This window comes from Delphinus delphis, chromosome 11 (genome assembly GCF_949987515.2).
Source record: "Delphinus delphis chromosome 11, mDelDel1.2, whole genome shotgun sequence".
NCBI classification, from domain to species: Eukaryota; Metazoa; Chordata; class Mammalia; order Artiodactyla; family Delphinidae; genus Delphinus; species Delphinus delphis.
This window is the reverse complement of record NC_082693.1, coordinates 50,904,793-51,012,262: the sequence shown is the minus strand read 5'-3', so window position 1 is coordinate 51,012,262 and position 107,470 is coordinate 50,904,793. Positions and strand designations below refer to the sequence as shown.

Here is a 107,470-nt window from a genome sequence, read left to right as displayed (position 1 = left end):
AATTTCTTTCACGTCTGGTTATTAAGATAGCTGGTTTCCCACATCTGCTTCTGCATTCAATCTGTTCTAATATCACACATCATGTAGCCTCTGAAAAACTCCTTGTACACCCATGAGAAAATGAGAGTGAAACAAACAAATAACATCTCAGTGTTGTTATAAACATAGTTTTGACCTCAGGGACCCCATGAAAGGACCTCAGGGACCCACAGGGTCCCCAGACCACCCTTTGAGGTTTGCAGTTGTAGCCCATAGCACCAGTCCAGATTTTCTGCTGTCAAGATCAGTACGGCAGGGGCTTCCCTGGTGGCACAGTGGTTAAGAATCCACCTGCCAATGCAGGGGACACGGGTCCGAGCCCTGGTCCGGGAAGATCCCACATGCCATGGAGCTACTAAGCCCATGTGCCACAACTACTGAGCCTGCACTCTAGAGCCCACGAGCCACAACTACTGAGCCTGCGGGCCACAACTACTGAAGCCCGTGCGCCTAGAGTCTGTGTTCCACAACAGGAGAAGCCACCACAATGAGAAGCCCACATACCACACCAAAGAGTAGCCCCCGCTCGCCACAACTAGAGAAAGCCTGCGCACAGCAATGAAGGCCCAATGCAGCCAAAAATAAATTAATTAATTAAATTCATTTAAAAAAAAAAGATCAGTATGGCAGAATCACTGGTCACAAGTCAGAATCTGGGAGGATTTTTGTAGACTACAAGGCCAATGGACCTGGACATGAAAACACAATTGCTGGTGCAGACATGACCTTGCCCTGCTGAAAGGAGGCAGGAAGGCCTTTCATCCCAAGCCTAACTCATACCATCTGGTTCAGAAGCTCAGACCCAGGCCATGCAGAAGGCCAGATCCCCACTTCTCTACTGCACAGATGAAGCTGGGCTCTGACTAATAATATTATTACAGGAATCCATCCATTTCTCTGGGTCAAGGTATGCAGTTGTTTTTTGTTATTTGTTTCTTGTTTGTGTTAGTTTTTTTTTTTTTTTTTTTTTTGGAAAAGAGTGATTTCAAGGAAAGTAAGATATTCACTTGGTATAATTCCTTTCTAGAAAATATCTCTTTTAAAATCTGGAAATCCAGTGGTTGGGTGTGACCTAATCATTAATTTGTTATTTTTACATCATTACAGGTCGAATTGTTGTTTGTGGCAAGCCTTTACACAAATTTTGATGCTGAGTGAGACCTTTTCAAAGTGTTTTATTTATTCTTTCCTTTCTTGACCTTTCAAGTTACTTCAGTGTAACTACGAGGTGACATCATAGTTACTATGTCCCTCTGTGATACCCAAAATCCCATATGAGGCAAACTCAAGCAATGGTTTATTCTCTGCACCCAGTGGGGATGGTTCCTCTCTGAGAGGCTTCCTTCCAGAGATAATCTCAAAGAGAGTTTTCAAAAGGAGGGCAGAACCAGGCTGGGACTGACTCTGGGGGCAGAGCTTACATTTCACCCTCTTCAAGGCTCTAAAACACAGGTTATCTTTCCCCACCCCAGCCCCACTAGTTGAAGAAACTTGAAAAGTTACCTTATCTGTCAACACCTTGAGCTGCTGGCAGCAAAACCCAAAGCAAAGCAGCTCAAGTGGAGAGGGATTTCTGAAGGAGATGCTCATTTATTGAAAACACTTGCAGTGTTTCCACTCAGTTCAGGAGTGCTATGAAAATAAAAACAATATGATGTTTCAATTGTCGGCTGTGAGATTTTTAACATAGGAACACATTTGTATTAATATAAATAGGACACTAAGTGAAAATTTTCCTACTCTTAGGTGAAGCATATTCTAATCTCTAGATCTATCACCATCTCTGTCTCCTATATTATCTATCTTGTGCCTATTCCTATTTTTATACCTATAGCTATGTCTCTATCTACACACATGTATCCCAGTAACTTTGCCTTTGCTGTTCCTTCTACCTGGGACATTTCTCCCCCAAACACCGACGTGATCACCTGTGACAATGGAGTGGTCCACAACATGAGCTCTCTGACCAGCTTCCTGTGACTCCCTCCAGCTCCTCTGCCAATGGTACACTCCATGCACATGGGGAGGGAAGGGACATACAACGGTGTTCTGGTAATGGTACAATGGTACCGTTGTCGTCCATGAAAAAGACTAGGCCAGATCAGTGGTTTTCAAACTCTGCTCTCCAGAACCCCAAAGCCTCCACAGAGCAGCTTGGGGGTGACCTCAGGCAAGAAGAGGGGAAGCGAGTCAGGAAGGCTTTGGCCTCTCCACCCCTCAACCCCCAACCAGAGCAGCTCTGTTATTGCTCAGGAGATTTGCTTTGAATACAAGGTTCTGTTGTGGATCTGAAAGTCCAGAAATATACCGTAAAACATACAGGAACTTAGTATGGGATAAAAATGGCATTTCAAATCAGTAAAGGGAAGATGAATTATTTAATAAATGGTTTTCGGACCACTGGGTAACCATTTAGAAAAAAATGTGAAAAATCAGTTCACCAATATCAAAAACGAAGTGAAAATAAAGGCAAACAAAACTGGTCTTCTAGCACAGATGGATTAAGAAGCACTGATGCATTTATATTTGTGACCTCAACATGACAGCCTTCTACACTTCGTATACCCCTGTGCCTGATGGTTAAGGTGATTATTTCTGGAGATCTGATTGTGACAATGTCCGAGATTTGCCCATATAGTGTAGGATCATGAAGGCTTTTCTTCCTCCTCAATGAGTCCATTGTCCAGCAATGGTTATGTGACTTCAAGAAGAAAGCACCTGGTTGAATTCATTAAAACACGAATTTAACGTCAAACAACTGAAGAATCTTACAGCTGGTTCACTGGGAAGAAGTTTGTACACAGCTACCTGGTGCTAATCCTTTCTCACCTCTAGGGCGAGTGCCTCAGAAAGAACCAAACCAGTCCACACTCTGATCTTGGACTCCCAGCCTGCAGAACTGGGAGAAAATTAAGTTCTAGTAGATAAGCCACCCAGTCTGTGATACTTTGTTAAGGTGGCCTCATACGGTAATACACTCAACATGCACTAGATGTAGCCACACAGGAAGACTTTTATAATAAACTTGAATTTTGTCATCAAAAAAAATATGTTAAGAGGGAAAATAATGCATACCTTACACAAAAGAAAATACCAGTTGGATCAAAGATTTAAGCATGCATGGAGAGGGTGTGGAGAAAAGGGAACCCTCCTACCCTGTCTGTGGGAATATAAATTAGTGCAGCCACTGTGGAGAACAGTATGGAGGTCCCTTAAAAAACTGAAAATACAACTACCATATGACCCAGGAAACCTACTCCTGGGCATATATCCAGACAAAACTCTAACTGGAAAAGATACATGCACCCCAATGTTCACTGCACCACTAATTACAATAGCCAAGCAACCTAAATGGAAGCAACCAAAATGTCCATCAGGAGATGAATGGATAAAGGAGATGTGGTACATATATACAATGGAATATTACTCAGCCATAAAAAAGGAATGAAATAATGCCATTTGCAGCAACATGGATGGACCTAGAGATTATCATACTAAGTGAAGTAAGCCAGACAAAGACAAATATTACATGCTATCACTTACATGTGGAATCTAAAAAGTGATACAAATGAACTTATATACAAAACAGAAATAGACTCACAGACACAGAAAACAAACTTACAGTTACCAAAGGGGAAAGAGGTTGGGGAGGGATAAATTAGGAGTCTGGGATTAGCAGATACAAACTATTATATATAAAACAAACAACAAGGTCCTGTATAGCCTTGTACTATATAGCACAGGGAACTATATTTAATATCCTGTAATATAACATAATGGAAAAGAATATGAAAAAGATATGTATATTATATATACATACATACATATGTATAACTGAATCACTTTGCTGTATACCCGAAACTAACACAACGTTGTAAATAAACTACATTTCAATTTTTCAAAAGATATTTAAGCATGAAAATGGAACCTATAAAAGTAGAAGAAAAACATTAGAGAATTTTCAAATAATTACAAAGATGTGAGGAAGCACTTTCTAAATATCACACAAAACCCAGACACTATAAAATAAAAGGCTGATGAATTTGAAAAGATAAAAAATGTTTTAAAATATATATAGGTGTCAACAAATTAGCATAATCATTAGAATTAGAAACAAAAAAGAAGAAGTAGCAACTGACACTGCAGAAATACAAAGGATCATGAGAGATTACCAGAAGCAACTATATGCCAAGAAAATGGAAAATCTGGAAGAAATGGACAAATTCTTAGAAAAGCACAACCTTCTGAGACTGAACCAGGAAGAAATAGAAAATATAAACAGAACAATCACAAGCACTGAAATTGAAACTGTGATTAAAAATCTTCCAACAAACAAAAATCCAAGACCACATGGCTTCACAGACTCATTCTATCAAACATTTAGAGAAGAGCTAAAACCTATCCTTCACAAACTCTTCCAAAATGTAGCAGGGGGAGAAACACTCCCAAACTCATTCTACAAGGCCACCATCACCCTGATACCAAAACCAAAGATGTCACAAAAAAAGAAAACTACAGACCAATATCACTGATGAACATAGATGCAAAAATCCTCCACAAAATACTAGCAAACAGAATCCAAGAGCACATTACAAGGATCATAAACCATGATCAAGTGGGGTTTATCCCAGGATTGCAAGGATTCTTCAATAACACAAATCAATCAGTGTGATAAACCATATTAACAAATTGAAGGAGAAAAACCGTATGATCATCACAATACATGCAGAAAAAACTTTTGACAAAATTCAGCACCAATTTATGATAAAAACCCTCCAGAAAGTAGGCATGGGGGAACTTACCTCAACATAATAAAGGCCATATATGACAAACCCACAGCCAAAATGGTTCTCAAGGGTGAAAAACTGCAACCATTTCTTCTAGGATCAGGAATAAGACAAGCTTGTCCACTCTCACCACTATTATTCAACATCACTTTGGAAGTTTTAGCCACAGCAATCAGAGAAGAAAAAGAAATAAAAGGAATCAAATCAGAAAAGAAGTAAAGCTGTCGCTGTTTGCAGATGACATGATACTATACATAGAGAATCCTAAAGACGCTACCAGAAAACTACTAGAGCTAATCAAAGAATTTGGTAAAGTAGCAGGATACTAAATTAATGCACAGAAATCTCTTGCATTCCTATACACTAATGATGAAAAATCTGAAAGTGAAATTAAGGAAACACTCCCATTTACCATTGCAACAAAAAGAATAAAATACCAGGAATAAACCCACCTAAGGACACAAAAGACCTGTATGCAGAAAACTATAAGACACTGATGAAAGAAATTAAAGATGATACAAACAGATGGAGAGATATACCATGTTCTTGGATTGGAAGAATCAACATTGTGAAAATGACTCTACTACCCAAAGCAATCTACAGATTCAATGCAATCCCTATCAAACTACCACTGGCATTTTTCACAGAACTAGAACAAAAAATTTCACAATTTGTATGGAGACAAAAAAGACCCTTAATAGCCACAGCAATCTTGAGAAAGAAAAATGGAGCTGGAGGAATCAGGCTCCTGGACTTCAGACTACACTACAAAGCTACAGTAATCAAGACAGTATGGTACTGGCACAGAAACAGAAATATAGATCAATGGAACAGGATAGAAAGCCCAGAGATAAACCCATGCACATATGGTCACCTTATCTTTGATAAAGGAGACAAGAATATACAGTGGAGAAAAGACAGCCTTTTCAATAAGTGGTGCTGGGAAAACTGGACAGCTACATGTAAAAGAATGAAATTAGAACACTCCCTAACACCATACACAAAAATAAACTCAAAATGGATTAAAGACCTAAATGTAAGGCCAGACACTATCAAACTCTCAGAGGAAAACATAGGCAGAACACTCTATGACATAAATCACAGCAAGATCCTTTCTGACCCACCTCCTAGAGTAATGGAAATAAAAACAAAAATAAACAAATGGGACCTAATGAAACTTAAAAGCTTTTGCACAGCAAACGAAACCATAAACAAGATCAAAAGACAACCCTCAGAATGGGAGAATACATTTGCAAATGAAGCAACTGACAAAGGATTAATCTCCAAAATTTACAAGCAGCTCATGCAGCTCAATGTCAAAAAAACAAACAACCCAATCCAAAAAAGGGCAGAAGACCTAAATAGACATTTCTTCAAAGAAGATATACAGGTTGCCAACAAACACATGAAATGATGCTCAACATCACTAATCATTAGAGAAATGCAAATCAAAACTACAATGAGGTATCACTGCACACGAGCCAGAATGGCCATCAACAAAAAATCTACAAACAATAAATGCTGGAGAGGGTGTGGAGAGAAGGGGACCCGCTGGCACTGTTGGTGGGAATGTAAATTGACACAGCCACTATGGAGAACAGAATGGAGGTTCCTTAAAAAACTAAAAATGGAGCTACCATACGACCCAGCAATCCCACTACTGGGCATATACCCTGAGAAAACCATAATTCAAAAAGAGTCATGTACCACAATGTTCACTGCAGCTCTATTTAAAACAGCCAGGACATAGAAGCAACCTATGTGTCCATCGACAGATGAATGGATAAAGAAGATGTGGCACATATATACAATGGAATATTACTCAGCCATAAAAAGAAACGGAGTTATTTGTAGTGAGGTGGATGGACCTAGACTCTGACATATAGAGTGAAGTAAGCCAGAAAGAGAAAAACAAACACCATATGCTAACATATACATATGGAATCCAAAAAAATATGGTTCTGAAGAACCTAGGGGCAGGACAGAAATAAAGATGTAGACGTAGAGAATGGACTTGAGGACGCGGGGAGGGAGAAGGGTAAGCTGGAACAAAGTGAGAGAGTGGCTTGGACATACATACACTACCAAACGTAAAATAAATAGCTAGTGGGAAGCAGCCGCATAGCACTGGGAGATCAGCTCAGTGCTTTGTGACCACCTAGAGGGGTGGGATAGGGAGGGTGGGAGGGAGACGCAAGAGGGAGGAGATATGGGGATATATGTATATGTATAGCTGATTCACTTTGTTATACAGCAGAAACTAACACACGATTGTAAAGCAATTACACTCCAATAAAGTTGTTAAAAAATATAAAACAAAGTAGCATAAACAAATTTAAAGATAATCAGCAATGAGAAAAATAACACAACTCATATTATAGACAAGGACATTTTTCTTAGTGTATAAAGAACTGGTATCAATAAGGACCAAAAAAAAAGAAAGAAAGAAAGAAAGAATAGGGCTTCCCTGGTGGCGCTGTGTTTGAGAGTCCGCCTGCCGATGCAGGAGACACGGGTTCGTGCCCCGGTCCGGGAAGATCCCACATGCTGTGGAGCAGCTGGGCCCGTGAGCCATGGCCGCTGAGCCTGCGCGTCCGGAGCCTGTGCTCCACAAGGGGAGAGACCGCAATAGTGAGAGGCCCGCATACCGCAAAAAACAAAAAAAAGAAAGGTTCAAGACTTCCCTGGTGGTACAGTGGTTAAGAACCCACCTGCCAATGCAGGGGACATGGGTTCGATCCCTGGTCCAGGAAGATCCCACATGCCATGGAGCAACTAAGCCCATGCACCAAGACTACTAAGCCTGCGCTCTAGAGCCCATGAGCCACAAATACTGAGCCTCCACGCCACAACTACTGAAGCCCGCGCACCTAGTGCTGGTGCTCCGCAACAAGAGAAGCCACCACAATGAGAAGCACGTGCACCACAAGGAAGAGCAGCCCCTACTCACTGCAACTAGAGAAAGCCTGCACACAGCAAGGAAGACCCAATGCAGCCATAAATAAATAAATTTATTTTTTAAAAAAAGGTTCAGAAGGTTATTATGCTGCTACTTATAAATATGTGCGTGTGACAGTGCTTGAACATGCATAAAATCTTCCTGGAAGGGTATGCAAGAAAATAGTAGCGGTGGTTTCCAGTGGGTAGAGAAATTGGTTGGCTAAGAGACAAGGCATGGAGGGAGACCTAGTTTTTACCATGTGCTTTTTTGTACATTTTGAATTTTCACCATGTGCAAATATGTGCAAAGTAAAAGTTTAAATAATTTTGTAAATGTCCTGTTGCTTAAAGATATTGAAAACCACTGAGCTCCATGATCTCTAGATCTGACATTTAGTAATTCCATTATTCCAATACAAACACTTTTGTCAAATAATCCTATGATTCTGTGATTTGTTTCCCACATAAAAAATGCACTAGACACTCTGGTCCATAGTTCCACGTGCAAAAAAAAAAAAAACTTTAAGCTTTTCACCATCTGCTAGTTTGGTTGCATATACATATGTGGAGTTTATCAGGTGACAGTTATATGTAACCTGACTTTTCACAGACCTCAGCAAATTTTTCATCCAGGTAGGGTCCCTGTAACAGCAACAACTCAAACCACTGTTCTCACATACATCTTTTGAGGTAGGGCCTATAAAGTCTTCCTATCCTCTTAACACAGGGCAAGGTTTTCTTGAAATCCTCAAGAGGTGCTTCTCTTGTTTCCCCAAACAGGTGTGCTCCCCAGCAGGTGCTCCTACAACTCTGCTGGACGCCTCAGCTCCCCAAGAGGCCCACTCCCCAACCCAGCCCTGCTGCTTCCCATCAGATGCCACCCGAGCTGCTCCAGAGCCTTCTCTGTCAGAGAGCTGCATGAGCACCTGAGGGAGGGAAGGGAAATGCCCTCAGTTTCCATTATAGCCGGTGAGAGCAATTCCACAAATATGCTGTTGGACCCCCAAATTTTATGGAATTCGGTTAAAACAACCCTTCCATGTTTTGCATCTAGTTTCTCTGCTCTTCACAGAACTCAGCTGTGAATGCAGATGGGGCTGGAACAATAGGTAAGATTGGTGGAAAATCGTTTCATACTCAGAATCACTTGTCCTTCTGCCACAAGGAGATACAAGGCCAAAGAAGATCCAAAGGCTGGAGGAAAGAACCCTCTTCGTGAAACAAGAACCACTCTCCCTGACTCTATCACCAGCTTACACTATCTATTGTTATGATGGGGAGGACAGAGCCCCCCAAAAATAACAGAGCTCAAGAGAGGTTTGACTCACTAAACTAAAAATATTAGCTAATTTTTACTGACTATACCACTATTTTGCCCTTTTAACCCGTAATATTCATAAAATGCCTGTTCCAATTGACAGGTTTTTAATATGAATGATAGAAAACCCAACCAAACAGGGTAAAACCCAAAACTGGAATGTTGGCTGATGTAATAAATGGTGTAGAGAGATTAATTTAACTTCAGGTATGGCCTGATCCAGGGGTCATCTGATATGAAAAGGGCCTGGTTTCTGTTTCTGAGCTCTGCTTGTTCAGTGTTGACTCACTTCTCCAAGAAACTCTCCTCTCATGGGGAGATGTTACAAGATGGCTGCCAGCAGCAACTCCTGGGCTTTTTCCTTTAGGTTCAAATCCACTAAAAAACGAGAAAATCAGCTTCCCCAAGAGTTCAAAACAAGAGCCCAGGAATTGAGTTTCTTTGCCCATGTGCTTGACCATGAGTCAGACACCACAGCAGGGAAGAGGGAGAGTGCTGAATGGCTTGGTCCCTGTGCTCCTGGGGCAGCAACTTCACCAGACTACATGGAGAGAGTTAGAGAACAAAGCTCTCCAGGGCACTGTTGCCCAAGGAAGGTAGTTAATTCTAGGCAGCAAAAATAGCAGAAGCCCACAACAAACCTTATGAGATTGAAATTATTATCCTCCTTGTACAGATGCGGAGATAGAAGGTCCCAGATGTTAAGAAACTTACACAACATCATACTATTGGAAAGTGGCAGGGATTGGATCTGACCCCATTGATGTGTGTGATATGACTAAAAGGATGGGTGGGTGTTTCCCAGGCAGACTGGAGCAAGGAGGGTGTTCTAGGCAGAGGTTAATGAATACACAGTTACGAGGGTGTTGGGAGAGCAAGGAGCTTTCAGGGAATTTCAGGTTGCTGTATGCAAAGTTCTCAGACAGTGCAGACAGTGCAGGGCAAAGAGCTTAAGCTCTCGTGTCAGAGGGATAAGGACCCTGCTATTTGCCATGAGGTAAACGTGGTCAAGGACATAACAAGTCACCCCACTTTTATCATCTCTAATACAGGAATAATATGCTTTGTGGGGTTCTTGGGAGGAATATGCCAGCTAGATAACATATATAAAGGAGCTAGCATAGTGCCTAGCAGATAGGATCTCAACAAATGGTTGATGTTATTCTGCTGATGATGATAGATCAAACTACGGGCCAGATCAAACTAAGACAAGAGTTTTAGCCTTTATACTTCAGAAGATGGGAACCGATTGAAGGATTTTGTCCAGAGGAATGGTCTGATCAGTTTTTCATTTTAGAAGAATCACTCTGGCAGCAATGTGTAGCCACGGCAACAGAGAGAGGTGGGGTAGGATGGGAGAGACTAGTTGAAGGACATTTAAAATAGGTTGACCAGTGGGTGTCAAATCTAGTTCAGTATCAAAATTTCTAGGGGAGGTTTTTTTGTTTTGTTGTTGCTTTATTTTGTTTTAATACAGATTTCTAAACTCTCCAGGGGTTGGGAGACACCTGGGTTGAAATATCAGCTAAGTCCCACCCAGAAAGCTGTTGGCCCCTTAGGGAAATTGATCCACCTCCTCCCCAAGGATCAACATCACCTAAAGAAAAACTAGAAGTGCTACAGGAATATATAGAAGGAATGCAAATATTAAGAAACAGTCAACTTTCTGGTTTTTTAACCTTAAACAGAAGACTCTCGAGGCCCCTGGGATGCAGGGTATAGCAGTCAGATAAGGCTTGCCTGTGCTGGAAGGAATGAAGAGAATGGGATAGAGAGTGACTTTGAAAAAGGTCAGTGGGTTTGATCAGAGCTGAGCACCAGGAAAGAAGTAGACTCAGATTCAGGACACAGGCAGCAAGGAAATTCATGGGAGCTGATCCAACCCCCAGAGTCTGTGGGTCCCCATTTGGTCCCTATTTAATTGAGCCCAGGCTGCCTTTGTGGAAGAGCTACACTGCACAGTTCTGCTTTAGCCATCATCCAGTAAGGGCTTCCCATCCGTAGCTGTATCCTAGTGATTCTATGACTCCAGACTTCACTGAAACTTTCATCTGAACTGCCTCATGTGGATAAGAGATAACTGCCATTTCAATGGCCCCAACACTCATGGGCCATTGCACTTCCATAATTAATGTAACCATTACCCCTATTCTCAGATGTTTACATTGTTTCTACTGTTTCCAAATTTCCTCTAGTAAATTTAACAGTGCAATGAAAATTTGCACATAAAACTTTCACTGCTATCACTTGCAACTCTAAAATATCTTAATATGCTTCGATGAAACCCGGTAATGGCTATTTTCTCAAGTTCAAAGATACCAAATCTCAAGCACCACTTCCCTCTCAAAGGATGCAATTAGGGATCATTTGATAAAGTTAAATATTTGTTGATTTTTAAAAAATCTCTTAGTGAGCAAAGAATAAAAGGTACTTTCCTTAACCTGATAAAAGATACCTACCAGGAATCTCAGGAAACATCTGACTTAATTGTTTTCTTAAAAGTCAGGAATGAGATATGAATGCCCATTATCACTGCTTCTATCAATGATGGAGGTCCTAGGGAAAAAAAAGAAAGAAACTACTGCCTCATCCGGAGGTGTAGAGAAACAGGCATTCTGCTTGTATATATAGTAAGTTCAGTCTTCAAGGATGGCAACTTGGCAATACATATATATAAGTTTTAAAAATGCACATACTTTCTGACCCTGCAACTCCACCTGGATGAACATACCTTAAGAAAATTCTTAGGGTTGTGTACAAACTTATAAGTATTAGGATGTTCTCTCCAGTACTATCTACAATGAAAAAATACCTGTTTGAGATACACACTACAATATATAAAACAAAATAAACAACAAGGATTTACTGTACAGCACAGGGAACTATATTCAATATCTCTTAATAATCTATAATGGAAAAGAAGCCAAAAAATTATACATACATATATGTATAACCAAATTACTTTACTATATACCTGAAACTAACACAATATTGAAAATCAACTACACTTCAATTTAAAAAAAAACAAACACCTCGTGGACGAGACACTGGTTATGTGAATTCTGGCAAAAACACATGATGAAATAACAGTTACTGAAAATGATACTGTAAAAGAGCATTTAATGGAAAGAAAGCTTAGTTTTCTCAATATACCTTTTTGTAGATAGTGGTGTGTATATACACGAACACACATAAAAAAACATAGTAGAGAGACCCATACCAGAATACCAATGATTCCTCATGCTCTTTCTGTTTTCCAGATTTTCTTAACACATGTCATTTTTCTAATTAGGAAACTAATATATTTAAAATGCTGCCTCAAATGACAGCTGTAGGTAGCAAAAAGAAGTGGCTCAGCAGCTCTATTTACAATAGGCAGGACATGGAAGCAACCTAAGTATCCATCGACAGATGAATGGATAAAGAAGATGTGGCACATAGATACAATGGAATATTACTCGGCCATAAAAAGAAACGAAATTCAGCTATTTGTAATGCGGTGGATGGACGTAGAGACTGTCATACAGAGAGAAGCAAGTCAGAAAGAGAAAAACAAATACCGTATGCTGACGCATATATATGGAATCTAAAAAAAAAAAAAATGGTCTGAAGAACCTAGGGGCAGGACAGGAATAAAGACGCAGATGTAGAGAATGGACCTGAGGACACGGGGAGAGGGAAGGGTATGCTGGGACGAAGTGAGAGAGTGGCATGGACATATATACACTACCAAACGTAAAACAGATAGCTAGTGGGAAGCAGCCGCATAGCACAGGGAGATCAGCTCGGTGCTCTGTGACCACCTAGAGGGGTGGGATAGGGAGGGTGGGAGGCAGGGAGACGCAAGAGGGAAGAGAGATGGGGATATATGTATATGTATAGCTGATTCACTTTGTTATACGGCAGAAACTAACACACCATTGTAAAGCAATTATACTCCAATAAAGATGTGAAAAAAAAAAAAAAGTGGCTCAGAAAGAGTAAAGGGAGATTTTATGAGGGGAGATGGCAGGCTGTACACTTGACCACGGCTCTCCGTTATCTAGAATCCATAAGACCAGGAAGCTAAATGGCATTCTTATTGTTCTATTTTATTAAAACAAAGAAAAATGACAGATCCACAGGTTATTTTTATACACACACATACTTCCACACACACATACACACACACGCATTCCTGAATAAACTCTTTTACTCATATTCGGGAACTCGCCATTTTGCCAAGTTCTTGGCAGGTCATAGGCCACCCAGCAACCCAGTGATTAGACTGGCGGAGATGGAGTTTATTGGGCTGTTCTCTTGGTTCACGTGACCAAGGTGGGGTAAAGTTGACAGGGTAAGAGAAGGGGGTGGGGAAAGTCACAACAGCGTTCTATGCAGGCGCTCAGATAAACAACGTCACAATAGCTACAATAATGAGAATCTTTATGCATATATCTTTGTAATCAGTACAGTTCTTCAGAACAAGAGAGACTGAAAAAGGGAATACAATATTCCAAACAGTTACAGCCCCATAGGTTGACATTACAAACTAGGTTTAAAGTATCTGGAGGCTTTTGTAAGAGAACCGAGGTGCAGAGACATGAGGAGTCGGCTCCGGCCTAAGTGCTGACGGGGTACAGACATATCTAAAAATGAAGAAACCGCTACTTGGTAAGTACTGGTGCTGGCATACAGTGTCCAATACAAAGAAGATAAAAGTCCATACTGGTCTCTTCGTACATGCTGTGTGCTACAGGCTACTGCAGATCCTTTATTTTCTAAAGTAGGCAAAGCTCACAAGTTGACCGATACACATGGTGATTACATGGTACAACGCATGCACTTTAACAGGACAGAGTGCTTTCACAGGAATCTGTCAGGTTTGGAAATCCTGATGAGGTCATTTTGACCTCAAAGGACTATTTTCCTTTCAGTAGTTTATTCATTCATTCAACAGATACTTATCCCAAGCCGTGTGCCGTCACATCCATTCTTTTCTCAGGAAGACCAACCCCAGGAAACAGATACAGCATGTGCTGCTAACCCTAAGACAGGTGGCAGACAGCGATGGTACACGCCTAAGAACTGCAGTAAGTGCCCTCCACCGCCTCACCCACCTCCCCAGACCCAGACCCTCCGGGAGCTGGGAGCTGACTCAAGAGAGAAAAGAAAAATTCTCTATTCAAGTCAGACATCCCTCAAGGGGAAATGACTGTTCTGACTCACTTGGGAAGGGGGAGGAGGAAAGAATACAAGGTGGAATGTAAAGTTCAGCAGATGGAAGAAAATCGTTTCACTGCCCTAACTTTGGAAAATGCAGTGGGTCTCGTCCTGGGGGTGGTATGCGAAGTAATCCCGACTCTCCACCTACACCCTTCCCAAGACACAGGCTGTGGGAGCGGCTGCTTTTTAAGAAGCTGCATGCTAACTTCAGATGGCACAGAATTCTCCTGCAAGACCAAAACTGCAATAACTTATTAGTCATATTTTCCACCTTCAGTTCTTTGGAGGGTAAAAATACCACAAAAGGGATAACTTTTCTCATTGTATATATCATTCTTGTGTTTTCTGTGCAAAAAAGCCCACACAACCACATTCTCTGTTTTATTATAAAAATTAGTGCCTCTCATAGTAAAAACTCTTTCTAAAACTATAGCTTTGGTTTCAGAATTAACAATCCAATTAGCTCCAATGAATACTGACTGCCTCATCAAAATGCCGGCAAGCCTAGCCGAGGTCTTCCAGGGAACGAGGATAAAAATGCCAAGTCTATCTTCTAACGTTGGTGGGAGAAGGGGATTGAGGAGTGAGCCTTTTGTCCAGCCAAAATGACAGCTGCATGAAGCATTTTTTAAATGAACTACGTTTTCGGATAAGAAGGTCAAAGCTGGTTTTATGAAATGCCATCTCAGGACTCTGTACCATCTGGAGAAAGGTCCTTTGAGTCAGGAGGGAGTGCAGTGAATAGCTTCCCAGTCTTGGTTTCTAGAACCTATGTAGCCAATGCACCTGGGTACACGGAGCATAAAACCCACCTACTGCACTGGAGGCAATGTGGCTGAGTCACACTGAGTATTGGGAGTATTTACCTTGCGTATCTGAAGTACTACTTCACCTCTGTGTGGCTCAGAGTTCCCATCTGCATGGTGGAGATAACAGGTGCTGTCTCTGGGGAGGAATGGGCGAGACAGAGCTAGAAAGCACTGGGGCCTTCTCCGGGGAAAGGCAGTGTTCAAGTAAGAAAGTACTCAACAAAGTACTCCCATCCATTAAAAAAAGCACAAAATTCAAGTAACAGAGTTGCAGGTGCCATGTTCCGGCTTTTGAGCAGAGGCTCCTCGCATCTGCAGTGGAGAACTGATAGGTAAATGAGCTGCATGGTGGAGGCCAGACAAGCTCTGTATAGAGCCCATGGATCATCCCACCAACGAGGACCAAAACTCTGCTTAAGAAGCGAACACGAAGCTCGAGGAAAGCTCAGTGGAGTCAGCAAGCTGTTGAGAGCAATTGCTTAAGGCATAACCCATTTGTGTCCTCTTCATAAGATCTTCCAGCTGATGATCAAGCTACATTTCAACAGATAAAGGTTTTCTTCCTTTTGCGGGTAGAAATAGAAAGTGAAAGAAAGGCTATCTAGATTTTTCTCCTGCATTTTAGCACAAGAATAAAACCCAGTTTTGAGACTGGCTGAAAGAAACTACTGAAGGAAAACTCACACGTACAAACATTCTCCCCAGGGGGGCACGAAGAGGGAAATTGGGAAGTTCTTTGCAACTAAGGAACTTACTTTCTTTTTACAGTTTCTGTTCTAGCAAGCTAGTGTGTGCATGCTTGAGTATTAATAACACCCAGAGAACTGGAAGGTTGGGTGGGGGGGTTGTCAAAGGCACCCTGAAGGCCCTCAGAACAGGAGGAAGGAAGAGGGGTTAACAGCCTAGATACAAAGTCTTTTCGAAACAGCTCACAATGAAAAGTTAGGAAAACTTCACACTTTAAAACCACAATATTTATTTTGCCACAAGAACCCACTGTATCGATGATCGGAAGACATCCCTATTCTAGCACCCATTATAAAATTTCCAGTTCCCATTTTTATGAACCGTTGCTCATCTCTGAACCTATCTCTTCGTTTTCAATGGACAACTGAAGCTCTCTTGGAGCCATCCAGCTGGAACCCTTCTGCCACCGTGAAGAGGTGAATGTGGATACACAGTTGCTGAAAGATGTCACCGTTTCTTAGTACTACTGTTTCCACCGCTGGACTTGCTGAAGCTCCTGCTCATGTAAGGAAAGTGCACGGTTGGGGTTCTTTCTGTAGGACCATATAATCCCAAATTCCTGGCAGTGGCTGACTTCCGCAGTGGCTTGACGCTGGGAAAGGGGCTAAAGATGGGAGTTTTCGGGTGGCTGCCTTGGGGAGACTTGCCAGGGGCCTTGTTTCCTCCAGGTGTGTCTGGCGGCTCCGGGAGGTGCTGCTGGCAGGGCAGGTGCACCTTGGGATCAGTTTCAGCAGCAGCATCCCTTGCGTTCAGTTCCAAGGCTTCTAACTTCACCTGGACCACAGACACGTCGGCATCAGCATCCCCAAACAGTGGCTCTGGAGACTGCCCTTCGATGGTCCTCCCAGTGCCGCCATCAGAGCTGCCACCTTCCCTTTGAGCTGCCCCCGCACAATCGGAGGAAAATGCCTGCACTGCCCCCAGACTGTGAGTCTTGCAGCCCTCGTTCTGCTCGTCTATCAGCCCGACGGTGTCCCCACAGCCCAGCTGACTCTTGGTCCTCGCCGTGTTCTTTTTGTGGACCCGGATGTGAGTTCGCCATGGAGAATTGAGCTTGGTCCTGAGGTCTTCATAGGGGATGGGAGATACTTTGCCTCCTGTGTGACCAGGGATGTGGATGACGGCATTCTTGGCAGCTCTGTTTGACATTTTCATCTTCTTTCCTAAAAGAAGGTGGTTTATAACTGGAGAGTTGTTTACCTGAGATGGGAGAATGCTGGTCACTGGCCCTTTGTCTGAAAGAAATGTTGAAAGGTCGTGTGAAAGGTACCACAGAGAAAGACATCCAGCACAGAACAGGAGTCACACACAGGTTGTGCCCGGACCCTGCCCACATATTTCCCAGGTCTTGGCAGAGTCATGTAACTGAAGGCAGCAGAAACTGAATTCGATCCTAGAGCCTGGGGTACGGATCCCCTCCTCTTCAAAGAGGAGGAGACAAGCGGCTGAGGATACAAAAAGGAACAGACTCTGACCCGTTGTTACTAATTAGAGCCCAGCCTCCCTAATGTTTTTTACAGAGAGCCTTGTGTCTGAGAAGCAACCTCGGAGGTCTTGTATCTAGGAAATCTTTGAGGATTTTTTTTTTAAATAATAGGTCAAACACTATGACCATATAGATTACCAGCTGTCAGCTTCTGAGAGGTAGAAAAACAACACACTGCATATTATTGAGAGACAGCAGAATGAGAGAAGTGATAAGAAGGTGGTAAAAATGCAGTGACATCACAGCTATCCAGTGCCTGGCTCTAGTTCCACTCCTGTGTCCTCAATTGACTTTGAAAGCAAATTGAAAACAGGAAAGCACCAAAAGCTGTGTTCTCCTGCAAGGCACTGTTAACAGTATTACCGTCCTCATCCTGCGGCTGACCGAGCCCCTATTTCCAATGAAGCTTCAACATTCATGGCCCCAGGGACGACAGCTGCAGGCAGAAGTATCAAGAGCAGACCTCGCCGCCTTTGGCCTTTGTGTGAACAGCCTTCCTCCTGATATCCAGGTCACGTGGCTGAACTCCCGTCTGTGCTTCTCGACTGCTCCTATCTACCTACCTCTGGTCACAGTCCAATCTTCACTGAAATTTTGACACCTGTTTCCTCTTCGCTCTATGTCCTCTTACCTACCTCGGTTACTTTACTGCCTCGGTGACTGACCCATCCTCCACCTGCCCAGTTCCATCCTAAACCTCATCACTCGGCTCTGCCTCATGTGAAAAATATTTAACTCTCATATTCCTCTCTTTGACTCTTCCAGCTCTCAGACTCTCGACGTAACTATACTTGGTACTAAACCATAAAGATTTCCGTTCCTTGATCCCTCAATCTTCTCATAACCTCTCACCGTCTCCTCGGCTCAATTACACCCCTACCCTGCTAGATGCACGGTGGATCCCTTGGACCACACCTCACCAATAACCACACATCCAGGCATCCCTATGGCTTCATCACACAGGCCTGGCAAAACTCCACTCTAGATCCACAATTCACATTCTCCTTTCCAAAACAGGAGCTGCTAATAGCTGCTGGGGGTGGGGATGCGGGTGGGGGGAAATCACACAGCCATGTGGATTGATTTCCCTTAAATTCATAACTTCCTATTTTTGTTAGGTCCGCAATGCCGCTGAACAAACTTTCTTTCCCTCTCCCATTGCTTCCGATGGCCGATCCAAATCTTCATTACTTTCTTTAAGCTCCCACCCAACCTTCAACTTACTCCCAAGCAAACAACTTTTCCTCCAATTTCTTCATACAAACAGAAGCTATCAGGACTGAAAAGCCTTAACTTCCTGTCCTCCCTAACCTAGGAAGCTGGTACCTCAACCACCATCCTTACCACCTTCCTTTAAATCTCAGAAGCTGAGGACTTTTGCCTCTAGCACAAGTTCAATCTCTCCGCCTGTGCTGCTGATCCTATCCTACACCATCTCCTCTAAAACCCCCGCTACTCAAAGTGCAATCCCCACCCAGCAGCAGTGGCATCGCCTGGAGGCTTATTGGAAATGCATCATCTCAGTCCCACCCACAGCTACTGAAGCAGATTCCTCATCTTGACACATCCCCAAGTGATGCGTATTCACACTAAAGTTTGAGAAACAATGCTCTCAAACTTTGCCCTTGAGCAGCAATCTCTCCCTAAAAATAACCACATAAACCCTGATCTAGAGTAGGGGTCAGCGAACTTTTCCTGTAAAGGACCAGACTATAAATATTTTAACCACTGTAGTGCAAAAGCAGCCAATAGACAATATGTAGACAAATGGGCATGCCTGTGTTTCAACAAAACTTTATTTATAAAAACAGGCAGTGCGCAGAATTTGACCTACAGACCATAGTTTGCTGACCCCTGACTAGAGTACAGACACTGGGCAGATTTAGTACCCAATGGCAATTGTTCACCATTCCACCTAAAGCTTCTGAAAGTGGTTGGAAAATAACTACATAAAGAATCAGAACATGGGGGTTCTAGCCCTAGCCTGACCACTCACTATAGTTATATAATCCTAGACAGTTGCTCAGCCTTCCTGAATTACCATTTCCTCATTTTTTAAAAGGATAGAAGAATATCTGTCCTTGCCTTTCTCATAGATTTAAGGACAAATGAGGATATGTATGTGCCAATGTTTTGAAAATTAAAGTGTTAGAGTTGTTAGTTCCTTTTGTGATTGCTTTTTTAATGATTCAGGATAAAGTAAGAATCTTTAAGAAGTTGCCTACTCCTCCCCAACAAGTGAAAGGTAAATTCAGTTTTTTTGCAAGATCAGTCACATGCTCACAAGCCTCTTAAAAACACGTCAAATTTGTATCTTGGTTAATCCTGGATCGGCATCATTTTCATTAGGATTTCGCTTAAAAGAAGACAAACCAATTCCCAAATCAGCATATATTAAACAATAAATCAGACTGTTCATTGGGATTTGGGGAATTTAAAGGAAAAAAGAAGCTTGACAATCCTTGGAAAAGAGCATTTCCAACTGCAGTACAATTGTGTTCTTCTCAGCAGACTCCCAAGACACTGCTAACCCACAGTCAGCAGGCACAGTAATGGCTTTTTCCGTTTCCTCTGATCACAACATCTGTTGTATTACTACCTAAATGACTGGTAGCAATATTATTTACCAGTATACAGATGATTAAATTCTACTTCCAAATGTCTGAAATTTAAGAGGCAATAGCTCCCAAATGTCTCAAATCCAAGGACTGCATGGCTTTGCAACATTCTAATCATTTGTAAAGCCTTCTCCACAAGCATACAGAGTAAAGAAGTATTGAATACCATCAATTGCCTGGTCCTTGGGACCTTTCTCTTATTTAGAGCCTGATAAGATAAAATAAAAAGTGAGAAGATAAAGATGTTATTGTCTCCTGCCAGCTGTGTTGGTGGATGCCGAGCCAGAGTGAGCAGTAATTCCCAGGACATCCTGGGAATACTTGGTCTTCCTTTCACAAGTTGACATGGAGCTGAAATTGACTCAAACAAAGAAGTACATTACCTGCCCTGATATACACCTGATGAACCTGCTGCTGCTGCTTCTTTTTAATCCGAGAATATTGCTGCTTCAGCGCGTTGATATCTGTGGTCATGCGTTCCATCATCATACTGTTAAAAGCTGCATGGTATTCACTTCGGCAGGAGTTGATCGCTCCTGGACTCAGCTCCGCAATGTTATTGGATCTCAGATTCTGGTCCCCATTTGGCTCTATATTCCAAGGAATAGAGACAAGGAGACACTATCACAGGAGGAGAACGGGACTAACTGGGAATTGCTTACACTATATAACCTGGGGTAGTATCTTAACCTCCAGGAAATTCTGAACCATAAAAAACATGTACACTAGAATTTGTCTAGTACTTGTTTTTATTTGGTCCTGAAAACATTTCTGCATTTTCTTATTAGGCTAACTGTGAGTCTGAAACGAGCTGTGTGGGTTCATTGTTTGATTTTATGACCCCTTTGTTCATTATATGGACATAAGATCCGCTGTTTCCAGATAAAAAATCACTGTCATTTTCTAAAATTCCCTTAGAAAAATATCACTCTAGTTTTCTAAAGTCAGGGTACAGATTTCCATATAACCACATGAGGATTTACAAGGTTCCACATAACTAACTGCACGAGGACTCACAACTATAAATTTGTAAATTTTACACTGTAGGGTTTAGTCAGTCATTAAAAGTGAGTTTTTCTTAAGTTAAAAACAGCAAGACATTCTATAAGATTATCAAGAATTTAGATCATGGTATCACTAGAAACGAAATGTTTTTATTCATTTAACAAGCACTTCCTGACTGTCTACTATGTGTGTTATGTCTGACGTGGTTTCTGCTCCTGTTAACACCAACAACTCGTAGATTTATCCCTCAAATAAATTTGAGATTACCTCCAAGAAACAGAAATAAGTACTGTGTGAAAATACACTCACATGCCACACAGGTAAACAGGGGATAAAATTAGGCTTTTCTAACACGATATGTAAAACTTGCCTGGGGACAAGCTTAAGAAAAAAGATTAGTAGGGGATTTCAAGTATCCTAACATCTGCTGAAAGTGTTATTCAGATAAAGACCGAACATCTGGTAAACTTTCTTTTTTATTGAAAATACTTCTCTAAGGAGAAGAAAATTAAAAGAGGACCTCTAATCTAACTAAAGTAAAACCAACAAGAAAGACTAAGGATGAAATTTAGGAGAAAATAACCATGTCATCCCAGAGCCTATAATTGCACAGAAAGAATAACAGGGGGGAAAAAAATGGAACGTAGACCCAGATGACAGAAAGCAGATTCAAAAACATTAGAGTTAAAATACTAATTGATCCCGTAGCTAGAAACCAAAAGCTAAAATTCGGGCAACTAAAGAGGAGATAGAAACCATTACAAAACCAACAGAACTCTTGTTGAGTTCAGATTTTTTTAAGTCATTTAAAAAGATGACAGGGGAGTGCATACCAAGAACACACACACAAAATGACATGAACCGAACATTAAGCAGGTTAAAACTCAAAACAAGCTGAGGCTTGCAGAACATACTCAAAACTACCACGACCAAAACAACAACAAAACAAACAGACAAACAAAAAGGAAGCCTTCTAAGCAAGAGGAACAAAAACAAGAAGATAGCCCCATGACTTTGAGAAGGCAGTATAAAGCTAGCAGATGGCAAAGAGAATGCAGAGGTGCCTGACATCTTTTGTTTCTGTCCTCTTTCAGCACGGAGAATGGTCTTCAAACTAGAATAAATGTCATAAAGGAAGAGCTGCCACCAAAGATAGGAAAGATCACAGTGGGGGAACCGCGAACTGCTTCAAAAGAGTTCATTACACGAATAATGTCCAATCTATTTTCTGCAAGAAAAAAACAAACATAGCATGACATTCAATTCAGAGCACCACTTTTTAAGGGGGATACTATCAAACTGCAGGACATTTAGAGGTGAATTTATAGAACTTTAAAAGTTCTGGAAGACATATCTTTGAGAAATTCTGAATTTGGACCATGAAGAAACTTTTGGGGGACGTGATGACTGTCCTCAAGATTCAAAGGAGACATCCAGCAGAAGAGGGAGCAGACTTGTTCTATTTTGTTCTGAAGAGAAGAACTATTAATAGAACTAGTAAGTGGAGTTTCTCTCTTCAAAACTAGAAACGCTGGGCTAAGCAGAGGAATTAGCAGAATGTCTTATGAGATAATGAGTTTCTGGTCACTGAAATTCAAGTAGAGGTACCATAATATTTTGGCTTTAGGGAGTACTTCTATAGTGGAAAAGAAGCCAGTCTATAATGGATTCAATTTAACTCAAACAGAATGTAGTAAGCATCTATTATATGCCAGGCTCGGTGCTAAGGAACTGAGCACACAAACTTAAATCAGACGAGTGGGAGGCAAAACGAATCATAAAGAAAAAGAAATATGTATTATGCATGAAACACATAACAGAGAGATCCTCCTAAATGATAAAGTAACAGAGAAGTTACTTTTAATAAAGACCTTTAATAGTGGTAATCAGTTCGGGAAACAACAGGCATTTATAGGACACAATAATACTACCCTTGCTATAGTGAACCAACACATTGTGAGTATCTAATAGATGCCACCTCTTTACCTTTAACTTGCTTTTGGTACTTCTGCAGTTCAGGTGCCAGGAGCCCACTAAAAGGTCCGAGACACCCCACTGCATTAGCAATAGCATCTTCATCATCTGGGTCATTCTCTTCATCGCTGTCTCTGACCTTACCACGTCGTCTTGGAAAACATAAAAGAAAAAGGAATATTTTTCCAAAAAGTGGTATTATTTTTAAATAAGTAATATAGCCACATGACTTAAATGACATATATATAAGGTATATACATGATTATAATTTCTATAACATATTTATATATTTATATATTTATATAATTATATATTATATTTTTATAATTTATACATATATATATAAAGTCCATCTCCCATCCCTGTCCAACTTCTACCCTGTTCTTGCCCCACTTAATCCCCACAGGTGACCACTGTTACTAGTTTCTGATGTGCTCTTCAGCTTCCTTATCAGTTAAATAAGCAAATATGACTATACAGTCTCATTTTTCACCTCTTTTTCATAAGTATTAGCATGCTATATATAAGTACACTCTTCTGCACCTTGCTTTTATTCACCTAAAAAAAAAATCTCTCCATATTCACAGAGAGCTTCCTCCTCATCCTTTTCTTAATGTCTGCACTGTACCGTATGTATACATTATTGTTCGTATGTGTGCACTGTATTGTATGTATGTAGCCCATGTTATGGAACCAGGCTGCTAAATGATGCACACTCAAGTGGTTTCCAATATTAAACTATTATAAACAACACTGCAATAAATAACCTTATACCTACTGTGTTTTGCATGTGTACAAATATATTTGTTGGATAATTCAGAAAGGTAGAATTGCTGGGTCAAAGGATATATGCAATAGTAATGTGGGAAAATACGGTCAAATTGCCTGCCCCAAATCCCATGGTAATTAACCTCTCGTGAGCAAAGTGTAAGAGTGCCCGTTTCCCTATAGCCTTATCAACAGAGAGCACATCAACCTTTTGAATTTTTGTCAACCTGATAGGTGAAAAAAACAGAATCTCAATCTTGCTTTAAGCTGCATTTCTCTTAGTCCAAGTGAAGCTGCCTTTTATGTAAACTGCCTATTCCCATACTTTCATCATTTTTCAGATGGTGGTCATTTTCTTATTGACTTCTAAGAACTTTATATATGAGAGGAATCAGTTACAAATATTTTTTCACAAATATTTTTGTGTCTGCTTACGGAGGTTTTCTTTTGCTCTGTTTTGGTTTTAGTCATGCAGAAAATTATTTTTAAAGTACTTAATTTTTTATCCCTTATTGGTTTTTTTGAGTCAGTTATTAAGGCCTTCCCAATTCCAAAGAACTAAAGACATCCTTCCACATTTTCTTCTGCTTATTATTTCAGTTTTTTCTATTTAACTGTCTCATCTCTATGGAGTTTATCCTGATGTATGGTGTAAAGTATGACTCTAACTTTATTCCTTTCCAGACTGAGTCTCATTGGCCCAGCACCATTTACTAAATAGTATATCTTTTCAGTGTTGATTTACATTTTCATATATTAAATTCCTGTGTGTGTGTGTGTGTGTGTGTGTGTGTGTGTGTGTGTGTATACATATTTGTTAATTTCTGGTCTCCACAGTATTTTAAACTAGCTCATCTGTCTACACTTCTTTGATTCTACCCTTTTTTAATTACTGAGATTTTTAATATTTGATATTTTTAAATAAGTTGTGGGGTTGCTAAATATCCCTTCAGTTTATGTTCCAACCTTCTTTGGAAAGTACACTTTCAAAAATCTCCCTCTGGAATTTAAATCAAAACCTTTGGGAAAGAGGTATTCAGATTTTAAGCACCAAACTACTTCAAATGTATTTCTGGGGTTTAACAAATATTAATAACAAATTAAGGTATTAAGTCTTCCATCATGAAAACAAGAAGAAAAAAAAAAAAGGACCTTACCCAGAAACTGAGGTGGGCTTAATTGTGGCTGGGAATGGTGTAATGTTGTAGGTGTATTTTTCCCTCAGCTCTGCCAACTGTGGAAAAGGGAATGGAGCCATAGAATATACAGTCTGGAAAACAAGAACAAAAATGCCAAGTCTGAAATGGTGGCCTTAAACAGCTCTTATCAATCCTGCAAAGACATTAAAGTTCTATGATTTGGGTGTGAAGAGGTAGATACTGCTCCTTACACAGCAGGTGGAGAGAATATACTTCAGTATCGTTTTAGAGAAAGACAAAAGAATACTGATAAAACAACAGTTAGTCCCCAGATCAACCCAGCTGGGACTGGGCATGCCAACTGGTGAACATGGGTGGGCAAATGGGGACAGTCTGACGTTCTCTTGCTCATTTGATAGATGGGCTAATTCAGAAATTCCCAGCTCCCTATTACTTCTTTCGCCGTGAACCCATCAATCTTCTTCATAGGTACCACTCGTTTCTCAAAGCTTTGCTTGATGATTGTTATAAGCATCAAATGTCAGCCTTCCAGATACAATTATGTCCGGGGGACAATCTTGCGATCACCTGCAAGCTTTCTCCAAAGATACCACCTTTTCAAATGTCTGTGAATCAGTTCTAGGTGAAAATTGTTAACTGTTTTTTTTTTTTTTTTTTTTTTTTCAGTACGCGGGCCTCTCACTGTTGTGGCCTCTCCCGTTGCGGAGCACAGGCTCCGGCTGCGCAGGCTCCGCGGCCATGGCTCACGGGCCCAGCCGCTCCGCAGCATGTGGGATCTTCCCGGACTGGGGCACGAACGCATGTCCCCTGCATCGGCAGGCGGACTCTTAACCACTGCGCCACCAGGGAAGCCCCTTAACTGTTATTTTTAAAGAAAGAAAAAAAAGTGACAGGGTGTAAAGCACAGGCTGTTAAAAATCTATAAATAAAATTGGGAAAAGCACCTGTGCTTCCTCCAGGATTTTAAGATTATGTATCATTCTACCAGCAGGAGGAAAATCATCTTGTTTGTTCTCTTAATTTTATGAAAATTTAACTGCTCCAAACATATTTCTTCAATCTTTCGGGTTCTTATTCACCAGAAAATGTATATTAATCACATTAACTTTCATTTCTTCCAGGAAGCCATTCAAATGTCCTGATAACACTTTTCTAGGACAATATTTTGAAGTGGTATTTTTCATTTCAACAGTACTGTTTTCCTGAAGGCTTAGGAGATGTCTAATATCTGCACAGGTAGGAAAAGGAGGGCTCTGAAAGGGGCTTCCTAGCACTGCAGCCTCACCCCACAGCTCAGAGCCACCACCGGGACAGTCCACCACAATTTCGATTCTAAACAGTCTGCACATCTGACTGTCCCCAAACTTCTGTGGTATCCGCTTATACCTTAGTGTAACATCCCAAGATTCCAAACAAGGAAGTGTTGACTAAAATTCCTTCCCTTTGATTCTCCATTGCTTATTAGGCAAAGTTACACAGTTTATTGGGACCACAAAAGTCATCTCCAAGTCGTATTATCTCACACATACTTGATTACAGACAGTCCCTGACTTACAATGGTTCAACTTAAATGATTTTTCCAGTTTACGAAGGTGCAAAAGTGATACACATTCAGTAGAAACCCTTCTTTGAATTTAGAATTTGGAACTTTTCCTGGGTTTACGATATGCCATAGGTCCTCTCCCGTGATGCTGGGCAAGGCAGCTCCCCATCAGCCACGGGATCACGAGGGGAAACAACCAATACATTTACAACCATTCTGGACCCAGACAACCGTTCTGTTTTTCACTTGCAGTTCAGTATGCAATAAATTACGTGAGTTATTCAACTCTTCATCATAAAACAGGCTTCGTGTCAGATGATTCTGCCCAACTCTAGGCTAATGTAAGTGTTCTGGGCATGTTTAAGGCAGGCCAGGCTGAGCTGTGATGTTTGGTAGGTTAGGTGTATTAAATGCATTTTCAACGTATGAAGGGCTTATCTGGATGTAACCCCATCGGAAGTCCAGGAAGATCTGTGTACCCAAAAGGCTGAGAAGCAGTACAAATTTACTAACAGTCAACTGTTCCCCACTGGGAAGAAGCAGAAGGCGCCCTGTGGTTCCCACTAGGCTGGAGTGTGAGACTAAGCTGGTTCCCAACCTCTCTAGGCCTCCTTTCTCTCATCTGAAAAAATGAAGGCATGAAACTCAGGACGCTGGTTACCTCTGAGAGGAGAGGGGGTGGCGGGATCAGAGAGAAGGGTATGAGGGTGTTCACCTGTGCTGTTAATGTTTTATTTAAGTTGGGTCATAGGTGTCTAAGTTTTATTATTTTAATGCATTCTGTATGCCTGAAATACTTCATATAATTTCATTAATAACATGGTCAGAGTACACGCTCACATTTTTTGATCCCACAAAGTGTACCAGCAGCCCATCGCCCGAGAACCTGCTTTACTGCCAGTATGGAATTCTTCCCTCCTTGCTCCTGTGACCTGTCTTAACTCCACATACCCTTTTGAGGGAGATGGAAAGATGTGAAAACCTCAGCACCCCAACTTTAAGTGCAGAGCACGGCACCTCTGCTTGGGCCTCAGTACAGCAGCATCACTCTCTGACACATCAAATGTTGGTCCCGCTGCTGGGCCAAGAGTCAGCCTGTCCCTCACTCATGAGACTTTTCTTCCTTAACAATTTAGAAACCTGGTTCAGATTTCAAGAAACGCATACCATGCAATGAATAGCACGGTGACTATAGTTAATGATACTATATTGCGTATTTGAAAGTTGCTAAGAGAGTAGATCTTAAAAGTTCTCATCACAAGAAAAAAAATTTGTAACTGTGTGTGGTAATCGGTGTTGACGGGACTTACTGTGATCATTTCACAATATATACAAATATCGAATCATTATGTTGTATATCTGAAACTAGTGTAATGTTATATGCCAATCATATCTCAATAAAAGAGAAACCCACACCATCTGGATTCAAGTTTAAAAGATGAAATTATTAATGCTAGGAATTTCAAAATTCTCTACAAAGTAAGATGCCTCATTGGAGACAATTAGTGGGATGTCTAGCTGAAGATTCACTTGTTTTATTTTTGCCAGTTTTATTAAAAGTTATCAGAAAACTCCTTTGTCCAGCCTCATGAAGGAAGTGTGTAAGAAAAGAAAGTGCTAATAAGGACCTACTGTATAGCATGGGAAACTCTACTCAATACTCTGTAATGGCCTATATGGGAAAAGAATCTAAAAAAGAGTGGATATATATATATGTATAACAGATTCACTTTGCTGTACACCTGAAACTAACACAACATTGTAAATAAACTATACTCCAATAAATATTAAAAGAAAAAAAAGAAAGAAAGGGAAGTACATCTTGCCCCTACTCTGTCCCATCCTGCTCCAGGGTAAACAGTCTGGGGTCTTACCAAGCTTCCTTCAAGGGCGACTCAGCTAAAGACACTGGACCAAAAGGAACACTGGCTCCATTGAGCTGCATTCTCTATTCCTGGTCTTCCTTTCTCTATAATTTACTTTTAGTTAGCCCTTCAAAGCATACATCGGTGTTCCTGAAACAAATGTGCTAAGAGTACTTTGCATATACTCATTCACTTAAAGGTCTCACATGTCGGCAGGCATGTTTATCCCATGAAGGTACACCACACACACCACCACAGTCCTCAGGATACCTGAGAAACTGTAGACTTCCAACTGTGTAAATCAGAGATTTGTAACAGATTTCAAGAAAGGAATTTTACTAATCATCTTAGAGCCAAAGTATAGTACATGAATAGGGTCTTAGGGTTAGAAAGAAATTTAAACATAATTTAGTTCAACCTCCGTCCCAAGCAGGAGTTCCCTCTAATGCATCTCCAACAGATGATCATAAAGGCACTGCTGAAACACCTGCAGTTACGGGCACACACAATTCTGCAAGGCAGACCGTTTCATTTTGACAGCACTAATTAATCAAACAGTAACCTTCTACTGGACAAGCGTTCACATCCACGTAATTTCTACTTCATCACTGATACCAAAAAGGGAACAGTCCAAGGGCAGGTCCTGCCTCACGGCACGTGAAAGCTCCCCGCAGCTAACAGTAAATTATTGACAACCACTTCGGGCTAGGTTTTCCTAAGCACCTAAAACCCATCTAGTAAACAGCATCTAACTAACTTTTCTCTATATTACTCTTAAAGAATTCATGAGAGACTTTGTCAAAAGTCTTACTGAAATCCATATACACTATTTCATCAGCATTCTCCCAATATCTTTTTCTAACATTGTTTTTTTTTTGAAAATGGCCATTACTAGTAAAATAAAGGAGTAATGCAATTTGCAGGGGGAAAAAACCCAGTAGATTATTTTGCGTATGGCCCCTAGAACTGAAAAAAATACAGAAGACCAAACAGGGAGAACGTTTTCATCTCTTCAGCTCGAAAATAAAGATCTGTATGCAGTCCAAATTTTTCATCTGGAGTCATTTCAGGTTTTCTGACAGACTTAAAAGTCTACCATAATTGGATCACAGCCATTGAATTAATTTTTTTTAAGAGTACAGAAAAGAGAGTGCTTGAAATGACATTCAGCGTTTCTCTCCTTAATACTCTACGATGTCAAGGAAAACCAAGCCTATTTACTGCCCAAACTACCAACACACATTTAAATAGACATTTATATTTAGGCACTGCTGAAAAGGAGCTGTATTTCTCTTTTTCATTATTGACATGCTTTAAAAGAAACATGAAAACATAAATTGTACAAAATTTGGCTCAATTCATCTTCACCAGATGTTTCCCTCGGCAGGAGAAATGCTGCTAAAATGGAATTCTAATCAATCAAGCCACAGCCTACATTTTTCCTTCCAGGATTCTCTTAAAGCAGAGTAAAGAAGAGGTGCTCTTTTCTATTTTTTTTTTTTTTTTTTTTTTTTGCGGTACGTGGGTCTCTCACTATTGTGGCCTCTCCCGTTGCGGAGCACAGGCTCTGGACGCGCAGGCTCAGCGGCTCCGCAGCATGTGGGATCCTCCCGTACCGGGACACGAACCCGTGTCTCCTGCAATGGCAGGCGGACTCTCAACCACTGCGCCACCAGGGAAGCCCATCTCTTAATACTTAAGACTGGAAATTCCTGAAGGACAAAGATGGAGTACCTCAACATATCTATCATTCCTTCTGGCAATGTTTAAACTTTAGGTGAGATAAAACGTTCCTCATTCTTCTAAAAGGGATTTCAGCTTTTAGAAAGTCATGTTTTCAATAAGGTGGAAGCCCTGTGTTGGGTGGTGAGGAGAAGCACTTGGCCAGGTGTCGAGCTTGGGCCCCAGTTCTGGGTCTGCCACTAGACAACCTAAGAATATGGCAAGAGGCTCACTCTCCACGTCTTAGTTTCTTCTCTGTAAAATGACAGAATTAGGTTAGTGGACTGTTAAGCTTCTTTCAAACCAGTGTTTGTCTAAGTGTTAGCTCAAAGCCACTTGCATCAGAACCACCCACGGGCCAAATATCTGCCTTTTAATACACTCCTGACGTGCTGCTTACACACAGTCACGTTTGAAAACCACTGCCTCGAGTTCTAATGGTCTATAATTCTGTGTATGCACTGAGCAACCAGGTGGGTTCTTAGCGCTACATTAGATGTTATGGGAATACAGGGTAATACAAGGCCCTTATCATTAAGGAAGTTGCTAGATAAGATTAACATATTTGAAAAAATACCAAACAATATAAAATAATTTGTAATGAAAATTAAGTCAATTGCTGACAATCTTAAGTACTGAAGGAGTAGGGAAGAGGTATCATCAACGAGGGCTGAGATGACAGAGCCTGAGGGGAGGGGAGAACAGACTGAGTAGGATCCGGTAGGCAGAAAGGATCTGCCCAGATAGGGTGTCAGAGGGAACCACAAGCCCTGTCATGGGGATGAGCAAGGCCCACAGGGGACTGGGTGGGGACAGAGCTATGGCCAGTGCAATAGGTCCTGGCTGTGAAGTAGTGGGGAGCGCCTCTGGATAGGTAAGAAATGGGGCCACCACAGAATACCTCCAATGCAACCAGTGTGAAGACAAATCCACCTTCCTCCCCTGTGAACTTTTCCTCTTCTTCCTAAGCCAGAAACCTGGGGGCTGTCCTTGGTTCTCCCTGTCTTTCTCCCTCACCCCATGTCCACTTCCCATGGCCAAGTCCTGTCAACTTCACCTTCTAAGTACTGCCTCTGTTCCATTCTTGCTTCGACCCTTCACTGCCTCCCCATGGTGACCCCTTCAAGTCCACCCTTCACAGAGTTGCCCCTGTAATCAACATCAGACACAACTGAGACCATTTCCCTCTTCTCCCTAAAACCTCTCAGGCCCACAGCTCTTCTTCTCTTTCCAAAGGTTCCACAGAGGCCCAAGAACTCCAGCAAGCACAACCTCACAACCACTGACCTCCAGGATCAAGTCCACACTCCTAACCATGGGTTGTGGTCTCCCACGAGCCATCCCTGTATACCAAACTCCTGTAGCTTCCTTCCCACACCATAAAGGTTTTCATTGCCAATGCCTTGTCTCATGCTGTTCCCTCAGCCATGAACTGCCTGTCTGCTCTGCACCACTGCCTCAAACACACACACACACACACACACACACAGCCCGACCTACTCCGATCCATCTTTAAAGGTAAAACCAGGGCTTCCCTGGTGGCGCAGTGGTTGAGTCCGCCTGCTGATGCAGGGGACGCAGGTTCGTGCCCCAGTCCGCGAAGATCCCACATGGCCACTGAGGCTGCGCGTCCGGAGCCTGTGCTCCGCAACGGGAGAGGCCACAACAGTGAGAGGCCCGCGTACCATACCACAAAAAAAAAAAAAAAAAGGTAAAACCAGATATTAATTCCCTCAAGAAAGGCTTCTGACAGAGAGAGATGTTCTTTTAATATTTGGAGAAGTTAATACAGGGCCTGGAAAACTAGGCTGCAACATTTTATTTACTGCAGTTGATAACAAGGAAGCACAGGTTTTATGAAGAACCATAAAATGACCAAAGCAGTAAGTGTGGACAAATACTCTGGCAGCAAAGTGAGGATTGTATTAGAGCAGGCGGACCCCAGAAGGAGGGCCATCATCTCTGAGTGTGGTTTAATTCAGCAAACATTCACTGAGAAAGAGAAGGCAGAAAACTAGTTGCAGACTCTCCATAGATATTTGCTTAATGAATTAATACATTTATTGTGCAGCACCAGTAAAAGGCAAAGTGCTATGTGTTATGAGCAAAGCACAGTCCCTGTCCTTAAGGAACTTACAGTATCACAGCCTCAACTCAAGGTAGAATGTAATGAAGGCTCACAGAAGAGGTACAAGGAAAATGTGGTGAGGCAAAGAAGGAGACGCTTTTAGCCGAGACTATCAGAATGTTTCACAAAGAAGATGGCATCTGAACTGGACATTTCACAAGGAAGCAGGCCTGAAACACGTGAAGGGAGAAGAGAAAGACGGAACAGAGAGAGCAAAGGCGTAGAGGAGGCATGTTCCCAGGCCTTTCTGGGAACATGGAAGACAGTGTGACTTGACTAGACGAGGTCAAGCGTACAAAAGGGAGGAATAGGAACTATGGCTGAAAAGATGGGTTAATGCCGGACAGTCGAGAGCACTGGAGGATAAGCTGAGAAAGCCACGCTTTGTGTTGTAGGCAGTGAGTAGTCACTGTAGTCTCATGAGTGAGGGAGAAGGGATGAGATCTCACAGTCCCGCCTGGGGCATGTGAACCAGGCAATTCTGTAGGATGTAAAGGATCTCACACGTGGAAAATGCCAAGCTTGGACCTCACATCCACAACAATGTTCAATAAAAGGCCCTTCCCTCTAAGAGAGAGAATGAGCAATGAAGCAGCAGCCCAGGACGTGTGAGAGGAGTTGAAATCAGAACACAGAGGTCAGGGGCAGATGGAGCGTTCCACCTCTGAGACAGACAGGAAGGAAGAAAGACCAGATGACAATGCAAAGAAAACATGAAATACAAAATATGAATGTTCAGGGAAGTTATACCAGGTGGTCAGTATTCTCAGTGAATCGGGCAGCTGTCTGCTAAAAGTGAGGGATTCTGAGAAAGAGCTGGAGGTACCAGGATACAAGCAAAGGAACTGGAACCTCTTCACTTGACAAGTCCTAAATCAGGGCCTGAGTCTCTGTTTTCTAACCTGTTGACTGGGCTCCACCACCCAGAAATGACCTCAGGCATGGAACCCAACATGAAAATTGACACCAAAAAAAAAAAAAAGGGAGAGAGAAACCACAGAGAAAGAAGGAACTAAGGCCCAAGGACAACCTTGGACAAGACCAACTGTTGGTCAGTGGGCAGGATGAAGGAAGAACTAGCAAGAGAAGCAGTGGTCAAAAGCGGGAGGAGGGCTTCCCTGGTGGCGCAGTAGTTGAGAGTCCGCCTGCCGATGCAGGGGACACGGGTTTGTGCCCCGGTCCAGGAAGATCCCACATGCCGCGGAGCGGCTGGGCCCGTGAGCCATGTTTGCTGAGCCTGCGCGTCTGGAGCCTGTGCTCCGCCAAGGGGAGAGGCCACGTCAGTGAGAGGCCCGCGTACCGCAAAAAAAAAAAAAAAAAAAGCGGGAGTAGACTGCAGAAAACTCATGTTATAGAGCCGAATGGAAGAGAGCGTGTTAACAAATCCGCTATCTCTTCTATACTCACTGCCAATTTTAATGATTTGGAGAATGTAATCTTGAGATACAGCAACATGCCTGAAAAATGACCAAACCCTTCAAGTCTTCCATTTTGAAATTTATGATGCATATGTAATAACATGAGTTGCAAATGTGGGCAAAACAAATAAACCAAAATGCTGATTAGAATAATCTCCTTTTTATCCTCAATAATCCCTTCTCAGAAATAATGATTTCTCCCCACATGTCTCCCTTTACAGCTAAGAATCAGATTCAGAACAAATACCTGGTGATTTGGGGGGTGAGGGAGGAGGTATTCTGGTGGTTTTTTGGTTTTTATATTGCACGTTATGATTTTTAAGCAACACAGTTGGAACGAAAGCCGTAACGAATATCCATTTCTTCCTTCCTCTTGTGACACAGTTAGATGCTTAACAAATTATATATAGACTCTTGGTCATTTGAAAAGCTACATCTGAGGACTGGGAAAATACATTTCCCAGGATCGCTGCTCTCGCACTGCTTGCTCCCACGGTACCAGGGTCCCCCGAGCCAAGGGGGGTGGCACTGCCCACTCACCTGCATGAGTTCATGGCTTTCCAGGAGATCATTCTCCAGCATCTCCTGGGTAAGGCGCCCCATGGTGCTATAGAATTCATCTGCTGTTTCACAACATTCTATCTGCCTAGATAAAGGACAGAAAAAGGAACTGTTTAGGATACCCACGCTATCAGGTACATGCTGCAGGCACAACAAGACATGTGTTCTCTTGCCATCAAATTGACCAAGTTAGCAACCAACAAAAGTCAAAATCCTATGATACACTCACAGGACAGCCTGTTTTAGGCAGAGAAAAGATTTTAAAAATTCGAAGGACAATGTAAAGGTACTTATTCTAGGATGAGTTCCCACCTTTGCTATGCTGCTCCGCTGACTCACAGCCCCGTCTGTGGCATCTTTATTGTTTCCATGTGACACATTCTACACATCAGAATACCCATCACGGATCAGCAATTATAACCAGGAAATTGGGTGCCCAAGTACAATTATTCCCTAGAGGGGATCTGTTTCTCTGGATCTGCAAACTGCAGTGGCATTGACAGACTGAAATCAAACCACAGTAGAAGTGAAAGATGAAATATACAAAAACTTTATCTGCATATTTCATCAGTCCACAGGATATTTTCACAGGTAGTCTTTTCAGCCCTTCTCAGGACACTGCTGCTAGTTGGAAATTACACCCTGTTTCTTGTGTTTGGTTCGACATGTAAATAAAGAATATGTCACCTCCCATCCTGTGAGACAGGTGAGACTTTAATCCTTCTTCTAGAGGGGGAAGGAATAACCCAAAGCAAAGAGACCTGTGTATTTGTTTTATCTATTATGACATTCTTTGTATAGCAGGATAACTCTATTTGCCCACCAATCATAAGACATGCTCTTTGGCATACACTAAGGTTAGGGGATTTCTATAGAGCCATCCAAAACCAATATGATGATGGGAAAATTCCATGCTCTGGAGTGCTGTTCAAATCCCACTGCCACAACATGTAAATAAATAAATGAAATAAACGGCTGACGTGTTAATGAAAAATACCGAGTACCATGTGGGCATAAATAAAGTGGTTAAGTTTATCCTGTGAGTGGCAGGAAGAGCGAGGAAGAGAAGTAATGCCTAAGATGAGTTTGAAAAATATTCTGCAGGTTGACAAGGTAGAAAAAGCATCCCAAAGATGTGGATACAGGAGACAGAAGGCACTACCGGGGGAAATGCATGTAGGTCCCCACCACCAGCATGGGAGCGGCTGCACAGCTGGGGGCGACAGGGAGAGCTGAGGGCAGAGAGGTGCAGAGAGCAGATCGCAATGGCCTCCCTTGCCTGCTGAGCCCCCTCGGGACAAGAGTCACTGAAAGGCCTTTAATATGGAGTGTGGGAACAGACATGCCCTTGGCAAGGTTGCCCGGGAGGTGGCATGGCGATTTCGGGGTACGACGGGGAGGCCAGGGAGGACAGTGCCAGGCATGAGGCAACGAGGGAGGGAATCAAGGCAGTCAGATCAGAAAAGAAGGGACATGTGAAAGAGATGCCAGTGGGGCTAAGTAGATGGTCTACAGCTTACACGTTCCAAAAGTACCGCTGGTATGAGCAAAGGAGGAAATTTCACGTTGCAGAGGCAGGGTGATGGGAAGGGTCCCATGGATAACCACACACAAGGCACATATGTTACTCAGGAACACATAAGCTGGAGATCACCTGCATACTGTTTACGATTTTTCCAATGGAAAGTTTGTGGACAAGATTATAGGCCCTGGAGTCTGACTGATTACAGTCAGAAAGATCCAGGATTAAGTCCCAGCTCCGCTACTCATTAGCTGTGGGACAATGAGCTAGTTAATTAGCCTTCCTGGGGTAGTTTTCTCACTTGAAAAGACAGGGAGAATAATCCTACCTACTTCACAGGGTTGTGGGGAGAATCGAATGAGATGATGTGTGTAAACTTCCTAACACAATGACGGCACGGCAGGTACTTGATGTTGTATACATGTTGGTTGCCTTGCCTTTCGTTTAACAAGCTGCACGCTCAAAACATGTATAATTATAATAAGCAAAGACTATGAAACATTTAAAATTCTATGAGTCTGATTCATAGATCCCTGAACTTCATAAACAGGAGCTATTTATAAGCAATAGATTCACATTATTAAAAGCACAGATTACAGAGCCAAGATACCTAGGTTCAAAATCAGGCCTTTCTACTTACTAACTCGGTGATTTGGGGCAATTTACTTAACTTCTCTGTGCCTCAGTGCCCACATCTATAAAATGGGGATGATAACAGTACCTACCTCATAGGATGATGGTGAGGACTAAATGAGTTAATTTTACATCTAGAGTGCTTAGAACCATGCCTGTCCTTCGCAAGCACTCCATGAATATTGGATTTTAAGTGTAGCTATTATTATTTCAACAGTGTGCCATCCCTGGGATGACCACATGAATAAATTCTGATCCTACAAATAATGGATAGATGGGAATAAAATGAGAACCACCTCTTTTCCTCCTGCCCCATAATTAAGAACTAACAAAAAGGGGACCGTAACTGCATACAGTAAAGTGCTTTAGCATTTTAACCCCATAAGCTAATTACTCAGTAACTATCACACCAGTTAGAGTGTGATAGTGTTTGATAGAGAAATTATCAAAGCTCAAAGAGTTTACGAGGTGTAGAGTGGGTTGGAAATATGTGACTGCAGAAAGAGGTAGACATCAGAAGAAAGTAATCAGGTAAATAAATAGCACAACAAACCCCGCACAGATGAATTTATTTGCCTAGCTGAAAAGCTATGTACAATAAAACAAAGGCAAAGGAGATAGCTATATGATATTTAAAAATACTTCCACACACAATGACTTTTTTTTAATCCCTGAATTGAGAGTCAGTGGATCTTTCTTACAAAAAGTAAAAAATACTGCAAGTCTCCAAGGAAACAACTGGTCATAGATAAAAAGGCTACTGAAAAAGGTTTTGATCCGTGTCGCCTATGGGTACCCACTCAAGTCATTTACAGCTCTAGGAAAGAAACATTAACAACTTCTCTGCATCTCCAAGTGGCACATATACACAATGGAATATTACTCAGCCATAAAAAGAAATGAAATTGAGTTATTTGTAGTGAGGTAGATGGACCTAGAGTCTGTCATACAGAGTGAAGTCAGAAAGAGAAAAACAAATACCGTATGCTAACGCATATATATGGAAACTTAAAAAAAAATGGTACTGATGAACCTAGGGGCAGGGCAGGAATGAAGACGTAGACATAGAGAATGGACTTGAGGACATGGTGGGGGCAGGGGGAAGCTGGGGCAAAGTGAGAGTAGCATTGACATATATACACTACCAAATGTAAAACAGACAGCTAGTGGGAAGCAGCAGCATAGCACAGGGAGATCAGCTTGGTGCTTTATGACCACAAAAAGGGGTGGGATAGGGAGGGTGGGAGGGAGGTTCAAGAGGGAGGGGATATGGGGATATATGTATGCATATGGTTGATTCACTTTGTTGCACAACAGAAACTAACACAGCATTGTGAAGCAACTATACTCCAATATAATTTTTTTTTAAATCCTCTGCATCTTCAGTTAACTGCAACAACTTCATCCTGACGTCTCTTCCAGTACCCCAAAGGCAGAATTTTAATGTAATAGTCATAATACATTAGAGGTAGGTGAAAATACCCTAGTTTTTTCAGCTCTGCTACTAGACAAGAATGTAAGTAAAATCTGTTTAGTAGTAATAGATTGCAACATAGAATTAACTCTTTTTTTTTTTTTTTTTAATGGTACGCGGGCCTCCCACTGCCATGGCCTCTCCCGCCACGGAGCACAGGCTCCGGACACGCAGGTCCAGCGGCCATGGCTCACGGGCCCAGCCACTCTGCGGCACGTGGGATCCTCCCAGACCGGGGCACGAACCCGTGTCCCCTGCATCGGCAGGCGGACTCTCAACTACTGCGCCACCAGGGAAGCCCCTAGAATTAACTCTTGATGAAATGAAGTAAGTTCTACTGTTGACTAGGTACCAAGCACCATGCTAGATACCCTTACACATATTATCTCATTTAATTTTATCACAGCTCACAAAATAAATTATAAAGATTCAAACATAAGCCAAATTGCAGTCTTAAGCAACAAACCCACCCAGTCCTCTCCAGATCTGCCTGTTCCTCTTCCATCTACATCCCTTTCCCTCTCCCCAACCAGTGTCAGGAAAGATGCCGACAGTTCGGACCAGGCAGGACACCAGCACTGAGGAGGAGGAGACCTACAGGCCTGAAACAGCTTGCCTCCTTCAGTAAAATGGATTCTCTCTGCCCCCAACATTCACAGAAGAGCCAGCTGAGAGTTCAGAAGGCAGAAGCAATTGCACCGAGTTCACAACTTTCTCTCCTCCTCAAACCTAAATAGCAATCCTTTACTTGTTAGAGCACAAAAATGGTGTAAAGCCCTCAACACCACAGAAAAGAACAGCAGTGGGAAATCACTTACTCTCCTAGTTTTGCCCAGATAGCCAGCGACACCCTTAGGATGATTTCCGAACCTTCAAAGAAGACTGAATCCCAAATCTTTAAAACCGTATGGTTAGGGAGGCACGTAGCGAAGAGAGTCAGAAACCACTGCATCGTGAAGACATTCGTAAGTGGGGGCTCATATCCACCTGAAATGAAACAAACACTCTACATCTCTCCAGAATCGACAACTTGTAAGATATAAAAATACCCTCTTTCAGTCTCCCATGTCCACCCAAATATGTTATTTCCTGACTGATTTCTTTATATCTCTAAATTCTGGTTCCTTCCTCCTTTTGTCCTTCCTTGTTTCTTTTATTTTTTTATTTTTTTTTACGCGGGCCTCTCACTGTTGTGGCCTCTCTCGTTACGGAGCACAGGCTCCAGACGCGCAGGCTCAGCAGCCATGGCTCACGGGCCCAGCAGCTCCGCGGCATGTGGGATCTTCCCAGACCAGGGCACGAACCCATGTCCCCTGCATTGGCAGGCGGACTCTCAACCACTGCGCCACCAGGGAAGCCCTGTTTTGTTTTTTTTTTTTTGGAAGAACACTGGTGTGTTTAATAAAAATCTCAATAATTTGAACTTCACAGATTCTTTGTGATATTTCAGAAATCTTAACCTAAAATTTAATTTGGCTTTACCTATTGTGGGGTGCTGAAAATTAAGGAGGATGTTTTCCTTACCGAAAACAGGATAAAAAGGATTTTAACCTCTCAAAGGTAAAAGTTGATTTTCAAAACCTCCTAAAGCCTACCTTTATTCAAATGCTGCCGATAAAAATAAAATTGCTCATTAGCAGTTACCTGTCTACTTCTTAATTTATACATAGTTCTCAGACCACAATGGAATTAAACCAGAAATCAATAACAGAAATAAAGCTGGAAAATCCCAAAATACCCGGAGATCAAGCAAAGTGAAATTTTACAATATTTTTAACTAAACTATACCCAGTTTTAAAGACCTGGGATCCAGCTCACTTTGAAGTTTCTGGATTCACTAAAAAAAAGAGTCCCCTCCCATTTCCTGTGATCACATAAGCGTGTATTTTAATGAAATACAAAAATTTAGATATTTGGACTAATCCTCCCTCCAAATTACAGTCAGAAGGTGCAGTTACCCAAGTACAAGCAAAACAAGATCTGTTCTCCTGCACTCATTTTCTTGCTTCTTACCTATGAACAAAGGAATATCTTTGTTCAGAGACTAGAATCTGAGGTCACCACTTAAGCAAGTACAGGGCATTTAGGGGAAACATGGAGCCCAGTAAAAGTGTGTCTGACTCCAGGACAGAAAAGTTTGGTCTCGCTGGAAGCTTTATGAAATCCCCATCGGTTCACAAGTATACTGCACAGCCAAATTAAGTAAGATTGCTCAAATGAGTTAGAAGAAAATGCTTAGAGACGCTCAGGTGTCACTAAAATTTCCAGTGTATCTTAATCATAGATAGGGTCCTCAAAATCCTTTCGTATTTTCCCAGATTTAGATGCATGGATCAGGAACTGGCAACCATTTAAAGGAAACATAGCAAACTTCTGACTATTCTATTTCTGGTATCCTGAGCACAGCCGGGGAAGTGCAAGCAGTGGGTATAATGACAGCTACGAGCTCAGGTACTTGGGAAGCTGGACGAAGCCGGCTAGATGGAGGAGACGCAGAGCTGCTTGCAGAGCTGTCTCCATCACCGCCCCACTCAGCCCAGTCCATTCCTGCAGGGCTCAGGTTCTAAACAGAGGTCCAGAAGAGCCCTTCTCCAGCAAGAACAGGCCCATTCATCTCAAGTAAATCTAAATACCCTTCGCATGAATGAATCAAAGGAACTCAGTCCAAAGGACTGCTTTTATCTCCTACAACTCTATGAAAATACATATTCCACTCTCCGTAACATCAATGGTTGAGGCAAAACCACAGTCTGTGCTAAGTTGTACCTGTAGCTCAGTTTTAAAGAACTCCTGTAGTTTTGGTGCCAACTTAAAGCAGTTTAACTAGATGGCAAGACACGGATACCCTTCTTTACCTAGAGTACAATATATACTTGGTGATCTGGCACTGGTGAAGTATTAGGTTCTTGTCTGAGTTCCTAACCATAACCAGTTAGAGGTTCAACATTTGGCCCTCTGTTTTTTGTTCTTGGTTTTGTTTTTAGTTTTGTTTTTGTTCTCTAGAAATCTATTTCATTGCACTAAACTCTCACCAATAGAAATATCTGAAAACACATATTTCCATTCAAGGTTTAGGCTCTTATGTACAGTGGAACCAGAGAAGTAAACTATTTTCAAAGGTAAAATAGCATTGAATCATCACTACCTCCACTTTCCTTGTTTGCAGTTTTCTGAAGAGTATCCAGGTGCTGAGATAATTCAGGGAGCTTCAGTCTCAAGAGGTCTCGGAAGACGGCCATATCCACAGACAGTGCCCGGAGATTGTTGACAAAATAGCTTTCAGGAAGTACCTTGTCAATAAGGTAAATCATAATCTGAAGAAAAAGATAAAGAATAAGATCACTTCATATAGGCCATGGGGCAACAAAGCCCGCGCACCACAAAAACTGAGCCTGCGCTCTAGAGCCTGTGAGCCACAACTACTGAAGCCCACGTGCCACAACTACTGAAGCCTGTGCGCCTAGAGCCTATGCTCCGCAACAAGAGAAGCCATTGCAATGAGAAGCCCGTGCACCACAACGAAGAGTAGCCCCTGCTAGCTGCAACTAGAGAAAGCCTGCATGCAGCAATGAAGACCCAATGCAGCCCGAAAAAAAAAACAAATAAACAAAATAAATCTATTAAAAAAAGAAGATTGCTTCATAAAAACCAGTATATTCACATATCTTAAATAGAACATATTCAAATAGATAAAATGCAGTTAGCCAAAGCACACTATCCTTTACATATGTCAGAACTAAATGTTCTGGATTTTCAAGGCTCCTCTCCCCCTGGGTAAGGAGCGGGCGGCATAACTGTCTAAGTACCTCAGACCCCACATCTGCCAATGTCTAAAACTTCTAGCTGGGCCACTAGACCTGAGTTCATCCTATAAGTAGCTGTGATGATAAATACACCCCTCAGCCTCCTTCTTAGAAGCCATGGAGCACATGCTTTCTCAGCAGCCGGCAGGAATCTCAATGTCGGCTCCCTGATACCAGCACAGTTTTACAACCTTAACCTGAAAACCAAGAGCTGGCCTGTCATGGAACATCCCAACTGCAGCCGGTCTCAAGATTCACTGACCATCAACCTGGGTTATTTGGACAACTGATGTCGGCTTTTTGTCCACTTCCTCTCCTGGGAGAGTGCAACAAGGTTTTGTTTGCGCAAATGGTACTTTTAAATTGGGATTTCTTTCATGAGATTGGCTCATGCTCTTCAAATTACTATTTTCATTCTGACTTTTCTATCTGATTTTTCTATCTTTTCTAAGATGTCAAGGACCACCAGAATGACCCAGCAAAACACACGTGAGTTCTATATGTCAGCTTGCATGCTCTGTTTATGCCCTCCTCCTTAGAACTGCTCTTTCCCTAGAGCACAGAAAAAGCAAAATTAAGAGCAAAATCATAGGACTTCCGTGGTGGTGCAGTGGTTAAGAATCCACCTGCCAATGCAGGGGACACGGGTTCAAGCCCTGGTCTGGGAAGATCCCATGTGACGTGGAGCAACTAAGCCCATGTGCCACAACTACTGAGCCTGTGCTCTAGAGCTCTTGAGCCACAACTACTGAGCCCGCATGCCACAACTGCTGAAGCCAGCCACCTAGAGCCCGTGCTCCGCCACAAGAGAAGCCACCGCAACGAGAAGCCTGCACACCGCAACAAGGAGTAGCTCCCGCTCACCGCAACTAGAGAAAGCCCACGCGCAGCAATGAAGACCCAATGCAGCCAAAAATAAATAAATTAATTTAAAAAATAAAAGAACAAAATCATAGTGGGTCCTATACGTTGGTAAAGAGGTAGCTGTCTCATATTTTGATTTTCAGCATATCACAAGACACTATTTTCCAAAAAAAAAAATTATCTCCCAGACCTGCCAAGGGCCCGTTTCCCCCTCATCCTTGGCTTATAACTTCTACTTTTACGGTCACAGTTGTTTTGTTTTGTTTTTTATAAATTTATTTATTTATTTTTGGCTGTGTTGGGTCTTCGTTGCTGCACACGGGCTTTCTCTAGTTGCAGCGAGCAAGGGCTACTGTTCATTGCGATTCGCAGGCTTCTCATTGCAGTGGCTTCTCTTGTTGAGGAACACGGGCTCTAGGTGCACGGGCTTCAGTAGTTGTGGTACACGGGCTCAGTAGTTGTGGCGCACGGGCTTAGTTGCTCTGTGGCATGTGGGATCCTCCCAGACCAGGGCTCAAACCCGTGTCCCCTGCATTGGCAGGCGGATTCTTAACCACTGTGCCACCAGGGAAGCCCTAGGGTCATAGTTTTGACTAAGTCAGTAAGACTGGGGACATACTCTCAGGAAGGCCCCCCACGGCCTTTACTATAGGAGTGAACAGGCCCAGGGAACCGCCTTAGCCTTCTGACACAGGGTCAGAATTTACCAGGTAAATGCAGCATCACCCTGAAAACAGGAGCTTAGCAGTAAAAGCAGTACGTTCAGCCTTTGTGGAGGGAAGAAGCCCTCACACAGGCCAGCAGAGGGGAGAGCAAATTGTCAGCAGAGCAGAGAGCACTGTCAGGGACCTCGCGCTCTACAGGTAAGGAGAAGATTTATGGGATCTGAAGGCAAAATTTAAAGGTAACAGTCTATTACTGCACTTTTCATCTAGAATAAGCTATATAATACCAAGAAAGATTTTTAAATGAATTTATAAGTTTTTATGAGGCATCACAATCCCTCAAAATTACATGAAAACAAGAAAAAGAATTCCGATTATCACAGTAATTCTTGTGACACAATGAAATTCTCTGTCCAAACGCATCTCAAAATCTGACATAAGGGCTTCCCTGGTGGCGCAGTCGTTGAGAGTCCGCCTGCCAATGCAGGGGACACGGGTTCGTGACCCGGTCTGGGAAGATGCCACATGCCGCGGAGCGGCTGGGCCCATGAGCCATGGCCGCTGAGCCTGTGTCTGGAGCCTGTGCTCCGCAACGGGAGAGGCCACAACAGTGAGAGGCCCACGTACAGAAAAAAAAAAAAAAAAAAAAAAATCTGACAGAAGACAGAAGAGCCAGCTATGTACTATGTCAGCTATGTTACTTCACGTACTACTGTATTCCAAAGACCAAACATTAGATCTTTAAAAAAAATAGGATACATAATGGCAATAGAACTGACAGTCTCCTCAACAAATGGTGCTGGTACAACCCTACACTCTCCACAAAAAGTAACTCAAAAGGGATCATAGACCTATGATCTAAAACACAATACCATAATACTCCTAGGAGATAACAGAGCCTAGATGACCTTGAGTATGACTTTTAAATGACTTTTTAGATACAATACCAAAGGCACAATCCATGAGAGAAATACTTGGTAGGCTAGACTTCATTAAAATTTAAACCTTCTGCTCTGTGAAAGACACTGCCAAGAGGATTAGAAGAAAAGCCACAAACTGGGAGAAAATATTTGAAAAGACAGATCTGAAAAAAGGACTGTCACCCAAAATGTACAACAATTCTTAAAACTCAACAATAAGAAAACAAACAACCTGATTAAAAAATGGACCAAAGACCTTAACAGACACCCAAAGAAGATATACAGGTGGTAAATAAGCTATGAAAAGATGTTCCACATCACAGTCATCAGAGAAATTCAAATTAAAACAACAGTGAGGTACCACTACACACTTATTACAATGGCCAAAATCTGGAATGCTGACAACAACAAATGTTGACAAGGATGTGGAGCAACAAGAACTCTCAGACTTTGCTAGTAGGAATGCAAACTGGTATAGTCACTTTGGAAGACAGTTTGATGAGTTTTTTTTTTTTTTTTATAAAACTAAACATACTCCTACCATACAATCCAGCAACTGCACTCCTTGGTATTTATCCAAAGGAGTTGAAAATTTATGTCCACACAAAAACTTACATGTGGATTTTTATAGCAGCTTTATTCATAATTGCCAAAACTTGGAAGCAACCAAGATGTCCTCCAGTAGGTCCAGACAATGGAATATTATTCATTACTAAAAAGAATCCAGCTATCAAGCCATGAAGAGACATGGAGAGACCATAAATGTATATTGCTAAACGAAAGAAGCCAATTTGAAGAGGCAACATACTGTATGATTCCAACGATATGATATTCTGGAAAAGGCAAAACTATGGAAGTAGTAAAAAGATTAGTGGAAGGGGGGCAGGGAGTGAAGAAAACAGAGCATTTTTATGGCAGTGAAAATACCCTTATGACATTCTAATGATGACTACGTGTCATTATACATTTGTCCAAACCCATAGAATGTACAACACAAAGGGTGAACCCTAATGTAAGCTGTGGACTTCAGGTGATTATTGAAGTGTCAATGTAGGTTCATCGATTTTAACAAATGTACCCCTCTAGTGAGTGATACTGATAATGGAGGAGGCTGCCATGGTGGGGGGGCGCCAAGGGGTATATGGAAAATCTCTGTACTTTCCTCTCAATTTTGCTATGACTCTAAACTGCTCTTAAAAATGAAGTATTCAAAACATAATGGGGAAGCTTCAAATTTTTAACAAATAGTTAAAAACAAAACAGTTACTAAGAAAAAACAGTAAACACAAAAAAAGCAGGGAAAATGGTTTATCTACTCTGATAAACTATTCATTTCCCTAATAACTACAACTTGCAGAGGCGAAAAGAGCTGCTGGAAAAACAATGATACCCAATATTTTCCTTAGCATCGGAAGTGTCTTCATAAACCCAACCTTCCTCTGCATATTAAATGTCTAACCACAAGATTCCAAAATGATGATGATGTCATTTCATTCCACAGAGTTCATTTTCTTAGAGGCAGAAATATAAATATTCAGTTTCTCAGCTTTGAATAATCCATCTTTTTATGTGAATTTTTAGTTTCTCAAATATCACTGAGATTTTGTGATTTGATTGGCATTTATATCCCCTTTCCCAAACCTGTTTATTTCAACATTTCAACTGGACAGCTCTCATTTCATAGTCATGCAAATTACACCAGAAAAAAAAAAATGACTAAAGCTGATAGACTGAATAAACAAAATTGCTTCTTAATAAAAAATGTTTTAAACTCACGTATTTGATTTGTCACTGCCTCCTCCCCTTCTCCCCTGCCTATTTGATGAACGAGTACCTTCAAAGCTGTTTCCTTAAATACATGAATGGAAAAATCGAGAGGGTGAATACAGATTTAGATCATGTCATGCTGGATTTATAGTTAATTACACCACGATGTGTATAAAACCAGGAGGAAAATGTGTTTATTTTTCCATATGACATTAAGTGAGTGATTAAGAATATCACTAAGTTATTTGCTGAAATCAAACACAGAATTGGGAGGAGGTGGGGGATCTTGAATACAAAGACTAAGTATTCGTCCCATCCACCACACAACATTGCAATCAAAAACAGCTTCAGGATTCAAACATGAATAAGCAACCCCATACTACACCAAGCAAATAAGGCAGTGGCCATCCTCTACATCTGAAACACTTCATTTCTCATAAAGACCATCTGTGGTGACTCACTGAGTCATATTCAGACCTATATGTTTAACTTGCTAGCGACCCATCTCAAAGTGTTTCCAGAATTTTTTTACTAAAAAAGGCCCGAGGGCTTCCCTGGTGGCACAGTGGTTGAGAGTCCGCCTGCCGATGCAGGGGACACAGGTTCGTGCCCCATTCCGGAAAGATCCCACATGCCGCGGAGAGGCTAGGCCCGTGAGACGTGGCCGCTGAGCCTGCGCGTCCAGAGCCTGTGCTCCGCAAGGGGAGAGGCCAAAGCAGTGAGAGGCCCGCAAACCACAAGAAAAAAAAAGGCCCTAGACATCCAAGATTAAAAGATAAGAAACATAATTCACTTCCATAACCTTTCTCCACACAAACACCTTCCATAACAGACATTCACTCTCAGCCTACTTCATTCATACCTTGCCCCAGATGTGAAAGCAACCTATTAACAAGATCCAACCAGAATTAAGCATAACAAATAAGGCAGTTTACAGCGTGACCCCTCAGGGTCTACACCTCCTGGCAGTCACACCCTTGTATATGCCCTTCGCCTTGAATACAAGCTGGACTAGTGACGGGCTTCTAATAAATAAAACATACACTAACAGCCATAAAAGGGGAAATCGACAGTAACACAATCATAGTAGGGAACTTTAACACCCTACTTTCACCAATGGACAGATCATCCAAAATGAAAATAAATAAGGAAACACAAGCTTTAAATGATACATTAAACAAGATGGAGTTAATTGATATTTAGACGACATTCCATCCAAACACAACAGAATACACTTTCTTCTCAAGTGCTCAAGGAACATTCTCCAGGATAGATCATATCTTGGGTCACAAATCAAGCCTTGGTAAATTTAAGAAAATCGAAATCGTATCAGGCATCTTTTCTGACCACAACGCTATGAGACTAGATATCAATTACAGGAAAAGATCTGTAAAAACTACAAACACATGGAGCTAAACAATACACTACTTAATAACCAAGAGATCAATGAAGAAATCAAAGAGGAAATCAAAAAACACCTAGAAACAAATGACAATGACAACACGACGACCCAAAACCTATGGGATGCAGCAAAAGCAGTTCTAAGAGGGAAGTTTATAGCAAAACAATCCTACCTTAAGAAACAAGAAACATCTCAAATAAACAACCTAACCTCACACCTAAAGCAATTAGAGAAAGAAGAAAAAAAAAAACCCAAAGTTAGCAGAAGGAAAGAAATCATAAAGATCAGATGAGAAATAAATGAAAAAGAAATAAAGGAAATGATAGCAAAGATCAATAAAACTAAAGGCTGGTTCTTTGAGAAGATAAACAAAATTGATAAACCATTAGTCAGATTCATCAAGAAAAAAAGGGAGGGCTTCCCTGGTGGCGCAGTGGTTGAGAGTCCGCCTGCCGATGCAGGGGAAGTGGGTTCATGCCCCGGTCCGGGAGGATCCCACATGCTGCAGAGCAGCTGGGCCGGTGAGCCATGGCCGCTGAGCCTGTGCATCCGGGGCCTGTGCTCCACGACGGGAGAGGCCACAGCAGTGAGAGGGCCGCGTAGGGCAAAAAAAAAAGAAAAAAAAGAAAAAGAGGGAGAAGACTCAAATCAATAGAATTAGAAATGAAAAAGGGGAGGTAACAAATGACACTGCAGAAATACAAAGGATCATGAGAGATTACTACAAGCAACTATATGCCAATAAAATGGACAACCTGGAAGAAATGGACAAATTCTTAGAAAAGCACAACCTTCCAAGACTGAATCAGGAAGAAACAGAAAATATAAACAGACCAATCACAAGCACTGAAATTGAAACTGTGATTAAAAATCTTCCAACAAACAAAAGCCCAGGACCAGATGGCTTCACAGGCGAATTCTATCCAACATTTAGAGAAGAGCTAACATCTATCCTTCTCAAGCTCTTCCAAAACATAGAAGAAGGAGGAACACTCCCAAACTCATTCTACGAGGCCACCTTCAACCTGATACCAAAACCAGACAAAGATGTCACAAAAAAAGAAAACTACAGACCAATATCACTGATGAACACAGATGCAAAAATCCTCAACAAAATACTAGCAAACAGAATCCAACGGCACATTAAAAGGATCATACACCATGATCAAGTGGGGTTTATCCCAGGAATGCAAGAATTCTTCAATATATGCAAATCAATCAATGTGATATACCATATTAACAAACTGAAGGAGAAAAACCATATGATCATCTCAATAGATGCAGAGAAAGCTTTTGACAAAATTGAACACCCATTTATGATAAAAGTTCTCCAGAAAGTAGGCATAGGGAGAACTTACCTCAACATAATAAAGGCCATATATGACAAACCCACAGCCAACATGTCCTCAATGGTGAAAAACCGAAACCATTTCCACTAAGTTCAGGAACAAGGCAAGGTTGCCCACTCTCACCACTATTATTCAACATAGTTTTGGAAGTTTTACCACAGCAATCAGAGAAGAAAAAGAAATAAAAGGAATCCAAATCGGAAAAGAAGAAGTAAAGCTGTCACTGTTTGCAGATGACATGATACTATACATAGAGAATCCTAAAGATGCTACCAGAAAACTACTAGAGCTAATCAATGAATTTGGTAAAGTAGCAGGATACAAAATTAATACACAGAAATCTCTTGCATTCCTATACACTTATGATGAAAATGCTGAAAGTGAAATTAAGAAAACACTCCCATTTACCATTGCAACAAAAAGAATAAAATACCTAGGAATAAACCTACCTAAGAAGACAAAAGACCTGTATGCAGAAAATTATAAGACACTGATGAAAGAATTAAAGATGAAACAAATAGATGGAGAGATATACCGTGTTCCTGGATTGGAAGAATCAACATTGTGAAAATGACTATACTACCCAAAGCAATCTACAGATTCAATGCAATCCCTATCAAACTACCAATGGCATTTTTCACAGAACTAGAACAAAAAATTGCACAATTTGTATGCAAACACAGAAGACCCTGAATAGCCAAAGCAAACTTGAGAAAGAAAAACGGAGCTGGAGGAATCAGGCTACCGGACTTCAGACTATACTACAAAGCTACAGTAATCAAGACAGTATGGTACTGGCACAAAAACAGAATTACAGATCAATGGAACAGGACAGAAAGCCCAGAGATAAACCCATGCACATATGGTCACCTTATCTTTGATAAAGGAGGAAAGAACATACAATGGAGAAAAGATAGTCTCTTCAATAAGTGGTGCTGGGAAAACTGGACAAGCTACATGTAAAAGAATGAAATTAGAACACTCCCTAACACCATACACAAAAATAAACTCAAAATGGATTAAAATCCTATATGTAAGGCCAGACACTATCAAACTCTCAGAGGAAAACATAGGCAGAACACTCTATGACATAAATTGCAGCAAGATCCTTTTTGACCCACCTCCTAGAGAAATGGAAATAAAAACAAAAATAAACAAATGGGACCTAATGAGACTTAAAAGCTTTTGCACAAGAAATGAAACTATAAACAAGACAAAAAGACAACCCTCAGAATGGGAGAAAATATTTGCAACTGAAGCAACTGACAGAGGATTAATCTCCAAAATTTGCAAGCAGCTCATGCAGCTCAATATCAAAAAAACAAACAACCCAATCCAAAAAAGGGCAGAAGATCTAAATAGACATTTCTCCAAAGAAGATATACAACTGCCAACAAACACATGAAAGAATGCTCAACATCATTAATCATTAAAGAAATGCACATCAAAACTACAATGCGATATCATCTCACACCGGTCAGAATGGCCATCCTCAAAAAATCTACAAACAATAAATGCTGGAGAGGGTGTGGAGAAAAGGAACCCTCTTGCACTGTTGGTGGGAATGTAAATTGATACAGCCACTATGGAGAACAGTATGAAGGTTCCTTAAAAAACTAAAAATAGAACTACCATATGACCCAGCAATCCCGTTACTGGGCATATACCCTGAGAAAACCATAATTCAGAAAGAGTCATGTACCACAATGTTCATTGCAGCTCTATTTACAATAGCCAGGACTTGGAAGCAACCTAAGTGTCCATCGACAGATGAATGGATAAAGAAGTTGTGGCACATATATACAATGGAATATTACTCAGCCACAAAAAGAAATGAAATAGAGTTATTTGTAGTGAGGTGGATGGACCTAGAGTCTGTCATACAGAGTGAAGTAAGTCAGAAAGAGAAAAACAAATACCGTATGCTAACACATATACATGGAATTAAAATAAAATGGTTCTGAAGAACCTAGGGGCAGGAAAGGAATAAAAACGCAGACGTAGAGAATGGACTTGAGGACACGGGGAGGGGAAAGGGTGAGCTGGGACAAAGTGAGAGAGTGGCATGGACATATATACACTACCAAATGGAAAACAGACAGCTAGTGGGAAGCAGCCACATAGCACAGGGAGATCAGCTCGGTGCTTTGTGACAACCTAGAGGGGTGGGACCTAGGGAGGGTGGGAAGGAGACGCAAGAGGGAGGAGATATGGGGATATATGTATATGTATAGCTGATTCACTTTGTTATACAGCAGAAACTAACACACCATTGTAAAGCAATTATACTCCAATAAAGATGTTAAAAGAATAAAATTAAATTTAAAAAAATGTGATGTCTCATAAGTGAGACTAAAAACATAATCATTCTCCTCAAATTTGGCAGCTACATAAGTCTGTCATGTGACTAGGCTTTAACCTGGGAGAAATGGTGTCATGGATAATAAGAAAGGTGTAGTCAATACCCTGGAAGGAGGTGGAGCACCAGGGAAGAGAAGTTATAGCTGCAGTATTTCACTCTCTGAAGAATTTTAGTTGCCTTCTTCAGAGCCTGATACTCACTTTCAGAGCATCGCCTTCATTGCCTTCCACCACTTCCAGAATTAGTGCAGCCAGGATGTTAAAGCCTTGGCAATACCCGACATTCTTGTTCCATCGGGCGTAGGCCAGCAGAACCCGCTTCAACACAACCCTGTCCTGCTCAGCCTCCTGGCCACAGTAAGAACTGCAGCCTGTGCGGTGAAGATCCTAAAATGACAGGGAAACAACTTTTTTTTAAATACCTCCTTAAGCTCTCTAAAAACTTTAGTTTTTTCTCTGCCTCAGCATTCAGTAGAGTCAGAGTATCAACATGGATTTTAGTTTTCAAAAATGTATATGCAACTTAAACACATGGACCAAAACTTTTTTTTTTTTTTTTTTTTTAGTTTTCTAATATGCTGAGGCATTTTCAAGAGGAATTTCAGTCAGGCAAACTTGCTACCAAAAGTATTTCCAGAGTTAACACAAAAAGGGACTCAGAATTAATATTGCATTATAATTCCAAATAAATTGACAGTTTATTTTAATCATACATCTCAAATAAAACAAGTCATTTTAACACATTATGATAGATGCTAACATTATTTCTTTCTATAAAAAATGATATAATATTTAGCTATCAGAACTCCAAATAGTATTAAGGAGCCAAATGAAAAGAATAAAAAAATGTAACCGGTACTGTAAAGAGACAGAAAAACCATTCTCTCCAAGTTGTTTTATAAATTTGTATAAAAGAGGCAGAAACATTTACTGTGCTTTAATATTTAATGAGGGCAATATCTATAATTTAATTACCCAACAGAGACTATGATTTTCAGGAGCTGAAGTCATTTTACTGACATATCATTCATTTCAATGAGAAAAAAACTTCTCTTAATAACATGATTGTTATAAAATGTGCATTGCCTTAATTCACAACTTAAATAGAAAGAAAATATTTCAAATATGGAATATTTCATCTCTGGGAAACATACACCTAAATTCCAAATAAACAGCTCAAATGTGGACAATGCAAAGGCTTTTCAAGCATACAATATAAAAGTTCCTTTTTTATATTATATGCTTGAAACAGACCAAGTTAGATGAGAAAATAGCTCATTTTAGTTAGGACCTCCTCCTGAAAAACATATCTTCAAATCTGCCAAAACATTAGCCAACTTCTGGTGACCGAAATTTAGATGAAACAACTTTCCTTTTAAAACCTCAGTTTAGCATCACATGTAATGTACTCATATAAAATAAAAAGCATGTGCTAGAGGCTTATGTAAGAGAAGAATAATGGGATTAAATCAAATCAGCATCCTTGGCTTTCGGTGCCAGGCTCTAATCAACTGTAATAATCCAGGTAGGTGAACCACAGCTGGCTTGAGCATTTGACCATCTGGTTTAAAGTAAACCCATCAGTCAATCTAACTATCTTCATAAAATGACAGTTAAGAAATTATCAAAATCTTAAGAAGTACCCAATTATTCTAATATGAAATAGATTTAACTTTAAATTTCTCAGTGACTTTTACATTAAAATCCAGTTAAAAGCACTGACCCATGCTAAAGAAAAAAGGAATTTCAATTTCCTATCATGTGAGCAAAATAAATAAGTTGAATACGAATGGAAACATTTTCTTCTTACTAGCAACATACAAATTTATGAGGACAAGGCATCATCAAGTTCCCCATTAAAAAGCTGTTAACTGGGCTTCCCTGGTGGCGCAGTGGTTGGGAGTCCGCCTGCCGATGCAGGGAACACGGGTTCGTGCCCTGGTCCGGGAGGATCCCGCGGGCCGCGGAGCGGCTGGGCCCTCTGGCCGTGGCCGCTGGGCCTGTGGGTCCGGAGCCTGTGCTCCGCAACAGGAGGGGCCACAACAGTGAGAGGCCCGCATACCGCAAAAAAAAAAAAAAAAAAAAAAAAAAAGGCTGTTAACTAATGAAATTAGGAAGCAGGAAATACACGGACATTCAATCCATAAGGCTTGATCCTCTGTCCAGGAAACATCTGGCTCTTAGAATCTTTCTTCTCAATTAGGACAATAAGCCAAACTTAGGGGCATTACCTTGACTATCTGAATTCCCATCGAGTCATCATCAGGATTACTCCTTTCATTGAAAGTGAAGCGCATGGTTTTGTCCCAATCAATGGCTATACTGTGCAAATAATGATCTGCCAAGGTCAACCAAACCTAAAATATTAATAAAAAAGAATGCTAAAGTAAAATACATAATTTCATCTTTCTTTATCAGGAAATAATGATTGCGTCCAATAAGAAAATGAGAGCTGTTACTAGAACAGATATAGCCTACATGTAGAAATCTCTAAGAACCTCACTGAAAAGTTTGCTGTACTAAACTGTACCAATTAGGGGCTTTCGTTTATTCTTTCAATTAATATTGTTGAGTTCCTACTATGTACCAAGCAATGATCCAGCCATTAGGGATATTGTTAAGAAAACGAAAACATTTCAAATTTTATTTCAGTTCATTGGAATAGCTAAATTAGCTCATGAGCTTTTTATACCTGCCTCTGGATGGCGCTCTATGCTTGGGCAAGAGCTCCCTGGTCATCCGTGGAGTATGGGCCTGTTTTTACCATAAAGTGGCTTCTGCCTTTAAATCATCCCTCTCTCACACACACAAAAAACTGACAGATGGGTTCCTATAATGAATAACTTTTTTAAAGGAATCGCTGGATATTTTTACTCCTTTCATTACCTTATCTGGAGAAGCTGTTTCATAATGCTATTTCTAATTGCATCTTGAGGAACCAAAATGTTCAGATTCTAGGAGTATTAAGACCTGGTTTATAATACAAATGAATTTATTTACAAAACAGAAAGAGACTCACAGACTTCGAAAACAAACTTACGGTTACCAAAGGGGAAATGTGGAGTGGGGGGATAAATTAGGAGTTTGGGATTAACATATACACACTACTATATGTAAAACAGATAATCAATAAGGACCTACTGTATAGCGCAAGGAACTCTACTCAATATTCTGTGGTGACCTATATGGGAAGAGAATCTGAAATCGAATGGCTATATGTATATGTATAACTGAATCACTTTGCTGTACACCTGAAGCTAACACAGCACTGTAAATTAACTATACCCCAATATATAATAAAAATTAAATTTAAAAAAAGGAATGGGAATTGTTGTTGCCAGAAAGGAAGGGGGTGGGGGAAGGATAGATTAGGAGTTTGGGATTAGTAGATGCAAGCTATTATATATAGAATGGATAAACAACAAGGTCCTACTGTATAGCACAGGGAACTATATTCAACATTCTGTGATAAAGCATAATGGAAAAGAATATAAAAAAGAATGTATATATATGTATAACTGAATCACTTTGCTGTATAGCAGTAATTAACACAACATTGAAAATCAACTATACTTCAATAAAATTTTTTAAAGAAGGAAACAAAGACTACATTTATGAATTAATAAGATGGCAATTCAAGTTTTGGTATTTGAACATAATTTAGCAGGAATAACACTGATTAGTATCTCCAGCCATACTTCTCTCTTAAGCATCAGGATCATACGTCAAAATGCTCACTTGACATCTTCAACTTAGACATCTAACAGGCATCTCAACCTTAACATATCCAAAACCAACTGTCTAATCCACCGCCACCCCAACTATACAGACATACACACAAACACACACACCTGCTTGTCCCCTCTCTGGGAAAACAGTAACTCTACCCTTCCAGTAGCTCAGGTCAATCTTGAAGTCATTGACATCCCTCTTACACTTTTTATTCAATCCAGTAGGAATTCAAGTCAACCCAGCCTTCAAAATATATCTAGAATCTGACCTTCTCTCCATCTACACTACCACAACCCTGATCCATCTCTTGTCTGAATTATCTCAAGTCTCCTACTGGTCTCTCCGCTGCTGCCCTTGTCCTTCATATTCTCAAGTTAGTAGCCAGAGTGGTCCATTTAAAATATAAGTCATATCATGTTATTCTCCTCTTCAAAACTTCCCAATGCTTCTCATCTCACATTGGGCAAAAGTCCTACTATGACCTGTAAGGTCCTATATGAGCTGCCATTCCCCTAAGGTCATCACATTACCTCTATGACCCTCCCCCCCATTGCTTTCCCTTTTATTCACTGTGCTTCAGCCACCCTGCCTCTTGCTTTTGCTTGCATACTCCTCAGTGATGCTCTCACCTGAGGGTGTTTCCTGTTTGGAGTACTCTCCCACCAGGTAGCTACGGGGTCAATGGCTCACCTCTTTAAGGGCCCTATTCAAATGTCACCTTGCCATTTAAAATGCTACCTCCTTACCTCCATTCCCCTTCTCCTGATTCCTTTCTCTGCTTTATTTTTATGCATGGCACTTAGCATCATCTGACCTACTTTATGTTATATGCATTGTAAACTCCATGAGGACAAAAATTTTGGTCTGCTGTTTTTTTTTTTCCGCTGCTGTATCCCCATTACCCGGCAGAACAGTACCTGGCATAGAATAGATAATCATTAAATACTTACTGAATTAATGAATAATGAAGAGAGACAGATTTCAAATGACTAAATCTAGAATATCCTTTCTGACATTCCAGACACTTTCAAGAGGGACAAAGTGATGGGCCTTTTGTACTTTAGCCATACAAATCCGCCTCACCTTTCTCCTCCATTCCTTTGGTATTCCGGTCGATAGTCTGGCAACCGCTTTGAGCGCATCATACCACTAGAAACAAAGAAGAAAAGCTGTCAAAGTGATAATACTGACCTGGTTAAGCACTTGTCAACTTTTCCCCATCTTGACGTTTGTAGAGCATGAGAAAATGTATACAGAACACTGGGGTAAACATTCAGAGCTTCCTTCAGCCAGACATGACTGGTCTAAGGGCTATGACTGCCCCAAGGTCCCCCACTTAGGTACCCTTAACACACCCGTGATCCAATTGCAGTACACACACAAAGGCTGGGAACTCTGAAATCAAAACATGTGTTACGGATTCGGAATAACGGCATTTGGTTTTTAAATTTTTTCACACTTGAACCATTAAAAAAAAGTGCAAAAATTTTCACTGCAAGTATAAATCCAAGTCACTTATAGCTTCACAAGTTATTTTATCTATAATTTTTAAAACTCACTCATCTTCTTAGGCATATCCAAGCACATGTTAATTTTCCCACTTTGAGAATATACCTCAGTGTACCCTGTAGGTACCCCAAAATAAAGGTATTTTCAAAACCAAAAATAAAATTACCTGCTGAAAACCATTTTGACCTAAAGATGGCTCAAGAGTGAACTTCAACTTTGTGTCAACTCCTAAAAGAAAAATACATAAATAACTGTTATTTGGGGGAAAAATACGTTACATCAAAAATAAAAGTAAAAATTAACCTGATTCTACTGAGTCATCATAAAATTTTTAAAACATTTATTTTTACTAAATTGTAGTCAATTTTGTTAAAAGAAAAAGAATACTGATTATTAAGATAGAAAAATGTCCTGTGGTAATAGAATGAAGCTTATCACATAGAATGGTGGTTTCACCACTGTCTGGAGTAGTGCAAAAACAAAAAAATAACACCACAGGCTTGGAGTCAAGCACACTTTAATTCACCTTTGGTTCCTAGAGTCAAACAAATTATTTAACCTGTCTCAGTCTCAATTCTTTATCCTTAAAATGAGGATAACGTCTATCTCAGTTAGTTGTTGCAATAATTAACTGTAAATCACTTAGCACAGTATAATTAATATTTATGAAACTTAGGAAGAGAATTCTCTACTTACAGAATTTGTTTTCTAGGACACTTGCATGGACTAAGTCTATTAAGGAAACCTCAGTGAAATATCAAAAGTTATAAAAATAATGTCACTGCCTTCCCACTTGTGGAATAATCCATTTTAACAAGACTATTTAGCAATTTGCATGTATTTTTAAATTCTGTCATGATAGACTTATTCATTAAAGATAAGTTTACACATTTAATTATAGGCTCCAAGCTAAAAATATAACCGAACTCTAATTCCAAGTTATCTACAACTTTAAACTTCTTTGACTCAAATCCCAAATCTATGGAATAGAAGTAAGTAAATAGGAGAATATATAAAGATTATACGCTGTATTCATATTGGGTTTTTTTATTATTGAGGTGAAATTCCATGACAATTTTTTTAACATCTTTATTGGAGCATAATTGCTTTACAATGGTGTGTTAGTTTCTGCTTTATAACAAAGTGAATCAGCTATACATATACATATATCCTCATATCTCTTCCCTCTTGTGTCTCCCTCCCTCCCACCCTCCTTATCCCACCCCTCTAGGTGGTCACAAAGCACCGAGCTGATCTCCCTGTGCTATGCGGGTGTCTTTTAAAAAACATATATGGAGTCAAGAAGCTGAAAAAAGATGTGTCTGATTTGCCCAAGCCCGTGACAGTATGAAGATGTCCTTCTTGGAGTCCTAGAAGAATACTGTGTATACATGAGTTGGGTCCTAGATTTCTAAAGTCAAGCTGTGTGTGATAGAGAATCCCAGGCATCCAACCAATGCCCTGATCATTCTCTTCAGAGCTTCAGGGCCAAAACCATACTCTGCCTAGATAGATAAGATTTCCTTCTTCGAAGGTATATTAAGTACCCCGACGGATTCCCAATTCTCTGAGATGGTTTAAATTAAGTCCTGCCTCAGTGCAGCACAATGATACAAAGACCACAAGAGTGCCTCCAGCTGGCGCGCATGATTTAAGACACGATAAAACGGACCTCTTTGTGAGGTTGCTGTCCATACACAGGGTGCTGAATGGAGGAGCGTATAGTCATGACGTTTGCTTTATTGTAACAAAGACCAGGAAATTCGGTCCCACGCTCCTATTTCAACCGACCTAAAAGCCTCGGATTCCTTGCATGTATGACCGAATATGCTCCCTTGACTTTTTTCAGAAGTACCTGCTGGGCACGATGCCCATCGCCTTGCCGAGCTGAAACCCGGCTGGGGTTAGTCAAAATCACAACTATTTTCTCACTATCAAAAATGAGTTACAGGATTTAACTGGAATTGATCATTCGCTGCCTGCAGGCAAAAGCTGAAATCAGGTCATTTCCACCTATTTTCTTCTAATTGAATAAGGGAGGGGAGAAGGTTTATGTTTCATCTGGTAATCACTGGCTGTTCCGGATTCAGAAATACAAAACACTTTTAACGTGGGAAGGAGGTTTCTTTTTTTAAGGCTAAAGGAAGACGGTGAATAACTACTACAGTCTCTGCAACTAGACACTTCCTTGGGGAGAAAAACAAAGAAACCACGAGGTTCGGAAAGGCAGCGACGTGTTCCACCCTTTGAGGCTCGGTGCCTCGACAGATTCTCCCCTGCAGCCTCAGGACAGCAGGTCCCCAAAGGCGCTGGGAGGCGGGATGGGGTGGGGTTGGGGGAGGACAAACCCACCTGGAAGCCAGCTGGTGCCACTCCAGGGACAAGTGTGCGCTACGCACGGGTACGAGTACAGCCGGCTCCCTCTGCGGCCACCCCTAGCCGGAAAGCCTTATGTCCAGGGGCCCGCGCGCCAGGGCCGGCCTCATAAAACCCTGCGGAGGGATGCCGGGTGGTGGAGCAAGCGCGGAGTTATGCAGCCTGGAGAAGCAGGGATGTGTAAACACAGGCTGACAGCAGAAAGGGCCTAGCCTAGCACAGCCAGGAGAACTCTCAGTCTTTACCTATAGAAAGAATCTCTACTTTGCAGGAGTGTTTCCTGCCCGCTCTCCACCCGGACACACAAATTAGAGGCTCCAGGTGAGACGATCCCGGCACTCACGAAGCAGGGACCCTCAAGAAAATGCACCCGATTTTTTCCTTCGCGGTCACTGCCTCCTCTTCTGACAACAAGCATCAGACCTGTGCCTTTCTCCTGCCTCACACACCTCTTTCAAGGTGTGGCTTCTTGTGGGTCCGAAACACAACTGGTTGCTCGGCCTCTGATAGCCCGGATAGCCGCCAACACTTTCCCACCACTCGGAGAAAACCGAGCGCATCGCTCGCCAGCAGCTCCCGGCACAAACAGGGCTGGACCGCACACAGGCGGTGGGATGGGGGCGCACGGGCAGCCGGCGGGAGCAGCCGGTCCTCCGCGCCGTGGGAGGCCGCTGCCCCCGCCCAGGCCTCGGTCCGCGCTCTTCCCTCCCAAGCCGACCCAGCCCCGCCTGCGCCCAGCCGCGGTACCCAGCACCGGGCGGCCGGCGACTGTTCCCTGGCCTACGCGGAGTTCGGCTGAGGCAGAGGCACCAGCTCCGGGGGCGCCACGCTACTTTCCAGTGCCCCATCTGCCTCCCCGGGTCCTCACCCGGCTCCAGGGTGCAGAGCAGCCGGGGCGCGGTCCGGGAAATGCAGCTGCGTTTCTTGAGCACATTGCTCAGGATGGTGCCCACGCCGCCGCCACCGCTGCCGCCACCGCTGCCGCCGCCGCCGCCCTGCCGTTTCAGGCATCTCCCTCCGCGCCTAAGGGAGCCGGTCAGCTTGTCCTGCCGCATCCGAGAGCGCCCTGGGCTCCCGTGCGGCCGCCGTCCGCCTGGGTCCTCGCTGTCCCGCCGGCGCAGCGGCTTCGCACGCGTGGGGCTCGGCAAGACCGGTCAGTCAAGGGTCTCTCGAAAGCAGCAAAAGTGCTCGGGGGTCAAGGGACCCTGCGGAGCACCGCGGGAGCCGCCAAGCGCGAGGCGGCCGGCAGGGATCTGCAGTGCGGAGCCTGCAAGGCTGAGGCAGGAGAGGACTTGGGGCGGGGAGGAGGGCGGGAGCGAGCGAGCGAGCGCGCGGAGACGGAGGCAACGCTCCCGCCCCCAATCCCGGCATCACCGTGCGCAGGCGGGGCTGCCTTAGCTCCCGAGCGCCCCGCCAGCTCGCGGCACCTGCACTGGGCAGCCGCAGAGACCCGGAGCCCAGGAGCGGGGGGCTGAGCAACTGCGCCCGGGGACCAGAAGCAGTGACAGATTTCCGTGCCTCTCCCAAGATCTGGGAGGTGCAGGAGGGAGCACCCAAGGGAGCGAGTCTCAGGTGCAGAACGCCAGCGAGATGCAAGTGCCCACCTCATCTGAGCAGTCTTGCAAGAGTCGGTCAACAGACCGCAGGAAGAATCTAGCAGCGCGGCGGGAACGTTGGTGGAAGGTGAAGCACCAGCTTCATCCCAAATTGTGTTAAACTCTTTTTCTTGGCATCTTAGAGAGGCATAGGAAGCACGTTAAAATTATTATTATATATTACTATTAATATATACTTTGTACATTAATTAAATCTATAACATAATTATTATTATAATAATGGTTGTTTCTTTTGGAAGAGTAGACTTCAAGATAAAAGTGTTCCATTAAAAGCAGGGTTTTTTTTTTTAAGTGCTTCCTCCGTCTCTCCAGCCAGAGACTTCAGCAGGCAGAATGGTTAGTGATAATTACTTTTTTTCTAAATCATTCTTAAACTACGACATTATGACATTCACCAGTGGATATTAATCATAAAGATGAATAAGTCATAAGAAAGGAAAGCATATGGAGGGAAATACAAAGATATTTGTATATGCTAATATTTAGAGAAGGAACACCAGATGGATTAAAAACAACTAAAAAGTATTTATGTGGAAGGGAAGAGTGTAGAAGAGAGAGGAATAGAAAACAGATTTCTCTAGATGTGCCTTATGTAGTTTTGATTCTGGAATAACATCTTATATTAATAATATTAATAAATCAAGCAAAAAGAAAACCCTAAAATTTGAAAATGAATGGAAACAAATGAACCTAACTAGAAATCCTGTTGATGGCATAAGAACACAGAAAAGATGAGTAAGTTGTTTTAGAGTGTAGTGTTATGCCTGTGTATCAATGGTGGTATAGACTCCAAGGGCAAAAAGAGCTGCAAAGAAATCTTAAATGTCATTCAGTAGCATTACTGTTATTAATAATATTGGTGTTATTTCTTAATTCTTATGTACACTATAGGATAACCTAAATAAATAATTATGTTAACATCATAATCAGTCTGCTAATTTGGGGTGATTTTAAATGTTTCACTAAGTAATGTGATGGATATCTTTGTTGACTAAGCTTTACTAGATTTTTGAACACCTAAAATGAATTTCCACAGTGGGGTTATTGGATCTAAAGGCATAATCATCTATATGACATATATTGCTAAATTAAATCTTAAAGGATTATACCAGTTTAGTCTCTGATTGACACATTTTCATCCTCCATCTTCAACAGCTCTCAGTATTATCATTTAAACACTTGCTGATTTGATAAAGAGAACTGTCATTTTGTTGTTTTTATTGGCATTTTTTATTAGTAGTGCAGTTGAACTTTTTTGGTATGTTAACTAAGCAGTTATATGATATTTTCTGTGAATTTCTTACTCGAATATTAAAGTCTACATGTTTTCTTAGTGAAAAAATAAATAAATATGTTAAGGTCAAAAGAAACCAAGATGTTTTCAGTGTAACAGAAAATACAGGTGTGCAACCAAAGAAATTAAGTTTTTTTTAATCCTGCAATAGTATATTTTAAAGGGAAATAATTGTATGAACTCATCTTTTTTCTTTTCAAAAATACATATAAAGCCACTGAATAGGTTTAGAACTAAGGACAACCCAGCAGCAATGAACACCCCCAGCACTCAGGATGTGGTCTCTAAAAACCATTCCCCACTAAAAGGAACCAGGGCTCCTTTGAGGTGCAACTGATTCCAGTTCTGGGCCAGAAAAAGTACAAGATGAGCCTGAAATATATTGATGAATTCAGGAAGGAAGGATGTGCTCCAAGACTAAAGGGGTTATGTCAAAAAGACATGAGAGGGGCTTCCCTGGTGGCTCAGTGGTTGAGAGTCCGCCTGCCGATGCAGGGGACACGGGTTCGTGCCCCGGTCCGGGAAGATCCCACATGCCACGGAGCGGCTGGGCCCGTGAGCCATGGCCGCTGAGCCTGCGCGTCCGGAGCCTGTGCTCTGCAACGGGAGAGGCCACAACAGTGAGAAGCCCGCGTACCAAAAAAAAAAAAAGACATGAGAGCCATACAAATAGGATACTATTGGCCAAAGATGGAACACTTTGAGCATCAAAAACAATGACTGCTAATCGACAGATGAATGGATAAAGAAGATGTGACATATATACAATGGAATACTATTCATCCATAAAAAAGAATGAAATTTTTGCCATTTGCAGCAACATGGATGGACCTACAGACTATCATACTAAGTGAAATAAGTCAGAAAGAGAAAGACAAATATCATATGATATCATTTATATGTGGAATCTAAAACATGACACAAATGAACTAATGAACTTATTTATGAAACAGACTCACAGACATAGAAAACAAACTTATGGTTACCAGAGGGAAAAGGAAGAAAACAAACTTATGGTTACCAAAGGGAAAAGGAGGTGGGGGAGGGATAAATTAGGAGTTTGGGATTAGCAGATACAAACTATTATATATAAAACAGATAAACAATAAGGTCTACTGTATAGCACAGGGAACTATAATCAATATCCTGTAATAAACCATAATAGAAAAGAATATGAAAAAGAATATTTTATATATATATATATTTATAACTGAATTACTTTGTTGTACACCAGAAACTAATGCAACATTGTAAATCAACTATACTTACATATAAATAAATAAATTTTAAAAAAACAATGGCTGCTATTGATTGAAAGTATTAACTTTTTAAAAAATGCATTTCTTATGATATTCTGAAAGAACTAAAAAAGAAGTCCTTCACACAACTCTGGCACACTTATTTTGTAATCAGCACATTCTGGACTTTGTGAATTGCCCTCAGAATTTGAGGACAATGTCAGAAATGATATAACACTAAGCATGAAATATACATTTCACATATAAAAATCTGTTAAAATGACATTGGTCATCTGCAACAGTAACGCCAGCTGATAGGGATATAGAAGCTATTCAGTTATGCCCACCTGACTGAGATAAAGATGCCTTGAAACAGGCAGTAGCCTGCCTCATCACTTTAGAAGATAAAATCATTATTGCGCCTGGTTGTGATGAACTGTTTAGCTTAGATTTCCCAACATTTCACACCAATCTCAGGTACAGAAATCTACACTTATTCAGCCTGATGCTTACAGTTTCAGTACATGTTTGTTCTCCTTCAGCTTTCTCTTCATTTTATTAAGATGTCCCTTGACTGCTCTGGCCTGAGAACGATAACTGAAAGATATCTGGTGTTTGGCTTTGGACAGTTTTTTAGAGGGCAACACGGACCCCTGGGTGAATGAACACCCATAGTTAAAGGAAGAAAACTGGAAGGAGAGGGAAAATCCAGACCAAGGTGGTAAGTGCATGCACAGTATCGTCTTCCAGAGCTCTCACCTTCTCAAACCATAGAGGGTTCATGTTCTCTTTTAACAAAAAGGCTGTTCATGCTCAGTTTTAGCAGTGGGCCAGCAGGAAAGACAGCCTCGCCGGCCAAGAGGAGGAGCAATGGGCTCTGCTTTACAACACTGCCTCTGGGGTAGAAAGGAGGACGTACAGGCCTGGCTGACGTCCACCACTCAGACCATCCCACACCCTTTGGCTCGGACTCCCTGCTCACCAAGCAAACTTTTGATTGTCATTTGGCTTCCCATAGAGACTTTGCCGCTGAGGAGAGGACACGCTGACCAGTTAACAGCAGTCAATATCCCTGAGTTTGCTCAACTCTCAGTGAGCTGAAGAAATCAAATTTCTGGGCTGCCAAAGCTGAAGTGTAGACCCTAGATTGCCAACCCACCTAGATGTGTCACGGCTGACAAAAAGGCCTGTCTCTGAAATTCTTCAGTTACAGCATTTTTCTTACTATTAGTGACAGGGGCTTGTTTACTTTCAAGATAAAAATTCTCTTTCACTCAGATTTATTACAAGGAAAAACTGACTTAAAAAAAAATGCTTTCTTGAAAACTTCCCATGCTAAACTACATAGAAGTTGAAACTCACACAAAAAAATTTAAGTTTCTACTATTAAAGCAATACATAATGAAGGAATTAAATAATATTATTTTGTTTACATTGGAGAGGAAAGCCAAGACTGCCAACTTTCGTAGCAAACAGATAATTAAGCACTAAAATACAATGCTCTAAAAACAGCCATGGCACAAGCCTAGCATTATATTTATTGTATGACTCATAGTTTCTTATTCGTGTCTGGAATATTGTTTTCCAAACGCAAAAGAAGTCATCTGAAGTCAACCTGCAGAGGAAACAATGCCAGCATGAGCTCTGCTTGAGGATCTCAGCTGGTGAGATTTCCAGCCAAAGCCAACTTACCATCACTCTTCACTGAGTGATTTTTACTAATCAAATAATATCAATGAATTCACATTTGGGCGAATCATACCTTGGCATGGTCCAGAGCAGTTATGATTTAAGCTGAGTTTGGGAAAAGGAAAACTTCACATCGAATGAGAATCTGTTACTGGCTTGCTAAAGAAAATGAGTGCTTTGAGGAAATACTCTGAATGTCTCAGAGAGTCCAATACCCATGGTACATCCCCAGAGATCTAAGCTCCCAGGCCAAAACAAGGAAGTAGGGGTCATTCAGCTACCCCTGCATCTTCAGGCTTATGTGCTGGCAGTGAGGCTTCCTTGAGAGCAAACTATTCCTTTAATGGAGAAAGGGGACAAGCCAGAAGAAAAAGCAAGTCCAGCATAAATAAAAGCTATGTCCCACGGGGCTTCCAGAAGGGAATCAGGTCTGGGATTCCTGTGGTTTCCTAATGATGTTACTTTCATCTAACAGTAAAATCGTTGGGTTTTTTTTTTTTTTTTTGCGGTACACAGGCCTCTTACTATTGTGGCCTCTCCCGTTGCGGAGCACAGGCTCCGGACGCGCAGGCTCAACGGCCATGGCTCACGGGCCCAGCCGCTCCGCGGCATGTGGGATCTTCCCGGACCGGGGCACGAACCCATGTACCCCGCATCGGCAGGCGGACTCTCAACCACTGCACCACCAGGGAAGCCCTAACAGTAAAATCTTAAAATACAAAGGGCCTATGTGTTTATCTTCAGGGACTGAACAGAGCCAATGGTGACAGTTACCGAGAGAAAAAGCTCCGGAAAAAGCTCTCTCTACAGCAAAGAGAGAGAAAACACAGGGAGCTGGTCTGCTCTGAGAAGGTGAGCCTGGAACTCATCCTCACGGCTTTCAGAGGCCCCTGGCAGCTGTTCTCCAACCCACAAGTCTCAAAGGATCAGAAGAGATTGTACCGAACATCAGGCCCAGCACTGTCTCCCATCGGGCAGGAGATGGTACGTCTTGGCACTTGTGCTAATGAAAAGGGTGGTGGTCTAGTGGCATAAAAGTCACTCTTCTCCTCTCTGCTCTCCCCACCATTTCTGAAGGTCTGTGAGCAACTCCTAAATAGGAAAAGTAATATCTCCTAAATGGATGGTAAACTGTGATCAGTCACATAAGAAGCTAACACTCTCCTCAGAACTACTTAAGAGCAGGGCCTTAATAAGCAGCTCCTTCAACTCATTATCCAGGACGGAGCCCACAAAACTATGAGCTCATGGAGACGAGCATCATAACCACCTTCCCTCATGAAAGAGACAGAAGCGGGACAGCAGGAAGAAACCAAGGGGAAAGGAAAAACCTTACAATTATCTGACACATCACATGACGTACATGGGACATTTTGTTTTCTTTTTGTATGGTTTCCCTTCTTAGTCATAAAAACCTATTTCTCTACTTAAATACAGGCATCCTTGAAGACAATCAGGTGTAGCTTTTGTATTTTGCTTATCACAGAGAAAGGATTCTGTCCAGCGTGGTACAGAGAAGCTTGGACATTCCAACACCGAATCACACTCAGCACCGTCTTCTACCTCCCAATAGTCCCTGCTTACGCTTTCCAGGACCATTCATTTTAATCAGATATTTTCAAAACCGAAACCACTCTTAACATTCCCCCCAAGCACACTCAAATATTTTGGACGAAGTATTTTAAGAATAACCGGTTTTATTTACAGGCCAGAAAGTTTCAAATTCAAAACTTATCTAATATAAAGATTTAATTCCTAGCTGGAGTGAAGCTAGGAATTTCACAGTACCATAGTGGAAATACACGTAAAACCCTGCATCCAGGTCCATGTAACTTCAGATGCATAGCTAACCCAAGATTTTCTATTTTCTAGTAAGTATTTTCTTGCTTCAGAATAACTGAAACTGACTCAGCACCACTTGAGGTAGGTTTATGTTGCCCATACAAGACATCTTCCTACTTCTTTTATTCATTCATTCATTAGTGAAATAAACATTTATTCCTCAACTGCTGTGGGAAAGGCATTGTGCTATGGCCTGTGGGGAATAAAATTATGAATTCAGTATGTTCTCTACCCTCAAGAAGCTTACAGTTTACTGAGGGACAAAGTGGGTAGTGATAGGACAGTGTGAAAGGTTCATTTAAAATACTATGCAAAATCAAAACTACAATGCGACATCATCTCACACCAGTCAGAATGGCCATCAACAAAAAATGTACAAACAATAATGCTGGAGAGGGTGTGGAGAAAAGGGAACCCTCATATACTGTTGGTGGGAATGTATATTGATACAGTCACTATGGAGAACAGTATGGAGGGTCCTTAAAAGACTAAAAATAGAACTACCATATGACACAGCAATCCCACTACTGGGCATATACCCTGAGAAAACCATAATTCAAAAAGAGTCATGGGGCTTCCCTGGTGGCACAGTGGTTGAGAGTCTGCCTGCTGATGCAGGGGACACGGGTTTGTGCCCCGGTCCGGGAGGATGCCACATGCCGTGGAGCGGCTGGGCCCGTGAGCCATGGCCGCTGAGCCTGCGCATCCGGAGCCTGTGCTCCTCAAGGGGAGAGAACACAACAGTGAGAGGCCCACATACCGCAAAAAAAAAAAAAAAAAAGTCATGTACAACAATGTTCATTGCAGCTCTATTTACAATAGTCAGGACGTGGAAGCAACCTAAGTGTCCATCAATGGTGAAAGGATAAAGAAGATGTGGCACATATATACAATGGAATATTACTCAGCCATAAAAAGAATGAAATTGAGTTATTTGTAGTGAGGTGGATAGACCTAGAGTCTGTCATACAGAGTGAAGTAACTCAGAAAGAGAAAAACAAATACCATATGCTAACACATATATATGGAATCTAAAAAAGAAAAAAAAATGGTCATGAAGAACCTAGGGGCAAGATGGGAATAAAGATGCAGACCTACTAGAGAATGGACCTGAGGACACAGGGAGGGGGAAGGGTAAACTAGGACAAAGTGAGAGAGTGGTAGTGTATATATGGACATATATACACTACCAAATGTGAAATAGATAGCTAGTGGGAAGCAGTCACATAGCACAGGGAGATCAGCTTGGTGCTTTGTGACCAGCTAGAAGGGTGGGATAAGGAGGGTGGGAGGGAGGGAGACAGAAAAGGGAAGAGATATGGGGATATATGTATATGTATAACTGATTCACTACGTTATAAAGCAGAAACTAACACACCATTGTAAAGCAATTATACGCCAATAAAAACGTTTAAAAAAAATAAAAATAAAATACTATGCAAAAAAATATTGCTGCGATTTTTGTCAAAGAGTGTTCTACCTAAGTTTTTCCCTAGGAGATTTATGGTATCCAGTCTTACATTTAGGCTTTATTTTTGTACATGATGTTAGAGAATGTTCTAATTTCATTGTTTTATATGTAGCTGTCCAGTCTTCCCAGCACCATACTGTTTTGTTTACTGTAGCTTTATAGTATAGTCTGAAGTCAGGGAGTGTGATTATAGCAAACACAATAATTATAAATGGAGTATAACCTTTAAAAATTGTGAACCACTATATTGTACATCTGTAACTTATAAACGTTGTACATCAACGATAATTCAATTAAAATTAATTAATTAAATACTATGCAAGTACTTGGAGGGATACCATTATCTCTACCTCCTCCTAGGTATCATACATTCCAATGTTTTCCCAGGGCTTCATTTTATTGAACTATTAAATTTCAGCTGAAAGCAAGCCAAAGACCAAGCTCATCTGTGTTCTTCTCATAATTATGATATTCAGCCCTTTATTTGCACATCAGGAGTGGATCTCAGTCTGGAAGACTGAGACCCATCACTTTATTTTATTTTATTTTTTGTTTATTTTTTTTACATCTTTATTGGAGTATAATTGCTTTACAATGGTGTGTTAGCTTCTGCTTTATAACAAAGTGAATCAGTTATACATATACATATGTTCCCATATCTCTTCCCTCTTGCGTCTCCCTCCCTCCCACCCTCCCTATCCCACCCCTCCAGGGGGTCACAAAGCATCGAGCTGATCTCCCTGTGCTATGCAGCTGCTTCCCACTATCTACCTTACGTTTGGTAGTGTATATATGTCCATGCCTCTCTCTCACTTTGTGAGACCCATCACTTTAGAAGATGAAATCATTGTTCAACCTGGTCACAAATGACTATTTAGCTAAGATTTCCCAACCTTTATATTAAGCCATTCTGAGATCCTTTTTGACCCAGTTGAGGGATATGAAAGGAGAGGTTTCTCATACCTATTGATGCAGATCAGTTTGGCTTAGGAATATATATTCCTAGTGAGAAAAAAAGGTGATACCTTTGAAAATAATATGCTTAACTTTGATGGTAAGACCAGAGAGGTATCAGGAAGAGGAGAGAGATTTGAATTAACATGAATGTTGGCTTGGCTGGCCTGGGAGCCTTAGATCTCCCAGATGTATTTATTCAGAAGAGAAGAGTGTAGAACATGTGAACTGATGAGGGAGCTCATAAAAGCTTCACCTGAAAGGCCTCAGGAGGCAATGTGGTGTATCAGAAAGGGCCTGCCCACGTGGCGGGGAGACCAAGATTAGAATGCCAACGTCCATACTTACTAGCTCTATGCCCTTGGGCAAGTTACTTAAAATTTCTGCGCTTCGGTTTCCTCATCTTGAGAATTAACAATACTTACCTGAGTACTTGTGAGAATTAGCTAGCATAATGAAAGTCAAGATTCTAACACAGTAGTGGTATAAAGCCGGCACTCAATACATGTGCACTGGGGTGTCCTCCTTAGTATTTGTTGATAATCGTACAAGATAAAGGTTAAAATGGCCCCGCTCGCGGTCTATCCAGAAGTCTGCCGCCCAGCACAGGATCAGGACCTGACCCACAGGGAAAGTCTGCCCGGCCAGAACACCCAGGTCCTGGGTCCTCTGAGGTCCCAGGTCCTCACCAGATGCTCCTCTTTTGCCTTCTTACCCTGGTGCCCTCACTCAATGGGAGGAAAACTGAGGTTAGCTTCATGTTCACTCCAAAGTGCAAAACCAGAACTGCTAAATGGGGTTATAGAGAGGCAGACATCAAAATTTAAGGACACTATAACTGTCATAAAAGGGCCTCAGGAGATCATAAATGTCCTTTCTTTGGAGTTCTCAGGCAAAGACTGCAAGCCCAGCAGTCAGGAGTGCTGTGAAAGGGCATTTAAAACGAGGTGAGTTTCAAGCATCAGTATCAGTAAAACAGCTTCCAACACTATGATTCTCTGAAAGCAACTGAACTGATATTCAGGTTTCTTACTCTGTAAGATTTCCTCAATCCAATACAAATCCTGACCAACTATAATGCTGGGAGAATACAGCATTGGATTGTTATAGTTTCAGGTAACTGAAACTATATGGCTTCAATCCTTATTAAGGATATTTTTTTAAATGTACCATTATACTTTCTTTACTTAAAAAGAGAATTCTGGGGCTTCCCTGGTGGCGCAGTGGTTGAGAGTTCACCTGCCAATGCAGGGGACGCGGGTTTGTGCCCCGGTCCGGGAAGATCCCACATGCCGCGGAACGGCTGGGCCCGTGAGCCATGGCCGCGGAGCCTTTGCTCCGCAACGGGAGAGGCCACAACAGTGAGAGGCCCGCGTATCGCAAAAAAAAAGAATTCTGAACAAACTGAATTTTTATGTATTTACTAAAAACCTTACGTTATATTATTATTCTCATTGTCTGCGAGTCCAGGACACATGTTAGAAAGGAACTGCAAATCATCTTGGGAACTACATTAAAAGGAAAATGCATGTCTCCTGAATTATACGGGTGACAGATACTTGGAGGTAAGAGAAATTTTATGGTATGTCAGCCAATACAGGCCTCAGCATTTCAAAGGGTAGCATATCGGGTGACTTACATCCACTTTTACCTTTACCTCCACAGATACAGGAATTCACCAGTGTAGTCTTAAAAATGGTCCTATGTGTTCTAGTTTTTGCAAGTCAACTTAAAGTTTTGGTACTAGAGAAAAACTCCTAACAAAGCAGACCCTTTTAATAAATATACTTCCGATGTACTCCTTCTCTTCGAGAAACAATACGAGTGTGGCCCATTATATATTCATGTACTTAAAATAGCAGCGCTGGCACCTTGAATTACCACCATCTTTAGTACCACCTTACCACAGAGTGTCACTTGGCAGTATGTCACTCTGGCCTAACACCAGCTTCAATCAGATACACCAGCTCCTAAGGAGGGAATAGATTATGGCTAAATAAAGTTAACCCTGGTTTCTCTAAACTTTAAACCTTCCTAATACTTGAAAACTAAGTACCACAGTGTATTTTAGGAAAATACAGAATAATTTTCTTTCACAGGGCCTGAAATACAGTAGGGACTCAGTAAAATTTTTTTTTTTTTTTTTGCGGTACGCAGGCCTCTCACTGCTGTGGCCTCTCCCGTTGCGGAGCACAGGCTCTGGACGCGCAGGCTCAGCGGCCATGGCTCACGGGCCCAGCCACTCCGCGGCACGTGGGATCTTCCCAGACCGGGGCCCGAACCCATGTCCCCTGCATCGGCAGGCGGACTCTCAACCACTGCGCCACCAGGGAAGCCCAGTAAAATTTTTTAATTGCATCTATGACACAAAGAGTATCAGGTTGGGATCTTGCTGACTGGACATTTTTAAATGGTACCCACATTAAAACCTGTATTTCAGATGCCACACTTATCCCACCCCCACGTCTGATTCATCCATGCCCTTGAATTATTTATAGGCTTCTCAATAGATCATAAACTGCTTTGAGCACCAGGACTAAGACTTCTTCTTTGTTGGATCTCTCCCCTTCCCTGCCTGCAGCCAGCATGGGGCTCATACACTTTCGACACTCAGTACATGAACATGAACAATAACATCATAAACTCATCACATCAAGAAGAGAGCTAGACCTTCCCACTCATTAAAAAAGGGCTTTTTATTCAACTACAAGAGAAATAAGCAGATGTGTTTATGAAAAGATATTTTGACTGACATTTATGCAATGTACCCCCCCAAAATCCACAATCACTATTCTTAGTCTCCCTGACAAGTTTCCAAAATATAAGATGCTCAAATATCACATAGTTGCTCTACTCATCGGGTGAAAGACGCTCCTGAAATTCTAGATATAATGGCAGTCAGCATAGTATAGCAGCTAAAATCAGACTCTAGAACCAGCTACCTGGATTTGAAACCTGGTTCCATCACTCAGTAACTATCTAAACTTGAGTAAGTTAATTATCTCAGTTTCCTCATCCATAAAATGGGAAAACTATCTACTTCTTAAGCATTATTCCAAGGATCGAATGATACAGAGAAAGCACTTATGCTGTCTGTCTTACAGTAAGTTCTTATAGTAAATGACTTATTGTGCCATTAATATATAGTATTAAAGGCACTCAGAATATTTTTTTAAAGGAAAACTATTTTAAGCTTATACATCAACATTGTTGTAGATTATAAATGATGCCACCTGGTCACTCAAGCATCTTTGCACTTTAATTATGTTACCTTCCATCCGGGCAGAGATTTTAGTGCGAAACCAGTCTAGGAAGCCCATAAAAGGGAACATCCATTTAAATTGACAAACTGTTCACATTTCTCATCATCTTGATTTTTTTTTCAAGCATGTTACTTGGGGAGAATTCATTTCAGTGCAGAGAAGCTAATCCTTCCCTGCTCTTCATAAACTAACAAAGCCCCAGCATCAGTTACCCAACAGCCTCTTGCTTTGCGAGATCACTACAGGGAAGAAATCAATCTTTCACAGCAGAGTTTAAGTAAGCAATTTTCTTCTCAATCTTTCTATTCCTCCAATATTACAGCTTTTTTAAATAATGCATGCAGTTTTCTAAAATTTGGTTCAATCATTTTGTTTTAAAGGGTTTCCCAAATGTAGTCCATCATTCATCAGAAAGTTCTGGTCTTTCAATGTATTTTTTTTTTTTTTTTTTTTTTTTTTGCGGTACGCGGACCTCTCACTGTTGTGGCCTCTCCCGTTGCGGAGCACAGGCTCCGGACGCGCAGGCTCAGTGGCCATGGCTCACGGGCCCAGCTGCTCCGCGGCATGTGGGATCTTCCCGGACCGGGGCACGAACCCGTGTCCCCTGCATCGGCAGACGGACTCTCGACCACTGCGCCACCAGGGAAGCCCTCAATGTATTTTTATTATTTGCCATATAAATAAGTTGTATGGTGTATTCTATCCATTTCTACATGCATCAACATCAATTCCTCGAGTTGGGGTTGGGGGGGGTTACAAATACACCCTAGAAGGAGAAAGAGTTTGTCAAAAAAATAATTTTTCTAAGTTTGTCAATGTTCCAGTACTAAATTTTCTAATGGAGATGCACCAGGAGAAAAGTATGCATGGGAGGAGAAAAATAAGTAACAACTACCTGTACCAGCTGTCTGCTGTGGATCAGGCACTGGGCTAGGTGTTTAAGTATCTTATCTCATTTTAACCCAACAAGGTAAACATTATTCCCCAAGAAATGGGGAGTAAAAGGAGAGTGTACACCTATATTATCAGGGTAATTTTTTCCTAAGCATGGGGGTGGGGGAGGGCAAGAAGATATATTCAAATATAAATAGTTAATTCTGAGTGGTGGGAGTATGGGAATTTATTGTATTTTTCCTTGTACTTTTCTGATTTTTTTTTTTATTCCTGAAGGAAGGAAGGAAAAAAAGAAGGAAAAAACAAAGAGGTTAAATAAGTTTCCCAAGGCCATATAACTAATAAGTGGTGGAGTTGGGATTTGAACCCAGGTCTATCTCACTGCAAAGCCACACCAAACCAATAAAATATAGCCAGGTATTTTTGATCTGAGCAGGATCAAAAACACTTTGGAAGTTCTGGAAGGAGACTTGTTCACAGTCTCATTGATGTTATCAAGTGAATGAAACATCCATAATTTCCTCAAACTCCCCTCTTATTATTTACCTACTAAAACAAACAAGATACTGGTAGAGATGATAGAGAAGCAGCATCAACAGGGTCAGCCCAGCACTGCCAGGTAAACAGAAAGATTCCATGATGCCAGAGCAAATGAGTGAAGCTCTTAGGTGAGGATTACAGAAGACCAGCTGTATCCTATAGGATACGTGGCAGGGCATGCAGGAGTTCATTAGAACCCACAGCGAGATGGGGCTTGGTGGAGACCTCATGGGGCAATTCTTTCTGCATCAACCCACCCTATAACTCATCCAGGAAAAATCCGGGCCACCTTGAAGTTCCCCCAAGAGACTGCAGATATGATTTGTCTCTGAAAATAATTTTCAGGAGACAGGAAGCTGGTTCATTATTTGAGAAAGCAACAAACCAAAGACCCTCTCCATAGAGAGAAAATGTTAAATGATGAGGACTTGGGGTATAATCAGTCTCAAATAATTTTTGTGCCATTGTTGTGTTCCCTCTTGTGCAGGGGCCAGCTGTCACAATCACTGTATCTCAGAGTTAGGATAACATTCAAGATGATTCAAACTAAGTTGCCCAGACTTTTAAAAATGTGTTTGAGGGCTTCCCTGGTGGCGCAGTGGTTGAGAGTCCGCCTGCCAATGCAAGGGACGCAGGTTCGTGCCCCGGTCCGGGAAGATCCCACATGACGCGGAGCGGCTGAGCCCGTGAGCCATGCCGCTGAGCCTGCGCGTCTGGAGCCCGTGCTCCGCAACAGGAGAGGCCACAACAGTGAGAGGCCCGCATACTGCAAAAATAAAAAAAATTTTTTTAATTTTTTTAAAAGTGTTTGAAAACTCTTGCACAATATCACAGACAGCAGAAAATTCTCATTAACCACTCACTGATGTTAAAGATTTGATGCAGTGAGTCAACGCTTCAGATGCTTCCTTGCTGTATGTCCAACAGTTGCTTTACAAAATTTGGTGTACAACTGGTCAGAATGGCTATCATCAAAAAGAACACAAGTAACAAACGTTGGCAAGGATTTGGAGAAAAGGGAACCCTCGTACACTGTTGGTGGTAATGTAAGCTGGTGCAGCCACTGTGGAGGATTCTCAAAAAACTAAAAATAGAACTACCATATGACTCAGCAATTCCACTCCTGGGTATATATCTGAATAAACACTAATTCGCAAAAAATACATGCACTCCAATGGAAGCAACCTAAGTGTTCAGGTTTAGAGTGAAAAGACAGTGCTTATATGTCAGTCCCAATCCCCCAATTTATCCCTCCCCCTTATCCCCTGGTAACCATAAGTTTGTTTTTTACATCCGTGACTCTACTTCTGTTTTGTAAATAAGTTCATTTGTACCCTTTTTTAGATTCCACATATAAGTGGTATCATATGATATTTGTCTTTCTGTGTCTCACTTACTTCACTCAGTATGACAATCTCTAGGTCCATCCACATTACTATATATAAAATAGATAACTAATAAGAACCTGCTGTATAGCACAAGGAACTCTACGCAACACTGTGTAATGGCCCTTATGGGAAATAATCTAAAAAAGAGTGGCTATATGTATAACTAATTCACTTAGCTGTACACCTGAAACTAACACAACATTGCAAATCAACTATACTCCAACAAAAATTTTTTTTAAAAAAAGACAGTGCTGCAGGGACAGACAGCACATGACAGAGGAGAAGCAGGATGGCCCCAGTCAGGACAAATGTGAAACTAGCCACTCTCCCACCCAATCTACTAACAAGGGCTGTTGGGAGTGGTGGCTATATTTTGCAATTGTCTTTAGTTCAAGAGGTCACTTTTCATTTCTCCAAGGCCTTGCAATCATGGGAAATGGGGGAAGGGGGAGCAGTAGGGGCCAGGGGTAAGGAAGGGGGGCTTCACGCCGAACAGAGCATGGGAGGGCTGCTGCCAGTGGAACCTCCCTTCTCCAATGGGAATAGGTGGCAAAGTGGAAGAGAAAAGCCTGGTGGGGTGGAGAAAGTAGAGGGGTAGGAGGAGGGGGAGACATTCTGTCAAGAGATCCCAAACTCCACGAGGTAGAGAAGCAAGTCTTCTGACTGGACCTGTAACATGACTGATCCGAAACCACAGACAAGGGGTTGTGTATGAACCCAGACTGAAACCACAGACGCAGTTCTAAGTGAAGAAAACAAGTCACAAGGTCAACGCTGGGGAGACTGGAAGAGGACAGAAAGCAGATGGATGGAGAAAAATGGTTCAGGATGGAGGATGTAAGAATTCAGGGTCTAAAAGGTGTGTTTTTTATGTGGTGCTGTATGGACGGCACAAAGACAGACCTGTCATGCTTAAGAAGTCAGAGCTACCCCATGTTCACAGCAGCATTATTCACAATAGCCAAGGGGTGGAAGCAACCCAAGTGTCCATCAATGGATGAATGCATAAATGTGGTACATACATATGGTGGCATGTTATTCAGCCTTAAAAATGAAGGCAATTCTGACACATGCTACTACTACATAGATGAACCTTGAGGACGTTATGCTGAATGAAATAAGCACGTCACAAAAGGACACATACCCAATGGTGGTTGCCAGGGACTGAGGAGAGAGAGGAATAGGGAGTCATTGTTTAAGGGGTGCAGAGTTTCCGTTTTGCAAGATGAAGACTTCTGGAGATGGATGGTGGTGACGGTTGCACAGCAATATGACTCTACTTAATACCAATGAACTATGCTCTTAAACATGGTTAAGATGGCAACGTTTATGTTGCATGTATTTTACCACAATGATTCAAAATGAACTTTAAAAAAAAGCCAGAGAGTTGCAGATCAGCGACTGGTGTTGGGCAGTTTTGAATATGTCTCTCTTACAGCAGTATCTTCCAAGACACAGTTCATCTTCTGGCAAAGGTTTTTGAGCCCCTACCCTGTGCAAGCGGTGTGCTCGACACTGGGAACATCGAGTAAGTAAGGCACAGTCCGGCGTGAGATGCAGACCGGGAAACAGAGCAGGACAATTCCACGTAGCCAGGACAAGCCTGACCAGAGGAAGCACCAAATTCAGACTCTGGGGTCAAAAGTACTTTCCAGAAGGAATGATGCCTCAGCTGAATCCTAAAAGTAGAAGTTACCATATAGCAGAGAAAAGAGTACCAAAGCAAAGAGCATGTGGCGAGAGAGAATGCGGTGAACTTTAAGTACCACCTCTAATGCATCCTGCCTGGAGCACAGAGTGGGAAGGTGTGATTTGAAGAGAGGAGGATGGAGAGTCAAACAGCATCCACACATCAACAGTGAAAATTATTTTTCTGGGCAGTGACAAACCGGTTGGGGGAAGGACGCTTTAGCGTCCGATGCATGATTAATTTTGTGGAAAGAATATCATTAATGGCGTATTAGGACAAGCACAGAATAGTTGAGAGTAAATGAAACACCACCTATCCATGTGGACATAAGCTCTTTCGGTGAAGGGCGGGGGGGGCGGGGGATAAAATACACGTATCATAAAATTTACCATCTTAACCATTTTTAGTGTGTAGTCCAGTAGCGTTGAACTGTCGTGCAACCAATCTCCAGAACCCTTCATCTTCCCAAACTGAAACTCTGTAATCCATTAAACAATTCCCCATCCTCCCTCCTCCAAGCCCCCGGCAACCACCATTCTACTTTCTGTCTCTATGAATTTCACGATTCTAGGTGCCTCATATAAGGAATACCTATCTGTCTTTTTGTGACTGGATTATTTCACTTAGCATGCTGTCCTCAAGGTTCATCCACGTTGTAGCATGTCAGAATTTCCCTCCTTTTCGAGGAGGAATAAGATTCTACCCTATGTCAAGAATATACAATGGAGAAAAGACAGTCTCTTCAATAAGTGGTGCTGGGAAAACTGGATGGTTACATGTAACATATTGAAATCAGAATACTCCTTAACACCACACACAAAAATAAACTCAAAATGGATTAAAGACCTAAATGTAAGACCAGACACTATAAAACTCTTAGAGGAAAACATAGGCAGAACATCCTTTGACATAAATTGCAGCAAGGTGTTTTTTGATCCACCTCCTAGAGTAATGAAAATAAAAACAAAAATAAACAAATGGGACCTAATGAAACTTAAAAGCTTTTGCACAGCAAAGGAACCCATAAACAAGACGAAGACAACCCTGAGAATGGGAGAAAATATTTGCAAACGAAGCAACTGACAAGGGATTAATCTCCAAAATATACAAGCAGCTCATGCAGCTCAATATCAAAAGAACAAACAACCCAATCCAAAAATGGGCAGAAGACCTAAATAGACACTTCTCCAAAGAAGACATACAGGTGGCCAAGAAGCACATGAAAAGCTGCTCAACATCACTCATTATTAGAGAAATGCAAATCAAAACTACAATGAGGCAACCATACTCTAATAAAAATTAATTAAAAAAAAACAAAACACTAGTCCTAAATGTTGAGAAATGGGTGAGGCCAAATAAAATAAATGTGAACAATCAAAAACAGAAAGCTACAGTGAGGTATCACCTCACACCAGTCAGAATGGCCATCATCAAAAAATCTACAAACAATAGATGCTGGAGAGGGTGTGGAGAAATGGGAACCCTCTTACACTATTGGTGGGAATGTAAATTGATACAGCCACTATGGAGAACAATATGGAGGTTCCTTAAAAATCTAAAACTAGAACTACCATATGACCCAGCAATCCCACTCCTGGGCATATACCCTGAGAAAACCATAATTCAAAAAGATACATGCGCACCAATGTTCGCTGCAGCACTATTTACAATAGCCAGGACATGGAAGCAAACTAAATGTCCATCAACATGGAATGGAATGGATAAAGAGGATGTGGTACATATATACAAAGGAATATTACTCAGCCATAAAAAGGAATGAAATTGTATCATCTGCAGAGACATGGATGGACCTGGAGACTGTCATACAGAGTGAAGTAAGTCAGAAAGAGAAAAAAATGTATATTAACACATATATGTGGAATCTAGAAAAATGGTATAGATGTACTTATTTGCAAAACAGAAATAGAGACACAGACGTAGAGAACAAATGTATGGATACCACTCTCAAACGTATGGATGAATTGGGAGATTGGGATTGACATATATACACTACTATGTATAAAACAGATAACTAATAAGAACCTACCGTACAGCAGAGGGAACTCTACTCGGTGCTCTATGGTGACCTAAATGGGAAGGAAATCCAAAAAAAGAGGGGATATATGTATACGTATGGCTGATTCACTTTGCTGTACAGGAGAAACTGACACAGCAGTGCAAAGCAACTATACTCGAGCCAAAAATAAATAAATTTTTTAAAAAAGATTCCACCATATGTATAAACCACATTTTGTTTATCCATTCATCCATCAATAGACACTTGGGGCGCTTCCACCTTTTGGCTATTGCGAATAATGTTGGTATAAACGTGGATGTACAGATACCTTTTCCAGACCCTATTTTCAATTCTTTGGGGTATACAGCTGACCCTTGAACAACATGGGTTTGAACTGTGCCGGTCCACTTATACACAGATTTTTTCAATGAATACTACAGTTCTACACGATCTGCAGTTGATTGATTCCACAGATGTGGAGCTGTAGATACAGAGAAACTTGAGCATTCGTGGATTTTGGTGTCCACAGCTGGTCCTGGAACCATATGCTGCAGACACCTAGAGACGACTGTATACCCAGAAGAACGCTGGATCTCATGGTAATTCTATTTTTAATTTGGGGGGGAACAGTCATACCATTTTCCATAGCAGCAGCACCATTTTACTTTCCCTCCAAAAGTGTACACAGGTTTCAACTTTTCACACATTCTTGCCAACACTTATTTTCTGGGTTTTTTTTTTTTTTAATAGCAGCCATCCTAATGGATGTGAGGTAGTTACAACCATCTTATTAGCGCTTCTGAGCCTCCAATTTCCTCATCTGTAAAATGAGTGTGTTGGACTAGATGATCCCCAAGGAGCTCAGATTTCATGATTCTATGAATTGAGAGGAGAATTAGGTTGATTTACTGGGAAAACTCAGGTCATTTACTCATTCTGAGGCTCACATTCCCTAACTATAGTCACAGCACTGACACCCCTCTGGATGTGGTTTCAAGTAAAACACAGACTGAAATTCAAGTGCAAAGAGCATTAACTTAACGGGAAAGTTTAAGAGAGGCTGGTCCCAGCCATCCGTGGCAAGGACACGGATACCACTGGATGCTGAAGGCGACTGGTCGACACAAGTGGAGCAAATTTCACATGCCACGGGTCTTCCCACAGGTGGGTTAATTATTAGCAACAACTGTAATGAGGACGCCTTCTACTCATTGTTCAACTTTCACTTTCACTCATATAAAGGGATGAATTGATTGCAACTAATTTTTTTTTTAATGGTCAGGCTGGGAGGGCAGAGAGAGATGGTCATTTCCCTGGGAAATCTGTCATGTTTTTCTGATGTGGGGTGAATCCTCCCCACTCTCAAATACAACGGCTAAAACTTGAAAGAGAAAATGTATTTTCTTCAATGAGACACCCTGAAGAAAAGTCACCAGTAAGTCCCCAAGAAGAATACTGTTTTTACAAACTGGTGAACAAAGGCTAGCAAGATGATTTGCAGAAAATCCAGAAACATCAAAAACAGAATCCAGGACTCCTGAACTCACAGCCCAATACTGTTTGCAAATTTAGTTCCTCCTCTAAAAAGGAGAATTATTATTATCACATCTTTCCATGAATAACAACAAAAAAATCTATTAATATGGATGTGTACAGACTTTAGCTCCATGTAAATCTGTGTCTTTTTGTAGGAACGCTGCAACATTGTGGACCTCGATGTGGGAATCAAACTTGAGAAGCCTCCTTAACGACCTATTAAGAATCCTCCTCCAGGGTTTCCCTGGTGGCGCACTGGTTGAGAGTCCGCCTGCCGATACAGGGGACACAGGTTCGTGCCCCGGTCCGGGAAGATCCCACATACCGCGGAGCGGCTGGGCCCGTGAGCCATGACCGCTGAGCCTGCGCGTCCGGAGCCTGTGCTCCGCAACGGGAGAGACCACAACAACATGAAGACCACAACCTCCTCACATTACAAGCGTTGAGGGTTGAGTCCCTTATACCTTCCGTGCGTCATCCTGGGAGAATATGGGCAGAAAAAGCTCAGAGAGGGCCACCAACGTGGGCTAAAAGACATCTGCCCCAAAGAATCAAGATGTATGGAGAAAACAAGAATGACGTTTGCGTCCCTTTTCCACTAGTTTTTAATTATATTATAACTGATTCTAGAAACTGTGTGATCTGACAAATCAGAAAACTGCTGGATATCAGAGGCGACAGACTGGGCCGGAAGAAGGCAGTGCAGGTCCCAGATCAGGGAAAGGAGCAAGCCTGCCCTCTGCTGGCAATCCTGGGTAGTGGCAGTAAGATGTGAGGAGATGATCTCCACCTTTAGCTGGAGGAACTAGACACACAAAAAAACCAAGACACCCAGCTACAGCAACTTTCATACACAGCAGAAAGCTTATGGAAGACATTGCGGGCCAAAGAGCAAACTTTGATGTTGCCTTAGTAACCATGTCCTGGAACATTCCTTTTTGCAAATGGTGTTGAGAAGGCAATACTGGATGAGACCGAAAAAGAGCTCCATCTAAAAGACTAGGCATGGGCAACGATGAGCGTTCATTAGCAACAATTCTCTTCCAACATAAGATATTAAAATATATTTCTATACAGAGTCCATTATAAACATCTACTTGTTCATGCCCTCCCCAGAAAAAAATATTACATTATTGTTCAATGACCTCGAAAGTAAAATCATGACAGAAATGCCAAGAAGCAGGTAGGAAAAAAAAGCTCCTGCAGGCTGGGGAGGGAGATAGGTCAGATCCATAATTAGAACTGAGCAGGTACAATTTTACAATGCCGTTAAGGACATATTCTCTGAAGACAACACAGCTGAATTATCTGTCTTTGCTATTTTCCTGCTGCCTGGTATATACATTTTCAAACTTTCTTTCTAACGAGAGTGATATCATCTAATTTTCCCTACTCACTTCATCCTCACGTAGAGATAAGGCTGCACTCTCATTATCGGTTAGTATTATGTACTAAATGTTCACGTATCAAGTAGTTATTGTCAAATAGCCATATCCTCAAACAGCTTTCAATCTAGTTAAGAAGGCAGTTCCCAGACACTAGTGTTCTATGTTCAAGAGGCAGTTACACCAGATGAATTCTGAGGTTCCCTCTAGCTCTAATTTTATATCCAGAAATACTAGATTACTAAAAGTATCCTAAGTACCTGATGTCCTCGCAGCCTCTGCGCCATTATCTCTGCCTGGAATATTTCCCCAGCCCACCTACCCTTAGCTACGTAGCACATTCCTGTCATTCTTCTCGTTCTAGTTCTTTTTTGAAGTGCTTCAAGGAGGATTTGGGTGATTCTCACCTTGGACCCTACTGTCCTTGTACACACAGGCAGTTGCCTACTTTCAGATATGATGTGTTTACTTATCATCTTTTCAACTGAATCACATAAAAGAGGAGCAATCTCCTTGCATGTTATTGGACAAGAGTAAGCCATCCTTTCCCAAAGAGCTAAAGAAGTCTAAAATCCCTAATTATGATCATCTAATATCTCCTCCTCCAACAATCCCATCCCATCAATTTTTTTAAATGTGAGGAACCCCAACTCCAACCTTCTCAATTGCCTTCAAATGCTGGTAGTATCCAAATGCTGGTAGAAAGGGCAGCCTCTAAACCTCCCCACAGCAGAAATAATGGCAATAATAGTAAGTAATACGGCCAGACACTGTTCTATAAGCATTTTATATAATTTCACTCAGTTCTCATAACCACCCTATGAAATGGGTATTATCATCATGTCCCTTTTTTTTTTTTTTTTTTTTGTGGTACGCGGGCCTCTCACCGCTGTGGCCTCTCCCGTTGCAGAGCACAGGCTCCGGACGCGCAGGCTCAGCGGCCATGGCTCACGGGCCCAGCCGCTCCGCAGCAGGAGGGATCTTCCCGGACCGGGGCACGAACCCATGTCCCCTGCATCGGCAGGCGGACTCTCAACCACTGCGCCACCAGGGAAGCCCCCATGTCCCTTTTTTAACTGATGAGAAAAATGAAGCGCAGGGATGTCAAAGAACTTATATGAGACTGCACCTTGAGGAAGTGGCAGAACCAGGATTCAAGCTGTGACAATACAGAGAATGTAAATTTAACACAGTTCTTAGGAAAGCTTAAAAGAGAAAGAGAACTCCCCCTGCTGGCTGTATATACAGTTTTCTTTTGTCACAACTGATAGCAAGGGCACCACCAACCAGGGGAGCCCTGACTGAGTCACGAACCAGTAGACTGAGTTCCCGCAATGTTTTGTTTTTAACTGAAGTATAGTTGATTTACAATACTGGGTTAGATTTAGGTGTACATCATAGTGATTCAGTTATTCGTTTTTTGTTTTTTGTTTTGCAGATTATATTCGGCAACACTCTTAACTCTTCCACCTCACTTTGCCCAGCCCTAAGGCTGGGAGTAAACAGAAATCAGATTTAAGTTCTCTTCTAGCTCTAAATTACTATGACTTTGAGATTCAGATGTTTTTCTCTAAAAACCAGTTCTCTCTGTAATGTGCACAAGAAACAGCTACTGTTTTGTTGTTTTCCAAAGCCACAAGAATCTCTCAGGGGCTTCCCTGCTGGTGCAGTGGTTGAGAATCCACCTGCCAGTGCAGGGGACACAGGTTCCAGCCCTGGTCCGGGAAGATCCCACATGCCGCGGAGCAACTAAGCCCCAAGTGCCACAACTACTGAGCCTGCACTCTAGAGCCCGTAAGCCACAGCTACTGAGCCCACGTGCCACAACTACTGAAGCCTGTGTACCTAGAACCCATGCTCCGCAACAAAAGAAGCCACCACAGTGAGAAGCCCGCGCACTGCAACAAAGAGTAGCCCCACTCGCCGCAACTAGAGAAAGCCGGCGCGCAGCAACGAAGACCCAATGCAGCCAAAAATAAATAAATAAATGTATTAAAAAAAAAAGAATCTCTCGGAAGTTAGAGGTTCAAAAGTTATACGGTACTTTCAAATATTTCACAAATTTGCAGTAAGGATAAGAATAAGTAAATTATGACAAAATAAAAAAAAAACTCAGCTGCAAGACACTAAAAGTTTAAAGGAAATGAGAGGAAACTGTTGCTAAAATATGTTGTAAGCAATAAGAATCCAATTTCTTTCACCTAGTCATAGTCTTACTTTAGGGCAGACCACGCTGCTAATTATATATCAAAACAAACCTAAATCGATTATCAATATTAACAAATTTATACCAAAAGTCACAACTCTGCAACCAAGTTCCAAAGTTAAGGCACATCCACCGTAATCTAAATGCTAACTTGTTTATATGTCAATGATATCTCAATAAAGCTGAAAAAATACTTTCCATCCAGCAAAACAAATGAGCTTATGAAAAAGGAATACATACATCTGGGTTAAGAAGGAAGATTCAAAAAAATTCCATCGAATTTTGGTCCCCACCAAAATCACACTAAAAAAATACAGTTAAGAGATTTTTGTTTATCATAACCCACAAGGACCAAGAAGTAAAAAAAAAAAAAAAAGCATCAGAGACAACAGCAATAGAATTTTGAAGATGAAAAAACATATGGACAAGTAGAAATTGACTCAGCAGATCCTAGAAAGCCAAATCCCAAAATCGCACGGGAAAGTGGAAATCCAACCTCTATTACACCACATATTCCACAAAAGACTCAGAGACAGGCAGCCAGGCTTCATAAGGAGAATTGGGAGACAGCTGTTGAGAAGCAGTTGGATCCCTATATCCTCTGCCCTACTTCATGAGGCTGGACAATTACTCTTCTTCCATCCCTGCCAAAGACTGAAGGTTTCATTTCTGAAAAGGGGTAAAACAGAGAGTTGCTGGACAACCAGCTGAGGGCGGGAACCTTACCTAAAACAGAGGGAATCCAGTGACCATATGCACACTGAATACTGAATGCAGAGACCCAGCTCTTAGTTCCATAGACCTTCACCATCCGGGCAGGAAGTCAGCGGACTCTTCCCTGAGGACTCTGACCAGCTCCACAAGAAAAACCTGGAGACACTGACCTGGGGGCCCTATAAGAAAGGGCCCATCCAGACGACACTCCAGTAAAGCTCAAAGTCCACAAGCTCTACTGGGCGAGCTCAGAGTTCAACTCATTCTTTTAGATTCTCACACTTATGAGCAGACAGTCAAGGATCACCGGATATCCGGGGAAAGACTTGAATTATAACAGCATTTTGAAGGTTTCTTTCCTCCCTGGATAATCTATTTCCTCCAAATTGTTATTTTCTGTTTGTCTGTTTTAGTCTCTATCATTAATATCCTTAGAGCAACAAGGAAATAGATTGCATCTATGAAATAAGAACAGAATACCATATATATGCATGAAATATTCAACTAACAACTTAAAAAAAAGGTCTCAGTAACAGGAGTGGGAAATAAAGTTGTGATAATCTCTGAGTAAGTAAAGCAAAAACAAGAAAATAAACAACAGATATAGAAAACAAGACAAGACTATTACAGAACTAGTCCAGACGTTCTGACAGCCAAACAATAGAATTCCAGAAAGAGGAAAAAGGAAAAAATAAAAGGAGAGAGGAAAAGCATCAAAGAATTAATTCACATAAATTTTTCAGAGCTGAAAGACATAGTTGCCTGATCAAAAGAGCCCGTCTAGACCCAGGCACAGTGGATGAAAATAGACCCACACCAAGCAACATGACTGTGAATTCCAGAAGACCAAGAACAAAGAAAGATCCCACAAGCTTTCAAAGAGGAAAAACAAACAGTCCAGTACAAAGGATAAGGAATAAGACTCTAGACTTCTCTAGACCAACAATGAAAGCAATAAAACAATAAAGGCGATAAAACAGGTATAGAAATGCCAATTAAAGCAAGGATATAATAAAGATATTTTCATTCCTGCACAATTTCCAAAAATTTACCTCACAGGCGCCCTTCCTCAAGGAGATATGGGCAATGATATTTTCAAAAAAAGAAAGAAAGAAAACACAGGACACAGGAAGTAACAGATCCAACACAGGAGAAAAAGAGAGCCTCCAGGCTGAGAGTGAAGAGAGATCCCAAGATCACGGGTGTGCATCAGACAGGGCACAACCGGCAACAGTTGTGTTGACTGCAGTCAACACAAGATGCTTCCTGCTACTGGACCCTTTTTCTAACTCGAAGTGAGAATGCCCAGGTGAGCTGGTCCAGATTCTCATCTGTGCTTGTTTATCTCACAGTGTGCTGATAAAGTGCCTGTTCTCCACTCCCCTCCATGCCCACAAAAGTGTTCTGCTTGGACCTACTTCTGAGAGAAAGAGCAAGGCCATGTTGGCGAGCTTCAAATCAAAAATAAGCAGCAGTCCACTCCTCCAGCTTAGCTGATCATTCATCAACTAGTCCAAAACACAGCCCTGGCAGATGCCACAGGACCTGCCCTCTGACTCCCCCAGAAGGGGCTCCTGTGAATTCTCTGAGGAACCCAACATCAGACTGTGACCCAGAAACGGTTTGGTTTACCTTTTGAGAGCTTTTCTCTAACAGAGGCAGCCACATTACCCTTTCCCTACGCAACTAGGCATGGGCTTGCTACTCAGCTTTTCAAAACTATATGTTGTTTAGGGATATGTACAAGAGGCAGAAAAACTATAAAGAGAAGCGAGGGAATAATTAACACAAACGCAGGGGAGAAAGGAGATTTCAGCCAGGGAGGAACACACAAGGGCTTCTAATGTGCCAGTAATATTTATTACTCAATCTTCATAGGTAGATATCATACATAGATTCTGCTTATTTTTTAATATATATACATATATTAGAATACTCTTCTTTATGGTGATGCATTCTATAATAGATATCTTAAATAGTAAGTGAATTTCTATTTAAATCAGTGATATTGTTTTAATATTGTAGAACACTAAAGGAACCAAAAAAAATTCTTAAAATTTTTATGCCTATAAATGTGAAAGTTTACGTGAAATGAGCAAATTGTATGTAATTTACCAAAGCTGATATAAAAAGAAACAGAAAATACAAATAATCCTATAATTTTTTAAGTTGTCATAATTTAAAACCTTCCTATGAAGGAAACTTCAGGCCCAAATATTTTACCAGTGAGTTCTACCAAACTTTTATGAAAGAAATAATTCCAGTCTTATACAATCTCTTCCAAAGAATGGAAAAAGAGGGTACTCTGTAACTTCTTTTATGAGACTCCCAAAACTTGACAAGAGCATTACAAGAAAGGGAAATTATAAGTTAATCTCACTCATGAACAAGCCATAAAAAATCATAAACAAAATATTAGCAAATCAAATCTAGCAATGTATATATGTATGTACATACACATATTGTGTGTGTGTATATATGCGTATATATTCGTATGTATATTATATGTGTGTGTGTGTGTATATATATATATAATGACCTAGGTAGGATTTTTTTCAAGAATACAAAGTTGTTTTAAAATTCAACAAAAATATAAAATTCAACATATTATCTCAATACAGCAATAAAGTATGTGATAAAATTCAGCATCTTAGCAAATTGGACAAGAGAATTTTCTTAATTTGATAAAGGATTTCTACAGAAAACTTTCAGCAAACATTGTATTTAATGGTGAAATGATAAAAAGAAAACTTTCCTTCTGAGGTTGTACACAAGACAAAAATTCTCATCTTATTTTCACTACTTCTATTCAAGATTAAACCGGAGGTCCTAGCCAGTACATAAGACGAGAAAAATAAACGAAAGGATGGTAAAGAAATCCATAAAACTGACAGTATTCACAGATGATAAAGATTATATACTTAGAAGAAACAAATGATTTTACAGATAATTAGAATCAAGAAAAGAAAAAGTAAAATTACTGGATATAGTACCAATATGCAGATAACAATCATACTTCTATGTACTAGAAACAAATAGAAAATGAATTTCTTAAAAGGTACCAATTTAAAATAGCATCAAGAAAACTCAATTACCTAAGAATAAATATAGTAAAAGATATGTAAGACCTCTGCATAGAAAACTGTAAAATATTATTCAAATAAATTTGAATAATAATTTTAAATACCATAGTTATGGATTGGAGGACCCAACATTGTAAAGATGTCAATTCTCCCCTAAAAGCCAATAATAAGCAAAACAGTCCTAAAGAAGAACAAGATGTAAGAACCTACACTATCAGAGAGTAAGAGTTATTATAAAGTGCAGTAATTAGGGCTTCCCTGGTGGCGCAGTGGTTGAGAGTCCGCCTGCCAATGCAGGGGACATGGGTTCGTGCCCTGGTCCGGGAAGATCCCACATGCCGCGGAGTGGCTAGGCCCGTTAGCCATGGCCGCTGAGCCTGCGCTTCCGGAGCCTGTGCTCCGCCGCGGGAGAGGCCACAACAGTGAGAGGCCCGCGTACCGCAAAAAAAAAAAAAAAAAAAAAAAAAAAAAACCAAAACAGTGCAGTAATTAAGACAGTGTTGCATTGGCTCAAGGATAGACAAATAAAACAATAAAATAGGATAAGAGACCCCAAATAGACCCACACACATATAGAAATTTATATAAAAATCGCACCACAGAGCAGTGGTAAAAGGATGGTCTCTGATAAACCGTGCTGAGTCAATTAGATGTCCACATGGACAAAAATGAATTTTTTTTTTCTGGACAAAAATGAAATTTGACTCCTTTCTCATTTCATGTGAACAAAATGAATCAATTTTAGGTGGCTTTTGATCTGAAAACAAAACAATAAAGCTTCCTGAAAATATAATGGGAGAACAGAAAGCACCAGCTATAAAGGCAGGACTGGTTACCTAACCTGTGGGACCCCTTGTTCAAAAATCACTAAGAAAAGCAACAGCAGAGCATTAAACCAATTGTAGGGCCCTGATGAGCATGGGCCCCAAGTGACTGCACAGATCACATGCCCGTGAAGCTGGCCCTGCAAGAAGCTAAAAGACTAGTAAATTGGACTAAATAAAAACTAAGAATTCTTGTTCATCAAATGACACTCTTTTTTTTTAAAACTGTTCCATCTCCTTTTATTACAATCCTGTCCTTGTGTTCCAGAATGAATAACTATTTAATACACACACCACTCCTAAAATTGATCTTAACAGCCCCAATTCTTTCTCAGTATATTAAATCAAAAGGAAAAAATCAAAAAAAAGAAAAATCACCTGGTTTAGTACATCCCAGGAACAGCACCTTTACTAAACAACAGGAAACGAAACATGCCAGAAGTCTGACCAAACACACAAAGCCGCAGGTGAGATGCCTGATAGGAAAGGATGACTCCCAATGGAATGTTCATAGATGCCCTCTAGATGACACTCTTAAGAGAGTGAAAATGCAAGCCAAAAAAGTGGGAGAAGGTATTTGCATCACATGTATCTGACAAAGACTCATATTCAGAATACATAAAGAATTCCTACAAATCTATAAGAAAAAGGAGACTAATCCTTTTCTTAGGAGACAATTAGTCAGTAAACACATGAAGAGGTGCTGAACCACGTTAGTAATCAGCAAAATGAAAATGAAAATCACGCAGCCACTAAAGCACTCACTAGAAGAGTTAAAATTTAAAGGACAACACAAACACCAATTGTTGGCCACTCCAAATCTGCCTTTTCCTGTTGGTTTTTTTTTCCCCATGGCACTTATCACCTTAACCCCTTCTTACATACATTTAAAAAAGGGTTGAGTCTTAGTAAGCACGTGACCCAACTAGGTCAAGGAAAGTAAATTATGGGACTTTCTGGAGCTACGGAAAAAGATGTTCTTTCTGGTACGTTTGCTGATTCGGAGCTGCTGTTGGCCATTTTGGTGTTGTCCAATACAGAGGAAAGCACAGCTAAGAGATGAAGTCATATGTCTTAAAGATACTCTCTGAGCACCTGTATTTACCTGATTTAGCTACACCTGAAGGCACATCCTTGGACTTTTAATTATGTAAGCCCATCAACTTCCTTTATTGCTTAAATCAGTTTGAGTTGTGTTTCTGTACTCACAACTGAAAGGAGATTCGTCACTATTACAATGTGGTGACAAAATAAAATGGTAGACTGAAAAGTAGTGCATTAATCATTCAAAATTATGTTTATGATAATTTATGCCAATGGCACCAGCTTATAATATGTTACATGAAAAAGGCAGGATACAGAAATATTATACAGTACACCGACTTTGGAAAAACTTCATATTAAAAAACCACTTGCATAAAAATTCAAAAACATTAAGAGACTGTCTTTAGAAAATGGTTTTTCCTCTTCTTTTTACACTTCTGTATTTTCCAAGGTTTCTTTATTATTATATTTTAACACTTTTTATTGAGATATTATTCACATACCATAAAATTCACCCTTTTAAACTGTACAATTTAGTGACTTTTAGTATATTCACAGAATTGTGCAACCAACACCACTATCTGACAGCACAACATTTTCATCACCCCAGCAAGAAACCCATGCCGTTAGCAGTCATTTCCTATTCTCCCTACCCGCAAGCCCTGGCAATGACTAATTTACTTTCTATTTCTATGGATTTGTCTATTCTGAACATTTCAAATAGAATCATACAGTATGTGGACTTTTGTGCCTGCTTCTTTCACTTAGCATCATGTTTTCAAGGGTCATCCGTGTTGTAACATGAATTAGTAACTTCATTCCTGTTTATGGCTGAATAATATTCCATCATACGGATGTATCACATTTGTCCATCCATTCATCCATTGACATTCAGGTTGTTACCATTTTTTGGCTATTATAAAAAAAAACTGCTATGAACATTCATGTACCAATTTTTGTGGGGATATACATCTCCAATTCTCTTGGGTAAATAAATACCTAGGAGTAGATAGCTGGTTAGGTGCATTACTTTTTATAATTTTTTAAAAAACAATGAGAATTGTTTCTTAGTGGAAAATGTTGAATGTCAGTGATTACCAAACTCAGCGTCACACAAATTCCTTCTTCTGCCGCAGAGGACAAGGTACTACTGTAGAGAAGAGACCCATAGAAAAAGAAGAACAAAGGCCACTCACTGTTTGACAAAAGTATCAGTCTCTACCAGGCATTTATGATAGCAAGATTTAATTACATTATCAGGATGCCAGGGTGGACACATTAACAAAATGAGTCTATAAGCTGCCTAAAATTCCTGTACTTAGAGACCAGGCTAAAATAAAGATAATACTTCCATTTACATTCACCTTTTTTTCATGCTTTTCTCTTTTCACAGTTTTCCAATCACCACTAGATTGGAATCATCTAGATCAATCACTTGATCTATAACACCTTTCACAAACTCAACCAGCAGAACAAACATTTAATATACCAATGCAGAAAACCGTAGAACTAGGCAACGCTGATCATTAAGATGGCCTCCCTTCTGTTTTCAGGAAAAATAGTTACACCACGGGATAAGCTAACTACTTAAAAATCTTATCATCAGAATCAAACTCCCGGCCAAATAGTCACCTTATTCTTCCCATCATCTTAATGCCTTTGGGTAGATTTTCCTGCACACCACACTACATTCGTTCCATAATCCAGATGGCCAAGAAAAGATATTTACTTCACGTGCCAACTGCGCTAAAGCAGTATATTCTAATAAACATGAAACTCTGTATTATATCCTTCGTATGTTACAAATTTCTTATTGCTCCAACAGTAATCCAGTATTAGAGAAGTATCAATCTAATTGCTAAGAAAAAGCAGACCCCTCTTATGTTTACGGTCCAAAGAGTGAAGTTTTGAGATACCTATCTTCAAATTCCTTCTCAACCACTAGGCAAATTACCTAAACTTTCTGAATCTCAATTTCCCAATAAAATGTGCCTAAAGACAATATACTTTGGGAATTGCTATGAGAGATAAAACCAACACTTTCGCATAAAGCACATACTTAGTGAAGAGTAGCTGCTGATACTATTCTTATTATTCATTTTAAGATTAATATTGAAGTGGTTATACTATGGTTACCCTTAGATAAACGGTAAAATCGAGGGGAAAAATCTGCTGTGCTATAAGGCAAGTATTGATCCTGCTCTTATTCTCACCCGTTTGAAAATAAAGGGATTCTACCGTAAGGCTTGGTGTAGAAAATCAAAAAGTCTAAGCAGTTACATCACCTGTGTTAGAAATAGAAATGATCTAGTCATTTTGGTTCATAATCCACACTTTCTGATTCATCATCCACTTGTGATTCTTATTTCAAAATTAATATATCCCCTTCGGTGTATCAACAGGAAATAATCCATTTTAATAAAAGATTTAAATTGTTTAATTCTATAATATGACCCTGTTTTTGTAAAACTAACAACAATAAAAATATTTCATGTATATGTAAAAAAAAGTGTTTAATTCTACAGCGTGTTATAAAAGGGGAAAAGTCACTTATAGAAAGAATCATAAGCACTGAATCCATATGGAGGGGAAAATAGGGGTTATCTGACTTTTGCACATTAAATGCAAACAATTCAACACGTATGCTGTATTGCAATGCATCACTGACAGTCACTACTAAACTGAAAGTTCAGTGACTAATCTAATTAAACATATTTGTTATTAGTTGACTTTGAGGAAAGAGGACAAATGGGTAAGTACTGGAATCAGGCATTTAGTCACTAAACTTCTAACCTCCGGGGCTTCTCTGGTGGTGCAGTGGTTAAGAATCCGCCTGCCAATGCAGGGGACACGGGTTCGAGACCTGGTCCGGGAAGGTCTCACATGTCGTGGAGCAACTAAGCCCGTGCCACAACTACTGAGCCTGCGTGCTAGAGCCCGTGAGCCACAACTACTGAGCCCATGTGCCACAACTGCTGAAGCCCACACGCCTAGAGCCCGTGCTCTGCAACAAGAGAAGCCACGAAAATGAGAAGCCCGTGCCCCGCATCGAAGAGTAGCCCCAGCTCGCCACAACTACAGAAAGCCCGCGCGCAACAACGAAGACCCAATGCAGCCAAAAATTAATTAATTAATTAATTTTTTAAATCTAACCTCTGGAGTTCTGAAATGGATAAATAACCACTTAGTCAAATTTCTAACAATGTCTACATCATAATACTTTATCACATGATGAGAATGATAATTCTAATACACTGTTATTTCTTAATTCAACAAAAAATTCTGTTCCATTTAATAGAGTCTTATTACCCAGGGGGGAACTGAAATCCAAGGAAAGGAGCCATTAACCCCATATTCTCTGACATGCAAAACTCTGGACGTAAAGAGACAAAAATCTAAAATACATAGGAATGCTGCACCCACAAATCCACAAATTAAATTGGGGGCGTGTGGACACATTTTTCTAAAAAGACATAAAAGCCAGTCCTTTCATCAGTCAAGCAAAGTGAAACTCTAAACGATTATCAGTCTCTGGTACTTACCAGCCTGTGATCCTGTGCTAGCCTGACATTCCTGTCTCCTGACACTGGCTCCAACGCCCCCCCTTATACTTTCCCACACATCCAAATCCATGCATTTACCACTTTGTGCTTTTAACTTCTGGTACAAACAATAATAATGGGAAGATGAAAACACAGTTGAGAAGAGAAAAATCAAAATCAAAACATTTCAAAATAAAAAGGGAAAATAATACCATTTTTACTGGACACTAGTGAAATCAACCAGAATCCATGGAAAAATATCAAATACTTATAACACACGACAGCTTTTTGTATACATACACATATATAGATATACATGTACTATATGCTATACATGTATATCTATATATGTACACGTATATCTATATATCTCTACCCTCCTTCTCTACCTATTTCAGACAAGTGTCTGGCTCTGCAGAAAACCCTATTCAAAACCAGTCTACTCAATTATATTCCTGCTTCTTGTATGGACTATTACATCATTATAACAATAAGAAGTATTCCGTTTAATACACATTAGGTTGAAACCTTCCTCAGTAAACAGCATAATAATAATTTGGGGATAACAGTGATATAATAAAAGGAGAGGAAGCAAACAGTATTTTCTTTTAATAACAAACATAAGAATGGAATTTAAGTCATTAATTTTATTATCTGAAGCTAATCAAGCCCTAAAAATTGTGTTATGAAAACAGACACATCTTCATTTGGAATTAAAAAAAAAACACTCTAGTAAGTGTCACTTTACATACAAAATGTGACAGGGTAAAGGAAAAAGAAAAGGCAACTTTCACATGCACCTAAAAAGCTGCCACGGGCATTCTGTCAAAACACATAATTGTGCCTCTGTTTACCATACCTGTTCTGCCACGCTGCATGTTAATAAAAAATAAAAAACAAAAATAGGGAAACATTAGCAGAATAAAACATAAAACTCTTGCATGGAGAATTAAAAAATCAATTCACAAGCTTTTATATCCAGTATCTAACATGGATTAGTAAGTTAATATTTTGTTTTTAACTCAGTTAATAAACCATGCATCTCTTACTTATGAATGGATTACCCACGAGACAGGTTTAATTTGTTAAACTATGTTGTCCTTTTCGGATTTCAGAGCAAGTTGTAAGATCCTGTTCCAAGAGTCTCCTTCTTTTAAATCAATTGTTTAATTCACTTATTAGAGCAACACAGCATAAGAAAGTAGAGACATGCCTTTTAGGTTGTGTCTCTTTGCTGCTGTTTTAAAAGTAAAGATTTTAGTCATTATGTAGCATCAGGCAAAAATAACCATTGTCAAAGTGAAGTGCTACCTCAAATCTATAATAATAAAACTAACTACATTGTAACATCAGACATGTAATATACATTTTAACTGAAAAATACAGGAAGCTGTCTGAGTTGTTCATCGTTCTTAGTTCTGAAGGTATAGACTTCCATTTAAAACTTCTCAATACATATATTCAAAAGCATAATGACTACTGACGTGGCTTCACTAACATTCCGGTCCCACGTGGCAAAAGGGCTTACCCCAATCCAGCACTTACTTCTCTTCTGAGACACAGCCTGCAAGCACGCCGTCACAACATCGCAGTTCCTCTGTACGTTGTGCACAAGCCTATCTTTCTGCTTCAGCTGCCGAAGTAATTTCGCCGACTGAATGCCAATCCTGTACTTTAGCTCTCGAAGGATCATCTTCAGTTCATTTGTGTCTATCAGTAAAGAAACAGGAAAATAGAACAATAAATACCCTGAGAGGAATACAAATTCCAATGTGATACCAATCATGAGACAAATCTCTGGAACATCCATTTAAACCAAGTAATCCTGGATTCTCAGCCAGGATTACATGTAAACATTCAGCTGAAAGATTCTGATGAAATAAGTCGCTCATCTGTTAATATTTCTTGCCCTGTCCATGCAAAGACTGTAAGATAATTTTATTCTTGAGGCTACTTGTAACATGTAAGCAAAGACTCTTATGATATCCAGCTCTAGTTTCAAATTTGTTTCATTGCCTTAAAATTGGCATTTTTTTTTTTTTTTTCGGTACGTGGGCCTCTCACTGTTGTGGCCTCTCCCTTCGCGGAACACAGGCTCCGGACGCGCAGGCTCAGCGGCCATGGCTCATAGGCCCAGCCGCTCCGCGGCATGTGGGATCTTACCAGACCGGGGAACGAACCCGTGTCCCCTGCATCGGCAGGCGGACTCTCAACCACTGCGCCACCAGGGAAGCCCGGCATGTATTTTTTTCTATCATTAAAGTGCTCAGACGGTAAGCTTACAGAAAAAGAATCTTTAGTCTGTTAAATCAATGATAAATCTAACAGCTGATAACAAATGTTTTTTAAAAGCACTCACTTTTGTAAATGATCAAAGTAATATTACCACATTTTCTAATATAGATAAATGTAGTGATAATGGTTTTGTTTTAAATATACAGCCTTCCCATAGCTTGACATTGAGTACAACATTTCATTTTCAAATATGGTAGAAAATATGTCCTTCAAACAGATAAGTAAAAGACAGTTCGCATCTATAAAACTAATATTCTCAACAGCAGTTTTTCTACAAATGAAAAAAGACTTGGGAATCAGAAGTGACCACAACATCTATATGAATAATCATTACAATTGGGGAGTTTCGTTTGTCATACTGCATATTAGTATGACTAATGTCGCACTTCATTAGTCACCATACTGTGACCTGTCAGGCAGGCAAAGCCTTCCACTTGGCGTGGCACAGGCTAGGCCCTTATTAGGGGTCCTGTGTGGGGTTTGGATCTACTCATTTGGAAAGGGATTTGGAGAAACTAGAGAGGATCAGAAGAGAACAAAAGAAGTGTGCAAAAGTAAGAAAAACATTCCAGAGATCACAGGAAGTGAACTGCCGGGGTCTATGTCAGAGAAGTGGGTGAGGGTTGCTTTAACAGCCGTCATACTGGATTGACCTCATTATGGAAAATGCATTTGACCTTGAGTTAAAAAGAATTGCCTTTGGATCAATCCACTTATCTGTGTGATCTCAGGCAAGGCAGTGCTCCAAGTCTCAAATTCTACAAGATTATTCTGAAAAACAGATGTGAATAGCCTTTATAAACATTAATATAAAGAGCACTAAAGTAAGAATAAGTAATTACTGTTAGGAAGAAAAAAACAGCCAGCTATTTCTCTCACCTTGAGTTCAAATGTGGTGAGATATAATGAGAAGTAAGAACACACTTAGGTTAATTGAAAACAGTTGGGTTCTGAGGATGATTAAACGTGGAATCGAGCAAGAAGACACCAGAGACCTTTCAATCCCAGATTCCTTCAAATAGAGCAAATTCGAATGTTTAAAGTTTTTCCCTCTATTAACAGAAACAAAAGGGACAGGGATATCATCATCTTATATTCAAATTACACTTTCCTTCCACAAAAGAGTCATTTTCGGTGACTCTTCAGATACCTAGAGCTCTATGATTTTCTGAATGATATGTACTGTCCAATGTAGGAAAAATCTTCAGAGTTGAACTTGAAAATGTCTTTTACAGCAACATGTGCTGGTATATAAATATCTGGAAGACAGAAATAAGGTCTGCTTTATCTTTATTATGTCCCACAGCATCAGCCATAGCTCCTAACACAGTGTTCAATAAATGAGGAAAAATGAGATCATCAACTGACAAACTGAACAATTTCCTCTTTAAGGAATTCCAGTGTATATAATAATAAAAACAATATCTAACATTTATTGAGCACTTCACACCCATTAACTTACATAATTCTCACTACAGCCCTATGAAGTAGTAGCATTTTCTTTTACTGAAGTATAGCTGATTTACAATATTGTATTGTAATTGTAATATTGTATTGTATTGTAATACAATATTGTATTAGTTTCAGGTATACAGCAAAGTGGTTCAGTTATATATATTTTTAGATTCTTTTCCATTATAGGTTATTACAAGATACTGAATATAGTTCCCTGTGCTATAGAGTAAATCCTTGCTGTTTATCTATTTTATATATAGTAATGCCTATCTGTTAATCCCATACTCTTAATTTATCCCTCCCCACCCCCTTTCCCCTTTGGTAACCATCAGTTTGTTTTCTGTGTGTGTCTGTTACTGTTTTGTAAATAAATTTATTTGTATTATTTTTTTAGATTCCACACATAAGTGACATAATATTTTTTTTTCTCTGCCTGACTATGAAGTAGTAGTATTATTATCCCTATTTGTAGGTGAGGAAAATGAGACTCAGAGAGGTTAAAGAGCTTGCCCAAGGTCACACAATTAGTAAGGAACAGTGGCAGGATATTAACTCAAGCTAACTCCAAAGTTCACGCCCTTACTGACAACAGTGAAAAGAGTGCCTAGATTTCCTGAGAAACCATTTTGGTGCCTCACATAAATAAACAACCCACGCATGCTGAATATCTAAATAGGTCCTACAACAAAATCCGTATCAGAGGGAAGAGCAAATTAATACACAGGTTATCTACATTATAGTCTTAACTACATATTATGTTAGGAGGGATATTTTTTTGACCCTGAAAACAATCAAATAACCTAATAAGCTGTAAAATTATTTAAGTAGACGGCTGTTTCCATTACCTGATTCCTTATTCTTAGTACTCTAATGATGTTTATCGATGAAGGAAAAGGGATATATGTGTGTGTTTGCGTGTGTAGGACTATCATAATATGGCATCATGTACATTCTAATAGGGTCGACTACAAGGAAGGAAGAGATCAGCAGATAGCTAACCATGCAGAAAGACTGAGACTTGGGCAAAACTGACTCTTACGGGTCTTATGAATGATTAGTAGAGTGGTCACTTATTTGAAATCTGTATTTCCAAAGCTGTACTGTGACGTCTTCCCTAAACTTTAGCTTGCCAAATTTCCTCTTCCAAAAGGAAATCACTAATCCACAAAATTCTCTCCGTAATGAAAAGTAAGTAACCTTGTAAAAAACAGAAAGCCAAATCATAAGTCTTCAAAATTGATTCTGAAAGAACTATTGCCCTGCAGAACTCTTGGCATAAACACCCTGAGAAGAGCCAAATAATTGTATAAAATTAAAGAGCACAACTCCAGCTAAAGTCCCAGGCGGGGGTTGGAGGGGTGGAAGCCATTTGTAACAATCAGCTGGGAAAAAAATCCTCACCAGGAAGCCAAAAGAGGAAGCTGAAAGCTGTTTACACAGATTTCAGAAAGCAGGGAAATTTATTCCTTTTCTAGTTAGGTTCCACCCCCACCCCCACCCCCACCCCCCACCCCCACCCCATCCCCGCACCAGCTGGGCTGACTTTACAAATAGGAGACAAGAGACCCATCCATAGTATTCTTGTTCCTCCCTTTCCTGGTAATTTACCACAAGGACATTAACTCAAGAAACGTTATGGTGGCTTAGCATGTTTTTCCACACCTGACTTCATTTTGTAAATTGAGGTCTTGATATATCTATACCAAAAGACAACTGTAATAACTGTGTCAGTGCCTGAAAGGAAATCTATTATGAACAGTTGAGGGAAAAAAAAATCTCAATTAGGACAGAGCATCAGAGTCTGATAACAAAAGAAACCAAATTAGCCTCTCCCCCCAAAGCCAAGGCCCTTTTGGGATCGACCTCTCCAACTGAAGGTACTGGTAGTTAAATGCTGTGATAATGACAACGCCCTAGGGCCCTCCACTAATCCTCCACCCAAGGGGGAAAAAAAATCCACCCAGTGAGCTTCTTGAAACCAGACGTTCTGAGAAATGGATTTCACACGTTCTGCTTAGAAACTGCATTACTGAATTATTCTGCCTCACTAGTTAAACACTCTCTCAGTGGTGTGGCCAAGGAAGGTGGATGTAAAATAAAATTTTTAAAAAGTGGATTTTGTTTTTTTTTAAACCAGCCCCAAGAGTCGCCTCTATTCTCTCCCAGGGCCCTCTAGATAACTTCAGATAGACAAATCGGAAACTCCAAACCTGTCTTAACAGCTGTTCTGGTGAAATTAGAACCTGGACTGCCTCTCCCCTTGGGCCTCCACAAACACAAGGAGGATGGGGGACGGGGGGAGGGGGGAGGCCCGTTGGTACCATTCCGATAACTGATGCTTCACTCGACAACTCGAGAAGGGATGGGGGTACAATAAGAACTTGGTCATGAATCCGTGACACTGTGGCCAGCCGTGCCAGGTCAAAAGAGACGTCCCAAACTTAACATCTGGGCGCACGGCCCATCAGCACAGGTGCGCGCTGGTGAGCCGGAGAGCGCGGACTGTCCCAGCGGGGGCGCGGCTCCGGGAAGCTCCCGGGAACCCCCTCCCCCGGTCCTCACCTTTCTGCCACAGGTACTGCATCTGGTGCCGCTGGCTCGGCCGCTCCTGCAGCTCCTGTAGCACACGGGAGTCGCCGGCGCCGCCGCGGCCGCCCACGAACACGTCGGAGCCCGAGGCCTCCGTGGAGCTGTCGAGGCTGTCTCGGCGCCGCTGGCGGCCCCAGGGCCCGCGGCCCCCGCCGGCCGCCGCCTCCTCCTCCGTGCAGCTGTACAGCTCGGTGAGCAACCCGCTCACCAGGGACGCCGTGCAGCTGCCCCGAGGCTCGCCGGGCTCCGGGTCCTCCTCGCCTTCCCAGGAGTCCCGGGAGCCCCGCGCTCGCTCCGCCGGGGGCGCCCCTCGCAGGTTTACAACCAGGGGCGCTCTGGGGCCCGCGTCCTCCAGCCTCACCTCAGGCTGCGAGAGCCCCGTCCGGCCCCCGCCGGCGGGCAGGACCTCCATGGCTCCCGCCGCTCCTCCCGCCGTTCCTCCCGCGGCGCCACGCCGCGCCGGCCAGTTCCGGGAGGAGGCGCGGCCTCGGCCCCACCGGGGGTGTCCTGGGCCGGGCGCAGCGCCAGCGGCCTCCGGATACCCCAAGCGCCCGACCTCCCCCCGGGTCTGTACGCGCGGCGCCGCCCTTCGGCTCCGGGCGGGGAGGATAGGGCGGCGGCCACGCCGCTCGATAACTGGGGACACCTGCAGCAGGTGAGCCCAGCCTACGCCCGGGAGCGATCTCTGAAGAGCGTCCAGTAGCAGGATGTGGCCAGAACGAATCAGGATGAAGCCTTTAGCCCGGAGGGGGAAGGGCGCTCTGGCTGCTGACACCTTCACGTTTATGAACGTGATTAACTCAAAAAGAGGGCAGCTGTAGCATCCTATTCAGCCACCGGCTCGAAATAGTGCCGGTTCTAAGCGCCCATCAATAGGCCGAGGCCGGGAGCTCCCTCCTTCACCTACTCCGGGCACAATGCCCAGCCCTTCTCACCTTCCCACCTGATCTGGGCGCCTTTAAAGGCTTTCTTAGTTTAGTTTCTGACAATAACTTTTCTCAAGACCTGGCATATACTTGAGATTTAATAACGCTGTGAACTTTTTTCCTTCGGTGACAGATCAAGTACTGGATTAAAATCAACTAATGCCCTGGCGCAAGACCTAACAGAGAATGAGGATTTAATACGTGTCATGAGAAGGCAAAACTAATAAATTGATGCAGCTGAGTCTATCAGTAAAATCAAGTTCACCTGATCTCCTAAGCGATGTATCTTTACCCTGCACCTCAATGGAAGAACTGGGTGCCCCTCCACTGTAGATATTTTTGTGAATTTAGTAATAATTGTCAATGTTTTTGAGCACTTTTTGTGTGCCAGGCACTGTTCTGAGTTCTTTGCATGAATTATCTCATTTAATTCTCACTTTAACCCTATAAAGCAGTAAGCACTATTTTTTTATTGAGGCATAATTGACCTATAACATTATATTAGTCTCAGGAGTACAACATAATGATTCGATGTTTGTATACGTTGCAAAATGATCACCACAATATGTCTAGCTCACATATGTCACCATATAGTTACAAAGGTAAGTACTATTTTTTCCTCACTTTTCAGATGAGGGGGCTGGAGCACAGAGAGGCTGAATAACTGCCAATCTACAAAGAATAAAGTAAACTTTCTTTAAAGCTTAAAGTGTTTGGTTTTAGTACAGATGCGTATATATTTGTCTATCTCCTAATGCTATTAAATGCTTGCCATATTTTTTAAAGGAACAGCAGAGCACCTAGTGAACAATGGTGGTACTTTTTGTTCAACACACTTTTTACTTTTCAAGGCACTTTCATAATAGAGCCTGTAGAAACCTGGTGTCCCTTGGCATCACCACCAAAATACATGTAAACGTAGAGTGAGACCAATAGGACCCTTTTAGAAACTGGAGTTACTATAAGGGAAGCAGAAGTTTTATAACTTTTCCTTTATGTATCCAGAATTTAAAATTATACTAGAAATAGTATTTTATGGTTTTGTAAGTGTGTTAACTACTACTGTATCCATTTAACTTTAAAATGTATGCAGTAGAAGGAATGGAATTATTTGTTATTTTATTGTTGTTTTGTTTTTTGAGGTTTGGTTTTTTTTTCTGTTGTCTCCAGCATTGAATACAGTCCTGAAGTCTTTCCTTCAGATGTCAAACTTTGCAACAAGCAGGACTTAAACAAAGGGAAACGCTGAAATTGGATCTCTTTTCTTAGTTGACTTCCCAGCTCTTTCTCTCTATCTCCAGTAAGAGATGTGATAACTACTAGTCTTCAGCACAATTCACATCTCGGGTATCACTATCAGGACCTATAAAGAAACTCAAAGTTAGCTGAAATGAATGGTGAAAGAGGCCAGGAAAAACAGTAGGTCATTGACAGTCAACATTTCTAAATTAATCAAACTCCAAAATCATCTCCTGTTACCCATCATTACCAAATCACCTGAGGACAGAAAATTGGCAAAATAAAAACTAACAAGGAAAGCAGATTCAAAGTCCTTTGCCCTTGTTAGAACGATCTTGGCCCAAATATCCACGTGACTCCTCTCACCAGCTGAGGTCTCTGTTTAAATGTCATCTTCAGGGCTTCCCTGGTGGCACAGTGGTTAAGAATCCGCCTGCCAATGCAGGGGACATGGGTTTGAGTCCTGGTCTGGGAAGATCCTACATGCCACGGAGCAACTAAGCCCGTGCGCCACAACTACTGAACCCGTGCTCTACAACAAGAGAAGCCACTGCAATGAGAAGCCCACGCACCACAATGAAGAGTAGCCCCCCCTTGCTGCAGCTAGAGAAAGCCTGCGCGCAGCAACAAAGACCCAACTCAGCCAATAAATAAATAAATTTAAAAAAATAAAATAAAATGTCATCTTCTCAGTGGATCCTTCCTAACCGCCCTATTTAAAATTGTAGCTCCCTAACCCCCAGTATTCCCTTCTTCCCCCTCCTTGTCCTCTTTTCTTCCATAATACTCACCACCTTCCAACATATTATGCCATCTATGGACTTATTTTATTCTCTGTCTTCTTCCACTAAAATATAAACTCCTGAAGGCAGGAATTTTTGTCTCCTTTGTTCACTGATGTATGCCCACCACCTAGAACAGATGCTAGCACATTATATGTACTCAATAAATATTTGTTGAATTAATTAACTGAATGAATAATATGAAAACTAGAGAAAAGATCAACCAATTACTTACTTTCCTAAGAAAAGTGAGTTCCATTAAACAGAGTCCTAGAAGAGGTGTTGGCAAAGAGCAGCCCATTTTTGTACCCTACATTACTGCTGCCCGGTGATGGGATGGACCCCAATGAGTTCCCTAGAGGTCTGAAGCCAACTAATTGGATATGAGAGGGAACCATTGGCCTGACAGAATATGATTTCAAACTGATCACAACTAATTAATAGCTTAAAGTAAATTTACTATGGTTAACTATGCTACTAATAATAATCAGCATTTTAATTTGTTTGGAACTTTAGTTTTAATATTTAAATAATTATTAATTATTTGTATCAGATATATGGTCCAATATTGCATTATATTTACAAGGAGCTAAGAAGCATCTATCTCTAAGTTGAGTACAATTTGCTATAATCTGTAGGATATAATTTATATAAATCTGTGTACAAGATACAGACCATGAACATTTCAATTATTTCCAAACCTGTATCAGGGTCTTGCCAATAACCTTCTGTCACCTGTCATTTAAAACTACCTTAACCTATATAAGATGGATTTTGTATATTGTTTTCTTGCTCAACATTTTATTATGAGTATTTTCCCTACTATCCCATTTAATAAATGATATTCTATTTAAAAAAATAAAACTACCTTAAGACTCTCAACATTATTGATAATTTTTTTCAGCGTGTGCAAACACACATAAAGACGAAATTGCTATGATGAAAGTTATGACTATTCTTGGAATGGCTGATTTGTAAAATCTAGCAGTTAACCTTTTACTCTAATCTTTCAGGGATTACTCATTCTCGAGTCACAGGAGAAATGCACAAGGTCGTTGCTGGGTTTCAGCTTCTCATAGAAGCCCACTCTCAAAATTAATTGCTGGTTACAATTTATTTATATCCTTGGAATGCAATACAATCTCTATTTTCAATTTAATAACTATACATGAAGAATCATATTTTTCAATCCCAAAAGTTGGGATAAGAGGTAAAAAGGGGATTTTCATACTTTAAAAAGCCACCAAACCTTAGACCTTGGGAAATACATAGTAATCCATAGTAGACAGTCAATAAATAAGAGCTATTGGGGCTTCCCTGGTGGCGCAGTGGTTGAGAGTCCGCCTGCCGATGCAGGGGACACGGGTTCGTGCCCCGGCCCGGGAAGATCCCACATGCCTGTGCGTCCAGAGCCTGTGCTCGGCAACGGGAGAGGCCACAGCAGTGAGAGGCCTGCGTACAGCAACAAAAAAAAAAAAAAAAGAGCTATTAATGTTGAATGACATTTAAGTCACAAAATTTGAGTGCTTAGAAGAACTTTGGAGATCTCATTTGACTACTGCTTGATAATTAATTATTATACTATATTTCAAAGTGACAGATTATATAACCTTTCCTTTGCAAGAGTAGAAATAGTTGTGATTGCTCAATGCATATCAGCTGGGAACTGAACTTCTGATCTCTCACCCATATTCAAGTGATATTCTTTGAGAGTAAGTGAGGTGTCTTACGTAGCCACTGACAAGGGCGGAGTAACATCGATGGCCTCAACTGCTTGGTCTAATTCATTGTTTAGTGCCTCTTCCATGTGAATGCTTTCTGGTGGACGTATACACATCATACTAAGATCTTCACACTTTGTGCCTATTCCTACATGTCTATCCCTGTGCCTCCACACCAGAACTCCCCATCTCCAATCTCCCAGTCATTTTTCCTTCCAGGGTCATGACCAGCCAGCAAAGGCCATTCACCACTGCCAGTGAGTCCATATATATTCTAATCTCAGGTCACTTCTTTCTACACAAACTGGATGGTCAGGTACATCACTCAAAGCTCTGCCCATTAAGATGGTTTTCTCTCACCACTGTCATTCAAGGCCAAGCTGAGTGAGGCTGTAATGCAACCATCAACCACTTCCACTTTGCACCCATATACCAAGCTGTTCTATCCTTAAACAAAGCTCAGACTTTCTCCTCCTCTTTCAGCTGGTCTATAGCCTCCCAGGTGTGAGCTGAGATAGGAGTAAGGGGCAACCATGATGAGTGATATGGGAGTCTGGGCTATCTCTTCATGCACTTGCTTGTGCCCTCTGGTCTTCTTCATGCTTGGTTCCAGGTGTACCGTTTCATCTTCTATAGAACTACTGCTGATCCTGACCAACTTTATGACTTGGGAATCCTAGAGGACCCAACTGGTGATGGATAATTCAGGTAGCATCATCGTTTAGTGCCTCATGGTCGAGAGTCCCATCTTTCTCAGGGCTCAGTACATTAGGAGCTCTTTTTCAAAAGATGCGTGATTCCTGCTATAGGTATCATGACCTTGCTCCAAAACCACAGGGGTCTGTGTTGTGATTTTTTCCTATTGGAGTGTGTTTGACATGGCATCTGTTCCCACCACTGACATCTGGAATGCCATAGGGTCTGCTTGCAGGTATGCCCCAAGCAGCAGGGCTACCTGCATCACAGGTTGGACCTGCCACCAGGATGGACTTCAAGATGTGACCTCTGCACTTGTACAGAGCTGCACTTTCAGAATGTCCCCACACTTGGCTTCATGCTTTGTTGTCATCATCTTGAAATTATTAACAATATTTTCTTTGAACTTGTGTTTTGTAAGTGAAGTCCAGTGGGTCAATGGAAGGTGTGCAGGAGCAGTAGAGATGAGCCAGGACTGGGGGGTAGAGCAGGCAGCAGCCAAGCACTGAGAAATTGTCACATGTGCGTACCTCCAGGCAGTCCCGGGAGCCTCAGGGCCCCCAGGTGGGCAGGCAGAGACCAGAACCCAGCTTGGTGGCAGCAACTGTAGAGAGAATAGTGGAAAAGCAGCAGTGGTGGCCAACAGCAGTAAGAAAGAAAGGTTTTCTATTTAAAACTGGTGCTGGGACCTGCTGTGGGGATCCAGCTTGCCCATCTGTTTCCTGAATGCCATCTTTGTGACATTTGCACAAATCTTGGAGATCTGGGACAGGAACTGCCAGTTTTCAGGCATTACATTTTGTCAGTAAATTATTATAAAATATAAGCACACATATGGATATTGAAATAAAGCATATCAGAAAATTATTAGAATTCTTCACTGAGTTGAGTCTCTGGTTTTGAAAACTTCTGCAATGCGGCAAATCAAATTTCCACAGTCTTAGAAAGAAATTAAAGATCAATGCATTTGATGGAAAAGAACACTATTTTTAAATGTAGCTCCAGATAAACCAATTAGTAATGATGAAAACAACTTAAAATTTTAACTTTTTCTTATAATTGAAGATGCAGTGTTAGAATGCAAAAACAGGCATTCCGAATTATATAAAAACTTGAAGCCATCTGAAGTTTCTTGTAGGCCCTTCACAAGTTACAGGAAATGTTGGAGGAAATATTACAATGTAACTATTACACCAGTTACAATTTTACAATTGCAAAATTATAATAATTTATGATTTACATTGAAATTAAATTCATATCTAAATAAAACTGATCTGTAGAGAGATTTAAATGTTTTTAGAAAAATTGTTCCACAATCATCAGCTCTACCTGGGCTAAAATTTGTATTTTGAAATAATCTGTCAAAAGTTTATCCCACATTGTTATACACCCTATAAAATACTCTTAACAGCTCCAGTAACAGTTATATCAGAAGATCCTCCTCAAAATTAAAAATTATCAAAAATTATTTGCAATCAGGCATTTGCTGAGAGTCACGAGATCACTTTTAGTTATATCAATTGAAAATGAAGTTGCTAAAAATACACATTCTGATTTTGAAATGAATTTGTAGGAAATTGTGAATTTATAGGCCTACAAAATGAATTAATAGGAAAGCAAGCCAGAAAAATTATATAATCAATCAAGATATCACATTAATAATCATTATTTATTGTATTACATAAATTATAACACCAAAAGTTTCTCTGCAGTTTGTAAGATTACAGTGTTATTCATGTATCCCTATAACACCCATTGCATTTTGTAAGTAATTCAATATTTTTTAATGAAAAACTTTATATTTTACCACTTTCAGTGACACTTTTTTCCTGCTTTTTTAACAAAGGGCCCCACATTTTTATTTCACGCAGGGCCCTACAGATTATGTAACCAGGCCTGTCTGCTACAGAGTGCTTTTCTGCTCCAGGCTCCACTCAAATCTGGTATCCTTTCCTGTCACTCAGTATATGGGCTGGAGCTGTACTCCTAGGTAGAATGGGTTGCTTATGAATACCGAAAGGTCTACCAAGCACTGTGCCTCCGTTTCTGCAATAAGAAATGCAAGAAGCAGCGATTTGTTTTCACTTTGGAGGCAATGTCCTGACATTAACACTGGACCCCTAAGATCCTCTACTGAAGTGCCAAGTCCCTGAATTTTTATAGGGTCTCTCTCCTACCCTCTGGAGCACGTGTCATATGAAAGATTCCAGCATGTTAGATGCCTCTCGTTCATCCTGCCTGATCAGCATGATGTCATCAATGTAATGGATGGATATGATGTTCTGCAGGATGTCCAGATCTGTTTAAACTCTATTACGACATATGGTTATAATAGGTGTTTTAACACACTGATCTGCTAATTCCTTCATCTCGTCATTTATTATCTGTTTTTGCTGCCTGGTTTTTGTTTTGGTTATGGGTCACATTTTCCTGTTTGGGGGCCTGTGTAGTAATTTTTTTAAAAAATAAATTTATTTATTTATTTTTGGCTGTGTTGAGTCTTCGTTGCTGCACCCGGGCTTTCTCTAGTTGCAGAGAGCGGGGGCTCTTTGTTGTGGTGCACTGGCTTCTCATTGCAGTGGCTTCTCTTGTTGTGGAGCACAGGCTCTAGGCTCATGGGCTTCAGTAGTTGTGGCGCACGGGCTTAGTTGCTCTGCAGCATGTGGGATCTTCCCAGACCAGGGCTCGAACCCGTGTCCCCTGCATTGGCAGGCGGATTCTCAACCACTGCGCCACCAGGGAAGCCCAGTAATTTTTTTTTAATTGGATCCAGGCCATTGTAAATTTCATGTTGTCGAGTATCTAGATTTTGTAGTCTTCCCTTAAAGAGTATGGGGCCTTATTTTGGCAGTTAAGTTTCTAGCAGATCAGCTTGACACTTTGAGACTTGTATTTAAACTTTGTCATTGTAGGCATACAGTACTTTTCACGCATGAGAGTTTAGCTCTACTACAAAAGTATAACCTTTCTGGGTTCTCTACTGGATGCTCCTTGTGATCAAGAAAGACTTTCCCTTCTGGCTGGTTGGATCTCAAACATTTCCAGCTCCTCTGGGAATTATTACATA

General features: G+C 41.1%; 1 protein-coding gene across 1 annotated transcript; it reads right to left on the bottom strand.

Annotated features, from left to right (window-relative positions):
• Positions 1–13,492: 13,492 nt before the first annotated feature.
• On the bottom strand, positions 13,493–99,451 carry TBC1D30 (TBC1 domain family member 30). Its single transcript, XM_060025161.1, has 13 exons — positions 99,013–99,451; positions 94,246–94,410; positions 56,261–56,322; positions 55,669–55,734; positions 53,085–53,210; positions 51,055–51,240; positions 40,868–41,036; positions 38,541–38,709; positions 34,073–34,178; positions 24,854–24,966; positions 22,941–23,080; positions 20,333–20,539; positions 13,493–17,080 (listed from the first exon to the last, which is right to left on the bottom strand). The coding sequence occupies exons 1-13, from the start codon at positions 99,449–99,451 to the stop codon at positions 16,293–16,295; spliced, it is 2,736 nt and encodes a 911-aa protein (XP_059881144.1). The 3' UTR covers positions 13,493–16,292.
• Between the last annotated feature and the right edge of the window lie 8,019 nt (positions 99,452–107,470).

Bases quoted from the DNA above. Each gene is read 5' to 3' on its own strand.
- TBC1D30 (XM_060025161.1), bottom strand. From the start codon at position 99,451: ATGGAGGTCCTGCCCGCCGGCGGGGGCCGGACGGGGCTCTCGCAGCCT. The intron at 51,241-53,084 runs GTAATGCCCCTA...CTGTCATTTTAG, and splicing joins TGGGAATTCAGATAGTCAAG to GATCTTCACCGCACAGGCTG. The intron at 41,037-51,054 runs GTGAGTATCAGG...CTTTTTCTTCAG, and splicing joins ATGAAGGCGATGCTCTGAAA to ATTATGATTTACCTTATTGA.